The 123,613-nt window shown below is 39.1% G+C and overlaps 1 protein-coding gene across 6 annotated transcripts; it reads left to right on the forward strand.

Moving 5' to 3' along the window:
• Nucleotides 1-45,620: 45,620 nt before the first annotated feature.
• On the forward strand, nt 45,621-121,424 carry EFR3A (EFR3 homolog A). 6 transcript variants are annotated; one of them, XM_033063442.1, is made up of 24 exons: nt 45,621-45,710; nt 50,219-50,272; nt 68,024-68,100; nt 69,725-69,852; nt 71,232-71,382; nt 79,700-79,821; nt 81,544-81,693; nt 86,190-86,327; nt 89,980-90,058; nt 91,050-91,185; nt 92,345-92,509; nt 94,146-94,260; nt 96,054-96,105; nt 100,283-100,455; nt 100,905-100,980; nt 103,599-103,760; nt 104,905-105,036; nt 105,520-105,587; nt 108,057-108,184; nt 112,683-112,771; nt 115,394-115,442; nt 116,481-116,584; nt 117,163-117,212; nt 118,400-121,424. In XM_033063442.1, the coding sequence occupies exons 2-24, from the start codon at nt 50,263-50,265 to the stop codon at nt 118,503-118,505; spliced, it is 2,460 nt and encodes an 819-aa protein (XP_032919333.1). In that variant the 5' UTR covers nt 45,621-45,710; nt 50,219-50,262; the 3' UTR covers nt 118,506-121,424. The 6 variants fall into 6 exon arrangements, with proteins under 6 accessions (XP_032919333.1, XP_032919339.1, XP_032919347.1 ...); XM_033063448.2 differs by lacking the exon at nt 45,621-45,710 and adding an exon at nt 49,861-50,087; XM_033063456.2 differs by lacking the exon at nt 45,621-45,710 and adding an exon at nt 49,861-50,064.
• Nucleotides 121,425-123,613: the final 2,189 nt, after the last annotated feature.

The following is a 123,613-nucleotide window of genomic DNA, read 5'->3' on the forward strand; positions in this document are numbered from 1 at the left end:
TTTCTAAGTTCTTAAGGCACATCAAACTAAAATGAGCTTTGGATGCATATGAAGTTTACAGTAGCTGAAGGTTCTTGAAAGAATCAATGGATTTGGAAGCTAACAATGGATTGATGAGGGAAAAATAAATGCAAGGGAGATGTTTCCCTGTACCTAACTCTTTATTACTGGATACTTTAAGCCAGCAAACCTCTTCAACTAAAATCCATACTAACAGTATCCTGCTCATGATGTGAAATAAATGTGGAGAAAACAATGTGGACTTACATTCACACCTTCAGGTTGGGCAGAGAAGTGATTGAGAGCAGCCCTGTCGAGAAGGGCTTGGGGATGATGTCAATGAAAAACTCACCCCCAGCCAGCAGTGAGCACTTGCAGCCCAGAAAACCAAATGAATCCTGGGCTACAACAAAGGATCTGGGAGCAGCTGAGGCAGGTGATTCTCCCCCTCCACTCTGCACTGGTGAGACCCCATCCAGAGCGCTGCACCCAGCTCTGGGGCCCCAACACAAAAAGGACATGGAGCTGTTGGAGCAAGTCCAGAGGAGCCCACAAAGCTGGCAAGAGCACTGGAGCATCTCCCCTGGGAAAACAGACTGAGAAAGTTTGGGCTGTTGAGCCTGAAGAAAAGATTGTGTACAGATCTCTTAGCAGCCTTTCAGTACCTGAAGGGAAGCCAGAGGAGGACTCTTCCTCAGGAACTGTGGTGATAGGACACACTATGGGTTCAGAATGAAAGAGGAGATTTCAGTTAGATATTAGGAAAAAGTTCTTTACTGTGAGGAAGATGAGACACTGGAACAGTTGCCCAGAGAAACTGTGGATGTCCCATCCCTGGAAGTGTTCAAGGCCAGGTTGGATGGGGCTGTGAGCCCCCCAGTCTAGTGGGATATGTCTCTGCCCATGGCAGCAGCATTGGAACCTTGAAAATCCAGGCTTTAAAATTCTTTGAGGTCCCTTCCAACCCAAATCATCCTGTGATTTTATGACTCAATGCCTCAGTTAATGTCACTGTCTTTGTTTCTGTCAGTGTGTGCAGGTAGGAACGAGTGAGCCAAGGGGATGATTGTGTTCAAAATCCATTCACTGTGAGAAAGTGGGAAGTCATTTACTCTCATGTGAAGCTGAGGGGTGAAGATCAACCCCAAGTGCTGCAAAACAGGCTTGGAGGAAAGGCCAGACTCGCTGTTTACAGCAGTGGCTGCAGGAGTGATGGCTGTTTCAGTACCTGCTGGTGGGATGGGAGGTCCAAGGGGTGTTTGAGCAGCACCATCTCCAGTGTGAGCTATTTCTTCCTGAGTATTGGAGTGACCCAGCAGCTCCCCACTGAGATAAGGCTGCCTTTAAACAAGACTGATGGCAAAGCCTTCACAGAGCCTCAGGATGGGTAATCCACACACTGAAATATTCTACTGAGCAGGCTGTGTAGTTTCCAAGCACAAGAGACACCTGATTACTCAAACATTACTGCCTTCTTTGGAAATCACAGTCTTTGCTCTCAGTTGTGCTTTGATGTGTGAGTATCTGTCTTGGAATCCCACTCTGTCCCACCACACAGGGAACAAGGGGATGTGCTGGCTTTTCTCCTTCAGCAGCTGAGCCAGAGGTCCCACCATAGCCATGGAGATCCTGAATGCTGCACACTGATCGTGAAGGAGCAGCCACACACCAGCTGTGACCAGGGGCAGTGCTCACCAGGAAAAGATGGTAAGAACAGAATTTATTCCAAATTCATGGTGCAAGCCCAGTAAGCCAGGAGAGCTCGGCCCCTGATACATCTGGCCACTGCCATCACATCATCTTTCAGAACAGAAGCTTTTCAAGACCAAAGGCATCCAAAGAGATAGTCCATACCATTCAAATCTCATACAGCCTGGACTGCTGGAGACACTGATGGCAAAAACCATGTGTAAGCTTTCAGTAAAGTGAAGGTGCAAGGAGTTTAGGTCAAGTGGGGGCCGCCACCCCAAGTGAGTGGTCAGAAAATACAGATTAAGGTGGTACAAGACTCCAGAAAACCTTCTGTTCCTTCAGATCTCCCAGCCAAATATTTTAAAGCAATTGATAAATACTTACTGGTGCAGAAATGTTCTTTCCTTCAGAAGACAGCAGAAAGTGCAGATTTTTTTTTAAGAAAGACTCACAGGCTCTTTTTTTTTTCCCAGGAGAATTTCAAATATCTGCTGACACCCTCAGGCAGAAAGGCAGATTTTCCTTCAGTTTAAAAAGCACATGCTTCTCTCTCTTTCTAAAAAAAAATCCCAAACCAAAAAAAGCCCTTCTTCCAAAGCAATTGAGGAGGGGCTGTTTGCTATTTTTTTTTTTCTTAATTCAGCTGCAAAAAACATCCAAAAGTATCTCATCTGCAATATCTACTACTCAGAGCTGTAGATAACAGGCAACAGCTCCAGTACTGAGCAACCTATAACCTATAAGAAATCTGAAATATGCTTTATTTTTTTTATTTTTGCACTTGACTCTGTAGGGTTTTATAACTCTATAAAACTTCTTCTCTCACTAGACAGTAAATATTGTCAAAGTGAGAGCTCAGGAGGCCTGGAGCAGGCTTGGGGAGCTGCTGAAAGTCAAGCAGTAGATACTGTCTTCTCCAGGAGTGAGAGAAGACCAAGCAGCCAAGAGGCAAAAGCTCCATGTTCAAACAGCAGCAATGGGGCTGCTCTGCTCCTGGCATCCAGGGCACCACAAGGCTCTGACCATGTCATGCTGAGGTCACCCACAGTCCCATCCTCAGCCTCCTGCTTTGATATTGTTCTTTCTGAAGTGACAGCTATGTGTGATCAGGTAGGAATTTACGTACACATTTAAAAATAAGTTTCTTCAACTGCAAAATTTAAAAGGAAAGAATGGGAGGAAAAAAATGAAAAAGCTATTTATTCCAGTCTCATTCATTGGTTTACGTCTCCTTGGCGAGAAATTTTGGATTTCTGAGGCTTGTTTGAACCTTCAGCATCCTCATTTCCATGTCCTTCACTGCTGAAAGGAAACAACAGGGACACTGCTCAGTTCTCATAAAGATTTGCCATGACATGCCACTTTCTGGTGGAGGTGATTTTCCAGATAAGGAAATTATCTGTTACTGTACACCCAAAAGTTTTCAGTTTTGCTGTAATCCTGCATTCAGCAGGAATGAATTCAGTAATCCAGATGTACAGGAGCTGGGGTCATCTCTTCTCATGTTACCAAAACAAGACTATTTGAAAAGGTCTTTTTTACAAACTACACAAACCCAAAGTTACCAATTTTTTTTCCTTTTTTTTCTTTTCTTTTCTTTTTTTTTCTTTATTTTTTTTTTTTTCATCTCTGTATAATGTATATCTCTCAACACTTGCTCTGGCCTGGAATTTTTCTCCAAGGACAGTGTCATGCTCCAAGAAGTAATTTCCAAGTTGCCATGTGCAAAACAGTGAGATGTGAGCAGAGGAAAATTAAGAAAGGCTTTTTGCAATGGATTGAAATCACTCCAGGCCAGACAGCACCAGCCAGAGGGAAATTTCAGTGCAGAAATGACAAACATAAAGAGTATAAATGCATTTCTACGGATTGAAAACTTGCTTGATCTTCACATCTCCTCCTTCAGGTTTCCAAAGTTTCTTTGGGAGGATTTTTTCAAACTGAGAATTAAATTTGAACAGTGATCCTCTCAAAACTGTTCTTCTCCTTTCTTGCCCTTCCCCATCTGTAAGGAGCTGTCCCAAGAAGTCATCACAGTCATCAATTCTCAATTTCAGAGTCTTGATCTCAAATATCAGGGAACAGGAAGACAATATAAAACAGAAGAAGAAATCTCAAACACTTGGGGAATATTTTAGAGGGCTGATGTGATTTGCTCCATGGAGGTACCCACCTGGAGTCAGCCCACAGCACTTCCTCATGGGAAGAAGTGCTTTTAAACAAGAGGTGCTGTTAGACAAGAGATGCTTTAGACAAGAGATGCTTTCAGACAAGGGGTGCCCTGAGCTAACTCAGCTGCCAGAAGTGGTGTAGTTGTTGCCTGCCATCAGTTGTGAGATAGATCTATCCTTAATGAGTCAGGCCCCTTCTGCTGAACTGAGATTTGCATCAAATCCTTTGTCAGTACTGTAGGTACAGCAAAGATGACTGAGATTATATCTGAACAAACGTGAGAAATGATACACAAAGAATTTACCTGAATGTGTAAAAGGGAATGGGAAGAGGGGAATGATTGGGAGGACCAGGATCATTAGGTATCTGCATGAAGTCCAAATGCAATTTTAGTTCCCTATTGCCAGTGAAGCATTCAAAGTCAGACAGGATGACAAGGACAATTATGTTCCTGCAGCTCTCACTGAAGTGAGACATTCAGCTGCAAGAAGACAGAGCTGATAGCAACTACTGGATGTGGAAACATGACTGAAACATTAGGACTGAGACACAATCAGAAGTATCACTTTGTATTGGTCTGAAGGAAAATGCAGTGGTATAAAATTCTGCCTATTCTTCTGCAGTCAGTAGACAAATAGAGGATCAGCAGGAAAAGAAAAATATGGGAGCATAGTAAAGGGAAAGCCTTAGGGAAGGTATAGCAGTGCAAAAATTGCTTGACAACATCCACGAAAGAGATGTACTGAAAAACAGTAGTAGGTTTTTCTGAAGGGTTTATTTGCACAGAGAGTTACTTTTTAAAACTTGTGCTCCTTTTAGCCAAATCTGACTCTCCTTAGTTCAAGATGAAAGAGAGGGGGCAGGGAAATTAATCTAGCAGAGAAAGAAAAGACTAAGCCCAAAGCTGTACAGTCAAACCAAAATCCAAAACTCAGGTTGAAAGGTTAATGAATCCAAATAGCTCAACTGGGGTGCTGTATATTGAAAACTAGCAATCATGTTGAACAAGGGAGTAATCAAGAAAGGATGGAAAAGAAACCCACTGGGCCATGGTAAAGGCACAATTAAACTTGATGTAAGTCCAATGCTTTTTCATGGAGATACATCCAGTGCAAATGAGGTCCATATAATATGATTTGCCACCTCTTTCTTTCCCTACTGAAAACATTTGTGCCATTTTCATTTTTGTATAAACAGCTGTTTGCACAAATATTTCTAGTTTTATATAGCCAGATGTAACCCATTAACTTCCCTCCAGGTGTTTCACCTCCAAGGTGAAATCACAAAGTGCATTTTAATTACCGTGGTGTCAGTGGACACAGGACCAAGCAGAGCTCCCAGACAGGTTTGAGAATGGACATCAGCAGAACTGAGGGCCTATAAACCAACCTTCAAAGAGCACAGGAAAACACAGTGAGAAATGTGCAGTATTTGACCAGCTTGTTCAGCAGGTCTGCATAACTGCTCTGCATTGCAGGGAGAGAACTTCAGAGCAGGGAAAGTTTTGAATTTATGCTAAACGTGGAGCCAGCCATGCTGTACCTGAATGCAACTGAATGCAATCTGGCCATCCCTGGCATTCTGTGATTACACAAGCTGCACCTGGCTTCTATGAGAAGTTCCATTTCCAACCCATGAAGCCATAAAGAGAATGGGTTGGCAGAAGTGTGCAGGGAAGTTGCAGCCTTCCCTATTGGCACCACTGGGGCACACACTCTGCAACACATCGTGGAGAGGGTGACACCTTCCTGCTTCCCAGCTCCTGTAAAAAGGCTTTGGATGTTCCCAGCCTGAGAAGCTGCCCTGGACTTCCCTTGGACATTGCAGTATGACATTCAAGGAATATGATACTATATTTTTTTTTAGTAATCACACTAAAAAACCTTAAGTTTATATCAAGGTAAACAGACCGAATGGTCTCAATAAATAATAATCTTTTTCAGTAACAGTTATGCAGTATCTCAAAAATATCTTTTCACTGCTTCTTTCATTCTGTTTTTTAATAGTATTTTAAAAAGCCAAACAAATAATTAGAGGACCAATCCATATATTTGCTATTACTGGAGATTTCTGAACCTAATATGATCAGAGTTTTTGGTGTTTTACCCTAAAGAGCCTGGATGTTCTCAGCTGTGGGTTATGGTCTGTCATAGCAAAAGCAGCTTTTATCAGTTTTAAACTGAAGGAAGTTTCTCAGGTGAGCATTTTTAATCTGAAAAAAATCTGGAAACCAGTAAAAGTGTTTGGCTTGAAGGAGATGAGTTGGGATCTGTTTTGGTGCAAAAACATTTGGAGATCTCATTGAATTCTCTGGGAGACAGAAACTGGCAAGGCTCACATGTTCTGCAAGAGGTCTGGATTTTATTAGACTGTGTGCTGTGGACCTGTCATATTCAATAAAATGAGACTTTGATTTCCATTAGTTTCTTAATTGAAGTGTTTCTTAGGAAAATCTGCTACCTAAAAGAAGACACCAGTAAAATAAAAATAGACTATCTATACATAAATGGTCAGTGCCAAATGACTTGTTTAATGTAATTGTAAATACCAAAACCAAAAATGCATTTCACTCCTTCAGAGCTCAATACTCCTGTTTTGTGGTTAAAAAAAAAAAAAAACAAAAAACAAAAAAACCAAAAAAAAAAAAACCAAACTACCCTGTTGTAGCACATTTTCAACACCCAGTTCCTGCCTTGGGTACTGGTCAGGATTTCAGTGCCATAAAATTTCCACTATAAGAGGGTACCATATAGTCATACAAGAGAAAGAAAAGTGAAGAAACAAGTGTTTTCTTTACTTTTTTAAACTGAAAAAAAAAATAGTCAGGACAAACATCTGATAACTCTGCATGAGTTTAAAGAATTTACAGAAAAATGAAAGGGCACCTTCATAGCTCAGGGTGTGCTTTGTAGTGAGGGCTTTGCCCTGGGATTTTTTTCCCTAAGAGAAAGTCAAAGTAAACAAAGAAAATAATCTTCAGTGTGAAGCTGGCAAACATATCCATAAATGTGAACATTGCTTCCAAATCAAGGTGGATAAGGCAAAATAAAAGAAAAAAAAAGAGACTGTTGAAAACAGATTAGAGGCTGCCCTTGGGGAAGTGATGTTCAAGGTCTGGACAAACCCTGACAGGCAGAGGGACTTTTACTCATTCCCAGAGAGACTACACAGTTTCCTTCTAATAAGACATTAAGTTACACTGCTAAAATTATGTGGTTTCAAGGTCTGAAAGGGGCTATTAGTCTAGTCTCAGTAAACCCAGTACTAAGTAGATAGACTCAAACACATCTGAAATAAAGTGTTATTTAACACAATACACAGAGCATCTTTAAAGAGTTTACTTTTTAAAATGGGGAGAAGATGGTAGAATCATCATTCACATACACAAAAAAAACCCCAAACCAACCCAACATGATGTACAAAGTAACAAAGAGTAAACAGCAAAACACAATTTATTTTTTGTTTGGTTGGATGGGGGTTTTTTGATGTTTTTTTTTTAGTTTATTTCTTCTTGTATAACTCCCACACCAGTAAAACAGCCCTGAAAATGAATCAGCAGTATTAACTCCCTTGGCAATGCTGTGCTGTGGGGGGCAGGTTCTCCTTTCTCATGTATAGTTAAGAAATACCTTTGTTTTTCTTTCTTTTATACTGAACATATTGCTCTTTGTCCTCACCAGGAGGAAAACAAACAAACAAATAAACAAATCCAACCAATAAACCAAAAATAAAACCCCAAAACTGAAAGCCCCAGTGAAGTCAGAATTTAATTCTCTATTAATAAATGAGGGTATTGGAGTCTGTTAAGAGACTGGGGAGTGTGTATGGAGAAAAAGTCCCTTAAGTGCCAACCTAACAATTCCATAGAGCTTTTCTCATGCAAGTTCTGGAAAGGAGCTTTATTAAATGATTTACTCTTACTTTAGACACAGCACTTACCTTAGGAGATTCTGGCTGGAAGCTGTCTGCAGCCTGCTGTTAAAAACACTGCCTTGTGCCAAGACAGGAGTGCAGGAAGAAGAGATGAGGAGATGCAGAGGTTCAGTTTTGTCTGGGCATTTAGAGGTGGTTTACTTTGCCCAGAATGGGCTTTCATCAGCAATGCAGTTACTGCAAACACTGCACTGGGGCTCAGTTGGGCACTGTTGGGTCTGGGGGCACCAGTGTGAAGAATTTGGTGAGTGGGGAGCTGTGTGTGGCTGACAATTTGCTGTGGACCTGCTCCTTTTTATCCAGACCTGATGATATCTCCAGTATTGCCTAAAGCATAACTAATGAGGCAACTACCATCTCCTGGTTTGCTACTCTGGGTCTGCCAATTCTTCTCACATTCTCCTTCCCTAGAGCATATCCCAGTTTATCTTCCTAATTTTCAAAGATCTCCAGTTACTTCCATCCCTACCTGTCCTTCTTACCAGTTAGCAGCTAGGTTGCTCCTTCCTTTGCTCTTTAGTTGGCTGTGTTGTTGATTGAAATCCTTCTCCCTGCCCCAAATTCCTTTCTAACATCTTTTTGTTTATGTGTGAGATAAATATAATTTTTAAAGTTTTAAGCCTATCAGCCTGTCTGCAGCTCAGCCTCACTTCAAAACCCACTTTGGGTTAAAGCAGTAGCTGCCATGAAAAACCAGCTGGTGCATTGCCACAAAACCTGTGGACTAAGAATTAAGAGCACAATAAATTGTCTTAAAACTTGCCATTACTCTCATTACCTCAGACCTCTCCACTACTTCTTGTTATTCATTTTCCTTTCCTGTTATAATTTCCCTGAAAACTGAGGCAAGTTCCTGGTGCCTGGAGCTGAAGCCCACTGTGCAGTAGGATGATTCCTGGCCAGCAGTCTGCGTGGCACGCACAGAAGGGAAGGGATGTCGATGTTTAGGGCTGTTAATGTGGACTCTGGCACTGAAAAAACTGAACAGATCTTAGCTGTCACATCCTTGCAGTACAGCCCTTATCATAGTAGGTACCATGGAATTTGGAATTTGGATATACTAACACACTAGCATGTTTGCAGCCTAGCCATGTGGAGGTGGTGTTTGTAGTTTGCCTCACAGCCTGATCCACTGCAGAGCTGCCTGAAAACAAAAGGCAGCTTAGTCACTTCTCCCGTATAAGCAGCAATTCTTTGAAGACATGCAAAGAGGCTTTCCCAGCTGTAAAATAGCAAAGCCAGGACACTTAATATATATTCCTTCTAAATTATCTCTGTGTTTCAGAAGGGCTACAGTATTTGTACGGGATTATGGTGTGCTGCCTCTGCCTGGGAAACTGTGGTTTTGTGGGTTTCTTGTGAACTGTACTTTAAAACATCAAAGACCCCACATGTTTTTCTAACTGTTCTTAAACCTCAGCTTGCCATTTCTTAATCTTCCCCCCCCAGCTACCACCCACCTCCCTGCTTGCTGTTCTGTATTAACAGGGGCAGAGGCTGAGCAGAGCCTGGGGATGAATTAGACCACTCCTGTCACTCTTTGGTTGGTCTTGGGCTGGGGGAAGGATTACTCCATGGATGGTCTGCACCATTCTCCTGCAGCCCTTTCCCTTCTGTACCTGATGCATGTGGGCTGTGGAGCTGCAGGGCACAGAGCAGAGCCCTCCATGCCAGCCTGAGGCAGAGGAATTGGCCACAGTGATGTTCCTGAAGAGCAGGCAGCAAGAACAATCCATCCTTCCCCAACACCATGGATGGCTGCAGTGAGTTTCTCCTCCCCACTGGCTGTCCACCCTGGCTAAAAGCAGGGTCTATTAAAATGTTCACATTGTGCATAGGTGGAGGTGCCCCTCACAATGCCCTTCCTCCTCTGATAATGAACCAGGAAACCTGAAATGAGGGAGAGCTGTGGAAATGGCAGCTCCTCTGGGCTAAGGAAACCTGAGAGTTTGGGGAAACTGCTTTCATAAGGCTGAGGTCATGAGACCTCACAAAGGCCCCCAAAGAAAGAGCTGCAGTAGGTTATAGGGGATCTTAAAATGGTTTGTACTCTGGTGCTGCATGAAGGAATAATAATTCCCAACTTGGTTTACAAACACATGGATCTTTCTCATTCCCCACACCCTCCAGAGCGCCACCCAAGCTGGAGGGCACGGCTCTGGCTGTTGGGCAGATCTCTCCACTCAGCTGGGCTGTGGAGAAGCTGCCTTTGTGCCAGGCAATAGATCAGTCCCACTGTGAAGATCTCATCACCTCTCTTAAACAGCCTGGACATCTTGTAATCTGCTTCTTATTCCTTGCTTTTGGGGAGATTTTCAATGTCTTCATTATATATCTTAACATATATCTCAGTTTTTTCAATTTTCTCTAAATAAGCAGGAGTAATGATTTTTTTTTTCTTTTCTTCTTTCCCTCCTTCCTTCCTTCTTTATGAAGATCAACTTGTTAAAGTCTATGTTTTTGGGGTCTACACTACTACATTCATATAGATACTAGAAAACAGACACAGGTCCATTATATGTGATTGGGTTAATAGGGGTTTTATTTTGCCTTTCAGATGTCAATGAGACCATTGGCTACAGGTGCATTAAGAACCCTTAGAAAACCTTGCTGGTCTCCACGATTCCATGTTTTGTCCATTCTTTTGCCACCATCTCAAAAGCTAAATGATAGCTAAAGAAAGAAGATAAAGAGCTGTGTTTCATTAGAAATCCAATCTTAGCACCTCAGAGAAGTTATAAAGACAGGATAGCATTTAATATTGCTAGAAAAGTTCACCTTACCTGCCCAGCAATAACCACTAATGAGCCTCTATACAAATGTCAGCAGCTCCCTCAGCAGTAGCTGCTCAATCTACTTTCTCAGGCCCTAGAACAGGCACCAGGCAGCAGCAAATTTGCTGTCTTTCCTGCCAATAATGTTTCAAATATTTGTGCTGTTCATGTAGTTTTAATATCACTCATGGCAATATTGTTGCTAATGAAATAAAAACTGCATGACTCAGAAACCTACTCTGCAAGGATCTGAAATAAGTGTAAAAAATGCAATTTCTGCATTTGAAAGGCAGGCAGTTTTCCTTTCCAACAAAAGTTGCAAACTGCACATCTTTTTAATGCAAGTAACAGGACTTCTGAGAGCCTTCTTGCTAATGTGAACAACTCCAAGGATTATATTTGTTCATATTTTATTTGCTCTGTTTCACAATGTTCAGGGGTTGTTACTTCTATTTTTTTTAAATTACACATTTTAAAATGAAGCAATAGCACATATTTTTATTATATTTTATTTTAGCTGTGCAAGTCCTAGCTTACAGTAATTTCAAGATTATAAGCTGCACCATTTTGACTAAAATTTTGGTCCGAACCCAAAGTGTGGCTTATAATCAGGTGTGGTTTATATATGGACAAAGAACGAAAAGTTGCTGTTTTAGTTTGGAGGACAGGTGTCTGCTGAGAAAGGCAGGAACTTCTCTTTGAAACGGAGAATGTAAACCCCTCCCTCCAGATTATTATAATTTTGAAATCAAGGGGCTCTCAGGCAAAAATATGGGAATTAGGAATAACAGTTCCTTTCTAGGGAAATTAAAATAGAAATACAGCACTACAAAGAAACAAACTCCAAACCCTGACAAAGTCAGAGTACAACCTGACACCCTGTCAGGCAGGGTGTTGGTAGCAGTCCCATTAAATGGTGGCTGCATCCTCCTGCAGTGACAGATGTGATTCAGTTGGAGCAGTGCTCCTGTACAAGGTGCAGTTTCCCTCCGGAGGTCCAGTGGTGATGTGGAGAAATCCGGTTTTCCTCTGGAGTCCAGTGGAGAAAGGGCTCCCTTAGTGTCCCAAAACCTCTGTTTTTATCTTGGTAAGAAATGTTGGGCTCTTCCCCCTGGCTGGAGCAACTTCCAAAGGGATGCAGTAATTTTATCAGTCCCACAGTGGGACTCAGTGGCCATTAGCAGAAAATGACTTGCTGGAGGAAGGATGGGTTGTGAAAAGATAAAGAACAATGCCCTGCCTGGTTTCAATGGATGGCCCATTAGCAGAATATCTGCCATTGAGATAAGGATCACTGCCCCCACCCTCAGCAGGCGGTGATAGAATAGATACCTTTTATCACACTCTGTATTGTAATGTGCGTCTTATAATCAGGTGCGGCTTATAATTGTGAAATTACTGTAATCTGCTTTTGTTATAATTTTGCTGGGTATTTGCTAGAAGTCCAGCTGGTGGGAGATTCAAAAACAACTCATAAATTGCTGCTCACCAAACCCACTGGCAGGGGCATGGTCTGACCCTCTTTGTCCCAACACCAACCTCTTACTGTAGAGATCAATTTGCAGCAGCTCTTAAATTCCACCCTGGCCACTCAGTGATCACCGACAAAATGCAAGCATTATGAAGCAATTTCAGCATCTGAAGAACTGGGCCATTAGATATTTCACTGATAAATAATGCTGCCGGCTGTCAGGGTCCTGATAGCCTTAAAATAAAGGTTATCCACAACATAATGATTGGAGTCTGAAAACTGAGGCATGTGTTCATTTGTTTTGAGATGTATTTGAAAATACAATTCAGTATGTGCTAAATTAATGATCACAGGCAGAGATCAGATGGTTGGTACAGAAAAAAGAATCCACATGCCATGTGCCTGTTTCTGCTGTGATGGGAATTAGTTTAAATATATCTCTTACATCTGTTGATTTTTGGTTCCACTTTTGAGTAATAATCCAATCTGCATCAGTATTTAAAAAATAATTTAGCTCCATACTGCGGCAAAATTTATTATGAATAAATCAAAATTAAGATTGCCCAAGTCCCAGGACTGTAACAACATAAATGAATAGGGATGGATAACTCATTTTAACACACAAATGAAATATTATTTAAGCTAGAAACCTGCTGGGTTTCTTCATTATATCATAAGCAACCTTTAAGATTATGTAACAGCTGTAAATATAGCACTGAAGCAATCCATGGTTAAAAGAGGCTTTACAGAAGCACTGCCTTTCTTAATTATTCAGCTTTCAGACTGAGAGAGGCTTTGTTGATCCAGCAGCAGCAGACTTCTGCCCTCCAGTGTAATTCTCACTTGTGCTGAGCATCCAGAGAAACTGAAGCACCTCTTGGAAAAAAACAGGGAGCTTACCTCCTTTTCCATGATAAACATAATTTGATACTTTTTGTCATACCTGTTTGCCTTTTTATCATAAACACTGAGCTAAGTGCTGTGTCAGAGCCCAGTTGCCCAAAGAGATCTTAGGTGTGCAGCTTTGTCCCTATTTGGGGCCACTCTGAAGCACCTGGTACTGTGTCATCACACACCCAGGTGCTTTCCTGAGCTGGCAATAGCTAATTATACACAAGTGATCTTCTGGCCTTTTTGGCCACATCAGCTTTGAAAATGTTCCCTTTCATTCTATCCTAGTAGAACTGTGTTTCTGCAGTACTAAAACACCTCACAGGCTCAGGCCAATTTCAGAGTGGTTTTGGTTCAATCTTTGTGCCCTAATGCAGCACAGGGGGTTCCACTCTTTTCCTCTGTGCATCTCACATATTATTGGAGCTACACCAAAACCTAAAAGCTTGGCAAAGAGTCTAATGCAGGGCCATACCAAGGCATGGCTGTGTGACCTGACTGTCAGGGATTTGCAGTTTGTGGGATGAAGTTTGGATTAGATGTTTATCCCCTGAAACTGCTGGAACACACTATCCAGGTGGAATGTCTTCCCCTGTAGACCCTCAGAGGGGCTGATGCTGGCCTCCTATGGAAGGAGCCAGAGGACACTGCTCTCCCTGGAGGACTGGCTGGCAGCAGAATCCTCTCTCCAGGTGTGTCTCCAACAATCCAAATATTTTGTCTTTGCACAGCAAATTATTCTCTGTTTTTTTCAGACAGTCAAAATTGGTGTAGTCTTAACAAGGATCATTTAAGAGGAATGAGGTTGGAGCACAAATGTAACACCTTGAAAGGAACTGGACCATAGATTATACCATTAGGTTTCTGAGCTATAGCACATTTTTTAAAACCATAGTAAAATTCTGGCTGCTCTCAGCAGCTTGGGATTTAACTTGTAAAATCAAAATGGATTCAAAATGTTTTATTTTAGAAACTGAAGCGTTGTATCAATTCAGGTCATAATAAAGCTGAGATTTGTACAAGGAATGAAGAAAGGAAGAAACAAGAGAAATATTCAGAACATAGGGTAGTAGTGAGAATCAGCTATGTTTAAGAACAATGCTTAGTTTGTCATCTCCCTGAGGACTGCTGGGGAATAGGTCTCATGTAATTGAGTGGAAATGCCATCTTACCTGAAATAGTCTTATGAAAATATTTGTTCTGAAAGAAACCATTTTCTTGGAAGGAAGTAGAGCAGAAAAAAAGATTTTGAATGTAAATCTTCATAAACAGCTGTCCTTTAATAGCTGAGTCCAAATATAAAATCACATTTGCAGATAATATGAGCATGGGTGAGTATTTATTTTACCTTCCCAATAATAGACTGGACTTTCCAATAAATATGCCCATAAGTTTTACTTGTAAACCTATTGAAAATTTTATATGAGTTTAATATTGGAGGGATTTGTATTTCTATTAACATTTCAGGAGCCCAAATTATTTTCCCAATAGATATTTTATATTCTTGTCTTGGCTGCTTTAAAGGAAATATTTTCTTCAAGTGTTCAAGAATGTACATTAGGGGAAGAACTGCTTTTTTGAGGCTGGAAAGGAGCTCTTATCTGGTTTCTACAAATTTAGGACAACAACCAGCAAGCAATCCAACTTACTGCAATCTCAGCTGCATACTGTTTAAATTGTCAGATTCACAGAAAAATAAATTACATTCTGGCTGATGGATTTATCTTCTCTATAGATGTGAATAATTTGAAAAGAATTATGAGGATGCAGTTACACTTTATAGATTTCACATCATTTTCAAAATTTCATAGTGTGGAAGTGCCTTATTTGATGGGAGATGGATCTCTAGCTCATTAGTTAGGAACAGGTCTAGAATACTTTGACCCTTGGCAAAATTGCATTGTCACTTCTGGGTGTATCAAAGATGGATTTAACCGTTCTGTTCTCTCAGTTATGGCATCACTGCTTCCCACTGCTTTCTGAAAGCAGAAACAATCTACCTAAAATATTCCCCTCTGTCAAAGTTTTAATTTTGTTTCTATGTAAATAATGCATATGCGCAGGCACTAGTGCTGCTGTCATTAACTGGGAATAAACCTGGAGCTTTCAGCCCTGCCAGTCCAGACCCACACAATGTGAGCAGAAGCAGCAGCTCTGTCACATTCTATTAAATAACAGCCTCCTGCAGCCGCTGCTGCTCGCCATCGGGAGGCGAATCTGCATGCATTAAACACTGTTTATAATATTAAATGTGGAGGTGCCAGCAGACACTGTGGAGCCCTCACTTGATCAGTTTTTAAGGGCAGGAATCAGGCAAGAAGAGAGGTTGCTCATGGCTTTGCACATCTGCTGCTCTGCCTGGCTGTGCTGTACTCATTAACTACCACGGCTGCGAAATTCCAAACAAACCACACTGGAAGCAGCAACTGCAAATGAAATAATTAAACTCAGCTCTGCTTTGCTGAATGTTAATAGGGTAATTGTCCTACAGACACTTGGAAAGCCTGTACCTTTTCTGTGTGTGAAGTAGTGAAAGGTTACTTGAATGCTGCAAATTTGCCTCAAATGATCCAGCTAGAGACACGGACGTGCTGCAGAGGGAAAAAGCAAGAAAAGTTCCTTTTTCACAAGTCTCAAAGTGATGAAATCTCGATTGCAGGGGAAGGCTGTCTTGAAATGCCTGAGAAATAACCCATTGCATTGATATTCTGTCAGAGTCTTTCACTGCTGAAGATAGAGAAGTAAAACAAATAAATCCTGTCACTAAGGAGCAAGCTGAACTCAATACAGTGCACAATGTTTGCAAGGTCAACTCCCTGCTCTCTATAGCCAGGTCTGTTCATAACTGCTGTGCTCAAAACCAAAGCCCACTCTTGGTCCCCATGTGCTGACAGCAGTTACTCTCACACTGAAGCCAAAATAATAAATCTCATCAAGCATTCTTCAAAAGGAGACCTGCATCCTTCAGGGTCAACTGCATAGAAGAGGAAAGCAGTGTCAGAGTGGAGTAAAACTTTATAACACACTCTGGAAAAGCTTTAAAGATTGCTTGGGCTCAGGGAGGGGAAGAGTCCAGAAGTCACACTGATTTTTCCATCACTCTTCTCTTTCCAAACAATATTCATTTGTAGTTGTAATTTACATTTCCTGTATGTTTCACCTCTATTATTCTGTGCCTGAACTTGAGGATACTTGAGGAACTTTTCCATACTTTAACATCTCTCTCCCCACTTCAACCTACAAGAAAGGGGGACAATTGAAGTGATGTGCTGTCGAGGATGAGTGGATCTCCTCTCATCTTCTGCACAACTGTCACACCCACAGAGCGTGTTCACTCAGGGAATACAAGGATTAAAACATGAGTGCAGCTCTTTTTAGCTAATCACACACACTCAATTACCTTCCTCATCATCCTAAAAGAGGCTGAATGAAGTTCCTCCCTCCTCAGATGTGTCCATTCCAAGGGAAGGGGGCACAACAAAGGATTTTAGGGTCCCAAATGACTCAAGAAGGCAGCCAATCCTTCTGCAAGGACTCCACGACCAATAAGCAGATTATAGGTATCAACCTCAAGTCCTGAGCCCTCCTATGCACATTTTCAAATCAAGGAAAGAATAAATGATTGAGGCAGAGAGCAGATGTTCAGGCCATGGCTGCTTATAGCTTGAAAGAGAGGAAGACATTTTCCTCTCTTGATACCAAGAAGGCCGAGTTGCTTAATTCTCTTTTTGAGGGAAAATAAAAGCTGTTTTGGATCCTACCCCTGCCTTGAGGTGGTACCACAGGTCTGCTGAGAAGCAGTCATGACCAGCCAACTGCAGCACATTAACTGGAAAGGACAAAATGGGTAAAACTATCAACCTGTGCAGTGAGAAGAACTCAGAGTACACCTCACCATTCTTCCTGTCTCATTAAATTAAACTAAATCAAATCAAATCACCTCTGATGTTTAGATGGTAGAAATGTGCACAACAGGGATCTGTCTGGGCTTTCAATTCTGCATGAAGTGTGGGTAAGAGGAATGTGCCTTTGCAGCTCAGCTTCATTGATGTGTGAGCTGGTATTCATGTCAGGTTTTCTTTAAAGGATACTTGAATGACTCTATTTTTAGATTTTACTGTGATGTTATTTCATCAGCTACTGCATGCATAATGCATCATCAGCAACAAAAATTTCAATCATAGCATAAATCAGCCAAAAGATGCTACAAGAAATCAAAGTCCAAATTGCTTTGCTTGGGGAGTTGAGTAAATGGATTTTTATTTTTAATTTCTAAATTCAGAGAGACTCTGGGGGCCATGCTCCCCAGATGTGTAGCTGATTGGTGAATGTGTGCTGCAAGGCTATTCAGGTGCAATCCCAAAACCTGAAACATCATATTTCAATATGAAAGGAGCTTTTACAGGTTTTCCTTAAGAGAAATTGAGACCATTATTTGGGTCCCTCATCTAAATAATTCAGCCAAAGTACAGTTCCTGATTGATGTCCGAAAGCCACCTGCTGATCATTCACAAATTCCAAACCAGGGAAGGAGAATCTGCAAAGTAATTTCAGTGTAGTCCCCCAAGACCCAGCAAGAAAACCTTTCACAGGCACAGAAGGCTCAAAATGTTCCAGTTTAATTTCCAACAGAAAGGAAAGAGTAATTATCGGGGGCTGTGTCCTGTTATTAATGTGTTAAGGAAATAGAATTCAAATCAGACACCTTACAGAACAGCACAGAGACCTGGTTTTAAGCTTGGAAAGCTTTTTACTCATTGCTGCTGGTTTTGTTATGGACAATCCATTTAATCTAGCTCAACAGCTTTAAAAAGTGAGTCAAATATGTTATTTGTGGGGCCAGATTTGTAGGTCAGGGCATATTCCTTTTTTCTTGCAGATAACATGGATGTGAGAGCACCAGCCATTTCAGCTAGAAGAGATCCAGCTGTTTGTGCAGGCAGCTGTCTGCTGCCTGTTTCACACTCTCAGGGAAGCTGAGGCAGGACCAGCTCAGGGCATGCTCTGCACAGGGACACCCTGGGCTTGAAAGTGCTTAAGGGTTAGGGCACCTCTTGCTTCCTAAAATAGCTGTCCTGAGTGAGATGGCTGAGCCAGATCTAGAGAGCAGGGCAGCAGCTGGATGTCTCCATCCTAATGGGACAACCTCAAAGTATCATTTAATTAGAGGGCCATACCTAAGACAGCAGGAGGAATTTTCCCTGACCTCTGTGACTCTTCTTCACAATGTTTTATCTTCTGCAGGGAAAATCTTTCTCCTCCACACCCCTGCAATCTGGAAGAGCCTTTTGTAATTCTCTGTTTCATGGTTCTATCACATTTATTTTCAAGTTATCTCTTTCCTTTGATTAGGCTTTTTGTTTCTTTTTCCCCTGTGTTATCACCTCTGTTTCCATAGTACATAATTGAGCTACTGAATATTCATTATTAGTCCCTGGAGTCACATAAAGATCTCCAGAGGAGGATAAAACCCTCCTTCGTTGTGTTTTGGTTAGATAGAGCCAAAACACTAAATGTAACTTAGTATGCAATATCTCCCCTCAGTTTAGAAAGAATTGGAGAGGGAATATTTATCCTTTCATAAGGGAAAGGAGGGAAGGAAAGAGAGTTGGGGACTGAGAGAGAAGGAAGCAGCCAGGCAGTCAGCAAGAAGGGGAAAGACTACAGTCCAGCCTCCATGATGTGAAATTCCCCTCTGTCCTGAAATCTTTGTGTTTATTGAAGGTATTTCATCACTGCATGGTAATGGTGTCAGAACAAACAGACTTTCAAAGCAGCAGGAAAAAAAAAATCAAGCTACTAACTTTTTATTCAGTCAAGCAAACCTGCCAGGTACAAGCTCCCTTTGCAAGCAGAGGTCTGACAGTGCCAGCAGTGCTTCAGACGGCCCAGATATAAACGGGAGACAGGAGCATAGGTGACACATTGCTTCACTAGTCATAGGTGTGGCTTCATTCCCTGGGGATCCCAGCCCCAGTAGGGCTCAGCAAGGGAAGGCTGTGTGCAGCCTGCTACCCTGTCTGCTTTGAGCCCTGCTCCAGGGGCTGATTTCTGACTTCCTGGGGAGGGAGGAGCAGGGACAGTGGCATTCCCAGGGGGCAATTCAGGGCATCTGGAGGCTCCATCCTCAGCACAGACTGATTGGTTCACCCTTGATGAATGCCCCATCTGATACTGCAGCTTACAAGCTGAACAAACACATCAGGAAAACACGGTAGTTTGAAAAAACAATATCTTTTTCGTCTTAATAAAATGATCTGCATGACAGAAGTATTTGAACAGTTTTGGATTTGTTAGGCAAAGGCTATGTTTGACTGTAGTAAATACTCCTAATATCCTCATTTGGCATGATTTCAGTTTGACCTTTTTATACTTTGCACTATGTGAAACATTTTGCAGTGATTGTGGTCAGGACACTAATCTAGATCTATATCCAGGGATATAATGAGTATTTAAAAGCATGAGATGATTTAAAAGGAGAGATGAAAGGTTCTAGCCTTTCTAGGAAAGTAAAAGGACATACTCCTGAATGGGATACAGCTGGACCACAGTCTCCTCAAGCACCAGGTGAAAATTAAACTGATGTTCCTCTCCACTCTGCACTGCTGTTGCAGTTACACCATTGCTACCTTCTGATACTTCTGCCCAGGATGTCTGCCTCAGCACAGGCATTTATCCACCCAGGACCTGTGCAGCCAACCAGAACATTACATATGCTACATTCTGGTAAATTCACCATGAGGGCTTGCTAGCAGTTTCTTACATTTGTACACACGAGTTCCCTTGGTGAACCTTTGTGCTGACAAGGGCAGACATGCAGCATTTACATCCTGAGAGACAATGATGGGATGTATCCCCATGATCATCCCTTTCCACATACCCAAAGCAACTCCCAGCACTTCAAAGTTACCTGTAATGCTGCAAGAAAATAGAAGTCCAGGACACATTGTCAGTTTAAAAACAAAAAACAGATTTGTGTTATAGAAGTCATGTAAATTGCAAAGCACTACCTTATGGGGTATGATCTGTCTGAATGACACTTCGTTTGCTGTTTCAGGGAATTTAAAAAAAACAATGTATTTTAATGAGTCACTGTAATGACTTGAAACCAATTCAGAAAGCAAAACTTTCTATAAAAGGCTACTTTTAATTTGGAACATGAGGTATTATTCAGAAAGTACCAAATGTCTGTTACTCGTGTACAAACCTAGCACAAAGCTTTTCCTTGCTATGTTAATAGAAAATCTAAACCCTGGTCCTTGATAATATTGTCATTCATATATTTAGAATTGAAAAGGGAAATAATTTTCACTCAGATTTTTTATTGTGTGTGTCTATAATCCTTCTTTCAAAACCAAATTAACCTACTAAATACCCAGAACAAAGTTCCTAAAGGTTGACAGGTCCCAGGGGTTGGTGCTTTTTGGCTTAAACACTTTTCCTTCATTTCGTTGTTGATTTTACTTTGGTTGGTCTCAATACGATGCTCACATGTTAAGGAAGCAAACAGGAAAAGGACAAAAACTACAAGTCCTGAAACTTAAAAACTGGAATTACTCACAGCCATCAAATCTCTGCATGAGTTATAATTAGCTCTATTTTTCACCCACATGAAAATTAGTAAAGGATATGTTCAACTACTACACATAACCAGTTACATCCAAATGTATTGAGGGAATGTAATGTATAGTAAGTGCTGATGCATTGCTAATTTTTTTTTTTTTAATTAATCAGGAAAGATGCAAATTCCTCCAAATACTTTGGACAGAAAAGGAGGGTTCTGTCACATTGTCTGGTCACACAGATGGACCAGATGAATATTTATTTGCTCATGACAAACACACAAACACTCAATGCTCAGTGCTGGTGTTTCCAAAGGCAGCACTGTGGAACTGGATCAGACCTTCTGGGGGGAAGGAGAGAGGAAAAAGAGCAATCTGCAACTCTGACACAATTTACAGACTTTCTGAACCATAAAATATGTTTCTTCATGTCTGCCATGGAGAAGGTTGGGAGGGTATGGAAAATTTTAGCAAAGGCACAGAAACTCAAACTCCATGAGTTCTCATCATTAAAAGCTGTGCAATAACTAATTTATTAGCTACGTGGAAAAGTTCAAGTCATAATGTTCCAGTCATGTTCCAGTTTGAATAATTCCAGTCTGCACAGGTGAAACCCCTTGCCTTGGTTGAGTGGACATCATCAGTGGCCCAGCCATTCCTCAGCCTTCTTTAGCACATTTGCTGTCCAGGTCTCCTCTTGTTTCCACATTTTTGTTTTGAATTTCTTTTGCCATGCATGGGCTAACTTGAGTCTTTTTCCATGCTGAGTTTCATTTTGTTATTTTCAGCTCAGCTCTGAATGAGTTAGATGATGCTCATGCTGCAAAGCATTGCCAATCTTGTCATACCATCTGTTTCAAAAATTAAAGAAGAAGCTGAATCCCTTAATGGGATGAAATAACTGTACTTTGCTCTGGGAGTTTTCTTCATGGGCTCTGTTTTTTGTTCACTTGTTGATAGTTCTATCCTTTATGGCCCTGTAATTTAAATACCATTATGTTTTCTGCCATTAAGCCTCCCTGAAAGCTTAATTTTGCCTAAGACTGCTGATGTTCTATACAATCCAATTTATTTTGCACTTCGAAGCAGAAAAGTTTTCATAGGTATTTCTAAAATCTCAAGTAGTAATGACTAACAGCATGTTTTACAATACAACAACTAGATGATTCTTCTACTGAGTTTTGAGGCCATATCTGCATATAATTCTGTATCATCACCTAAAACAGCAAAAAGAAATAATTTTATAATTCCTCTTTAAAAATGGTTGTGATTTTTGCTTGAACTGAACCTTACTTGTGTTCTTTTGTGAATCCTATTGCTTCTGCCTTAGATCTGGAGGATTTCAGAAGGGCCAGTGAGAACGTGCTCCTCTACCTCTATGGTAAACAAAGAAAAATCAGCCTGGAAAAGGTCCAAGAGAAAGGTAGAGCTATAGGAGTGAGGAAGCAGTTTCTCCTCTGTGCACATCTGAGCATAAGCTTTTTACTCACCAGCTGCACTCCATCCTCCTGCTCCTCTCAGCAAACTGGCACTAAAAGTGACGTTATAGGTCTGCAACAACTGGACATGATGAGGATTTTTTTTTTCAAAGTCATTGAGCATGTATAATACAATTAAAAGCTATACTTTCTCCCCATACAGTCCTATTTATGTATGAGTGTTGCGGCTTCTTTTCCAAAATTATTTCCTTAATTTCAGTGTTCTCTAGTGACTGATGGGACCTGGTTCCTTCAGAGGATGGCATTTTCCTCATCCTAGGGACAAGGAACAGAGCAGAGCTGGCAGAATCCCATTACATGGGCATTTCAGAAAGAGGGCCACCAGGAAATTTTCAATCAATAAATAAGTAGGTAAATAAGCAAGAGAATGACTGAGGAAGATTACAGCAGTGGCAGGAGATCCAAGAGGAGTGAACACTTCAACACTTGTTTGAAGCTCACATAACAGCTGTTGACAGATTTCTCTGTTTCAAGCCCTGCTGCAAGCTGCTCTTGATGGGGAGAATCACAGGTCTTGTAGTCCGTTTTCTCTGCTAGCCAGGTTTATCTTCAGCACTTTAAGCTTTTGTCCTTCAATTGAACTTTTTCTCCTGCTGGACTTGCTAGAGCTGATCTGGGAAAATAGAAGACAGCTCTGTCTTAAGTGCTGAGGGCATGAAGCACAGCACAAAGCATAGCTAGAAATAAGTGACTAGTAGGGGTCTGTGGTGTCTCTCAAGCACATAAATCATCTGCACTTACCTGCCCTGCAAAGCACCCAAGTGAGCAGTGCCTCAGCCCATCACCTCTGGACAGATGTGGATTTCTCTTGTCCCTGGGGCTGGGCAGTGGAGGCAAAGTCACTAAACAGTTCATATTTCCCTCCTATCTCTTTGCTTCATGAAAACAAAACACAGATTGTGAAGTCATGAGAATGGATCTATTTTACAGGAGACAAACAAATTTAGAGGAGTTAGAATGCCAAGCTTTAATAGCATCATCTTCCTTTGTAAAGCACTGTTATTGTTTCAAAGTATAAGGTGCAAAAAATAGGATTAGAAAATAATAATGTCTATTAGGAAGGATTAGACTACGGCTTCAACCTGAGAAATAGATTTTCAGATTGAATAATTTTTAATAAAATGCTCATCCTTACCCCACCTAATTTCATTTCCTAAGTCCTGAAGTCTTCCCTTTCATAGGCAAACTTCTTGTTTCTGTGGGATTTTTGATTGCATAAGAGCTGCACATGTTCACAAGATTTGAGTTATTTTGAATTTTTTATAATCTCTAAGATTAATTATTTATAAGCACTTTTTAGAAACTTTCAAGTTTGGTGTTACTAATTTAATACATCTTTTCTTCCCAAATCCTTTTGGTAGTGCATTATTATGCAGCTCAGTTCAATCAATAATGAGACTTCATTCTTTCATTCTAATTAGTCATCACATTTTTAATAGCCTACAAAATAAAAATGACAAGTGATTTATTTTTCTGAGCTTGCAACAAAAAGTTTGGTGCATATACCCTAAACCACTCTTTTCCTCTAAAGTGTAAATTAGTCTGTGGCACTTTAGTATGTTATCTGCACAAGACTGGATTGTGAAAGATAACATGCAAAGAATTTTGAGTTCCTGCAGTGTCATATGTTTTGTTAGCAGAATAAAATTGTTATTATATCATTTTACAATACCATTTATCCTACCTAAAATCATCTCTTTACCTCTTCCCACAGCAGGCTCTGTACTAAGAGAAAATATTCTTTTATTCTGTTCTGTAAGTGAAAGTCAGCATGAAGTTCAGTGCTCTAAAAAATCTTTACCACCAGGACTTTCTCAGAAAAATAATGCTATTATGGGGATCTAGTCAGCCAGGAGGTTGAGTAGTTAAGCATCCAGTCATCAAAATTCTGAGCTCATGTTTCTTTGTGAAAGAAATGAGCCATATAGACAATTAATTTTCTTCTGAATCTGCACATTTTGGATTATTTATAGATGCTGCCGCATCCTTGTTTTGTTTTTGTTTTTGTGGGGTTTCTTTAATTTTGTTAAAGACAACTAAATAATTTGAAAGTGAGAGAAGAAATCGCCTAAAAATACCGATTTAAGGCAGGCAGTCTGTGGTGATACCTGTTAACCATTGCTGCTAAAACAGAACTAGTTCTTGACAATATTACACAAAAATAGACAAAAGTTAGAAGATATTCTCACATAATCTCTAGAAATTTCTAAGTTTTTCTAGGCTTCTTTGATTATTTATATTTGTAGGTGCCTGAATTACCATGGATCCATTGAGGTTTATTACTGTTTATATGCTAACAGGCTTTAAGTGTTTTCTAAGAACAAATGCTCTTTATTGAGAGAGTTTTTATTCCTTTAATGTTTGTCAAGGAAAAGTCCAGTCCAAAACAAGGACCTATCTTTCTACAAAAATAGTGACTTTCAAGGAAAAAAAAAATTTAAAATTACATCACCATCAGGATGGCTGAATTATATGAAAAATACAGTTCCATACAAGCCTGCTACCACCCATATTCCTTTTTTGATGTCAGCAGATCAAATTCAAGAGGTTCCTTTCCCTGCTACATCAACCTCCTTGGCAAAGCATCTAAATGTGCATTCTTACCTCTCACTAGAGGAAATGGCTCAGTTTCCCAGTCCTAGTTTCATTTCAGATATGGTACAGCTTTGGAGGGGATAAAAGTTACAGCTGGTATAGAGCTGAGTTTTGATTTGTGCTGGAAACAGCACTGATAACACAGGGATATTTTAATTATTGCCTTAAGTAAGGCCTTTTCTGCTCCTCACAGACACAAGTGCAGAAGGAGTTGGGAGGGGACACAGCCAGGACAGCTGACCCCAACTGACCACAGGTATAGTCCAGGCAATATGTGCTGTACTCAGCAAATAAAGCTGGGGAAGAAGAAGGGAGGGAGGAAGGGGAGACATTCAGAGAGATGGTGTTTGTCTTCTCAAGTCACTATTATGCACAAAGGAGCCCTACTTTCCTAGGGATAGATGACCCCTGCCTACCCATGGGGAGAAGTGAATGAATTCCCTGACTCACTTTGCTGGTGTGCTCAGCTTTTGCTTTATCTACTAAACTGTCTTTATCTCAACTCATGAGTCTTCTCACCTCCACTCCCCCAATTCTGTCCACCATCCTTGTGGGGGAGAGAGCAGGTGGCTGTGTGGGGCTTAGCTGCTGGCCATGGTTAAACCATGGCAGAGGTTATGTGGCACAGACCTTGTCACATCTGGAGTACTCCTGGGATGCCAGTATGGAAAGGTTTCTGACAGGCAGTTTGCCCAAGTGGAGCCTCCTATTTAATTTGAGGGATGTAAGTGGTAACACCCTACAGGAGATGAGCACATTGATGCTGTAGCCTTCAAGGAAGACAGAATAATTGTACTTTTACAGATTCATAAAAGCAAAATACTGTGCTACTTGTCCCAGTTTGTTGTTACATTTATCAAGAGGGGGGGAAGGAGGAAGGAGGGAAACTGCAAGGATTGCATTGCAGAAAGCAATCCCAACGAGAGGTGGTGCTGCACATCCATTCTAGAGGGAAGTTTTATCTTCTGCTAAGTTAGGAGAGAGGGTGGGAGGCAAGTGCTGTCTCCCTACAACACAGTTGTTACAACCAAACCACTTCTTTACAAGAGCAGTACAGTATTAGTTTTCTCTACTGCAGCCAACAGAATTTATACCCATTCTCACTGAGAGATCTGTGCAGCATGAAGTGTGCATCAGCTGATTTTCACTTGTAGTTCACATCAGTTCAAATCCAAAATGACCTCTGAACACTTTCAATGCAGTCTTCTACAGCTTCAGCAGCACGTTTTTGCTGCCAGTGATGTAAATTTGAACTTCTGTTAATGAAATTATTCTCCATAAGCATCTTGGCATAGTTAATCATTATAGGTAGCTCTTCAACTACAGCGCTTGGAGATAGAAGTTTGGATTTTAAGTATTTAACAAGAAAAATGGAGGTTATACCTGAAAGATAGTGGATCCTATAAGGAAGGGTGTGCTAACAATCAGGGAAGCCTTGCTGGAGACGTGAAGGTTTGAGGCAGCCTTGGCTGCAGTGACCATGAGATCGTGGAGTTCAGTATCAGGTGAGAAAAAAGCGGAGCAGTGAGTAACTGTTGGGGGGATTTACTCTTCCTCCTTTGTGGAGAATTTTTTCTATCATCAAGCTAAGGAGGTCGGCCAGGCAACTCCCTCAGCTTTTAATTGCTCAAGACAAATTGATGGGTGCAGGCTGTCCCCCTGGCTCAGTCACTGGCAGGGTTTGGGGGTCGGTGTGGCTGGCTGCTTTTTCCTTCCTTGGGGTGCACTGGCCGGCCCCAATCGCCAAGGAGAGAAGTTTCTCTGTGGTCAAATTCGCCCTGCACTGCTACAGCCTCCTGGCCTGAGACCATTGCTGAGAACCAGGACCCAAACGGTGAGCTCAGAGCCTTCCTCCACCCTTCTCCCACCTGGGACAGCCCTGCCGCCTCCTCCTCTGCCTCCCTGCTCCTGCTGCTGCTGCGAGGGGCCCACCCCGCTTTCCACCGGGACCGTGTGGAGGAGAAGAGTGTCTGCGACTGGAAAAGGGACTGGGACTGAGTTTTGTTCTCTTTCATCGCTGATTTTCATAGCTGATGTTGTTCTTGTTTGTCTTGTAGATATATCAGTAAAGAATTGTTATTCCTAAACCCATACCTTTGCCTTCCAAATTATAATAAACTGGGAGGGAGGGATTTTCACTCTCCATTTTAGGAAAACCTCCTGCATTTTTTTCTGGCAGTACCTGTACCCCAAACCAGGACAATAACATTGCAACCATAGGCTTCAGGAGGACTAACCTGCTGTTCAAGGTGGATCCAAGGTGAAGCTCAAGGTGGGCTCCTTCAGGGATTGGACCATGAGTGAGGCTGAAGACATTGTAGCAAACTAAAAAAGCTGCTAGAACTCAATGAATTGCTTAAGGAACCTACCCTGAATAGCCATGGTCTCGGTCAGATCCATTTGGACATGAACCTCCCAGTGGCATCTCATAGCCATGATGGCCTAGATATGGGCCAAATATAAAAAGGTAAAAACTGGAAAACTGTGAAGAGACCTTTCAGGGTACCAAAGCATTTGTGATGCCCAATGGGATGCTGAAGAGGAAGCAGCAGCTGGTGGACATCACTGAGAAAGTGAAACCAGAAATAAGTCTGGAGGGAATTGGCTGATGTGGTTGCCAAGTCTCTCTTCATGATATTTGAAAAGTCATGGCAGTCAGGTGAAGTCCTGGGTGACTGGAGAAAGGGAAACATCGTCTTCATCTTCAAAAATACAGAGAAGGTCCCTGGGAACTATCAATTCACCAGCCTCACCTCTCTGCCTGGGAAGATCATGAACAGGTCCTCCTGGAAGCCATGCTAATGTATATGGGAAACAAGGAGGTGATTTGGGACAGCCAGCACGTTGTCACCAAGGCTGTCCTGCCTGACCAACCCAGTAGCCTTCTATGATGGAGTGACTGCCTGAGTGCACAAGGTGACACAAGGGAAGGGCTACAGATGTAATTTATCTGGATTTCTGTAAAGGCTTTGTCACAACAGACCCCCACAACTTCCCTCTCTCTGAATTGGATAGAGACAGATTTAATGAGTGGTCAGATTGAGCAGCCCTGCCAAGAAGGACTGGGGGGTGAGAGACTGGACATGACCCAGCCATGTGCACTGGGAGCCCAGGAACCCAAACGTGTCCTGGGCTGCATTCAGAGCACCATGGGCAACAGGTGAGGAAGGGGCTTCAGCCCCTCTGCTCTGCTCTGCTCTGCTCTGCTGAGAATTCACCCTGCAGGGCTGTGTTCAGCAAAGGGAGAATTTCAGCCTATTGGAGTGAGTCCAGAGGAGGCCACCAAGATGATCAGAGGGCTGGAGCACCTCTCCTATGAGGAAAGGCTGAAAGAATTGGGATTTTTCAATCTGGAAGAGAGAAAGCTTAGAGGTGATCTAACTGTGGCCTTCCAGTACCCAAAGGGAGCCTACAAGAAAGATGGAGAGAGACTATTTACAAGAACATGTAGAGAAAGGACAAGGGGGAATGGGTTCAAATTGAAAGAAAGTAGGTTTAGATTAGATATTGGGAAGAAATCCTTTACTGTAAGGATGGTGAGACACCAGAACAGGTGGCCCAGAGAAACTATGGCTGTTTAATCTCTGGAAGAATCCAAGGCCAGGCTGGACAAATGGATTGAACGACCTGGTCTAGTGTAATGTGTCACTTGCCCACAGCAGTGGAGCTGGAAGCAGATGATCTTCAAGGTTCCCTTCCAAACCAAACCATTCTGTGATTCTATAATTTTACTTATGTGGCAAAGCCCTTACTACTAGATTTTAGAAATAAAGTTCCACTTAAGAAGCTTTCTCTGCCATGAATAAAAGCTTGAAATAAGACATAGGTGTAAGTCTCAGATATCTGAAGGAAATAAGAAGAATCTAATTCATGCTATTATTGTTTAAATGTGATGATAGTTCAGCCAGCCTCATGGTTTTGCAGAAGCATGAAAATAAGCACAGCAGATTAATACATTTTCAGTGCTTGCATCACTGACACTACGTGCACCATAACAGCCAAGATAGCAGCCAGGAGGATGGACAGTTTGCAGTATTATCAGAATATCTCTCTCTGGAAGACAATGTTCTTTATACATGATGTTGCAATTACTGGTCCTGCCCCAAATATGAGGAACCTGAGAACTGATGCCCCTAAGAACACAGCAGGAAAGGGGCAGAGTCCTGAGTCTCTGCTCATGGAGAAAATATTTATTTATATAAACTGTATTTTTCAGCCAGCCAACAGGTTTAAGGGAAGGGTAAATTTGTGGCCAAATGTTCTAATATAAAGTTTATTTCCTGCAAATATACTTATTAATCTAAACTACAGGATGCTTCTGCAATCTGTGTAAAATACATCATAGAGTAATGCAGAAACTAGGCATCAGTGTATCAGCATATCCCTAGAGATCCTGAAATTTATAGCTCTATTTATATCTGAATTATATTCTGAATCTTAGCAATGGCAAGGGACATTGTGTATGAATTGAGACATGTTGCTATTCTAATGAAGGAAAAGAACTGGGTCAGCCCCAGCAAAGGCTGAATTTATGCCTGGAAGAGGGCTACTGTTATCCCTTAAATATTTCTGAAATTTCAGTCCTTCCTTGTGGGCAAAACACAGGGGATTTATTCTGTGAAATGCAAATATTCAAATCCTGGTGACTCTTTCCTGCTTTTGATCTCCCAGTTCTAAATGTACCTCACAGCTTGCAGGCAGTGTCCTGTCACCTGTCCATCCCCTTCCCTTACTCCCATCAAACAGCAGTCCCTGAAGGGTGCAAGAAGTGATGTGAAGAATGGTGTTAAACCTTCCTGCTGCCTGAGACCTGCTGATGGGGCCAAAGCCAGGCTCTTGCAGGATGAGTAGCAGTGGGTAATTAAAGAATGGTACTGACGTTCCCTTCATCCTTTATGTTTCTGTCACCCCAACTTCATCTTTCTTGGATTCTCTCCAGAGACAGAAGTTATCAGAATAATCTGAAGTGCTCTAACACTCAGTGTAACACTGAAGGGTGAGTCAGGGTGTTACAAATGAGGAATTGTCTACCTTTTATCATCAATATGCTCCATTCGCTTCTGCAGGTGTAACAATTCATCCATAAAGGTTTATTTTATAAACATAGAAGTCTATATTATAGGATCTGTTACCACATCCCATAGTATGCTGAATTAGCTTAAAATTTAAGGAGACTTCACACATTAGGGGAAAAGCTGTAATGGGTGGCCTTTTTGAGCTGCTTGTCGTTTTGAATTAAAAGTCACAGTAGAACAGCCTGGGTGACCTCAGTTACTGCTCTCAATTCTTTTCTCACCACAGGAAATCTACTGCCCCATCACCTAAACAGCATGAGTGTTCAGCTAAGATTTTCATTTCTTGTAGCAGTTTCCTGATCTGTTGGGTGTTATTCCTCAGCAAGGCATGGGATGGGAATGTAAGTAGGTCACCTTTCCAGACAGCCATCACAGCTGGAGACATAGCTGGGAGGAAATGCTGTGCCTGAGATAACACTCAGGGAGCAGCACAGAGAAATTATTCCTAGTCCTCAAGTTCTGCACTAACCTTTACCTCACCTCTTGTCCCCTACCTTGTCCCTGACACAGCTTCACCCAGCCATCGTTTAGTTAATGATATCATGGTAATCTCATAATTAAAGAAAGGGCCTTTTCAAGCTCTGCTGATCAAAATTGTTGCCTGTCAGGAATTTCAAATACATAGAGAGTTGTGGGAAAATACTCATCAGGTTGGACAGGTGATCACATAAATACATTTCTGATGAATGCTGTAGGAGAATAAAAGCCACCTCAGATTAGGGAACCACAAACCCCAACCATTTCCATCTGCTTTTAACAGACATTAAAGAACTCCCTAACACAAGCCTAAGAGACTGAAGGTGAAAGGTTGCTGGAGTCCTTCAATTTCTTAGTCTTTTTTGAGAAGTAAAACGAAGCTTGAAGAGGATAAATACCAAACAACTGTTGGGGCTGTTTTTCCATTTCAACTTACTTCAAATTCAGGATACTGCCTCTAATGGCAGGGTGCTGGAATAAAAGGATCCTTAAGGTCCAACCTAACCCAAACCATTCTGTGATTCTACAATTCTCTTGTCTTGTAAGTAAAGTGGCTTCTTGTCACTGCAGAGTTCCTGGGAAAAAAAAAAAAAAAAATCAAAACCCTGTTCCACCATTTATTTTTATTCTTTCTTCCACTTTAGGAAGTTTTGCTCCATGAGAGGGAGCAAAATGATAGTTTGCTGTCAGCCAAGTGGAAAGCTGTAATTTTACGGACCACTTCTCTGTGGAATGGGACTGATGAGGTAGGAAATACCAAGTCTCTTACAGCACATGGCTTCTATAGCACTATATCTGGGAGGGAAGAGGGATTTATGCAAAACTGTTCCCTTAAAAAAGGTCAAATAGGGAGACAAAACCTGTCAAAAAGGCTTTGATTATGTGACAGCAATGTTTTCCATCTACCCTTTGAAGTAATACAAGAGTACAGGGAATATTGAAGTACCTTCTGAGCCAATAATAAGTAGAGGCAAGATGAAAGTGACTGAGTAATTACATCAGAAGTTTGCAATTAATGACCAATATCTGTCTAAAAGTAGTAGGAGAAGATGTTAATCTTTTGCATTTTATACAATACCATGGGGGAAAAAAGTACAGCTTGCTTTTAATATTGTCATTAAAAATATTATTGTTCATACAATAAAAGTATGTTTCACTTAGCTTTCACTTATGAATCAAATGTGCAAGCACTAGTTGTAAACTAAGGCCTGTTCTCTGTAGCTTTCCAAAATACAAAAAGGGCAACACTGCAGTTGTAGGATGATGTCTGAGATCATTTGTGTGGGACCAGAACATGTTTAGATTCCCTGACAGAAGTCAGATCAAACATTCAAATGAATTCTTTGGACACTATCCAAAATGAGCTCCTGCATTTGGAGATAATAGAATTGCCAATGTAAATCATACTGAAGATGGATTAGACTACAAATGCTGTTAATGCATCTGGTGGGTGACACACATCAACTATGAGCAGTGACAAGCAAACATTTTATCCTGTGCCTGTAGAGACTAAACCTGGTTAGATTTATTTGCAAGTGTATTTGTAGTTGGAAGACATTTGGAGGTGGTCAGGAAATGACTGAAGTGGCTGAGAATTACACCAGGCACAGTATTTTTTTGTTGTAGCAGTGGGTTACACTCCAATATACATGTTGATAATTGTGGTTTATTTTAAATAACTGATTTCTAATAATTATTTCTGTGTTACAAGCAAATTTTAGTTTAGGTCTAAGTGAGAAACGCTTCATATAGGCAATGTTCTTTTACACTAGAATATACATAACAAGATCATTAAACATAACATGAGAGACCAGATGAGTGTAAGACGAAACTTCCATTTTGTCAAGCTTTATTCCTTGTGAAATCAGCTTTTCTGTTTTCAAAAACCATAAGGATATATCACTGCCATCTAAGATTAGTCATACCAATGCAACACATGAGGGAATTAATTTCCAACTGCAGAGAGAATGTCGTCATAGAAGAGAGAAGGAGGAAAGGAATGAGGGAGGGAAAGAGGTGAATCTGACAGATCTGTCTTCAGCACTACTCTGAAGTCCTGAAGATTTGATTAATGTTAATAAAAGGCTAACAAGTGAAAAATCTGATGCATCTCACTTGGACTATAGCAAGTGATTATGCGGTAAATTAGAATCCCACTCCTGTGTGTCATGGACACAGAAGCATTTGAAAAAGGCCTTTCTTTAACATTACAAAAAGGTTCCTGAAAAGGAACTTTTTAGTTCCAGATGACCTACACTTGTCTTCATAAATTTTTGTAATATTCCTGGTGTTAAAGTCCATTTTGTCTTTGGACCACACATTTAGTGATGCATACAAATCACTGCACACCAGAGTAAAAAAACAACATGCAGTAAAAGTTACATACCAATTTTGTCAGCTGATTCTATGCATTTATCTGAAAAACAAAACAATGTTAGTGGGAGGAAAGATATGACTGCTATTAAAGTAACCATATACTTCCATAAATTAAAAGTAAGAAGTCTACAGGATATTGCTATAGTTACAACAAGGTATACTGCTTCCAGGAGTTCTTTAAGATAAAAGCAGGTATTTAGTTTACTTCATTTCGTTCTTCTGAAGATTCAAAACATTACATAGGGATTAAAGCCTATACTTAAAAAAAAAAAAAAAAATCGTGTGACAAAGATGGAATGGTGCCTCACCACCCTGACATAAAGACCTTTTTCCTCATATCTAAGCTAAATCTACACTCTTTCAACTTGAATCCATTTCCCCTCATCCTGTCACTACATGCTCTTGTAGTAGTAGTCTTGCCTCATCCATTGTTTAAGTTCCCTTCAGGCACAGGTATATTAAATTCCGATATTCAGGTACATTAAATATACTACTGAAAATTTAGGCACAAGTACTACAAGTACTGTGCAGCATTTTTCATGGTTTTTTTGTGGTTCATTAATAAAAAAAGAAAGATTTTCACAAAGTGCACCAAGAAAATGAGCAGTTTCTTCTTGGCAAATTCAGTAATTAGAATTCAGTAAAATTCAGAAACAGAAATAAGCAAACCTAAGGTTTGCACTTAGTCCTGATCATGTTTGGGCTGCAGAGACTTGTGAATGTAATCACTGTTCTGCTAAAGTCAAAGGAGTATCTGTCAGTGGGATCATGGTTTATTCATATTTATAATCTTAGATTAAGGACAGAATATCTCCAACAGTAGAACCTAAAGGATTAAAAAAATCAGGCGTATTATTGCTGGAAGTGCTGAGAATTAGGATTGATGATCAGGAACAGTAATTTCTTTCATCAATGACACTTTTCTTGGAGAAAGAAGTCACATTATTATTTTAACTCAACTAGAGTTTTTTGTTTGCTGCTTTTATTTTCTTCAGTACTATGAGATTTTCAATTTCGAAGATTAAAAATCCATAAAACCTCTCTTGCTTCAGAAACTTTAAAGTAAAAACCAGTTCAAGATTGCAAAATGAAGATTTTATTCCTTAGAAACAACAAATTGTTGCTATTTCTGAAATGAAAGTCATAGTTTCTGCAGGCTATTTCAAAAGCAAAGCAAATATCTCTTTCATGCTTTCTTTAGAAGGCAAATCATAAAGCCAGCAGAAAATAGAAGCAATTGGAATATATAAGCAATTTAGAGACACTTGTTCAATCTCAGTAATTACCTATTCAAAGAAGCAGGATTGGTTAGACAGAGCTATAGATATTTTTCTATTTAAAACTTTAAAGAATTTTCTGAGACATGCTAAAATACAGGATAAATGTCTGTCAAAATCATACCAAGATAAATAGAATATGGTCAGATAATATTTTTTGCTGCAGTCACAGCAGATGAACAACTCAGAGCTAAATTTTGTCTATTCACTGTATAAAAATCTTGATTACTTCACTGAATTTCCTTCTGTCAGGCAAAATGATGTCAGAAAGCAATCCTGACAGTGATTTTCTGAACAGCATTTCTTAAGGTGTTTTTAGAGTTCAGGAACATCAAGAAGCTGTATTTTAAAACTATATCCTCTTTATATTTTTTGTGTGGTTTGGGTTTTTCAGTCAGATTCAATAGTATTTAAATACATGCTCAGTCCTTCACTCTTTCATTGGGCATCTCAATCAGCTTGGGAAAGTTAGATGAATTTGCTCCCAGAGAGCAGGAATAAGCTAGTTAGGACTAAAATATACACAGCATGAATATGGCTCTTGGCTAGGCAAGTTCTAGATCACTCTGGACAAAATTAATAAATTCCAGTGCTTAAAGAAAAAGAATGTGAATGACAGACAGCATCAGGCTACTTTACAGACAGCAGCAACCTAGCTGTGGAAATGCTGGCCTTCCTGGCTGCCAGCTTTTTGACCAGTTTTGGCCCTAAGAAATTTTGTCCTCAGGGTGGCACCTACTGTGAACCCTTAATGAAGGACACATGGCTCACAGAATCAGGTTGTAAGCATGCAGGAGCAGCTGGCACACCTGAGAGCAAAGCTGAAACCAGTCCCAGATTTGGCACTCACAGATGTCATGTCAGGGCACAACCTCCTCCCAGGCTGCTGCATCCAACACGAACTAGATAAAGCAACACTTTTACCACAGACTTCTATTTATGAACTTGGCATATTCATATAGCTAAATACCTGAAAAAGGGAAAGGAAAGGAGGGGATTGGGAAATAATTTTTATGTCTTTGCTGGCAGCAGTTTTTAATCAGTATTTCAACTCCGGAGGCAAAATTCAGCTTGATGGCAGTGGCAATGTGGGCAGGAAGCAGGGAAAAGGAAAGGAGGAGATGCCTGAAGAAAACAGTGAGAAATTCATAAAGGAACTGAGAAGACCAGGGGGATGTGAGGCATGCAGGGGAATTCTCCTGTTTTTGGGAGATTTTTGATTTGGGGGGTTTTTTTGTGGGCTTTGGCAAGGAATACTGAGTGATGCCACTATGACCTGAAGGCTTTGAGACACATTTGGTCACAGGGGCCCTGCCTCCACCCGCTCTCCTCTTCCTTAGCTCCCCTGAACTATGGGTCTCCTCACCTCTCCTGAAACACAAAAACTCTATATTGTCCTTAGTATTTAAATTTTTTGCAAATTTTTCAAGGAAAGAAGCAACAACACTCACTCCTCTCCACTCATAGTGGTGCAGAGGGATTAACAAACAAAATAAACCTTAGATCTAGGAGACAGGACTAGAGGGGAAACCTCTGGAGGCCCTGGAAATCAGTGGATAGGTATTGACAGGGATTGCTTTTCTGCCAGGGGCCGCTTAGTAGAGCAGTCACAATTGCCCTTCCAGACAAAATTCCAGAAAGAAAACCCAAGTTCTCTGCATTGCCAACTCTATGTCCCAAAACTTAATCTGTCTGTGCCTCAATCCAAATGAGGTAAAAGTGTCTTATCTACTCATCTCAAAAAGGTGCTGTAAAAAGCAAATTAGCATCTACATCTAGTGAGAAAATAAGTATTGATGAGCACTAAGGCAAAAGTCCACCAGGAAATTAAGTTACAAAAGCAAAATCTGAAGAGGTAACAAATGCTCCACTGGGGCACACACTGAACAGCAATGAGCCAACAAATTAGGAAAGAGTTTCTCATTTGATAAACACTAATTGTTTTGCACCTAAAACGTGGCAGAAGTCCAAGTGGAAGCAAATGCATATATACGATCAGGTACGTGCAGTGCAGAACTCTGTGCTTGAGTCTGAGGGAGGAAATTAGGTAGGCACACGCCACCTCCTGGCATTTCTTAAATAGAGCTTGTGACTTATTTATCTATTGCCCACATTGTAACTTTGCAGGGAAATGCAAATCTGATGTATGTGCCAAATAATAATTACAAAAACAAAAAAAAAAAGGAAAAAATTATTGCATCTACACTGTTATTTTCAAAACAAAATCTACTGCAGGTTTTGCTCCATGCAGCACAATTTCACAATTTATCTAAAAAGACAGAGTGGCTTAAATATTATAATACAGCTGAAAAAAAATCTTCTGGACTTATTTGCAGGTGGAACAGGGGGGACTTTTTTGTTTAAATTATATGAAATTATGTGAGTTGACCCAAGACATTTGTTATCTACCCTTAACTCCAGTATTTCAAGTTAGCCAGCATTTCCTGCAATTATGAGGTATCAGCAGAGGGGCAGTGGGATTCCTGTGCCTTGGTGTCTGTTCCCAGCACAGGAGGGAGGATGCTGTGGTGAGCAGAGATTGTGCATTTCCACCTGTGCATTTCAGCCAAGAGGGGTTCTCAGGTTCTGCTCTCCCAGTGCCACTCTGTGTTTCTTGTATCACTGACCCCTCTGTACAGTCCCAGTTTTGATACTCTTAAAATAGTCAACATTTTACTTCCCTAACATAATTTTATGTCGATTTTCCCAAGACTTATTCCTGCCTAATTTTTTTTAATGTGTTTCCTAGGAAGCATTTTTGACATCCTAAACCAGTGGGCAAATTGGCATTAGGTCAGCACAACTCAATTAATTTCATATTAATCCTGCCAGTTCACACAGGCTGAGAATCTGGCCCACTGTGATAGGAAATTGAGTCTTTTTTTACTCAGTGGAGGCTGTCACCCACAGGCTGTCTAGAAACGTATTTGGTTATTTTTATGGATGTGACATATCTTCATCCAAAAGGTATTTTTTTTTTTCTGTGAACAGTGAAATCAGTAAATCCTGATTTTGTATGGGTTTGCATATCTGTACCTGCACAGTGATAATTCAAATTTTTCTCTTATTTTCACCATGATCTCATTCCATTATATTTTAGTAGCCCCCCCCCCACATTCCCTCACTGCCATCTGGGAAGAAAGAAGCACAGTCAGGCCTGGCTTAGTGCTGTATCTGCTGTTGGTTGTGTCTGTAGCTCTTAGGCACAGCATGTCCAGGCCAAAGAATCACAAAAAGATACTGAGTTCATGTGAAGCTTTTTTTTCTCAGCGAGGTCGTTAATTCAGTTCACTTCTGCCTGTCATTTTACAGAATTTCACAAAACCTCCAGAACCATTTTACCTGTGAAACTTCTATCATTGTCTAACATGGCTAGAATTGACCTGTTGGTTCCAAATTTACTAGAGACTGATCAGTGTGATTGCAATAGTCTTAAAAACGAAGAAAAATTAAAAATGTTATGGGATATAACATGCAATATTTATTGTCAGTACTTCAAATGACACAGAATAAATAGTTTTTGCAGCAAAAGCAAAGATTCTTGGAGCACATTCATTCTTTTCTAGTGGGTTTTAATTGGTTCCCAAAAATACTATAATCTAGCCAAGACTGAAAATGGAAGAGAATAATTAGATTCTATTTTTCAATGTTATGGTAATCAAAAATTTTGACACTATTTTCCTGTTTTACAGCAAAGGGAAGAGAACACTTCAAGTGAAGATCCACAGAATATGCCAAGGTTCATCAGCAGCTCAGTAGAACAGAATGAGAACTTGACTAATACATAAAACCACTGATTTTGGAGCATAAAATACTGCAGTGTGACCACCTGTGCACGTGGCTAGCTCTCCTTACAGAGAGCATTTCAGGAAATCTGAGTTTCACATAGAATAAGGCATGTCATTTCCATCCACTCCTTTGGTGAAACTTCTGTACTTCATTCTCCTTCTGCCCTCAGTTGGACAAGTTAAATTTAATCACACAGACCTCACTTGAATATGGTGCTATAACCCCACTTACTTTATAATATTCTAAAAATAAAATCTATCCAGATTGCTTCAATCTGCCAGAAAAATCAATTATAGACATTCCTGATGATGGAAAACATGCAATCCAATGGAATCACAATGTTTCCTCTAAATAATTTTGTTGCAAAGCATCTTTAAGGCAGTTAATGATTTAAGAATAAAACCTCTGTGAATCATAAACTATTATTTGTTACCAAATGTATATGTGTGTAATATATGTCATGCCCTTGAGGATTCTGTAATACTGACGTGATGTGGAATTAACTCTCCAAGTATATATGGCCATGGTTTTGAAAGGTATGTGGGGATTTGGGCTGCAAATTTAGGACTTTTGCTCTGAGACATCTGCAAGACTTTTCTGTCAGTGGCTGCTCAGCACTTCCTGGGAATTTCTAAAAAATGTAGCCATTCCAATCTATTTTTGCTGTCCTTCTGACAGCTGTCATCCCAGTGAGCAGAGCTGTCACTGAGAACTCTCACTTGAGAGGAAATTGGGGAAAAATACTGATATCAACCAGGAACTGCTGGATGGTCTGGGGTGCAGAACTGGCATGAACTCTCTTTTGCTTTTCACGGCTGGTTAATATTGTCAGTTTGTATCCACCATGGCTCCTGACAAAATGAACAATGACAGAGGGAAAGTCCTAACACAGGCCCTGGGGATTTTATCTCTGCAGTTCAACAATGCTGTAATGGGTTGACCTTGGCTGGATGCCAGGAGCTGACCAAGTTGCTCTATCACTCCCCAGTAGGGCAAGGGAGAAAAAAATAAAATGGACAACAGCTACTAGGCTGACATAAGGCAGTTTAGGGTCTGAGAGTACATAAGCAAAGGGAAACAGAAATTGGTCTCTACTTCCCATTGGTGATCAATGTTCAGACACGTCCTGGATAGTAGAGCTTCAACACAGTTGCTCTGGAAGACAAATATTGTAAAATAACAAATGTCCACCCCCCCATTTCTCCTCCCTCCCTCAGCTTATCTAGATGAGGTGATGTCAGATGGTATGGAATACCCCTTTGGATAATTTGGGTCAGCTGGCCTGCTTTTGTCCCCTCCCAGGATCTTGCCCACTCCCAGCCCCTTGACAGAGGAGCAGGGGAGAAATGTTAGAGAGACAGACAGCACAGATGCTGTGCCAACACTGCTCAGCAGTAGCCAAAACACTGGTGTGTTATCAACACCCCTCCAGCTACCAATGCAAAGCACAGCACCATCAGGGCTGCTAAGGAAAAATGAACTCTACCTCAGTCAGACCCAATACAGTCTCCATCCCTTATTCCATACCATTTGAGTCATACTCAAATCCCACATAATTTATATATCTTCCAAGTGTTCCATTCTACTTATTTCTCTTTACTGGAACCCATTCTTACCTATACATACAACCTAAAGTACATACCTCCCTAAACCATCTCCATACCCAACAAAGATTTTAATTAACCTCTATCCCCCATCTTTTCACAGATAAATATTATTTTGCCATTTCATGGGCTTCCTTCATCCCTCCATAACCGTGACTTGGGCCCCATTTCATCAGGATGGGTGGTCAGGACAGGGTAAGCAGCACACTTGATCACTGGGCACTGAAAGCAGCCTGGCTCAGGTCATCATTGCATTGTCCTTGTTCCTCACAAAATTAATTCTGATCAGTTCATGTCATTCCTGATTTTAAACAGACTGCTAACTACACAGTAAAAAAAAAAGAGAATTATTTATATTATTAGATTAAATTAGATTATAAGAATTATATATATTATTAGATTAAAAAACACGGTGCACAATAAAAAGATACCTACATTACAGATAGCAATGAAATAGTATCAATTAGGAGTCAATGTAGCTTACCACTGAATTGATGATGGAGTACACACAGAATCCTTTCACTCAGTTCCCAGAGAGATAACCACAACATTTGCACCCAAACCTCAGGGAAAGCCCTACACATTTCCAGTGTGTGTATGGGAGACCTCTGATTTTATGAAAGTTTTGTGTAGCTTTTACAGTTTGTAAAGTGAAGAGTTGGTCAGTCAGAAATTCCAGCTTATCTCCCTACATCTTGTTCTCAAGGCCAGATGTTTGTTGTCAGCTGGGAATTCCACCTCTGGAACCAGAAATAACTCCCTATCAGACAAATGTCCAGGCTGTGCTATCTCAGTAATTCATGAGAGAGAATGCCCAGAGGTGTCACATGAGGTGATAGAACAGATAAGTTCTTCTGTAGGGGGGAGTCCTGCCACCCCTGAGCAGGTTCCTTTAGCTTACTTTGTTTTATGGCAAGACCAGCTTTCAGACAAATTTGGATTATTTTCTTTTCTTTCTCAAAGATTTATTTCTTCTGCTGTATTGCCCCAAACAATGATATCATCAATGTATTGCAGGTGTTTTGGAGCTCCACCCTTTTCCTGTGCAGTCTGGATCAGCCCACGGCAGATGGCTGGGCTGTGTTTCCACCCATGGGGCAGTCAATTCCAGGTATACTGGACACACCTACAAGTGAAAGCAAACTGTGGTCTGCACTGTGCTGCCAGAGGGACTGAGAAAAATGCATTAGTGATATCAACTGTGGCACCATTTGGCTGCTTTTGACTCCAGCTCATGTTGGAATTCCAGCATGGGGGCACTTAAGAGACAGCATGACTTCACTCAGGCCATGATAGTCCTCTGTCAGCCTCTAGTCCCCATTAGATTTTGCACTGGCTACATGGGTCTAGTAGAAACATCTTCTATCATCAATTACATTTGGATAGTAATAACATGTTGTAGTTGTCACTCATCTATAGAATCAACGATGAAAGTGCAAGGTTGGAAAAATACGCCAACAAACACATATTAACAAAATGATGATTTGGTGTCTTATTGTATAGTATGTGTATAAATGATGTATTGTATATATAACATTTCATTTGCATTTCATGAAACACCTGTGGTGGCTGAGTAAGCAATGGAGTCATTGCTACGAAAACTCCTGTTTTTTGAAAGCTGCAATTAATGTCAAAAAGGATTATAACTGTTCAGCAACTGGATTAATAATGTCCACTAATCCAGCCATTACTCATTTCTGTTAATGAGTACTGAACATTTTTCTTATTTCTTTTTATTTATCTGCAACATTTTAAACTTAACAGTATCCTCCTTAGACAGGTATAAAAGCATTATCAACTTTATCATTCCTGCATTATATTTTTGTTGGGGAACATAAATTTCTTTGGGATTTTTTACTTTTCTTTAATTTTTTCTTTAAAACTCCTTAAAGGGTTTATTCTCTTAGACCATCTGGCCTAGTTTGGAGGACAGGTATCTGCTAAGAAAGGCAGGAGCCTCTCTTTGAAATGGAAAATGTAAACCCCTCCCTCCAAATTATTAGAATTTTGAAATCAAGGGGCTTTCAGGCAAAAATATGGGAATTAGGAATAACAGTTCTTTACTAGGGAAATTAAAATAGAAATACAGTACTACAAAGAAACAAACTCCAAACCCTGACAAAGTCAGAATACAACCTGACACCCCATCAGGCAGGGTGTTGGCAGCAGTCCCATTAAATGGTGGCTGCATCCTCCTGCAGTGACAGATGTGGCTCAGTTGAAGCAGTGCTCCTGTACAAGGTGCAGTTTCCCTCTGGAGGTCCAGTGGTTATGTGGAAAAATCCGGTTTTCCTCTGTCATCCAGTGGAGAAAGGTGCTCCCTTAGTGTCCCAAAACCTCTGTTTTTTATTGTGGTAAGAAATGTTGGGCTCTTCCCCCTGGCTGGAGCAACTTCCAATGGGATGCAGTAATTTTATCAGTCACACAGTGGGACTCAATACGCCATTAGCAGAAAATGACTGGCTGGAGGAAGGATGGGGTGTGAAAAGATAAAGAACAATGCCCTGCCTGGTTTCAATGGATGGGCCATTAGCAGAATATCTGCTGTTGAGATAAGGATCACTGCCCCCACCCTCAACAGATGGTGATAGAACAGATACCTTTTATCACATCCTGTATTGTAACCCAAGACACCATCTAAGGCTAACTAACCATTCCTGATAACCTTTGAACCTCCAAGAACATTTCAAACTGAAGTACATTCTGCAGCTTGCTGCAAATATTGAACATTTGATTGCAGTTTTAGGTGACCTAGTATTCCAATCAGAAAATGTAGAACTGCTGCTGCCAAATTACTCATGCAATTCACATTTTATTATTGGCAGTTGAACAAGATGTTTCTGTCTCCCACTTTAGATACTACTCAACAGAAAGCTTTAAAAACTCTGGTAATATAATACTCATAGAATCACAGAATGGATAAGGCTGGAAGGGACCACTGTGGGTCATCTGGTCCAACTTCCCTGCTTAGATGGGGTCATCCCATAGCACATGGCACAGGATTGTATTCGGATGGTTCTTGACTATTTCCAGTAAGGGAGACTCCACAAACTCTCTGGACAATCTGTTCAAATGCTCAGTCACCATACAGTAAATTCCTCATATTCAGGTGGAACTTTCTGGGCATCAACTTCTGCCCATTGCCTCTTATCCTGTTGCTGGGCACCACTGAGCAGTCTGGTCCATCCTCAGACACCTCCCTGCAGACACTGACAGACACTGATGAGGTCTCCTCTCAGTTGTCTCTTCTCAAGGCTGACCAGGCCCAGCTCCCTCCAATTATCTCTGCTGCCATCCACTGGACCTGCTCCAAAATGATGGCCATCACTTTTTAAAGAACTGTAAAAGCAGGTCACTTGGGCTATGGAGTTTTGTGCATATGTGGACCAGTATGTGTACAAATGGTTGCTCCAGATTTAAGAGATGTTCAAGTAAAACTGGCCAGTCCACTTAGATGGGCTTGGGATGCCAGGGTGTAGAACCAGATGGTTTGGCTGCCAATTAGCCATGCAGCAATGTTTTATGTATGCAATTCAACTTTTTCTTAATCTTACTGGGTAGTTTGATTGTCAGCCTAGATGTGGTCAAATGATCAGGTCCATCTTTCATTGACAGTAAATGAAAAATTGGTGTTGGAAAAAAAGGTGTCCAGATATTCTTCTGATGTCCTCACTAAAATGAAAAATTATTGCAATTCACAACTAAATTTTCTACCCATTACATAACACATAAGGAAGCTCAAAGAGATCACCACATACATATTCATAGACTACAGCTGTTTCCTCTGTTTTGAAACTGAATTAGGAAAACAGTTGTTTTAAACTACAGCACTACAATTATGCTAAGGGCTTTATTGACTTTTATTGAGTATTACACACCACATGGTTTATGTAATAATGTAATAAAAGAGAACTGCTTTAAAACATATCCACTGTCTTCAAACAAACCTCAATCCCAGCACTGTATTTATTCTGTTATCTGAACTTTGTAAGGCTAGTCCATATACACAGATGTGTTTAAAACACTGAAAATGGGGAAAAACATTTTGAAAATCCTCAGAGAATAAAGAATATTCATCACAGAAACAGGAACTATAATGTCAGGCAACTGAAACTGCATTTTAACTGTTTTAGAGAACTCAGAATGTTACTCACAGTGTTACATTTAGTATCTGTGAGCAGAGGCTCCAACCTGGCTTGCTGCTTGTTTTGTTAGACAACTAGTAAGATCTAGCAATCCCACTACTTGCCAGCATTTTGGTGAAACCATATGGCATGACGAGAACATTGGAGCCTGCACACCCTTATGCACAGACAAAAGAAAAATAAGACAAATAGCTGGAATGAAACACTTCAGTAAAGAGAGCAGACTGCTTGTAGCTGGTGGTTACAAGAATGACCTTTGAACTGAAGTTGCATCTGACATGAGTTAAGACCATAATAATGCATTTGAATTTTTGGCTGATGAAAAAGAAAAATAAAACTTTCCTCGAGGTTTCAGAAAATGAGGGGGATTATTATCACCAGCTGTACTCAAAGAACAAAGGGCAAATGTAGATCTATGTAGTTCTGACTGTTGTTGGCAGAAACCTTAATAAATTGGCTGATACTGCCAACGTGTTCTGCTTTGCAGGCAGTGACTCAATACACATATCTATGGAAGGCTGACTGTTCACTCTGTCTTATCACTTTAATTATGTTTGGTCCCAAGATTTCAAAGCCATAAGCTGTATTTCAGAAATCATATAAATGAATAAGAAGGACTACAGTTTACTCCTTTAACTTGCTCACTTGCACCCACATGTGAGAGTCTGTCCAATTGTCACGAATTAACATGTTTTGGATACTGCTGAAAACTGTGAGACGTGTAGACATCTCACTTCCTCAGTTTCATGTTTTTAGGGATTATTTCCAAGGAACACAACTGACACTGATCCTGTTTCTACAATTGGTGAAAGTTTCAAGTAGTTTCAAACGTGTAAGAAAATGAAATGCTGGTTTTTAATCTATGCAACATAAGCAGAACTGTAGTCAGTGAAATATGATCAAATGGATTGACGTGTAAACTCAAATGGATTGACAGAAGGAACTATTACAACAGGAAATGGGCTTTTAGGGCTATAGGCTGGCCAAGACCAATTGTATGAAGTTCAAAAAGGCAAAGTGCCAGCTCCTGCACTTAGGTCACAACAGCTCCATACAGCAATGCAGGCTTGGGAAGAGTGGCTGGAAAGATGCTGGTGGAAAAGGCACCTGGGAAAAGGTGCTGATCAACAGTGGCTGAACATGAGCCAGTGTGTGCCCAGGTGGCCAAGATGGTCAATGGCATCCGGCTTTTATCAGCAATAGTGTGAGAACATTGTCTGTCTCCCTGTACTCAGCACTGGTGAAGCCACACCTCAATTCCTGTGCTCAGTTTTGGGCACTTCACGACAAAAATGATACTGAGGGGCTGGAGTGTGTCCAGAAAAGGACAACAGTGCTGGGGAAGAGGCTGGAGCAGCTGAGGGAGTTTTTAGCCTGGAGAAAGAGAGGCTCGGGGGGACCTCCTTGTTCCCAACAACAGTCTGAAGGTAGGTTGTATCCAGGTGGGAGTCAGTCACTTTTTTCAGGCAAAAAGCAACAGGACAAGAGGAAGCGGCCTCAAGTTGCACCAGGAGAGGTTCAGGTTGGACACTGGGAAAATTTTCTTCCCTGCAATGGTTGTTGAGCATTGGAAAAGGGGGGTGGAGGTGTTCAAGCACCGGGCGTGGCGCTCAGCGCCGCGGTCTGCCTGACAAGGTGGGGTTCAATGATCTTGGAGTTCTTTTCCAACCTTTTTCCAAGTCCATGACAGACTTCCGATTTCCCCTTGCCTGTCTGGAAAATCTGGCATCGAAGGCATCAGATTTGGAAGCTGGCAGTACTATTTCACGGATAACAGACTAAGAGATTGTTCTGTCTTGCGTTTCGCTGATTTTTACCGGGGTTTGGCATCACGGTCTGTGGAGGCGCGTTACAACTCCGGTTTCAGGGGAGCGTCCAGCACCGCCCGCCCTCCCCTGCCCCTTCCTTCAGTCCACGGCTGACAGGGGAGCCCAGAGCAGGGCCGAGCCCGGCCCGGACCCACTGGCACCGGCACCGGCACCGGCACCAACGCCCGTCGGCGACACCGACCCGCCCTCACGCCGCGGGGCCCGGCGCGGGACACGGGGAGCGCCGCCCCCAGGAGCCGGCGAGCCCGAGCCGCAAGGGCCTGTGGGAGTTGTAGTCTGCCTCAGCCGCCTCCGCCCGCCCGGCCAGCGCCTGGTGGCTCTCAGCCAGCCCCATGCCCCGGGGCTGTACTCCCGTGCCGTGTCGGGGCGCTTCTTCATCCGCCGAGACCCCGTCCTTTCTGTGTGGGAGGGATGTGTGAAAAAGGGCACGGAACTGTTCCAGATAGAACTACAGCTCCCGGCGTGCACTGCGCTACGGCGCACTCAACGGGATGGGGGGGGGGAGGGTGAAGATGGCGGCTGCTAAACTGAGCCGGAGGGGAAGCTGAGGTGAGTTTGGGGCAGCCGGGCGGTGCTCGCGGTACTCGTGTTCACCCTCGCAATCGCCTCCTCGTCGCGATCTCCCGCTTCTTTCCCCTTCAGGGTTGGGAACGAGAAGGACGCGCCAGAGGGGTGGGCGCTGAGGGAGCGGCGGGAGGCTCGGGCCGCCCGGCTGGGCGGGAGGAGAAGCCTCAGGGCATCGCCTCAGCCCGGACCCGCCGTGGCAGCGGCTCGGGGTGTCCGTGTGGCGCTGGGCCCGGCGCAAGGCTGCCAGGCTGCTCTCCCGCCTCCGGGCGGGTCTGCTCCGCGCCGGAGCTGTGGGGACAGCGGGGCTGGGGACGGCGGGGCCGGGGACTGCGGGGCCGGGGACAGCGGGGATGGGGACAGCGGGGATGGGGACAGCGGGCGGACCCCTCCGCTTTTACCGGGCAGGGCCGGGCGCTGCGAGTTCCCTCAGCAGCTTTTCCTCAAACGCACAGCGAGGTGTTAACCGAGCACAGTGCACATTGACAGGAGGACGACGCTGTAAGCTTTCGTGGCTTCGTCTTTAAAGTTAATTGTGCATCACGGAGCCATGCTTTATGCAGTTGAGGTGTGGGTTCACAAATCCTGTTCCTGAAAACTATGGTACAAGTCTCTTTGGTTACATCTAGAAAGGTATCCCGTGGTCCTTTTAGCTGAGATACAAGGAAGAAAAGATTGGATTGAGGTGTGGATTGTCTGTGCTGTTGTAGGACTTGTGGGAAAGCCTTTGACTTTACACCGGAGTTTTAGTTGCTATATCAAAACTCAGTTTGCTAGCCCAGATTTTACACTTTGCAAAGCTACATCAGTGTTTACTGTGCAAAGTGAGTGCAAACAGTTAAGGCTTTTATAAGGGGAGGGATTTTATAGGTAATTACTTCCTAAAGCATTTGTAATTAATTCCAAATAATTTGAAATATTTTCTCAATAAACTTAATATTTTCACAAGTAACTTCAGGACATCTTGCTTAAAAACTTGGTGTTAGTGCTCTTAAACAAAGGGTAAAATTTCTATGAGAAATTGGTGGTTTGGAGTTGAAATCTTGATTGCAGCATCCTGATAGGCATGAAGGCTTATCTATAGGTTTTATTTAAGCCTTATAATAGCAATTTTAATGTTTGTCTAAAAAAGGCTGCTAGAATGAGATTAAATTCTGATTCAGGAAAAAAACCTCAACAATTTTAATTAAAATACAGTTTGTGATTAAACAACTGTTTTAAATATTGCAGATGTTTGTGGTTCATTATAGACAGCAACCTCTCTCTATTTCTAATCCAAACTTGTGCAATAGAAAAGAATGAACAAATTTTATATTGCATGCAAATTGAAGGAGGTGTGAGAATACTCACCAGAGTTGGCCGTTCAAATATAATGAAAAGGGACCACACTTCTAATTATAAAATCTAAATTATAAAGAGTATGGGTTAGAAACAGCTTTTGTTGGTGCCAGTGACTTTTAACTGCCCAGCCTAATTCTGGAAGGAAGTAATCCTTGTGAAGTTACCACACAATTTTTAAACCATTTTGAAGGTACGTAATTTTTGAAGTGAAAGCAAATCCTGTTTTCTGTAGTTGTATTCTCAGTTGTAATTATATTCTCAGGGTAGTCTCATTAATTCAGCCAGCTTCACACATGGCATTGTCAATTCAGACTAAAGTCAGGTACTTTCCCAGAATTACACTGTGGTATGAAAATCCATTTCATGTTGCATTTTTCGAGTTCTGGGAATTGTAGTTGGAGCTTAACTGTCTATATTTAGGAATGAGCATGTGATTTATTAATCTTGTATTGCACTGGCCATTTGCCTACTTTGAAAGCTAAAGGCATCAATTAATTTTTCAAAGAAGAAATATTAGTGGGGAACTAAGTGATCTAAAAAGTAAATGTGCAGTGGGTTTTTAATTTTTCAGTTCATACGTGTGTGGCTGTGAGGGGTACTTAAGCTTCTGCCCTTATTTGGCATAAGTTGGAGGAATGAACAGGAGCCCAGCTGGCAGTTTCATTTTGAAGACACAAAATCAAGTTAAAAATTTATGGTGTTACATAATAACATAACAGAAGGCTTACTGGAAAAATATACGAAATCTCAGGTATGCTGACTTCTATTTCTTCACCTGTAACACAAGGTTATCTAAATTTTTCTATTTTAGGTCTTTTAAAGAGATCCATTGTACTAGGGCGTACAGGAAAATGATCTCCTCTTTTCTGTTTTACTTTCAGTTCCATTTCTGGAATCTTATGATAATAAGAAATATTTATGCTTATAAGCTATCCTTTAAGTTCAGATCCCAGTTAGGTAATGAAAAAAAAAAAAAGTCAAACTATATTTTTATTCTTGCTCTGGTGAACAATGAATTAACGTTGGGTTTCCTGGCCAAATGGTGTAAAATCTCAAAACAAAACCGAAAGGTTTTCTTGAGAAGAATGATTTTATGAGTCATTCAAGTGTTCCTCTGTCTTTAAAGATGCATTCACTATCTTTGCACTTTGATTCTAATTACATTTAGAACTATTGTTGTAGTCTTAGGAAAAACACAATAACTTTTAGTCCTCTACAGAAAAGTAGATATGATTTCATTTTCCTTCTTAATATCCAGGAGTCAGTTACTTTGATGAAGAAAACATTGTGTGATACTTACTATCCATAAGTTGCATCTGGTGATCTGTCATCTGTCACAAACTGTCAGGGAATATGTTAAACAGTAAGTGTTAGACTAGGAAACTAAATGGTATCACAAGATTTTCCATAGCTCTCTTTTATTTAGCTAAATTCTACTTCATCAGATTTGGGGAGGGAGTGGGGGGTCCCTCTTTTGTTATGTAAAATTTTACTCAGTTACAAATAGCTGAGCAGACTCACAGTGAGAAGCTTCTTGGTTTAGTTTAGTTCTGTTCTGCTGTAACAAGTGACAGCATCTGTGGATTAAACTTTGTCCTAGGCCAAGTGAGATGGTGATTGAAGACTTTATGGAGAGGAAATTGTGTGGTCAGTTCTGCATGTAGAGGCCAGGTCACTTCCATGTGAAACTTTTGGTCCTCTTACAGATCATAAAATGACTAGAAACCCAGTGAATTATTTTAAAACAGGTGTTTTCTATATGTCTTAGTTGATTATGCAACTTTTCTAGTAGTTTCTGTAGAGAGCTCTTCTAAAAATCTTCTGAAAGTGAGTTGACTTTGCTGACAACAGCTGTAGTTATGTTTTAGGAAAATGTATTGAATTCCTCATTGCCAGAGATGGTGAGTAAAACACTCTTGAGTCTCTGGCACTTGACTCCCTGAAACTCTCACCAGGTTCTCTGCATTTTTATTGTCTTACCTGCCAGTAAATCTGTTTTCTGTAATGTTTCAGCTGGGTCCATAACTACATTCTGAACCAGAGGTTTTGCCTTTCCATGTGTCTCTTGAACATGATGCTCCACAGCACATTTCCTTTTGTAAAATTACACTGCTTCTCATGCTGCCCTTGGAGAGGGACATGCAGCTTTCTAATAGATGGGATATTTTAAATAACTTACTTTGAAGTACTATTTTTAATCCCAGTTGCTCTCAGCAAATTGGAACCTTTGATTGAAATGCATATATGGGAATAAAGCTTATTTTTAGCAGCTATGAGCATTGCTTTAATATGTGGTCATTAAAACATATGTTGACCGAATGAAATGTTTATTCTTACATTATCCATTTTTTTGGTGTATGTATGCATACAATTATTAGCTGAATATATTTTATTTCAAATTTTATTTTATTTTTGAAGACAGCAACACTTAGTGTCTAACTGAGGTTTTGTTCTTATTTGTGGAAAGATACATGTGGTGAGTTTGCATTTGGCCATTAGTAAAATCCAAATGCACTGCCTTAATACAGAAAAATCTTCAAATGATTTGCATTTTAGTGCTAATTAATTGAACAGTAGATATAGCTACTTTTATGTCCAAAGTAGATTGTTGTAACTTCAGATGAGCTAATTTTATGAATATACTTAATTGCATCAAAAATCCTTTGAACAGCTCTTGTGTATAGGAGGTTGCACTCTCATCTACAATCTGCCTTTTTTGATCCTGGGAGAAAAATGCCCTAGAAAGTGCCACCCAGGTTTTTCAGTTGTTTTTCATAGTGTTGAACAGAAACCTCTCAGGCGTTTTAGCAGGGGAGTGCTGTGGTTTAGATCTGAAGTGGAAGCATCCTGTGAGACTGTGCAGGATTTAGCATCCCAGACAATGGCATTTGGGGAGGTCACAATACACAACAGAAAAATATTTACTCCAGCATCAAAGGCAAGAACAGAATGACTGCATTTCAGGAACTGACAACATCTACATCTGGTCTGGTCAGCTGTAAGGATATCTGGATTTCTGTGGTAACTGCCCCTTTGGTATTAGAGCTGAAAAATGAGTTTGACTCATTCTGCATGAGCTACTGAGCATATTTGGATGTAAATTGTCTAAAGCTATAGTTGTGACTTTGTTTTTTTGTTTGTTTTGTTCATAGTTTCTTATGTCTCTGCAAAATTGAGGACAGATCCCTGATTAACAATGCCTGGCAGTAAGTATTCTTAACTATATTAAGACAATACTTGGGACTGTTTACTTTTAAAATATTTTCTTTGGGGTTAAAATTTTTAAAAAATTAAATGGAAAAAGAAACATTATACTTGCTGTCATTTATAAGAATTTTAAGATGTTAATATTATCTGGTCTCTGCCTTTAGAAATCTCCATTTATTTTTCAAATAATAATATGGGCTCTGTATTTGTCTTTTTGTTTACAGCTTCACAGTATAACAATGAACTTTATGATTTAGAATATGTTCTGAAATAGTTGGATTCGAAAACTAAGGAAGATATTTTTGATTAAAAAAAGATGTATTTTGGTATAGCTATGATCCTGTCTTTGCAAAATGACAACTGGTGTTTATAAAAGGTAGCATCACTATTTAAGATAAAAAGTGATAGGAGTTAAAATTTTTGACATTCAAAGTTAAGTGAGATTTTTTGAAGCTAGTATTTCTGTTGTTCTTTGCTGTGATTTGCAATAAGCTGTGGGTACTAGAAATGCCTTACAGTAGTTCTGTGTCGTGTTGTTTGAACCCTGGTCATGTAAAATGCATTACTATAAGTAAGATATGTCACACCTGTCATGTGAAGGAGTGTGTGGAATTGTTTTACCTATTAAACTGGAAAAGTAAGATTTTTGAATTACTGCAGTCAGATGGAAATTAAAGGAGATCGAAAGAACTGATTGCTGTGTTTATCTGCAGTGAGACACTCAGAACTACACAGCCATTTGTTTATCTTTGCCTGTATTAATAAGTGTAAGTGTAAGATGAAGGGAAGGGAGCCTAACAGACATTAGTGTGCATTGCAATTCTTGTGAAATAACAGTGTTTTATAATATTTTACTTCCAAAAGTTACAGCAGTGAAGAAGTATGATTGGATTTTAAGGCAGGCAAGCATCCTTTTCTGGCTGGTTGTACTTCTAATCAATAGAGGGATAGAGCCCTCAGGAGTTCAGCTCTGTTGCATGTGGAAAAGAAATCTGCCTGCTAATTTAGGCTTCTCTAAGGGTTCCATAGGATTCTTTTCAAAGCATATTGATGAAATAGGCTGCTGCTACAGTGTTACTTTGAAATCTAAAAGTATTTGTCCTTGAAATCTGAAAAACTCAGATGTTTCTAAAAGCTGGGGCGGTTGTGTATTTTTTTATTTTATTTTATTTTCATGTGGAGTTCTCTCATCCCACATCTCAAGAAGTGCATTGACTATCTTCAGGAATAAAACTTTAAAAAGGCTGTTACAGTGAGATATTTTCCCAAAATGTTTTCTGTTGTGTTGCAATGAATTCTTTACAAATGAAGTAGGAAAAATAATATCTAGTTAACAGGAAATTTAGACAGTGTTCTTGCATTCTACTGACCAATTCCTTTATCTGCCATTGTCCTGCTTTATTTCCTGTGTCTGTGTAGCAGTTCCTGGTGGTAATTTTATGGTAATTTTAACCCCCCACCTTTTTTTTTTTTTTTTGATACAGTAGTTGAATGAATGTGTAGGTCTGAAGGCAGTATTCTGGAATATCATGAGAGATTCAGATAACTTGCATTACATAAAGACTGAGTAAAAGCTTAATTAGTCTTTCTGAGGAATTCACCTGTGTGTGGTGACACTTTAGAAGTCAGTATTGAAGTTACTGTGCATGAAACATTGACAGGACAGTATGCTTTTTAACTCCCTCAGTATTAACTGTGGAAAAATAGGCATGAATCAGAACTGGGCTGTGGTACTGAGAGAGAGATGAGCAAAGGTCATTAGCCAGAGGTGATGGATGCTCTTCTCATTGAACCTCAGCTCAGCCATGGCTGCTGGGCTCTGAGTTGTTCATTGCATATTCAGATTATCACATTTTCTATTGATGTTTCTGCTTAGCAATTCCACTTAGGAATGTGGGGATTTAGTGCTGCATAGAGTCCTCAAAAAGGTCAATATTTTAGTCTCAATGCAGTTGTAATAGCCCAAAGAGAAAATTTTCGGTCTGCTCTCTTAAACTTGAGATGTAAAAGTGCTTGACTTTGACTGGCTCTGACATGGCATTTGTGTTGACATCTGTAGTGGAGGTTTGATGGTCTGTCTGTCATTGCTGCAGCACTTGGATCAACCTTGGCAAGGTGTAGCTTTTCCCTGTAATTTTTATGTTTATGTTATAGATTTGTCTTGTGCACAAAACAAGAATGTTGATGTGAATGGTTGCAGACACGGGCAGTGTCTTCAGCTGAAGTTGAAATGCAAATTCTGAAATGTTGAGAAACAAATGTATTTTCTCATTTCTGTTAGAATACAGTAGGAGTAGGTTTGAACTACACATTTTAGTAATTGTCTAAGCTGTGCTTTGTCACAAAGAAACTGTGAGTTAAAAGATATATATAAGATACATATGTAGTGCTTTTATATAAAAGCAAACCCAAAGAATTTACAACCAGATAACCTCTGCAGTACAGGCAGTATATGTTTCTCACTTGCCTTGTGTGTTCTCAATTTCTCTGTTAAATAATTTGTGCAGATAATATAATTTAGCATGCTTTTATTATGGAACATGTGTGATTTTGGTAGGTTTTTTTGTTGGCTGCATTCAGATTGAAATGTTATAAATGCGTCTGCTAAGGAGAAAAAGTAATAGCTAAGTCATACCAAAATATTTGTTGAAGATTCTTCTTTTTGAATGTTATGTTCTGGATATTCACACTTAATCAGATGTTTGAAACACAGCTTGGTAGATAATGAGATTTTTTGTTTTCCAGAAACAGCTCACCTACTTACTGGATGTATTCCCTGACTTCAGTTAAACATTTAACTTAAAGGCAGCTTTTATGCTAAAATGAAATTGCTTGAACTAAAAGAATTGTGTGGCACAGGTGAGAGCACCTGTTGACTATAAAAATATATTTTACTTGTAGTAGCTCTGTGTGTGACTTTTTAAACCTTTTCTTAGCTTATTCTTTTCTCTTTTGGCTTATGCCATTAACATAATTAGATCTTTGGTTTTCAAGGTTTTGTTAAATATAATTGTTAGTTAAATTATTTTTAGCTGCTGGTTAGCAGGTCCTTATGACTGACTGTAACATATAAATTAAGGAACAAATAAATAAAAATAATGATTTTGCCAAATGTATTTTTCCCACATTCTTCCTTTGAATTATGGCTGTGAAATTTAGTAATAGGAACACTTCCCACACTCTTCTGTCAAATATTTGCTGGTGGGAAAGGGACCATTTTGATTTAAGAGGTGCATATATTAGTTATATATGCAAAATATATTCCATGAAAATATTCCATGATTTGGCGTGTTCTTGGTTGAAGTGAAGAAGCAGTTTTGGTGACTTCCTAATGGCCCCAAGCATGCTCACTAAACTACAAAACATTTTGTTTCTTTGGCCTCCCAGACACTGTGTGGCTTTTTTGCCACTTGTGTGTGCAGAGGCAACTCCTGTGACAGCAGGAGGAGCGCACTGGTGGTTTCCCTGTTTTGTGCAAGGTGAAAACAAACAGAAAATGGAACAATTGAGTAGTGCTTGTTAAATTCTGTATTCATGCATGCTACTGCTTTCCTTGTGTTTCTTCATAGTCTTTAAACAAATAAATGACCCACCCCTTCCTCAAACCCAAAAATAACCATCAAACTTTTCAAATTATAATTTGCTGTGTGCATAGTTTTCTTGCCAAGTGTAGGAGGGAAAACAGCACTTGAAATGGAATTTGAAATGAGTGAATTCTTACATGGCATTTAACGTTTTTAACACATTTTAAAAGGCAGATAATGTCCTCATTTTGATTTCTCCTCTCCCAACAATTTTGGGAAATTCATTTATTTGTGTTTTGTGATTTTGGTTTTTATTGTGTATAAGTAAGTATTAACAAGATTGGTAATGGGAACGGAAGATTTATCACCCTGTGAAATAAAATTCTGAAATACCAGTGGCTGGAGACGTGTTCCAAAATGTGTTGTTATAAATATTTCAAGGACAAAGCTTTCTAATGTTTTTAGTGAAAATCAAGCCATAGTTCTTACTAATTACTGTTTCTACTCTTTCGATCCAGCATACTTTTTCCCTCATCTGGAATATGTTTGTCATGTAACCTTTACACTTTACAATGGGACCTGCTACTTAATAAAGCACTTTCTGTAATTGCTTAGTTTATTTTATAGGTAGGAGAAACTCTTTTAATTTTATTACAGCATTGCTGACTACATAAAACAGTGTTAAATAGGTTATAATTCTGTAACATTTTCATATTTCAGCTGTTACAGAAGAGTTACATCAGGGGTGTCTGAAATTGTTTGCTGCTTGATTCTGGTATCTTAGGATGAGAAACATCAGAAGGCCTGTAGCATGTCCTTTTCAACTACTCACCTAAGGGACCACAGGAACTTGGAAAACAGCTGGCAGGTCATGGTCATGCTTTTGGGCTTCCTTTGGCAACTTGCCACTTGCTAGGACTAGACCAGAAAAGGGAAATAATTGTATGTCAGAATATCTGTAACTATTATAATACTATGGTTGCAGAATATATAATGGATTCTTTGCATAATAATATGTAGGAAATGCTTTCAAAACATTGAAAAGAAAACGTAGTAACTTCTCCAGATGTATCCTTGATTAAGCTAAGAAAAGAAACAAAGCAGGATCTTGCAGCTGGAAAAGTGTAACTCTATGTGCATCTGTTTATTTAATTCATGGTACCTTAAGCAGCTTTCTGTGCCACCAAATTGGTGCTTCCTTATTTAATGAATGGATTTCTTTAAGAATTTTTAACTTGGAGCAAGTGTTCCTTTTGTTGTTTTCTGTTAGCTGTCATTTCTATGTACACATCATCCTAGCCCCATTTGGGAAAGTTAATGTTTAGGAACAGTTCCATAGAGGGTCAGAAACACTCATACAAGGACATGATGAGTGATAGCATTATCATCATTCTTCCATTTATTTTGGAACATACCTCAGTATAGCCAAGAAATGAACGATTATGTTTCATCCATTCATTGTTAAAACCTGAAGAGTTTATTTTTTCAGTTGTTACTTATGTATGCACGATCTCAGCATCTAACGTAAAAAATGAAATGCTTAAGAGATGAACTTCATTTGGTGCCCATCAAAACCTTTGTGTGGTTTTAAACTGTACGTGGACATTTCCCCAAATATTAAAATGCAGCTTAGTAATTTTTGGGGCTTTATTAAAATATGGCTGTCGTTATTTACAGAAATCACTTTGCAACGATCAGTTGATTGTGCCGCCTTGTTTGCTATTGATTCTGAATCATGGGACGAAAGGGTAAGAAGGCTCATGCTGATTGTGCATGCTAGTGTCCTATTTTTTTGTGTGTGACAGCAAAGCAAAATTGATTTTGGGGAGCAGGGTAAGATTTCCATTATGTCATTAAATGCCTGTCTCTGGAAAAGCCATGGTGAATTCCTTTTAAAAGTGTTCTGGCTTTCCCTTTCCTTGATATATGGACTTTCCTTCCCACCGTAGGCCCCAGTGAACCTCAGTGGTGCCCTAGGGAATTGGATTCCTTGTGGAGATTGCTGAAGATGAAAGTTAGCTGTGTACACCACTCTTGACTTTCAAAAAATGCTATTTAATTTTCAAAAAGTTACATTATTCAAGATTGATTCATGCAGGAATTAGACAGAAATTAATAAAAGGTGGGGTGGGTAGATGAACAAAGCTCTTTCAAGTCTGCTGAGAGTTCACCTCAGGCACACAGGGTATTTCTTTGGGCTGTCCTGTGCAGGGCCAGGAGTTGGATTTTATGATCTTTGTTACAACCCTTTGTAGTCAGAATATGCTACAATTCTATGGTTCCTCATGTAGCAACTTGTAGACTCCAAGACTTCAAAAATAGTTGGTGCCTGTGTAAGTCGTGTCCAGCTTGAAGTCTGTTAAAGGTCTCAGTCCTTTCATTTTTCAAGAAGAACACAGCTGTGATTCTAAATTGTACTTGGAGCTGTTACGGTGTTTTGTTGATAACAGTCTGTACTTTGGCTGGAAATGGGCACTGTGAGTCTTTAATTGTGGCTTAAGAATGCTTACTCATTCCTGAGTTAGAGAATGAGAAAGGAATTCTAATCTAACACTAAGCTGTATAATTATGCTAAATCGGGGCTCCTTTCTGGTGCTTTTGTAAAGCTGTTAATATGTAAGGAAATCAGTGAAGATAAAGCTTCGTGGATATTTTGTTAGAAGTGCACCAACAAATACCCAATAATTTATGCTATTAAAACAAATTTTCCTGTGTTCATTAAGCTAAAATGTAACTGTGCAATGATTAGGAAAGGACTTAAGGATGATGATACCCCATTTATGAACTTTATATGCAATAAAATATTAATAGTTATAATTGATCTATGTCTGGCATGATTGAGCTAGCAGAGTTCTCTTGTCTCATAATAAATGCAGTGCAAGCTGTTTTCAAGGCTTTCTGTGTACTTGTGGTTTTTCTATGAAATGAGTTTGTGATTTATTACTGACATTGATTTAGACGTGAACTTGAAGTTCCTCAGAACTGACAAAACAATGTTTTCAAATTGAGTCTGATGTTGGAATTGTGGTGTGGTTAGGAGTGCTGGTTGTGGGCAAGAACTGCTGGATTGCTGCAGAAACCAGTGAGCCTGTGTGCCCACAGATCTCCTGTCTGGTTTCTGCAGAAAGCTGAGACACTCAGGATTTACTGCTTAACAAGATGTATTTGTAAAACCACTTATTTGTGTACAGATATGGAACTGTCTCTTACACTGACCTTCTAGACTGAACAGTTCAGTTTGATAGGAAACAGAAGTGGTAGAAAAGGGACATACACAGTCTTTAAGTACTGAGGGTGCCCAGAAGGGCAAATCTACTGTGTCTGTGTTCCTCTCTAACTCATTAGACATTACAGGAGGGGAGAAATTGCTTTTTAATCAGCTGGGATATGTGGTTCTAGATAGGGATATGTTCTAACCTTATATTCCTCTGTTTGGGAGAAGAGCTGCTTTTCAGTTCTGTGGAGAAGCCTGAATTGAAGATGAAGTGCTCTTTAAAACTAATGGGAAAGAAACAACCATGAGGATATTTTAAAATTGGTATTGACCTAGAAGGAGGGTTTTTTTTTTCTCTTTTGTGTCTGTGTTTCATACACTTCTATCTGCTGGTTTTTTCAAAAGCTGCTCTTCTGTAAGTGCAGGATGACTTAGGTAAAACTGTTTGCAGAGCAAGGAAAACACGTAAAATGGAGTGTATTGGCAGCTCTAGGGACCTGTTCTTGATAATATGTAAAGAGATTTTTTTCAAATTTTTGATTGCATATTCTTTTAATGTTCTTTTAATAGAAACATATATGTTTCCATGTCCAAATGGCAAGATCTCATTTTGTAAATGCTTTCTGGAAAAATCAAACAGCTAGGAATAGACATAAACAGAACATTTAATTGGAGATTGGTGATATTTAAACAAGAATTTGAATTCTGAAGCCTAAGTATCCTCTGTGACTGTTTTTTGAAGTAAGAAAACATTTTTGTTTAGCATTTTATTTTTCATTAATCTCAATACAGTTTAAACACCTTTGTTACCAAACAGGAACTGTTGCTTTGCCATGTTTTGAGCTCTGTTTATGTGCCTCAGCAGAATTGCTGCACTTTGTTTGCTCAGTGTAAATATCACAGTATGGTTCTAGTTTCACAGAAACATTTTCATCCACCGTTACATTACTTTCTGTGTACATTATGTATGTGTGCGGGAAATAAAATGTATGTAAAGTGCTCTTGAGCTGCTTGTGAACAGAAATTTTTCTTTAAATTAGGAAATGTTTTTAAAAATCTGTGCAAATGTATTGATGCCTGTAGCAGGATTTGCTCAAATGAAGGTAAAACTTGTTTTTGAAGCTCTGGCCATGCTAATGTTGGTATTTGGGATGTTTTAATAGAAGAAAGAATCTATAGAACAATACTCTCTTACATGTCCTATAAACAGGTCAGTAGTTTATGTTGGACTAGTTAAAATCTAATTTCCTGAGCTAAACTTACCTTCTCCATTGACTTTGAGGGTTCCAGAGAGAAGGCTTGTGAACCTTTGCTTTCTCATCATCAGGACTTTTATGCATGTTTCACTCATGAAAAGCACCTTCTCATGCCTTGTTTTTCAAGTGGCAGTGTGGTACCTACTCCTCTGGTCTGCTACAGCCCCATGTGTTTGGGCAGGTGAGCTGCAAGGCACCGTTGGGCAGGAGTGGAGAGTTAAATCCTCCCAGCCAAAGTACTGCAGTCATATATACCTGCAATGGTTCTGAGCATCCTTTTTTCCAAGGAAAAAGATGGACAGCAACATAAGATTCTGGGATTTCTTACCACTACAGCTGTATTCCTTCCCTGTGGATTGGTTTAAGAAAGCAAACTGCATCATCTTAAGGAAATGGAAAAAGTAAGAGTTGTCAGAAAAATTATTCATGTGGCTTTTAATTTAGGTTTTTCAATGCACAAAGCTTCGGGTGCTTTCCTTCTAAAAAGATTTGAAAACCTGGGCACTTGCTGACCAGTTACTCATTGGTTTGAAGTGGGCTAATTGTCGATAGGGCAGGTGATAGTTTATCAGTGCCATCCTTGTAGCTCTTTTCAAATAATAAAGATGTGTAGAATTGACAAAATCTTCATGAAGTTCTAAAAGTAGAGAGTGTTTGACAGTCTTCCATCAGTTTCTTGGTGTAGGGAAGCAAGAGCTTCCAAAGCAGAAGATGCTATTATGTAATGTAGATTCAGCTGACCAAGAAGATAAAACTTAAGACAACTTCACTCTGTGTCAGGGGTCATTCCTGTTTGTTTTCTGATGCTGATCCTGGAATTAAAACATCTGAATAGCAGAACTGTTCATGGTGTTTGAGTGGCTGTTTGTGTTCTGAGATGCCGAGTAATCCCTATGTGCTGCTGCCCTAAGCTTGAGAACTTAAAGGTTAATTGTAACTCCTAGGTTTGTATCCAGAGCTGTGCTCTTGTCCAGCTTCCCAATGGTTCCCCTCTTATCCTCAGGTATACCAGGGGATGTTCCTCTAAGGGCGGTTGCTTAATCCACATGAGTTCCTGTAGCAAAACAGACGTGAGGAGCAAGTGTTAAAGTAACTCTTTTCCTTGCTGAGAAAGAGACCTGTGTTCAGTAGTATGAGGAAATTAAATGGAAGGGGAACTGTGGAACATCTAGGTGAAGAATTTTAAAACTAACTGGGCAGAGTGGCACAAAGAAAGTCCCTGTCAGCAATCTGCTGTGCTGCCTGAGGTTGGCACTGGGAAGAAAATGTATGACCAGCTCAAGCATTCTGTAGCCTGGACTTAATCACCAAAGTACTGAACCTTTTAGACAATTATATATATATTACCAGCAGTTGGCCAACCTGCTGATCAAAAGCATGGTTTGAAGGCTTCAGAGGCAGACAGTGACCCTTTTGAAATAATTTTGCCTCTGGCAACTCTCTAGAATTGCTTCTTACTCATCTCTGTCCACCTTGGAGATAGGCTAACTGTTGCTGCTTTGCCTGTTACCTTTCAACTGTGCCTTGTGTAGTGTTTTTCCTTCAATGTCTCTCTCAGTCCAGAGGTGCACCAGCCTTTTCTGTTCTTCCATGTTAGATGTTGCTCCTTAACCTGCCACAAAGTGAGAATGAGGTAGTAGGAGAGGTGCAGGTGTTGCAGCCCCTCTTCTCAGTGGAGTGTTAGGCAAGTTAGGTAGCTTGGCCTTTGAGCACACATGACATTTACAGTACTCTTTTCTGTCACCTGCAACTGCCTTCTGCAACTGGAAAGTGTTCAAGGATGCAGCATTCTGAAAATGGCTCATCTGGGTAAGAGAATAGCCTAGGGCCAAGGTGAAGGCAGGCTTCGAACAGGATTGTCTGGAACTCTGAGGCTACTGCTGTGCCGTGATTGTCACTGTGCTGGGGACATTCCATTCTCTGGTACCCATGGATGTTGGGAGGAGCCAGGCATTTGGACAAGGTGTGTTAAGTAGCAGGAGTAATGCCTATCCTTCATTAGTTCTTTTATTCAGAATTAAACAGTAGGTAAAGAATGTCCTCCTGGCTCAGTGTGGTACTGGATGTGCACAGTGGGTGTTTTGTCAGTGTTGGGAGTCTGCTCCATGCTCTGCTCTTTGTCTGGATGGAGGAATAATAACAGTTCATGTGCTTCAGAGAACACACAAGGCACTATGAGCCTCTTTCTCTCCTTTAGTCCACTTGTTCATTTGCATCACATTTTTCACTGATTTATGGAACACCTTGTTATGAAATCAGTATTTGCTTAGAAATAGGAATACGATGAAACAAACCTCTGTAATTTTTTTCTGTCCACTGGATTTAATCACCTAGAACTCATTTCCTAACTGCAAACCAAATACTGAGAGCAGAAAGGAAAGTTGGACTTTGCCTGTTCATATTTTTTCCCTGAACAGATTATCGGTGCCAGCTGTGATGAAGAGGGGTCAAGGAGATTTATGTAAATGTGTCTTTCTAGTCTTGTAAAGTCTCTTTTTTGTATTGCTTCAGTGATATTAGTCAGAGAAGTAAATGACATTGGCTAGCTTAATAGGACTATAAGTAAGGACAGGAATTCATAGAGGTTTTTCCACTGGAACCAGATTAATTTTAGGTGATTTTGATGCTATATTAAAAATAGAGAGTGACAGTACTATCTCAAAGCAGGAAAGGAAGAGGCAGTGTTGAGAACAGAAATGAGCAAGTAAAACAAAGTTACTGTGTGAAACCACCAGCAAAGGTGGGAGAAAGGAGAGAGTATGGAAACACTGCCCTGGTGAAACTTAAGGAACACGAGTGGAGAACCTGACGTAATGGAAAACTTTCTTTTAGTGGATTAGAAGTCTTTGAAGCATACTGCTCCAAGATAATATCTTTCTGGGGGATTTGTTCTAATGGATACTTGCTCTGAAATGAAAACTTTGTTCAAGAAGCTTGCTGGTGGGCATTGTTTGACGAGCTTGGGGGTTTTTCTTATTTCTTATTAGAAACTTCACATGCATTGTCATTTCTTGCTTTCACAAAAAGTTTGTATTCAAATTATTTTTACATGCTTCTCACCATAGCAAAATGTGCATCTCTCCATGCTGACTCCAACATGCAATGCTATGAGTTTGGAGAAGAGTGGCTGGAAATCTGGCCTAAAAGGACCTGGGGATGTTGGTCAGCAGTGGCTGAACATGAGCCAGTGTGTGTGCCCAGGTGGCACCTGGTCTGTATCAGCAGCAGTGTCACCGGCATCACCAGGGCACTGACTCTCCCCCTGTACTCAGCACTGGTGAGGACACACCTCAAATCCTGTGCTCTGTTCTGGGCCCCTCACTGCAAGAAAGACATTGAGGGGCTGGAGCATGTTCAGAGGCCAACAGAGCTGGTAAAGGGTCTGGAGCACAAGTCTGAGGAGGAGCTGAGGGAGCTGGGGCTGTTCAACCCAGAGAAAAGGAGGCTGGGGGGAACCTTATCACTCTCTACAAGTGCCTGAAGGAGGCTGTACTCAGGTGGGGGTCAGTCTCTTCTCCCAGGCAGCAAGAGACAGCACAAGAGGAAATGGCCTCAAGTTGCACCAGGGGAGGTTTAGATTGGATATTAAGAAAGTAATCTTCACAGAAGAGGTGGTCAGGCACAGGGATAGGCTGCCCAGGGCAGTGGTGGAGTCGATATCCCTGTAAGTGTTCAAAAAAATGTGGATATGGCACTTCAGGACATGGTTTAATGGTGGTGGTGCTGGGTTGATAGTTGAATTTTGTAATCTTAGAGGTCTTTTCCAACCTTAATGATTAAATTATTCCAGTTCGGAAGAACTCTTCTTGCACTTGTATCACACCATAATTAACTTTAACTTTTTAGCTTACTATGAGAAATTCTAAGGAGAAAGCTGGTTTTTTGAGTGTTGCTTTCATTTGTTTTAAATAAACTGAGCACCAAAATATTTTTTAAATAAATGTAAAATTGTCAAACCTAGGTATGGATGGGATTTTCCCAGTTAGGTATTACTGAGGGTTTGCTGTCATGGGGTCAAAAGTTCACATCACAAGCTGAACATCCTGTTCTGAAGACAAAAATTTCATCTGCATGTTGGACATGTTCTTCAGTGCATTTTGGTGGAGAGAAGCTGGAAACCAGCCCCTTAGAGGTCAGCTAGCATTTGGGAGAGGGGAGGAGAGACTCATCTGGGGGATGAGACTTCATCCTGACTGAATGATGAGTGCATTGTGCCCTCTGGGAGTGCAGTCCAGGGACATTGCAATGGCTGAGCAGTGCGTCCTACAGCAGCTGCTCTTTTTATAGCAGGTTGAAGAATATTTTTAATTAACTCCCTTATAAGGCTGGAATAATTTCCTTATTATAAAATCTCTGATCTCTTTTTCATACTGGAATGTGAATGCCCTTGAAAGTAATTTTAGTTCTGAATTAAATGCATTGACTGATATTAACAGTTCAAAAATAACCAGGTATACCAAGTGGTTATGGTTAAAGTGTTATTTTATGCACTTTCATGGGACATTTGAAAGAAAGTTATTTATATTTCTCATATCAGAAACAGAAAAATAAATAAAATTAAATTTTAATGTGTTGCAGTCACAAATTTTTACATAGTTATATTTAAGTACCTTGAGCAACCAAATGTAATTTTAATATTGCTCTGTTTCTTGATATTAGCAAAAGATGCATTTTTCTGTATATTGAAACTTTTATGTTAATTATACCATTTTGTGATAGAATAAGATTTTTTTTTTTAAAAGCTGGGACAATTAAAGTTAGGGATGATCAGATCCAAGCTTGAGGCATAATAAAAATATTCAGTGAGTGGACACAAAATCTTGCTTCAAGTTATTAATGCTCTGTAAACAGCTGACAACAATATTAGACCACATGACAAAACTTTGGAAGAAGTTCCAGCATTAGATAAAGCAGATTATTTATTTTCCTAGGTTTTCATAGAGAAGAAAATGTGGCAGTTTTAAATTCAATTGGCAGAACTTAATAGTTTATGTTTAAACCCACCTTGAAACTTTTGTTTTTCCTGTAATTTTGTGTAAGATATAGCACAAATATTCAGACATGCTATTTTGAAATACAGCTTTATTGTCATGTGATTTTTCTAATTTACTACACAGGGTTTCCTTTAATAAACTATGTGAGGACATTTTCTGCGCAGCTCAGTGTTTTCTCTGAGTTTATTAGCACTGATCTCTTAAGTCTTGAATTGGTAGGGAATTTTTATGTAGTGGAAATTATTAGCTGTGGTTTTATTAAAAGCAGTACTTGTAATTTCCAGGGTTTATAAAAGTGTCTGTATGAAAATCCTGCATTTTTGAATCCCAAGGGGATGTAATGTAGGAAGTGAAACAGTAAAATGCTGAGAATGAATGGGAAGCTGGGAAGTAATTTCAGAATTGCTTAACTCAAAATTGATTTTCTACCTGATGCATCAATATCATGTTAATGATTTAAATTCTGTAATCCTTCCTAAATTCTGTAATACTTCCTAAACTAGGAAGTATTATTAGAGATAATGTTAATTTCATTATTTTTAGATTGTTTTTTTAATCTTAGACATAAACCTTTGTGTTTAAAAAGGGTTTTTTGGTCAGTAGTCTGCCTTAAATACATTTCTCTCTGTTTTCCAGGAAGATCAAATGAGTAAGTTTTGCTAAAATATTTATCACAGTGATATGTGGCAGCTGTTTGAGGATAATTTTCCCTGGAACTATATGGATTTTTTTATTTCTAATCAGAGAAATAATATGTTCCAAGCAAGTTGAAGTAATGAAACTGTGCAGTTTCATTGGAGGAGCTGTGAATCTCACACTGACAATATATCTTTTATTATTTTATCTTTTCTTGTGCTGGCCTTGTTAACAGAATTTGATACTGAAGTTTTTCACGTGTGTGGTGGCTTTATGCAGATGTCACTGAGCTGAGCAGATAAGCTTACAGTGTTACAGAACCCTCGCGGGAAGTAACCGCAGCTATGCCAGTGTGAGGGAGCAAATTTCTGGGGAAGGAGACAGAATTCATATCCAGGATGAGGCAGTATGTGCAAGTTCCAACTGTTGAGCAGGAAAGAGCCTATGATTATAATTCTGCTTTTGAACCGAGACCGTGTATGTGCTTGGGTAGGTGAAATCGCATTTTCCGATGGCGGGGGCTGTGTCTTGCTGCTGTTGTGTAGAATCAATGTGTGTAAAAAGCAGTGCCCATGCAGCTGGTAAATGTGTGCAGTTATAACATGTGCAGTGCAGATTATGGGACTGCTTTAGCAAAAGAGAATGTGCATGCTTGAACTTGATAAAAATCACACTATTGGAGAAGCAAACTATTTTTAAGCCTTTTACATTAACCATCATGTTACAGTGCAGAATTCTCTGTAGATATTGCTTTAATTCTAATATTGACTAGCATAAAATGATGTAAAGAGGTGTGCAAAGGGGAGGCCATTAAAATGCAAATTTTGTCATAGGATTTTTCCTCAATAAACACACATAAATTGGAACATTTTTTTTTTTAACTTGTGTTTTATACACCTACAAAACAGTTTATTTATGTGAAACAAAAATGTGTTTATTCACATAAATTTTTATCTGTGCTAAATTGGTATCCAAGAAGTAGGGAATCTGTTTTCAGTTACCTGGCTTCTATCCATCTTTGATAAAATTCACCTTTTTGGTCCGTGTATTAAAATGTTCCTAAATTTTATGGGTTACTTTTAATGTAGTTTGTTGATTGGATGTTTTGGGGATTTTGTTGTCTTTTTTTTTTTTTTTTTTAAAGTATTGATACATTCTTTAAACCTATTTCTACATTTTTTTAATCTTTCGTGGTTATATCAAAATGATATAACTGAGCAATGGTTAGTAGTTTTTTTCCAAAAAATCTGTGTCATGACAGTTAACTCTTCTGGTTTTGCTTTTGGTTTTAATTTCTGTGTTGTTTGGAGTACCTGTCAGTTTTATTTCTGATAGCGTTCTGCTTGGAGGCTGAAAGCTTTGACAGATTAAATCTCCCTTTCTGATACTTGAATGTTCTGTTTAATGTAGGAAGTTTTTTGATGGTATTAACATCATATTAAATTTAGGTTTATACTTTGACAATAGAGAATTTTTGACAAGTGTATGGTTTTTTTTATCCATGTAAGCAGTTCCATAATTAAATGTATAGCAATGTAAAGATACTACCAAAATCCAAGGTGAGGAGAAAATTTCAAATCTTATGCATGCTTACTATTAGACCTTTTTTTGGTGTCAAAATTCACTATGTTCCATAAATTTGAAGAGCAGTATTTCAATAGAGCAATATTATGTTTCCATTAAGTGAAACCATCTGGTAAGGCTGCCAGAATGAGTTGGTACTGTTATCTGATCTTTTTTATCCATCTCCAAGAAGTAACTGTATCCAGATTTTGTGTTAAGTTTATGTAATTAACACAGGTTTGAAACACCATTTTAAGATTTAAATTGCAGTTCTTTGCAAAGATTTTGTTCTTCTGTCACTTAGAGGGAGAAAGTAATTCTAAAAACCATTTTAATTGCCTTCTTGCAATATTTTAGGATGTTTTCCTGCTCTTGTTACATTTTAGATAGTCATATCAAAATATTTTGCTACAGTTTTTGTTAGAATATTTTGTTATATTTAGTAGTAATCAAACATTTTGTTTACAGTGGACCAAAGTTAATGGTCAACCACAAGGTAGAAAACAAAGTAGGAGCACCAAGTCCAAAGAGTGCTGAGCCAAACAAACAGTGCTGCAGAGTTGCATACCTAACTAAAGACATATTTAGCAATACTACGTGGTTTTTGGTGCATTTTGATGGTATTACTTAAATATCCCAATATGGAATGATATGCAAGACACTAATGCAGTACTCCTTTCTTATTATGATTTTACTTCTAAGATGTTGCACAGCATTGCTCTCAATAGAATATTTTTGTAGAATTGTCTAAACTTTTTCTGGTTTTAGACAAGTATGATTTCAACTTCTTTTCATACCTACATTTTCCAGTGGCATATCAAAGAACTTTGATTTTATCTACTTCATACCTGCAGCTTTTACGTAAATGTAAATTTTTACATTTGTTAGACCTCCATGAGTATGACACTGGCAGAAGTGATATGAAGAACAAAGTACTATTTAACAAAAAAAATTCTCATTATTCCAGTTGTTTATTCCTTGAATGCTTTTTGTTTTCATAATTATGTATTAAGTCAGTGTTGATGCTGCTGGTGATACAGGACTCTCATTCATGAGCTGGGCAGAATTCAAGTCCATTGGGGAGAACATGGAGTTAATGCACAGTTTTAAAATCCTAGATCTGTCTTCCATAATTGTTTCTGATTAAATAAATTGCAAGAACTAAGTTGTCCAAGTATGATCAAGATGTATTTTTTGTCCAAGAGACAATAGTATCAGAAAACAGATGGAATGGAGAATGTCTCCTCCTGTGGTCTTGTAATTAATACTGAGTACAGCAGGTGAAACCTTTGTCATGAATCTCCCAGATGTTCTGATCAGTATGGTTAAAAACCACTAAGGCTGCTTAGATATCTTAAGTAAACAAATACAAGTCTTGGTGCTTTTGCAGAGAAATTGTAACCATCAAAAGTTTCTGCCAAGATACCCGTCGTTGTTTTGCATTTTTTCTGTTTTTAGCAAATTTTACAAGATTTTTTTGAGTATGTAAATGGATATCTTTTATGAAACATTTGGAAGGTATTTAGCTATTCTGAATCCTTCAGATGTTGAGACTTGAAGACGTGACCTAAGTGTATGCTTGATACATTATTGTTGAGTGTTTTATTGTTTACTCGCTGGCTCTTGAGCATGAGAGCTGCTTTGGTGTTGGTTGATCTGAGGCTTGAACAATAAGGTAATTTGATAATATGCTCACTAAAACATTTAAAACCTAATTTGTCAAAAAATTTTAAAAACAAGGGACTAGGTCTACCCTGATAAACGGTTGGACAGTTGCTTAGAAACTTTTTTGTTCTTTTCATTCCTTTTTTTGTTGTTTTTGTTTTGTTTTGTTTTGTTTTTTGTGCTGAGTTTTAATCTAACTCCAAACTTCTAGTAGTTCTTAGTGCCAAACAATGTGGTTCTTAGTAGTTCTTAGACCAAACAATGCTTTGCAGGTTTGTTACCTTTTTAGAGAAGGCAGTCTGACTTTTAAAATTAATAAAATTGAAGTTACATGCATTGTTCTGATTATATGGATTAGTAGTAGAGTAGAAATGAGATTTAAAAAAATTCATTTCTCTGTTTCAAGTGGCTGTCATTTCACTGATGCCCAGTAAAAGAAAGGATAAGAAGTCAGAACTTGTTTTGTATATTATGATTTATATTGATTTGTGTGGTAGCCTTTAAAACAGATTTCATTTTTGTTTTCTTTTTTTCGAATAATACACATAATGCGCATTTAGGTCTTTTGAAGCTGTCATTAAGAATGAAGATAAACCTGCAAATAAAGTAACTTTGATTTTAATATGACTCAATTTTAAAATGCCTTGATTTTTCTGCCTGTTTTTAAGTATGGATGACAGGTGCATTTCTAGTACCTGAGACCCTTGTATATTTTCTCAAGTATTGTAGTGTGATAGTCATTTTGCTTAGTTGACTTACTTACACTTTCAATTCCCTTGGTTTTGCTTTATTGCTGATAGCAAGCTGAATTCAGTGTTATCTTCTTCCTCCATGCTTGTCCCTTCAAATGAGTCCCTAGAACTGCATCCTAAATGCTGTTGGGTAAATCTCTCTGCAGGAGTTTGCTGCTGCTGTGCTGCGCTGCGACCTCGCTACAAGCGGCTGGTAGACAACATATTTCCTGAAGATCCAAAAGTGAGTCATGACTGTAGCATTTTAAGGGATTGGTGTTTGAAAATCTGTGGTTATAGCTTGGGCTTTAACAATTTTTTTGAAATTTTCTTTTTTCTTCTCTCTTTTAACATTTTACCATAAAATCTGCTTTAGCACTTAATAGCTTTGAGAGAGGTTAGTAGAATAATTTGTCTGGAGAGGGATCCATAGAGATCATCTGGTCTAATTCCATTTCCAAAGCAGCGCCGCAGACTGAAGAATAAAATTAGTATGTTTTACTCAGAGAAACAGAGATTTCATTAAGCAAGATGTTCTGCTGCAGAGGCAGCACTTCATCACTTTTTAGAACTACAAACGCTTTCTTGTGGTTTCAGGCTTGAACATCTTCTGGTTTTCTACGGGATTTTAATTTTTTAACTCTCAACTTATTGACTGTGAACATTTTTATAGTTCTGGTAGACTGTTGTGACTCTAAAAGGTCTTTTCTGGTGTTTTTTATAATTTTTTCCAGGTACTCATCCACAATTTTATTTCTTCATTTCACTGTGAGATCTTGGAGCTATATTAAAGCCTAACTCTTACTCTCTATGAAAATAAATGACTTCTGTGTGCCACTGAGAAATGCATCTACACATAATCATTTGACAGATCAGACTGATAAAGAGCTTCTATTTCTGCTGCTCTTATTTTTTTAAGTGTGTTACCAAATTTTTATATATTTTGTTACATTAGAAGTAAGCAGCACATTCAGTATTTGTATAATATTTGTCTTATATGTTACGAAGTATGCCAGCTTTTTTTTTTAATGGTTTTGTTACTGAGTGCCAGGGATTATGTAAGTGCATGTAACTGGCTTTAAAGGAAATGTTTTCTGTCTATGCAGTATATTGAATGCATGGGACAGTATGGTTTTATAGTTTATAGGGTTTAGTTTAAATCTGACTTGGTAGTTCTGAGTTGGCACTTCTTAGTGTCTGCTGTGGTTGGTATTCATTGGGTCAGTGAAGGACATAGGCCAGTTCATGATGTTTCCTTGCAGACCTTCTCTAAAGTATTAGAAAATTTGCTTGATAAAATTCATTAATCAATAATGAGTGTATTAAGGCTTCTGAGTAATTTATTTGAAAAACAAATGTTTTTATGTTTTACAGGGGGAAAAAAGATAAAAAGACAAAAAGCCTTATCCTGCCTTCCTGATAATAATTACCTCATCTGAGCAGATCCATGTTACAGTTCATGTTGGAACTAATATGTTAATGTTTGATGATATTCTGACAATTAGCCCTCAAATGCCTGGTGGTCAGCCTTGTTCAAGGTCTGACACTGAAGAAATAAAATATTTAAACTACAATATTAAATATTTAAACTACAATCTTGTTTTCTATTTTATCAAAATTATGCATTGAATATACTTGATGGGGGTATGGGAAGAGAAAAAAATTACCTTGTGCTGTTAGGAAAGAAATGTGTCTTAGAACTGGTCATGTATCTCACTACATACCTTCTCTTAGACTACTCATTCCCTTACCAAAAAAATGGTGGAGCAAGATAGTTTCTTAATTTCCTTTAAAAATATAAAACCACTTGAAAAGCTTTATATTCCCTACGAACTCTTTAATTTTCTGTTTTGTGTTTCTGTTTCTAGGATGGTCTCGTTAAAGCTGACATGGAGAAACTGACTTTCTATGCAGTTTCTGCGCCAGAGAAGCTGGATCGAATTGGGGCTTACCTGGCAGAGAGACTGACCAGGGACGTGGTCAGACATCGCTATGGGTAAGGAGAGAAGTCATTAAAGATAAATGCGGACAGGTCATGGAATTTCATCGTGTGTGTTCTGATCGAGTCTGCAAAGCAAGACAGACCCAGTCCCTTTGTGGACAGTTAACCTTGTCTGGCTGCCAGGTGCCCATCCAGCTGCTCTCACTCCTCCTGCTCTGCCAGATGGAGAAGGAAATAAAATGGAAAGCTCGTGGGTTGAGATAAGGACAGGGAGATTATTCAGTTCCATCATGGGGAAAATGAGACTTGGGGAGGATTGATTTAATTATTGCCAACTAATGACAGAGTAGGATAGTGAGAAATTAAAGCAAAGTTTAAAAACATTTTTCCTCCAGCCATCTTTCTTTCCAGGCTCCACTCCAGTGGAGGTAATGGACGTCACTCCCAAATCCATTACCTCCACCCCCACCAAGCAGTTCAGATTAGGACTGGGGGCTGTGATCAGCTCGTATCATCTTGTGTCTGCTGCTCCTTCTTCCTCACACTCTCACCCTGCTCTGGCCTTGTGTCTGTCCTTGTAGACAGTCCTTCAAGAACTGCTCTAGCATGGCTTCTTTCCTCAAGGTGCAGTCCTTCAGGAACAGGCTGCTCCAGTATGAGTCCCCCATGGGATCACATGTCCTGCCAAAAAAGCTCCTGCATGGGCTCCTCTCCATGGGGCCTGCCAGAAAACTGTTCCAGCAGGACCTTTCTGTGGGCAGCACTTTCCTTCAAGGCACATCCACCTGCTGCAGCAGGGGGTCCTCTGTGCTCTGCACTGTGGATATCTGCTTACCTCTGGGCACTTCCAGTGTCCTTGAGGGGCTCAGGTTTGGGAAATGGTGCCTTGGCCTTGGAGCTGGCTGAAGCTGATTGTGTCTGCATGGCGAAAACTCCTGGTTTCTGACAGAAACCACCCCTGCAACCCCTTGCAGACAAAACCTGGTGGATGTAAGCCCAATACACCCCTGGATGCCAGTCAGGATATAGGGAAACAGGATTACCTTTCTTTTAGCCCTTTTGGCTAAATCAAATATTTAAGTGAGAAATGTGAAGCTTGAAAAATGGCAGGAAAGCAACATCCATCACAGACATCCATTTTTTGACCTTCATGACATCCAAAGCTGTTTTTTAACTTTATCGAAAGGGTAGATGGCCAACACTCAATTCTGTACTTCCCTCCCTCCTATACCACCCTGTCTCCCCACAAAAAAATAAAAAGTGAGAGAAATTATGGATGTAGAAAATAGCCCCAAGTGTCATTTTTACACAGTGGGAAATATACACCTTCCATTTTTCTTTTCTATTTTTTTGTGGTAAGTCCTAAATTGAACTAATTGAGTTAATGACAAATGCAATAGATCTTTATGTGAGTCTCTCTGATTAATTTTCAGTTATGTTTTAATTGCCATGGAGGCACTGGACCAACTTCTAATGGCTTGCCATTCTCAAAGCATAAAACCATTTGTGGAAAGTTTCCTCCATATGGTGGCCAAGCTTCTGGAATCAGGCGAACCAAAGCTGCAAGTACTTGGGACTAATTCTGTGAGTAAGCTCAGATGCTAAATCAAATCAGAGTAAATCATTGCTTGGGAAAGTAGTTTTAGAAGTCTTTAAGGATCTGCCAGTTTACATGAATTGAAAGATGCTCTCTGTAGCAGGGTATAACCTTTGGACCTAAACACAGAGCAGATACCAGCTGGAGGCAGGTAAACTGTTTCCCTTTGGTGTCACAAATTCTTTTGATGTCTGGGCTCATTCCTTCCAAAAATAACTTCTGGAAGGAACAGGAAAGCTGTGCTGTGAGTTCACATTTTGAGTCTTTAAGCAGCCCTCCTGGAGCCAATATATAGGTAAGACAGTGTTTTGTTTTCTGACAGCTTAAGCTACACAGAAAGATTCTTATTAGCTGAAAAGTAGCTTTGAGTATTGCAACCTCACCATCTTGTCAACTTGAATATTTCAGGATTCAGAACCAGGCTTGAAGGGCATAACTGAAAGTGTCAAAATAAAGATTTAGAGATCTAGTTTTCCAATTAGGGTGATGGGTACAATCAAGGGTATAGCTCTGTTATACTTGCCTTCCAACCACTGTATTTTCCAGCTGGTAAAATTAAAATCTCATAAATTCTGATGTGGACTGTTTTCACTTAGAGTGATTGCTTTTACCTGGTATAGAGTACTTGCTTTTCATGTAAATTATTGCCAGTGTTAACAGTGGGGGATTTCTTTGTGGAATCAGTAAAGCTGTTGGGCTTTTGGGTTTGGTTTCTGGCTGATGAAATTTGATGGAGTTGCAGTGCATGAAGATAGGAGTGTGTGGTAAAGTGATCTTACCCCAGAGCAGGATTTCTTGGAATAGAGTTTTGCTGTAATGTAGGGTAGAAGTGTCCCCTTGTTCCCCCACTAGCAGGGCAGCTTTACTGAGGATAATGAGAACTATATCTCATTCTGCATATAAAACTTCATTTATTTATTTAAATATCATTGAGCCAGGCTACCCTGCTTCTTTTGATTTGTTTGTATAATAATGTCTGGGCAAGTCCTCTTAGAGAAATGACTTCCTGGGTTGCCAAATGGCAAGGTTTACATCACTTTCCAGTTGTTTAAAATCATTGGTTATTGCCAACCTCCACTCTGATGTACAAGACTTGTGTCGTTTTAAAGTGCATGTTACTGTACAGGACTCCACCTTAGGGTTATCTGTTTGATGTTCCTGTTGTTCGCTAAGTCTTTTGTGAGTAAAGGAAATTGATGGACTTCCTGAATTAGGAGATAATTTGTGTTTGTCTTGTATAAAACTCAGGAAAAAAAAAAGTTTCCCAATATAAGAGGAGAAACTCTGTGAGGAGAAAGAATTTTAACGGCTCTTGAAGAGCATTCTTATATTTTACCCTAACTCTGCTAATTTCCCTAGGTGCTGGCCAGAGTTAATGAAGACAAAGGATACAAGTCTGTTTGTATTGACTTAGACGGAACAAAGGGTAACAGCTTATCTGTTACCAAGGGCACTGCCTTACTGTGTTCTTAAATAAATTTTGTTAGAGTAACAAAGAAAATTTACTACAATATTCACCCTTTTTTTCTCTCCTCCAGATGGAAATAAACAAAAACCAAAAAACAAGAGGAGATGGTGTGGTGATTGAATAATGCTTTATGTGCACTCTGGAGTGCAAACTGATATTGTCTAGAAGAGAGGAATGGGTTGTGTATGAAGTAAATGTCTTTAAACTGGTGAAAAGTCAAACCACCTTTGGAAAATTTTACATAGCATTTTTAGGAAACTCAGTTTAAGGCCCCTAAAATATGGAGTATGATTGTGGCTCTTAGGTAGATTTTGATTATTTTCTACTCAGAGCTTCATTGAGATAGAAAAGCAGTGATGTCTTTGAAGTAAAACTCAAACCTCTTTACGTGAGCTGTAGGGTTTTTTCAGCCTCACAGATTTTGCTTCAGCTGTGGGGATTCTTGTGATTGGTTAAAAGGGTTTCAAATGAAGCAAATCTCTGTACAGAACATGACTGAGTAGTTTAAAGGCTTGGAAAGATTTGGAAGCTCCCACTGTATTCTGAGTGTGTTTTGCTGAATTTCAGATGTTTGGTTTTGGATGCAGAATTTATTCTGCTTGGTGCCCTATATTTTAAGAAAAAAAAATTGAAACTTTTACTTAACTGTTTGTCAAATTAATTTTGGAATTTCAATTTAGTTTAATTTATAATAAAAAGTCAATTTATTTTTGAAAAGAAAACCTGAAGATTACTATGTTAGATAAATAATTGTTTGGGTTTTATTTATGTACTTTTAAAACTGATTTTCAGGTTACGTATAATTCATTTCTGAGATTTCTTTATATGTTGCATTTATAAATTATGTTAACTTACTTCCTACAGCAGCACTGTTTTTTGATTTTTTTAATAACATAATTATAAATCTACTTATATAAGGCACATACTTAAAACCAGCAAAATTCAATAGTGGATATAATGAATAGGTGTTGGGATTATTTTTATGTAGATCAAATTTCAAATTGAATAATATCTGTGTGGTTCAAAATGGCCTTTTCTAGCATGGAAGATATTTTTATAGACCATGTGCTAGGAGAGCATATGCTAGTGAGAAAACTGAAAAAATGTGGTGGGAAAAAGTGATATCTCCTTGGCTTATGTGCTAGAGGATCTGAAGGCTGATTGCAATAAGCTTTTCCTTAGAAATTTATGACAATACTTTTTTTTCCCCTCTCTAATTTTCTTGCAGAATTTCAGTAACTGAGTGTCATGTAAAGCATCTCCATTGCTTATGTACAAACAATTAAATGTATTGCTTAAGTCCATAGTGTTTATTACTAGAATAGAAGTGACAAGATTTCAAATTTTGACCTTGTGATCCAAATTTTTTGGAATCAGAGAACCAATTTATATCTATTAATCTATATCAAATTTATGTCAATTTCTAAAGTTTATAAAGAAGGTTCAGAAAATTTATTTAGTGTGCAGCTGGTCAAGAACAATTGGATACATACTTTAGTAAAACTTTTATCTTAATCCATGTTTACAATACTCAGTTAAATACAAAGCATTTTAAGCTAATTTGGAATGCTGATGAGATAAATTCTTTGTCTTTTGTCAGCAAGATATTAGGGTTTCATGTGAAAAATAGCAGATAATATGTGGAACCCAGTACCATCACATTTTAATTATGTACCACAAATGCTTCTTTAGTTGATAGGGTGCTTCCTTTTATAAAGGCAGTTTCTTTGTAGGAGCAGTGAAATAATGATGCCATCAGTGACAGTGTTGAGCTTCCTGTGCATGAGGAGGTGGCTGTTATTGCTGGTTGTCATCATTTGTTATTTAAAGGAAGATAAGCAGACTCCCAAGTGATCAACCAGTCCCTGAGACAAGACTTCCATATTTGTTAGTGTTGGCTTATAAAAGCAGTTGGTTTGGGCAGAAGTAAGTGCATATGTGTGTAATAATAGTACAAAATGTCAACATTGAGAAATTAAACTATGTCAGAATTAATATTCACAGCAAGGTACTTATTCACCTGTTTACCTTGTCTGCAGTTTGCCAATCTGGAAGTAGGCAATGGAAACTTAACCCTTTATTGCAAGATGCTTCTTTCATTCCTTGTACCAATACAGAATTATGTGCTGGTAGTCATTTAATACACAATGGAACAATTCTATCTCTAGGATGCCTCCTCTGTCTTTTTAATAGGACTTAAATCTCAGGGAGACAGATTAACACACAGCACTCTTTCTCATCCTGTGGATTATTAAATTATCTTAGATATTGTGTCTGCATCTGCTAGAATTTGAGTAAGTTCCTTTAGGGTCACTCAAAATTAAGTATTGCTTCCCCCACTTGTACTTTTGTTCTCTGGTTTGCAGTTCCATGGACACACTACTGTGGTCCTGTAAGCCAACATTCCATTGTGATTTTGTTACACAATTGTACATGTGGTGGTTAGGAGAGTTTTTATCCATGGGGCCCAAAGTAAAATAGAATGTGAAATTATTCATCCTATTCCAATAAAACTGAAAGTGTCGGTGACTCTAGGTATTAATAAATAAACTAAATCACCGGTTTTCATTGCTGAGAACCTTGTGATCGTTTTCATACTGTCTTTGTAAAGTTAATGTATCCAGTGTGAAGTTAATGTATCCAGAGTTTGAAGCTTTTCTCTTTAGGAAAGTTGAAGTGCTTGTCCTTCTGGCATTTGTTTGTTAAGTGCATGCATAACATTCACACTTCATCAAGGCTGTACTGTGTGGTTTGTAAGAGTCTTATGTTTATAGGGGATCATGACTTCCCATGTGACAGTTTCATAATAATGAAATACAGTACCTTGGCCTGTAAAAGGTGGTAACTGCCAGTATCAGCACCCTCTTTCCCTTTTTGAAATAAGAAAAAATTACAGGCTGCAGAAGGCAGATTGGGGAGCTCAGACATGAAAAAAATAATGCTCAGGTTGAGCCTAGTGTTCTTACAGGGAGATAATTTAAGTAAAAAAACTCAAATACGATGCATGGTGATTATTCTTGACTAAAACTGACCTTCTTTAAAGACCATTATAAGTGACAATTTTTCTCCTAATGTGCTTGCTACATAACAATGATAAAATAACATAAATGTGTTGAAGAAATTCTGTCCTTAAGAACTTGATTTACTTGCAGGCCTTGCACAATTTCTCTCTCCCTGGTAATATGATCCAAATTTCTTGACTCAGTCTGGAACAAACATCTTCTTAATAAATAATACATTTCTTTTTTACTTGGTGATAGATTTATGTTATTGTACTGATTGAATAATATTGATTTCACAATAAAAGGATATAAGGCACTACCAATGTAAATTCCTTTCTGTACCTTCTGTATTATAAAATACAGAAGAAGCTTGTACAAGTAAAACTTCCATAAGTTACCACTGTATGCTTGCAAGCATTTGCTGTGACTGAATGACATGTGTGCATCTATAAAAGCTTTGTAAATAATTACTAGGCAAGTGCTTGGACCTTCAAAAGTTTTATTCATTTTTTGATTGAATAATTGTTATATTTGAAGTTTGTTTGAAGTTATGTGCTTAGGAGAAGAATATTCTTTAACAACAACAGCAAGACCTCCACTGCAAAGTATAGACTGATGTCTACTGTAAAAACTTAAAATTTCTATGATGGGATGGAATTTTACATGTAACTGAATGACAGTGCCCAACTCAAAATTGTTGCCACAGACAACTTTCCTGTGGCCTAAATGCTCAATGATCTGAAAGCTAATCCTGGATTGTGCTTCAGAAATACTGTGTGTTCGGTGGGGAAATTGTTTTGTTATACACATGAGGACATAGAAACCCTTTGCCCTTTCTGTATCTCTTACTGCCCATGCTGTTTTGACTTTGATGTGTCTATGTCCCTGCTGCAAAGCTGCACCCTGATACAGGAGAGCTACTCAGAATGAGGGAGTCACTTGCTTGGCCTAAATTCATCATTTGTTCTTACAAAGCAGTTTCTTGGTACAATAAATCTTCCTGCTAACAAAGCAGTTATTAGAGTGTATTAAACTTTCCTGTTGGGAGATCCTATCAATCAAATAATTAGTACTTCAGATAATAATAATATCAAAGGCTGATACTAAATGCAACATGAATTAATATTCTCATTTTCACAACCATTCCCACAGTGCTCTCTGTTCTTCAGACTTTTTGTTTCCATTCTTTTCTATGCTTTTATGGAAGTTTTCTGGGTGAATGATTTGTAGACTTGAACACTTGAATGTCTGGAAAATACTAAGATAATATTGTTTGGAGCTTTATTAAATCCTTGGTCTTAGTGCCTTATTGAGATGTAAGGACTAATGAAATTCTTGTCTGCAAGATTAAAAAAAAAATCTATTTCTATTAATGTCACAATTCCATGAAGCAACCTAGGGAGCCATAGAAGCATTTTCCAGGGGTCTCTTGAGAAGGAAATGATCATTTTTATAACTCACACTTTTGGAGAAAGTATATGGGTACTGTTTTTAGATTGTCTTTCTGTGGCAGTGTTAGTACAGAATTAGATTTTGACTTCTGTCACTTTTTTACCACCTGAAATACAGGCTATTTCTAACAGAAGGACTTGTAAAATGGACTTGTATACAGTTTTGCTCCATTTTCAGTAACAGCTGAGAATGTAGGTTTATGAACTGTGTCATTTTCTGCTGTTCCTGTAGCTTTTAGAGGGTGAACTGGTAGTACAGCTGAAAAGAATAAGTATTCTAGATAAAACAGAAAAAAGGATTAAACAAAAGAGTAGAAAAAAATAGTAGCATTTTTTTTTCTGAAATACACAGCTTTCACTTCCAGCTTGAAATCCTCAAACCCTCCACAAATCAGTGTGCTGTAGATTATGCTAAAGTGCTTTGGGCTTGTCTGGATGTCTATGGGATATGTGCTGATAAAAGCAGGTTTTGCATCATGAAAAATACAAAGAAAATGCCTCAACCTGTGCTTAGGAATTGGTAAAAATGGTGTGAGTAAAAGCAGAGGGGTCTTAATAGGCCATGACTCCGCTTCAGGGCAGAACCAGCTCAGTGCTCAACCTTTCCTGACAGTGCTTTGTTTTGCTTTTTATTTCCCTCTGTACTCTGTTCTTAGAACTGTCAGTGATGGAGAATCCAAAAGGTCTTTAGGCAGTCTGCTCGCTTTAGAAAGGAGGGGTTTTAATGTCTAACTTAGGCTTTGCTTCAATATAAACCTATTATTGCTTTGCCTTTTACTTTTGGACGAAGAAAACTATTTATTTATTCTTTTTATATGGCTCTCTTCTGTACCTTTTAAGACTGATGCCTTTTAGGCAGCTGTAGTCTGGATAATTTAGTGTATTTCATTCTTCTTTTACAGATGTTTATGTAAAGCTTTGTCCATCTCTTGAATAATTAGAGAACTGTATCAGTTATTCACCATCTGGATGCACCACTTCATTTAAGGGGTTATTTGGCCCAATTAGATGGCAGAAGTTTCTTCATAGGCGTCATGAGTAAAGCAGATATATCTCAACATATTGTTCTGTTCTCCATTCCATCATATTGGTATTGACTAAATTCCTTTTCTTCATTCAGTGGTTTCTGGCTTAAAATGCTGTTTTGCAATAACATTTCCCGAATTGCTTCCTTGGTTTTCCAGGTCCTATTTCCAATTGCATAAAAACCAGACATCAGGTGTGCCTACAGCTCTGGCCAGCTTAGTGTTCTTTGCAAATTTGATAAGCCCAGTCTGCTCATCTAAGTCTCTAGTGAAGCTCAAATCATATTTTTGTACTGTGATGATTTACAAGTGTTTGCTTATTTTCTCCAAACTCTTGTACATCTCTCTTATGGGGAGTATTCTTTTGACAGTGTTTTTCTAGCTTCCCTTTGAGAATTGTGTGTATTTTTTTGTCAACAGCATCAGTGAAGTTTTGACAGATGCTGCTTCATCTGGATTCACAAAAGTTATTTACTTGTCATAGGAATAAGATGGATTGATGTGATTTGTTCTTAACAAATCCTTGTTGACTGTTACTTACCCCTTTGAGACTTTGTAGGTGTTGGCAAATTGGCATTTTCTTCCGAGTGTTTTCCTGTGAGTGGCCTAGAGTTGCCTAGATTACAATTCCCTGACTCCTTCTTTTTCCCTTCTGTCAAGATAGAATTGACAGAATTCCTCCAAGTTTATTTCCCTTGAATTTTGGTACGTCAGAACGTTGCTAGGTAGCCTGGTAGTGACAGGGTTGTGTTTGATTGATTGGGCTGCTCTCTGCAGCTGCCTGAGAGAGGGTGTAGCAGAGTGGGCGTCAGGCTCTCCTCCCAAGCTGAAAGAGAGGACGAGAGGAAACCATCTCAAGCTGTGTCAAGGGTGGTTTACACTGGATATCAGGGAAAATTTCTTCTCTAAAGGAGTTATCAGCATTGGAACAGGCTACTTGGAGAAGTGGCTGAGTCACCATCCCTGGAGTTGCGTAAAATGAGGTTTAGTGGAGGACTTGGCAGTGTCCGGGAAATAGTTGGACCTGGCAATCGTAAGGGTCTGTCCCAACCTAAATGATTCTGCCAGTTGATGATGCTCACTGTTCAAGTGTTAGATGTTTCCATATTGCATGGTATGTTACATTTTATAGTTTCACCCTTCCATAGCTATCTAAAGGAAGTTCTTGTGGAAAGACTTTAAAAAGAAAACTGTCCTAATTCAGATTTTTCTTCTCTGAAGTTCTAAAGTGTTGTCAAAATTGGGTTCTTCCCTTAATGCAGTTACTTTATGTTACTTGTTAAATGAAGCTTATTACTTATCATTCTATTTTAGGAAATTGGTATTAAAAGCCTTTTTTAATGTATTTCATTTTCCAGTTTGTCAAATTTGCCAACATTGAAGAAGACACACCTTCATATCACAGACGCTACGACTTCTTTGTGTCCCGGTTCAGTGCCATGTGTCATTCCTGTGACCCAGATCCAGAAATACAAAATGAGTAAGTGTCATTCTGCAGGAATTTCTGAAAACTGTTGACACATTAATATTGCCTGTAAGACAGCTTTTATTAAGGTGTTTAGTGGAGTAGTTAATTCCGTATGAAGAAAATGAGAGTCTGACTTTGAGTAGCACCAAATATTGCGAATCTTAGGTATCTAGAACTCCTAGGATATTTAGGTGCTATTTTACCTTAATATTGCATGTTAGATTGTGTGGATTCTTCCAGAGAGGCACCACATTACTGTAAATGCACGAGTTTGTAACTTACTTGAGATATTAATGAGGCTACTTATATGAAAAGCAAAAGCATGTATTAAGTCTGCTCTTTGAGAATTGCTCATTAAAACTTCATTTTCTTAGATGTCTGAAGCATGCTCATGTGTGTGAAACTCGAGCCTGCATGAATGGGAATTCTGTTTTCTCCCATTCTTATGTAAGTGCTGCGGTTTGTTTTCCTGAGGTTCCCCCCTGGAGGCTGTGTCCTTCCCAGGAGCAGCTTTTCTAGATGTTTGTACCTCCCTCTTCTTCCTGCTTTGTGTGTAGTCCTATTGAAACTATCTCAAAAGATCTAGAATTAAATTGGATTCATCTTGAAAGTCACAAGACTTTGTTCAGAAATAGCTAAAAACTAGCAGTTACAGATATAGGTGTTTACAAATGGAGATCTAAACAAAAATAATTCTAGAACTTGGTTACCTCTGTAGTACATTTTAGAAATGTTTTAATTCAGCAAATTTGGTGGATCAAGGACTAGTTAAATGTTGTCCATACTTGAATCCAGATTTTAAAAATTAGGCATGGATAGAAATAATTAAAATAGTAAAAAAAGTTAAAAATTAGAATAGAAATAATAGAATTAATTAAAAAATTTAGTGAGTCTTCTACTTACTTAGTTTGATAGCTGTACCAGCTTTTACTTGTTTTCAGGAAGTGAATTCTCTTCCTCCCATTTATTATAATGGATAATTTGCTATTATCACTTTAAAAAAATAATGTTTTGCTATTCATGTCATTGCGCAGATTCTCCTGCAAGCTATTTTTGTTTTATAAAATAATGACAGTAACTAGACCAAGTCTTTTTTGAACTTAAGTTTTTTCTTGTTATTGTTTCATTGCTGTTAATTAGTTCTCCGGTGATTCAATTCAAATGGTTTTTAGAATGAATGTAGTGATTCCTTTTGTCCATTAAGCATAAGTTAAGTTGACAGAATTATCCTTTGTTTTCCATCTTGTGAGTCATTCAGAAGTCTTTGAAGATCTTTTCTGACTAATCCATAACCTTAATTACAACTTCTAATGATACAATCACATGGCTGTGGTAGATAACTTCAGCTATGTTGTGGTAACTTCCCATTTTTCTTCGGTTCTGGAGTAGGATGATTATGCAAAGTTTCAGCTGATGGGTGGTAAATTGGGTAGAGTGGGTGGGTTTCAGCCGTGGGACTTTGATGTACAACATTTGAGACTCCATTGCGTAGTGTCAGCTTTACCCTTACAGGCCATCTTCTGTTCACTTGTTTGTTTTCTCAGCTTCCATACTGGCCTTAAAGGTGTTCAGAGAAAACATGGACAACCTTAATGATTGGCCAGTTTTCCCAATTGCTACTTGTGAGAACCTACTGGAATTCCACTCCTTAATTACTGCTGCCCTGTAGGAATTGAGCCCTACTGGGTGGTGCTGTGTTTCTCAGCTTCAGTAATTCCTCTTTTCTTTCCTCAGGATCCGGATTGCTGGAATCAGAGGCATTCAGGGAGTGGTTCGAAAAACAGTTAATGACGAGCTTCGAGCAACAATATGGGAACCTCAGCACATGGACAAGATAGTGCCATCATTGCTGTTCAACATGCAGAAAATAGAAGATATTGACAGGTAATTGTATCCCTTGGCACTGGCATGCTTTTTTAAGCAGTCTCTAGGCTGAGTTTTTATGATGGATATCCTTTCTTTTTAGTGGAAGCAACAACTCACCTTTACTAGCTGAGGCTCCTTGAAATTGATAGTATAGGTCTGCATTAATGTTTCTTGTCTTAAAATCTTTCCAAACACTTTTTTTTTCACTTGTTTAAGGTTCTGTTGGCCTAAAAGTTATTCTAGAAATTATATATCCATACTTTTACTTGATAAGAATTGTAAACTCTGTGTTTTATTGGATCAGATGCAGAGATGAGTAAGCAAAGACTTTTGGTGACTCAAATGATTTTGCTACTTAGATTTGTTAAAAGTGGAGGGTTTAATTCCTTTAGCCATTAGTAAGAACTGGTTGTCCTGGCTGAAACGCTACTTGGAGTAAGGAATTAAAGTTTTATTTATATGTAGACCCCCTTCTCTTTTTTGCTTTGAGTGACTCCTAGGCATATTACTTACCATGTTTGCAAAAAGATATTCAAAAAGATCTCTGTGACAATTAAGGTGGAGGAGATGCCAGTCACCTTACAGTTGAAAAGTTACCTTTTTTTTTGGTCCCTGAATAAACACTATGTGGGTGTAAAAACTGTTTATTGGTAGCACTGGGAAATTTCCATAAAACCAACTTCAGCAGTGCAAGCAAATTAAATATTCATTCCACATCCAATTCTGGCTGCTTCAAAACTTGCCTGCTAAGAGGCTCTGCAGCCTTCCTATAACAACAAGCTTTTCATGCTTTCACTCAGCTCTCTAGATCTGTCATTTTCTCTTTTTTGGTTTGAGTTTTAGCATTTATTTTTCAATTCTTCATCTTTATTTTTGTTCTGTTATTTCTGACTGCAAGTACCTGTCTCATCTCTAAAACAAATTTTCAGACTAAATAACTAAAATCAATAGTTGTCTGTTTGTCCATGCCTTATGTATTTACTGCATTTAACTGAGGGCCCACACAGTATCTACAGAAATATCCCCTTGAGTTTTACATCTGAAGAGTATCTGAGTAAGAGAGAAAGGTTTCTGGAGCTGCTGTTTGAGCAAGGAGAGCCTGGTTTGCCTTTGCTTACTCTTCCAGGGCTTCTAGCTGCAGGTGGGCCCTTTCCTTTGGTACTCTCACAGTGCCCTCGGGCACACACTTTCCTTTTATAGCACAAGTAAATTAACTACTGATGGAAAAACTGGCTGAAGTGGGATTTGGGTTAACCACTTAAAGTGGATCAGTTTATTTGTACTGCAGGAGTGATTTTTGTCATCTGTGGAGCAAGGCAATAGTAGTGGTAGAAAAACAAACCTGTCAAAAAGCAACTTACATTTCTGAACTGTTGTGCTTGAAACTTGTCCTCTAATGCACATTGAACATGAAAAAAAAAGACTAATGTTTTTCAAAGTGGTGAGTAGGAGCCTTTTATGATGTGCATATGATAGAAAAACTGAAAACAGTGTTCATAAATTGTTACCTGCTGGTTTTAAATGATGTTACAGACAATTTCTCATTTTGTTTTATGTGTGACTTCATATTTGTGGAGCACAGAGACATCTTGAAGAGTAGGAGTAAGAAGCATATTGTTCTGGCAGATGGAATTAAAGCATTATTTGAGAAAGAGCAGAAATTCCAGAAAATACCCCCAACTTAAATCCATAGAAGAAAAACCATTTTTGGTTACAGCTGAAGTACATGTAGGTACTTACCTTGAAAGTCAATGTAATTTTAGCTCGTGGAACTTTACAGCTTAATTCATTAATTCAAGATTCTTTTGAGTACATACCAGATGAGACACTTCTTGGGAGTTAAGAATTTACTGTTTAAGTAACATTTAAAAAATATAATTGTATTTGTGAATGTAATTATTTGTTTGTATATCTGAGTGCATATTCTAGTTAGGTGCCTAGCAGACATTATGTTATGTGTATATCTATTTATGTGCATCTCCAAAATAGAGAAGGGATGTAGGAAATTGGTAATTCCCTTACTTTGTGAAATATTCTTCATAACTGTGGAGCTAAACCTGCCAGCCTTATTTCAGGCAGAGGGACACTCTAGCACTTGATGTAAACTTGACTTCAAATCCTTCTGATACATCTGTAAGGTTCATACAAATTCTGTTTTAGAGGAAAGTTAGAATTTCTTTCTTTTTCAGGGTGAGTGAATCATAGACATTCCTGTACATACTCTGCTCAAAAGTGGTGGTTAAGTCTTACTTCACATGTCCTGTCATATTTTTGGCCAGTCCTGGTTTTGTGGCATTTAAGAAGTCATATGCTTAAGTGGCTGAGTTGCTGTGAGCTAGTTTAAGTCTGTGATTAGTGTTTGCTATGGAAACTGCTGTACTTCAACACATCCTCCTCCTGGTTCCTTGTTGCCACTTCTGATAGAGATTGCCCACAAAAAAGCCAGTAGAGCAGCTAAAGGGATTTGTCCTTGCCCATTTCATTGTAAAGCACATTTTCAGCCCTCTTGTGGTAGTACAAAAGCTCTAAATGCAGAAGAATACTACTTTTTTTTAATTTTTCTTAACTGTTACAGTTGGATTTCTCAGATATCTGATTTTTATCTTAGATCTCAGATTTCTGATATTTCTGTAAAAACCAAGTGAGTGAAACAAATGAACATGAGTTTTGCATTTGACTCTAGAAACTTAAGAGGCTGTACAGAGCTTTCCTATAAAAGTAAAGAGAGTAGTAAAGAGAGTATTCAGTATTCATTGTCTATTATCTGACTATGCCAAGGAACACTTACTGAGAAATACTTTGAAGTAGGTGCTGTTAAAGTTCAAATAAAATGTATTCCTACAGACAACACAAGATAATTTTAGATATTCTGATTCTGTCAAAGAGTAACATTTTATACTAGGGAAATTCACCTAAAAAAAGACTCCCAAGCAGTGCTGAGAAGTCACCACCTGTAGTTTGCATATAAAAGCACTTAAAACATAGCTTATTTTACTTCATTTTGACTGGAAATTTTTCAGACAGACTTAGCTCTGAGTGCTATGCAGCCCACTTTCTTCTTTCCTCCCCACACACCTACCTTTGCAATGCTGTTGTATTTTAGTGAATCTGTGTCAAAGCAATGGAATGGCAGTCCTGCACTATCTCTTGTACCTTCTCTGCTGAGAAGGGTGTCCATCTCCCTAGATGAGAGGGATTCAGGCAGGACAGGGGCAGGAAAAAAAGGGAGGTTGGGTGGCAGAGCAGTTGGATAAATCTGGAGTTTCATGTACTTATGAGGGATTGTATACAAATTGTCATACCTTTTAAAATTCTTATCATGCTGCATTTGTGAAACTGTTTCTCCTTATCTAACAGGGTTCCTGAAGCTTTTCTGTTATTAAAATCTTACAATCTAGCACTGTTGTGGTAACTCCTGAAATACCAATGTTTCCAGAGGCAACAGGATTTTCATATGGCCAATTTCAGATTTCAGTAGTATTGAAACATTAGAAAATCCTTTTCCATCAAAAGATGTATTACTGCTGTAATGTTAACATGGTCATTTGACTAGTGATATTTCAACTTTCAACTTTCTGTAGTAGTCTAAAGCTTTTATGAACTGAAAAACTGAAACTGAATGCTCTTGGTTGAGACTTTCAAACATGTTTAACCCATGAGCTTGCACTGCAGAAATGAAATTATGTTTAAGGGTTTAGAGTACTGGTTTCTGCAGTCTAAAATTAAAGATACATAATGTTAATGTAAATGAATGAATCCTCCCTTGAGTTCCTGTAATGTGTTTTGTGAGAGGAAAAATAAGATTGCCTCTTGTAGATTCAGTGACCCTTGGTAAGTACTGGAGGTACCCTGGGGGAAGCTGTTTGCTTTCTCTCTGAAACCTGCGCTCACCACAGTGCCCACAGCGAGGGGCTCAGCAGTGTCCTGTCCAAGTAATGATGGAAGACACTCAGGTAGAAGGTGACCAACTTCTACACTGTCTATTTAGAGGTAGCTGTGTGGGTGATAATGTTCTAATTAGTTCACTCAGACATTTTTTTTTTCAACTCACAAGCCATCTGTTTGTGCAGAAGTATTGGAGTTTTATTTAATACTCACCTACACAGTATGGACTCAGTAGTGGGCAGGTGAATGAGATCATTAATCTGAACAATATTCCTAAGATTCTGTCTCTAAATTTTTCTAGTGGTTTCACAGGCTTCATTAATTTTTAGCAACACATAGTGTTTTGTCAAAATGTGATAATTAACAAGTTAACTGAATATTAGCAGCGTTTGTGTTTGCCATATAAATATTTACTAATACAGTGGTCAGTACTGAGTGAACAGATGAACTATGGTCCTGCTAACAGAATAAAATATTTTATTCAGAATTCTGGTTTGATGCATATTTGAAATACAGTTATTGCCTAGTTCAAGAGTCACTCATGAATGTTTTAATACCAAGGGTGGATACAGTAAAGAAAAGGTGAATATTAACCAGTAATATAATCAATGTATTTTGTCTTATTTCAGCAGAATAGGCCCCCCATCCTCTCCTTCAGCAGGAGTGAAAGAAGAAAATCCATCTGTGCTGGCTGAGAATTGTTTCAGGGAACTGCTGGGACGAGCAACCTATGGAAATATGAATAATGCTGTCAGACCAGTTTTTGCGTAAGTTAAAAATTCGTGGAAGGTCTTAAGAGGTTTTCTTTATTTTGTCCTCAGTTCTGTTGCATTAAATTTCTTCCTACTTTTCATCTCAAAAGTTTCCATTCATATTTCTTAAAAAAATTGCCCCTCTTTTAATCTCTCCTCTTTGCTGTCTGTCTTTAATATTGAAGGCAGTTATGGAGGAATGCATGTCCTGCTATACTGATTTTTAGAAGTGAAATACAATAATTTACATGAGTTGTCACTTCAGCTGGCTTTTTTTTTTTAATGTGAAACTTTATCCAAACTAATAATGTCCCATAGATGAGTGTCACAATCAGTGGAGAGACAAACAAAGTAAAATACAAGTAGAACAAAGGAATACTGTGTCCTGTAAAGTTACAATTTATATTTTCCTGCCATTTTCTTTCAGGATCTGTTTTGATAGTCTTTCAGGAATATCTTTAACAGCTCATTTAGGAGTGAGTGGCAGATATGCACACAGTGTGCACATTATGCACGAAAACACGCAGTACAAATTATACCTGATGTATTAACACTCAGTGATACCACTTCCAAACCCTGGCTTTTCCTGGTCATGGGAAGACCTGCTTGCTTCTTCTTGTAGATTTTTTAAGGTGCATGCCAGGGACTGGAATATGTTCTCTTAGATGGCCTAGTTCTTCCCACCAAGATTAAATATATTGTTCATACACTGAAAGACCTTCAAGCTACCAAAAGCCATTTTAAAGTTAGTTGTGTTAAGAACAGAAATTGCAAACAAAGATAAGGTTGGTGTTGAAGGCAGAAAACTTTTTAACCCCTTGTTTATCCTGAAAAAGCCTTGAGTGCAAAGAGCTGTACCATCCCCTTGCTTTCTGTATGTATCTGTTATACCAACCTGAATGGAGTTTCTGTTGCAAAGTTGAGTGTTTTATTTAAAAACACTCATTCTTTCCTAGATTTAAAATCCGCATTCCTCCAACATACCTGTGATCAGTGAACACGTAGATACTGAACACCTAGTCTGCTTGTACTGTACTGCAGCTTCTTTCTTACCACTTCTCAGGTTTTTTTGTGGGTTCATCTCAAAACCTCATCATCATTTGCACTGATTTCCGTCTTTTGAATCATTTTAGTGTCAGGGAAGTTTAATTCCTGATAAATAATTCCTGATTCCACAGACCAGAGGTAGTGCTTGGTTTGGGATTTGAGAAGGCATCATAGCTGCTTTTCCTGTGGCTAATCTAAAGCCTATGTCCCTACAGTACTATTTCCAGCCTATTTTCATTTCTTACGTGCTATGACTCTAAGGAGCAGTTGACTCTGTATGCACCTCAGTGTGCCACATGCTGCATTTATGCACCAAAATGAGTAGATAATGACCAGTTACTCAGAATATGTTATCTCCTCTATGAATAGAGAGTCTTTGTAGTCACCATTTTTGTGTTCCACTTTGAGGACAAATTGCCAAATGTGTCTTTTTAGAAATGACTGCTGTAAAGGTTTCGTATTTTTGAAGAGCAAGAGATGTGGAAAATGCAATTTCAAGCTGTTTTTCCTAAACAAAAAGGGAGTGCTCCATCTAATCAGCTTCCTTTGTGAATGACAGAGCAGTTAGAATGAAAACTTGAGATAGTCTATTTCACTTTTTCAGATTGAAAAACCTGGCTTAGCTTCTGATTAGAACACAGTTTCTTCTAACAATGTTCAGCTATTTCACAGCTTTTAAGGAAACTCTGGAAATACAGATAAGGCCTCGTATTACAGCGCTAACATGAAGGTGCAGGTTCAGTTCCCTACCTGAGGGCTTACTTTTTATGGCACTGCAATTTCAGGCAACATACTGCCTCTTCTTTGCAAAACTGAGAAAGCAGTGCTGTGTGCATCATGAGGCAGGGTTTTTTCAGTGATTGATGGGCTTAAATATAATGAAGATAGTAGAAATCTGAAGTCAGTCTTCTGCTACAGGTTTGGATTGACATTAATTCTCCTTGTCTTAGGCAGAGAATCTCCATGGTTTTAAGTGTCTACATGCAGTAGCTAGAAACTCTCAAATAATAATTTGTAATAAATTCTTACAAATTAATCTCTGATTGCTTTATGAAAGTCAGAAAATGTTGCATTAACATTACCTGAAAAAAATGTTTATGATATGTCAACAGTCAGAAGCTATTGAGATGTACTTAGCATGGATTTGCAGTGGTGAATAGATTAGACAGATTCAGAGAGATCCAGAAATCTGGTGAAACTTCCCAAGTGTAACAACTACATTTCCAGTCTTTTCAGTTATCCCATCACGTGTGCAGGGGTTTGGAATATTAACACACTGGTGTTCAGTATTCTTTCAGCAAACATGATGCATGAGCAAAATATTTTATATATTCCCATTCATGCATGCTCCTTGATATCAATTTATCATCTGTTACTTTAAGGATTACTTGCATGTGTGGATCTGAGAAAGAATTCAGGGATTATTAGTGACTCTCTCCCCAGAAACTTGCATTATTGGTTCTCCTGTTCCTTTGAAACTGAGACCTAATTGTGCAACAGATCTCAATGTCTCAATGGAAGGCAGTTTGGCATTTGTTAATCCAGCAGTAGAATGTTTTGCAATATTTATTAGGTGTTCTTTATTTAAAGAAATTTAATTTGGAAAAAAAAAAAAAAAAGAAGAGGAGTTAAAGTGTGGCTTGATTTTAACTGAAATAAATACACCATACTAAAAATACTCTTTATTGTCTTTTGCAAAAACAAAACTACATTGAATACACTTGTTATGATCAGTAAAATACATCACCTACAGGAATCTAATCCTGCTGTCCTCAGGAGTACAAAGTATGCTGCCCATTGAGCTGTTACACAAAGCTTTAACCAAGTCTGTCATCTTCCTCCTGCCGTCTTCCCAGCAGTTCATTTACCTGAAGCAGCTAATACTTGGCCTTTCTGGCAAAAATCTGTGTGCCCTATTCATAGCTTCCAAAGTTCTGCTTAAGCAGAACTTTTTGTATTTGCTTGAAACTCTGATAATTTTTTTTTCATGTGTGGTTCCTATTTCATTTAAGGATAAATTGATGCATTTATTATTTGTATTTTGTTTTGATATTTCTTGCAGTAAGTGTTGAAATGCTTCAGAGCATAAAGGCCATGTATACATGAAGAGCAGCTGTTTTTTATTTTCTATATATTTTATTTATGAAACCACCATGAAAACAAAAATATTTCTTAGAGTTTCTATTCTGGATGGAGCATTCAGCCCTAATTATTTTGCAGCTTGTAATTCAAAACAACTTATTTATCTTCTGTAGAGTATGAATTTTCAAGGAGTTACAACCTTCAGTAGATCCCTTTCATGTAAATAAGCATCTAATGTCACAGCACTCTCTGTGGAAACAGTACATTCTTAACTACATATGTTTGGTGTAACTACTTTACCTAAATTTATGGAAAAAGAATTTCTCTTCAGCCAAATGTTTTGTGATCACATCCTAAAACTAGAAAACAAATGTTTTTCCAAAGTTCTAAATTTCTTACCTATTTCATATGTCATTGTATAGAAGTTTTATGTAAGTAAATAATCTCTTTGAGGTGAACTATGAGAAAATTCTTAAGATACCATTTATTATGTCTGCAGAATGTAATTATTTCATTATGTTTTAATTTTTGCTTACAGGCATTTAGATCATCATAGACTATGGGATCCTAATGAATTTGCTGTTTCCTGCTTTAAAATTATCATGTATTCTATACAGGTAGGATTTTCTCCTGGATTTTTTCCTTTGCATACATGTTTCAAGCACATGAGAGAGGTTTCAATGCTCATCTCGCCATACTAGTGGTGAACAGTAGATGAAGTCAAAGAATCCAAAACACCCAAGGGAAGGTAGTGGGATGGTCTTTCTCCAGAACAAGGAGCGGGGTCACCATGCTGGTGTGACATTGTGCTTGACAAAGAAATCTCTCAGGCTGGTTATTTCTCTGTGCTGATACAGCTGTGCTGCTTTTCCAACCTATGAAGCCAGCTTCACATGTAACTGTTGTGCTGAGGATTTTTCATAGTGGACAGCCTGTGTCGTGGCCTTAAGCTGAAGGAGGGAAGGTAGAGATTAGGATATTAGGAAGAAATTCTTTACCAGAAGAGTAGTGAGGCACAGGTTGTACAGGAAAGCTGTGGATGCCCCATCCCTGCAAGTGTTCAAGGCCAAGTTCAGGGCTTTGAGCAGCCTGGTCTAGTGGAAGGTGTCTCTGCCCATGGCAGGGGGCTTGGAATGAGATGGTCTTAAAGGTCTCTCATAACTCAAGCCATTCTATGACTCTATGACTGTCTGTTGTATTATTCTTTGATTGCATCAAACACAGATGCCCAGAAGATGAGCATAAAATTCCAGATTTATGGGAGAAAGGTGGTTTTCTCAGCATTTATATCAATGGTGCTGAATTATTTGAACTGCAGTTAGCTGAGTGAAGGACCACTTCATGCTTCCTCTGTGCTTGTAAATGTTCCTGGATATTTTAAGACTCTAAGCTTTTGTACACTGGGCTGACTGAATGAACCTGTATGGCTTCATGTCTCATGGTAGTTTTTTTAAATCCATTTTTAGTCATGAATTGATTGTAATTTTGATAAATTTCTGAATTAAAATGTTACATAATGGGAACCTGGTCATGACCATAGCTGAGTGCTATATGAGCTTATTCTTGTTAAAGTCACAGATGAAGATTTTCTGTCTTTTTTTTTAATAGGCACAATATTCCCATCATGTAATACAAGAAATCCTTGGACATCTTGATGTCCGCAAAAAGGATTCACCACGAGTTCGTGCTGGCATTATTCAGGTTCTTCTGGAGGCAGTTGCAATAGCAGCTAAAGGATCAATAGGTAAGTTGTATTAAATTGTAGGCATCAGGTGAAAGGATAAATTTGCAGGGCAGTGCTCATTTTCACTTTGGTTTCAGACTGATTGGAAACATTTTGAGAAGGTTTTGTGTATTTTTTTTCCTTTGTACTGATAAAATGCTTGAAATCTTACTTGGTTTACTATTACTTCAAGCATATGTACTTGGTTGTTTGACTCTTATATAATCCTTTGCATTGAAATAATTTGTGTGAAAAATTGTGAAAGGCAGATATTTCTCTTTGGAAAGAAATCATAAAGTTGGAGAGAACTGTGTGTTATTACAAAATGTCAAGAGCATTGTCGCTTTGTGATACAGCTGTGACCTGACTATTGCAGGAGTAGAATGATCTTTGGGAAATTTTACCTTATTGACTGTGAAGCACCTGAAATAAGGTGAAATATGGAGTTTAAAATTCGGATTCTTCCTTGAAATAAGAGTAGTTATGAAGAGATATACAATCTAGTGCTCTATTCCTGATGTTCTTTGGTGTCCTGCTGAAATATTAATGTTTTGCTTCATTAGCTTGAGCCTGAACCTGTCCTTCCTCTTTATATGAGATCCACTTGCATGCATAGACTTGGTAAATCTTTTACCATGGGTGAAAATAGCTCATTATTTGATCCAATGTATAGAACTGGATTTTAGTAGCAGGTTTTGAAATAACTGAAGTTCAGGGTCAAGTACCTTCAGTTTAGTTCATTACCAATGCTTAATTTCAGCAACCATTCCTATTTTGTATCTGAAACTTGCATGGTGAGTTGACTCTGGGCTGTTTGCCTTTCCCCCAGGACAGAGACAAAGAAGGTGAGAAGTTTCATGGATCAAGATAAAGACAGTTTGATGCATGCACAAGGAAAATCAGATTACCTCCATCCTGGCCAGACCCCTAGTGGATCGTAATGGATTATGCAAACATACCTGATTCTGTTTTCTGATTCCAAGTTGATTTCTAAAATATCAAGGTGTAGGGACACCTCAAAAGTTTATTTCTAGTCATGATGCCTCAAACACTGTTTCACTTGGTTCTCTTCATCATCCTATTCTCATTACTTGTGAAAATGCATTGAAAAGCCCAGTTTTAATTTTCTTGAGACATTTCCCCCTTGACAGGTGCAATGACTGTTATTTGTCATTTCCAGGCCCAACAGTTCTGGAGGTTTTTAATACCTTGTTGAAGCACCTGCGCATCAGCGTTGACTTTGAGCTGAGTGACAAGCACAGTTCAGCAGAAAGTGTCACTTTAAGCACAAGCTCCAAGGAGAATGATGAGAGGATTGTCCAGAATGCAATTATTCAAACAATTGGTGAGTAATGCAATTGACACAGGCTCACTTAAAATTCCTCCCCTTTTCCCTCTCCTCCAGTGAGATGATATTGGACCAGCTTGAATCATGAAGGAATAGTACCAAGTGTGGTTTCTCTGATTGTGTTTGCCTCTTGTTCTCAGGCTTGCTTTATGTGTTTGATTTCTGAAAGGTTTTTCTTTTAAATATTAACTGAGCACATAGCCAAGAAGCTTATGAAAATGAAAAATGCTGGTGTACTTAATTTTAATCATATTATTATGTGGCCCTTGAAATGTAGAAATCTCTACCTTTGGTACAGAACTACTGTTAGTCCTTTTATGAAAATCACTGCAAACAGTCAGATATAGTAATATATATTTTAGTAGGTACTACTTTAAAATTTATAGAAATGAATGTTAAACATAGTAGCAACAATGACACCTAATGGCCAGTTGTGCTACCATGACTAAACTGAAGTACTTTGATGTGCAGCACTGGAAATTATTTTCTTAACAGTGTCTCTCCCTTTCTCAGATTTTCCCTGTATGATAGTGATGTTATATATTGGGGTGCATTTATGATAAGTATTCTTTTTCTTAAAGAACAAGCGGGATGTAACTTAAATGTTGCTCACTGATCTGTACCTTCGCTTGCCTTGAATCTTTCTAGAGCTGTAACAAGTATGTGGTAGATTATTTCTCACCATTTCAGTAAAGATCCCAAGTTAAAATGTTAAACCTCCACTCCAAAAAAAAATAAAATCCCAGAATCCCCACAAACCAAGGTTTTAAAGTGAAGCTTCTTTCTATTGAAGTCAATTTTATACTATTGCACAGTAATAAAATAGAATATCTGGAGTTGGAAAGGACACATAAGGATCATGGCATGGCAGCTATTCTCATTGGAGCTGTGTCTGGGCAGCTGCTTCAGTTGTGGTGGGTGCAGTGATGGGAGAGGACAGGATCTTTTGAAAGTGGAAACCATTTCTCCCTGGTTGAGCTGGCAGAGCTGCAGTGCCTTTCCTGCCAACTGGTGCTAGCAGTCCCTAAGGGATACTTCTAAGGCAGGGGAGGTGTGTGTGCACCTGACATTTCTCCTGGCCCTGCCCAGGTTCCCTCAGCCATTGTGGCTCTTTCTGCTGCTGTGAGGTTCCCCTGGTCCAGGAACCCTCCATGTACCCCATGCTGGAGTGCTCCTCTTCTCATGGAGCTGGCATGGAAGCTGCTCACCTCATCACTGCCCAGGAACAGCAACAGTCATAAAATGCTTGTATGTCTCTGGGATTTCTGTCCCCTCACTTGCAATATTTACTGGAGGCTTAAAAGTGACAATACTGTGTGCTATGAGAAATGCTTCCAATTCCTCACTAGGTACTAGTTAATAGACTCCAGATTTTTAATTTTTAAATTATATGTTTTGGAGGAGGATAAAATTAGAAGGTTTTAGTATTCAAAGATGAAAGTGAGTATCATGAAAAATACTCACTAAAATCATTCAGCAAAAATAACTATGAGATTATGCCCTAAAACTTCATGTGTTTATTCTTCATCTATTTTGACCTGTTAATATATTCCTTGTATTTTAAAAGCTTTTCTTATGAAGAGAAGGCCCTACATCTCTTTCTCTCCTGTGATTCTGTTCTGTTTTTGTTTAGGATTTTTTGGAAGCAATCTCCCAGATTACCAGAGATCAGAGATTATGATGTTCATTATGAGCAAAGTACCTGTTTTGGGGACAACTTCACAATCAGTGGATCACAGTAACCTTGGGTTTGTATATCCTACATTTTTAAATTTCAAACTAAAAATCTAGAATTTAGGATCCTGATAAATTAAGAAGGAAAAACATTAAGAAAAGTGAAATGCAAATTCTCACTCCTTAGGGGCTATATGAAATATTGTGCAGAACCAAGACAAGCTTAATGTCAGCACTATGAAATCAACCTACAGACATGTTACTGATAAAAATTACCTGATTGGAAGGCAGTTTATTTTTAACTAAAACACTCTTTGTCTTTGCATCTGTACTTTTTTTCTGAAATTATGTACTTTATGGTTGTTAATTCTGTAACTTTTTATATGTAAGTTTTGAGAATGAGAGAAATTAAATTATAAATACATTTTTTTGAAATAGCTGCATGATTTACAAACTATTTTTAAACTTTTTTTTTTTTTTAATTCTGTGCAAGTTGATTTCAGATTAAGAAATAACTGCAGAAATTCCAGAGAATTTTGGATTTTCCCCGTGTATTTAGAAATAGGAAAAAGTTATAAGCGAGCAGGCCTAATAAACCCACAATTTAAAAACTGCCCTACACTGAATATTTTTCCTTGTAACAGGAATAATTTTGTTTGAAATACTTCATTTCCTCAGTATGAGGAAGTCACTGAAAAGGCTGCAGCTGTTCTTTCCAGATGTGCACAGACACTTTGCACCACATAAGTGATCCCCTACTAGATTAAGTCATTGTCATTCTCCAGCTTCTTGATAGCTTTTCCTACAGTGTCCCTGCAGCATGGGATGCTATTCCATGGAAGATAAAAATCTGTGCCAGGCAGTTGTCACTCATTATGAAGGTATTTCAAGAAAAAATGCATATGGAATTCTCTGCTTGGATTAACTCTTGGGAGTGGTGGGTGCTTGTTTCTTAACTGTATAGTTTTCCATTTATGAGATTCTGTGTAAACATGTGCCTGGGCAGTGTGTTAGTATGATGTGCATATGTCACTCTGAGCAAAGAAGGCTTTCTGATTGCTAATAAAGTCTTGCATTACTTAGAGTTTTGGTTTCAGCTACCCAAGACATTTGAGTGATACAAACAGCCAGGATTGCAGCCCATTAAGGTAGACGTTTCCATTGTAATGGACAGGCCAACTTTAGTGGAAAAAATGGCTTGTACCTTTTTTACTTTCCTGAAAGAATCTCTTTGAATGGAGCAATTTATTCCAAGTGCACTTTTATCTCCTAAGATCTTGCCAGAATAGTGATTGTATACCTTTAGCTATTTGGCTACTTTTAGTACCTGCAGGAGGGAAATGAAAACAGGTGAAGAACGGGCCATGTAGTTTTTCATGTATCTTCCTGTGATATAAAAGCGGAGGAGTCTTTCAATTTTTCTTAATGATTGTGCCAATAACTTTTTTTTCCAGTCTCTAAGTTTTGGGGTCTGACTTAAAGAAGTGTCTGCATTTCTTAAAGGCTCAATTGCATTTTATTCCAGAAGAAATTTTCAGTGCTGATGCTTGTGAGAATAACATCAAGCCCATAATGGTCGATTTTAGACATTTCTGAGTCAAACAAAGATTTGTATCTGCTCCACATATATAATTTAATATTTTTCTTCAACTGCATGTGCTCCAATTTTTAACCCTTCCTGTAAATTTGTCTTTCAAATTTGTCTTTCAAAAACTTTTAGTTATTGCAACTCAGTTGGAGATGTTTTCCTTTATCTGTTATCATCCAGCATCCCTTCTAACACTGTTGTATTCACTTGTCAAAAATGAGAATAATGTCTAGAGTATGCAAGAAAACCTAATTTGCAATTTTTATTTTCTAATTGTAGAGAATTGGGAACCAGGAGGATTCAAATCATGTTACTGAGATCTTTACTTATGGTAAGCCTTCTGTGATCAGTATACTATGTTACAAACACAGTGTTTTACTTAATGTATATATTTGCATATAAAAGTGCAGTATAAAAACACTGGGTTATGAAAATAACCCTACATTCATATTACATGGACCTGTAATTCTATTGTGTAATATTGTGAAAGCATTTTTCCAATTTACATTACAAACAGCACAAGGAAGATGCCTCCACCTCTTAGAGGACTTCAGTGAATGTCAGTTAAAATTGGATCTGCAGATCCAAAAGAACATCCTAGAGTAGGTTGAGTTCTGCCAGCAATACTGGCAACATCAAAGTGAAATTACTTTTATCTCTCAGCCTGGAAAAGTGGTAATTAATAAAATGGCAAATATTTTTCTAACCATAGGAATGGATACGTCAGACACTCTTGTTCTTTCTTTCCTAATGTTTCCCAAGTTTCTTGTGAGGTGTGATTGAACTTTTTATCACAAATACATTTTTCAACTGTAAATCTTCAAAGAGTATTTCTGGATATAGACCCAGATGGTAAAAATAAGAAACTGGGTAGTAAAGGAGGCTCTTGTCAGTAGAATCCTGGCCTGTTTTGTTGCAGAAGCTGAAAACTGTTTAGTGACTCAAATGGAGAAATGATTTCACAAACTAAAGCTGAAGAATGTCCTCCTGGAAAATGAGTTTCTGTCCGTGCTTTGACATGAAACTCATGTATGGTGTTAGGCAAATAGGTTAAACCATTCTTAGCTTATCCAAATCTGAAATCTTAGACTCTGGTTTGTAAAAGAGCTGGGCATTCAGAATTGCAGTTTAAGGATAGAAAACTTGTTAAGAAGAACCTCAAGTGGTCATTTTGCACATTGTCTTTATTAAACATAGACTCAGGTATGTCTAAACTGTTGCTGACAATATTCATCTCACCAATATCAGAATTCCATTAAAACAGGTGAGCATTGTACTAATGATTTTGGGTGCTACATAGCCTGTGAGTATGCTTGAAGGGAGTCAGAGTGTACACACACAAGGGATTTAACATTTTGGACACTGAATTTTGGTTTGCAAGTCTTTTAGAATATGGAAGTAAAATCCCATAATGGCACAAAGGCGTGAAAGTTATTGTTCTGATGCTTAATAAATTAGTCATTGATAAATATTGTGGAAAAATCCAGCATTGTACATCATAAAAGAATAATATTTCATAACATAATTAGTCTGTTGTCATGCATACACAGGCAGACAAGTTAATGCTGTATAGGCAGTTGAAATCTGGCACTTCATTAAAAGTGTGCACTTAGATTTACTGCCTTGCTGCTTGTAATATCAGTCATTTTCCATTTTCAGAATGATTGATCAGATACCTTCCTGTCCCCTGCTCCTGTGAGCCACGTCCCTGTGAACCCCTCAGTTAAGCTGTGGGCATTGTGCTCGCTCACTGTCGTGGTTTAACCCAGAGGCACCAGGGACCACTCAGTCACTCACTCACTGTGCCCCAGGGGGATGGGGAGAGACCCAGGACAGTGCCAGTGAGAAAAGTGGGTTGACATGAAGACAGTTTAGTAAGTAAACAAAGGAAACCAAGAAACACAAAACCAAGAAATGAGAAAAAGAAGTCTAAAACCCCCACCTAAAAAAACCCAGTTGCTTACCACAAGCCAAGTAATAGCCAGTCAGTCCCTGAGCAGTGGCAGCCCTCACAAGCTGCCTCCAGTTCTGCTGCTGAACATGACACATTTCAGTGTGGGATATCCTTCTGGAGGTGTGTCAGCCCTGCTCAGCAGTAGCCAAATCATCTCCTTGTTACCAGCTCTGCTTTGGTCAGCACACAGCAGCACATGCGCTACTATCAAGGAAATTACAGTAATTTCACGACTATAAGGCGCACCCTTTTGACTAAAATTTTCCCTGGAACCCGGAAGTGCGCCTTATAGTCAGGTGCGCCTTATCTGATCTACAAAGTTCAAAAAAATTGCCTACCCGGAAGTGCGAGCTGCGAGCCACGGGGGGAGCCGGCAGGGCCATGGCTGCCAGGTGGAGGTGGGGCGGAGCAGGGGCGGGCACGCCCCGGCCCTGTGGAGGCGGAGCCGCCCCTACACAGGCACGCCCCAGCCCCGTGCAGGCGGAGCCGTCCCTCCAGAGGCACACCCCGGCCCCGTGGAGGCGGGATGGCCCCTCTAGAAGCACCCACCGGCCTCGTGGAGGCAGAGCCGCCCCTCCACAGGCACCCCCCGGCCCCGTGGAGGTGGAGCCGCCCCTCCAGAGGCACCCACCGGCCCCGTGGAGGCGGAGCCGCCCCTCCACAGGCACCCTCCAGCCCCGTGGAGGCGGAGCCGCCCCTCCACAGGCACGCCCCAGCCCCGTGCAGGTGGAGCCGTCCCTCCACAGGCACCCACCGGCCCCGTGGAGGCGGAGCCGCCCCTCCACAGGCACCCTCCAGCCCTGTGGAGGCGGAGCCGCCCCTCCAGAGGCACCCACCGGCCCCGTGCAAGCGGGACGGCCCCTCCACAAGCAGCCCCCGGCCCCGTGGAGGTGGAGCCGCCCCTCCACAGGCACCCCCTGGCCCCGTGGAGGCGGCACGGCCCCTACAGAGGCACGCCCGGGCCTCGTGGAGGCAGAGCCGCCCCTCCACAGGCACCCTCCAGCCCCGTGCAGGCGGAGCCGCCCCTCCAGAGGCACGCCCCGGCCCCGTGCAGGCGGAGCCGCCCCTACACAGGCACACCCCGGCCCCGTGCAGGCGGAGCCGCCCCTCCAGAGGCACCCTCCAGCCCCGTGCAAGCGGGACGGCCCCTCCAGAGGCACGCCCGGGCCCCGTGCAGGCGAAGCCGCGCGTCCAGAGGCACCCCCTGGCCCCGTGGAGGCGGAGCCGCCCCTCCACAGGCACCCCCCGACCCCGTGCAGGCAGCACGGAGGGGCGGCGGCCATAGCCCGGCCCCGGAGAGGCAGCACGGAGGGGCAGCGGCCATAGCCCGGCCCTGGAGAGGCAGCACGGAGGGGTGGCGGCCATGCCCCGGCCCCGCCGGATGCAGGCGGGCCTGGGGCCCCGCGGCATCGCCCCTGCCAGGTACAGGCGGGCCCGGGGGCCAATGACTGCCGGGTTGAGGCGGGGCCTCGGCCAGCAACCGCGCGGAGGGAGCTGGGGGCGGAGCCTCGCTGCAAAAAAAAAGTGCGCCCTATAGTCCGGTGCGCCTTATCTGATCTACAAAGTTGCGAATTTTGCCAACTCCCGGCGGGTGCGCCTTATAGTCCGGTGCGCCTTATGGTTGTGAAATTACTGTATATCCCACCCAAAACCAGTATGACACAGTTCACATGCAAAACTGTAAGGGTATGGAATATATATAAAGAAGATACAGTTATTATGTAAGTCTTAGATGAAAATACTATTGCGTTTGTTACAATTAAATTTGGAATAATTTTGTTCTCCTCATCCTCAACAGGTTATATAAACTTTTAATATATTTTGAGATTGTAATGTTACAGTAACCTTTTTAAGGGATGGTAAATTTTAAGTATTTCTGACTTCTGTAGATGTTCAGCTAATTAAAATTTGAATTAGTAGTTAAGTAGAACTTTATTTTTCTTTGTGTACCTGCAGAGTTTGCTGTAATTAAAAGTAATTGAATGAGACAAGTCAGTAGTAGTATTAATTTTTAAAATAACAGTATGGTACCAGATTTCTAAGAAATTGATACTTGCTTACTTCATGTTTTGCAATAAAGTAGTATCTGTAAATCTTTAAGGTGTAAATGTAGGCCCTGATTTCTCATATTTTATTTCACATGAGTTTACCCTACCATGTCTGAACAACTCATAACCTGAAATGGAAGTCTCTATTGTAATTATCAACTGGAATTACTATCATCTTCAACTTGTGCCCTGCAACTTTTCATAGGCCATATTAAAAAAAAAAATCATAAATCATACAAATGGTACCTCTCATTTTTTTATTCAGGGTATGTTTGTAAAGAAAGGATCCTAAAACTCCTTTTAACATGAAGGACTTAGTATGAAAATGTGTGCTAAAGTCCTTCCAAATTCATACCAAGGTCAGGAATTTTCAAAATTTATACAATACTTCAATTTGAATCTACTTTGCAGATGCCAAAGCAAACCCACTAAAAAGTGAATGACAGCTGCAATTAATTCTTATGATGTAGTAATGGCACATTAATTTTATTTCCAACAATGAACAGGTGACTTCAGGATACAAAGCCACAACAATTAGTAATGCACTTCCTCCCCCCTTTCTGGACCCATTGCTGTCTCCTTCACTCATGGAGGACTCTGAGCTGAGGCAGCTGGTCCTGGAAATCCTGCACAACCTCATTGATCGGCACGACAACAGAGCCAAGCTGAGAGGGATAAGGTAGTGCTTGTTATTTATTGCCTACTTGAAATTCCAGTTCATTACCTGAATGAAAAGTACTGTTGATTTTTAAATGTTTTTGCTAATATGAATTATTGATGTACTGTTTTGGTAAATGCACAGTGCTCAGTGTCATTTATTCATGGCAAGTGTTGTACAGGTAAGCCTCAGAGCACAGTACCTTAAATAACCATTACAACTATCATAGTTTCACTGTGTAGAGGACAGAATTTCATTTTTTTTTTAATGTAGATTAAAAAATACATGATTGTCATAATTCCCTTTCTGGTTCTCCCTCTTCAACTGAAACTTGAATGTCCTTGTTAAGCGTGGATATAATTAAAATGGGAATTGGGTCAGGATCTGTTTGAATAATTCCTGTATTCCACATTCTGTTCAGTTCCAACTTTTTTTTTTTTGCTAAAACAACACATTTCTTTCATTTGTAGAATAATACCAGATGTTTCTGATCTAAAGATAAAACGAGACAAGATTTCAAGGCAAGACGTGAGCTTCATGAAAAAGGTAATAGAATGAAATATCACTATTCTATCTAGAAATAAGTAACTGAACCAGTGGTTTTGCTTTTCTTCCACAAAACCACAACTGTGGTTTTGCAGCAAGTCACAAAGATCAGTTTCAAATTATTGTAATCAAGTTACAGTGATTTCAATGTTGGGCTGCTCTAGATATTTGAAAAATAATTCCATGCAGTAAAATTTTAATTTATGTTCTTCAGTTAAAACCTTTATATGCATGAAATTGGAACAGCATATGTCAAAACCATGATTCTGAAAAGATTCAGATCCTTGCACAGCAGTTACTTTTTGCTCAGCAGGAGATTTTCACTTGTATGGCTTTTATTTTTGCCATATTTTTATATTTTTAGAAAATTTTCTATTTAGAAATCTTACTATAGCTATGGTACAGGAACTTATGTTTTAGGTAAAGATGTCACAGAAAGTTAAATTTACACAAAACATCTTTTAAAAGATTGTTTTCACAGGACTTTGTACCAGGTGACCTCAGTATATTTGGTTCTAAAGAAAAACTGGGATTTTGTAGATGATACTTACATGGCGTGAAATTGCTTATAGAAGACACCTTGGATGAGGGAAAAATTCATAAAGCTGTTACTGTGCTCTGTCATTCCTGACTTGGTTTATCTGTGTAGGTATGTAAACAAAAACCAGAAAAGACTGAAGTAGGCCAGAATATTGCATATGTAATAATATGCAATCTAGAATTGTACATCATTTGAGTAACATTGCAAGATAAATGTTCTTGCAAGATTAGCCCAGTGAATATTCTTTCCAGTGCATGTACAACTGGAATAATACAAATATAAAAAATACTCCAACATTAGCAATTATTAGTAATGTGTCTTTAAAAAGTGAATTAAATTTTAGTTCATTAATTTAATATCTATGCTTTAAAGCAGTTTGGATAAGATGCATTTAGCTAGATAAAAGTTGTAGCTGTCAAATTAAATATTTGAATTGTTAATATTGAGCTGAAAAAAAAGGGGCAGAAAAGGAAGAGAGATTCTTCAAAGGTCAAGAAAAGATCATAGAGGCTTCTAAAAATATATTTGAAATATATTTCCCTGGAAAATGGAGTCAGTCAATGACAATCTGTGTGATACTGTTTCAGGTGCATATCATAAGTGTGATGTTACTCACCTGGTATGATGTGCATGTTAGCAGCCTGCTCTTCCCATATGCTCTGCATAATCAAAGGAGAGGGATGAGGCATCTCCAGAAGTTCATTTATATCTGGATGACCATTTAGGCTTGTTTGATGTTCCATGGGGATCCTGAGGCAATTGTCTATCATACCCAGGTGGAATGGAGCCAATGTTTGTGCCAAATATAGGCACAAAAGTCTTCATCTCAGACCACTTGCTCAGTTTGTATCTATCCTTTATTTGAAGGGAAATATTTAACTTCTTACATTTTCCAGTCTTCTAGAAAGATACATATTGAGAAAATCCAAATAATCAATTATTTTCCAATTTATCAGTTTATCAATCACAATTCCTTATCAGTGGGATAAAAAAATTCATTACTTTTGTTTTCCAAATATACTGGGTCTTTAAACAGCTAAACTTTATTTTGTAGTAGCTTCTGTGCTTTGCTAATAGATCTGTTTCCCTCTTTTCTAAGTACAAAGTCATTGATTTTAGAAGTAATGAAATGACCAACAATGTCATTATTATTTCTTAAATAAATATCTCCTGTTTGAAAAAGAGAGGTTGAAAATCACTTTTCTTCCTCCTTCTAGAGCTGAATTAATAAGTGTAGAGTTAGTCTTTAGATCATGAAAATTAATTCTGTCAGCTGATACAGATTTGTACTCCCTACACAGATTAAGAGTACTGGGGTAGCACTGAGCTCTGTGTTCCATACAACACCTGCTGCTTATCCTGTGTTTCTTGTGTTTGCATTTTTCTTTTGTGTTGAGGTAATAGCTTCTTTACAGAGATTTGATTAGGCACAGTGTGATGAGGAGAAAGTCACTTTTAAAGTGGAGAGTCTTTCAGTAAGTGACCTGTGTTCTTCACTAGAGCTGCAGCCTCCCTACACACATCAGTAAATGAGCCCTACTCACCTTCTGAAACACCTTAAAATAATTTTTTCTTGGTTTGCTGTTTGAGGAGAGTTGCCTAATGAACAAATTTGGTATCTTCAAAGGATAACACTTGGCGCTCATCAGTTACTGAAATGTTCTTGAGAATATTTCAAGATTACTTTCTGTTTTCTCCTTTTCATGAATGGGCAAATATTTTTTTTTAATACTTCAACAGGAAATGAATTCCAACATCTGATACTGTGCAGTAATCATGCAATTCTCTGTATCATCTTCTCTATCTGTACATTTGTGCATAAAATAGAACAGTACAGTGTTTATAATCTGTTACTAGAAACTTGATGTGTACTTGATTTAATCATGTACTTGTTTATGTATGTATGTGTATACACATGTATTTTATCCTTTTTATTTTTTTAATTCTCTGTCTCAGTCTAACCTCAAAATTGGCCCTGTTTGGAGTAGAGAGTTGGACTAGAAGACCTTAAAATACTCTTTCTAACCTAAATTATTCTATTATTTAATACCTATTTTCCCTTTTATGTCTTTTATAGCATGGTCAGCAGTTGTACAGACACATCTATTTAGGCTGCAAAGAAGAAGACAATGTCCAAAAGAACTTTGAGCTCCTGTTTACATCTCTAGCTCTTACCACAATTGAACTGGCCAATGAAGAAGTGGTTATTGACCTCATTCGAGTAGCTATTGCCTTGCAGGTATGAGTCTGTGTTGTGTTCATTGACTGACAATTTCTGTGTGTGATTGAAGATGAAATCTTGTCATTTGGTCTGAACTTGATTGATCACTAAGGAAGTGCACTTTTTATGTACCCCTTTCATCTAATCAGTTTTGTAACAAACTTTCACAGCATGTGCTGTTCAGGAGAAACAGCAGATGTGGAAATTTGTTGAAGTATTTCTTAGAATCACTGATACTCATTAGCAGAATGACAGGGTGTTCTCTCAACCTGTGGTCTTGTGTTCTGTATAAAATGTATGGACTGTCTGCACCCAGGAGGAAAACTTCTGTATAATTGATTGGTTGGGAAAAGTTATAAACCAGGCTATTTAATCTTATCTTAGGGCAAAATTCTGTCAGTGTCTTAGGCTTTATTCCTTAACATTTCCTTAATAAGTTCAAATATTAACTCATATTTGCATACAGTCCTCAGGGAAACTAGATAACTTAGTTTATCTGTGTTGAAATCAAATATAAAGTACTGCTAACATGTACCCTGGAAATTTGATGAAATCAGGCCCTGTATTCCCAGTTCACTCTGTCATTTGCCTTATTCCCAAATGTGCAGCTGCATTATAAAACATCTGAAATGCAGTGTGCATCCTTAATTTTAAAATATTAACCAAATCCTTACTTGATGGTAATGATATTAGAAGTTTTACTAGAGCAAAAATAATGCAATCTGAATAAACATAGAAGTACTAATATTCATTAAATAATTCCCTCTATTGTGCTGTATCTGTAATTCACACTGGTGATCTTTATTATCAAACTTCTGTTTCTAATATTGCTGAGAAAATGTTATGATCAACAGGTGGTTAGGACAAGAGACTACCAGTCATTGATCTGTACTTCCTGTCTCAGAAACAGAATTTTGAGTTGAGTAAATTTATTTGTCTTCATAATGGTTGAATCGTTTAAGCTCTCTAACTTCAGATCAATGTATTCCTACTTCAGGAGTGAACTAAAAGACTAGAATTTTAAGATAAGAGATATCAAAGTTTAAGTAATAGCAGATTAGCATCATATGTCAGGTAGAGTTACCAATGATAATTTTTACTTCCATATATTCAGTACAGCCTGCTAACTTTGGAAAACATAATGCTACCCCTTTTTTCCCAGGACATGGCCATCATCAATGAGGATCATCTGCCAATGTTTAATCGCTGTGGTATCATGGCACTGGTTGCAGCATATCTGAACTTCCTGAGTCAGATGATTGCAGTTCCTGCCTTTTGTCAGCATGTCACCAAGGTAACACATGGTTAAATAATTCAAGTCATTTGGAGCAATACACATTTTACTGTAAAATCAGTAAATAACTTGTGTCATGCACTTGCTTGTGGTGTTAATCTCCCGTATTTATCTCCACTGACATTGTTCTTGATCTTCAGTCTCTCATGGCATTACTTGCTGACTCTTAAAAGTATAAACAAAATAATCTGTCAAGGTATAGCATTTTTATTTTGCTTATAGTACCATATATAAAGGGCCAAATCTCCATCTGGTATAAGACTTTACAGCCCCACTGTCTTTGGTAAACAGTATTGACATGCACAAGACCATGAGAACCAGATTTTTAGACTAAAGGGTGAAAGCCACAGTATTTTTCCCTGGTTAAAAGAAATCTCAAATGTCTCATTTGTGTTCAGGTGGATGTTAGTGAAGGGTAGGTATTGAAGAAAACAACTATGGAACTACTCCATTTGTACTATTTGACTTGGGTTTTTTTTTCAGGTCATTGAAATCAGAAGTGTGGAAGCAGCTTATTTTCTACCAGAAACAATTTTCAAAGACAAATGCGAGTAAGTAGATACAAAATGGAAATTAGTGGACAGTGAAGTCTCTATTTTGCTATTAAAAATTATACATCATTGAAAAATGTTCCATGTGTGAAAACAACCCAGAGGTTTTATGGTGTTCTGGACCGGCAAAAGAAACCCAAGTATTAAAAGCATCTACACTTGCAGGGAAAAAAAATGTGGGTTTCAGACTTTTTTATTGTAGTCAGAGGCATTTATGCACAATAGGATGCTCAGTGTGCTAATACAGCAAAATGAATTTTCACTAAATCACAGAGTGGGTGAGGCTGGAAGGGATCTCAGGTGATCTGGTTCAAGGCCCCTGCTTAAGCAGAGTCACCTAGAGCAGACTGTACCACAGGACCACATCCAGATGCTTTGGAGTATCTCCAGAGATGGAGACTCCACAACCTCTGAGTAACCTGCACCAGTGCTTGGTCATTTATCCCTTCACATGAAAAGGTGTTTCCTGATGTTCAGACAGAATCTTCAGTGTGTCAATTTGTGCCCATTGGCTCTGGTTCTGTCCCAGAGCATCACTGAGAGCTGCCTGGTTCTGAGGCCATTCCACCCTCCCTCCCTTAAGGGAGCTGTACACACTGATGAGATCCACCTTCACCTCTCCATGCTGAGCTGGCCCAGCCCTCTCAGTCTTCATTGGAGAGATGCTCCAGCCCCATAATCCACCTTAGTGACCCTTGGTGGGCTCCCTGCGTGTCCTGGCTAGCCCAGCTTCTGACTCAGCACTCCAGGCATGGCCTTACCAGAGCTGAATCAAGGGCAAGGATCTCCTCCCTCAACCTCCTGATGTGCTCCTCCTGATGCAGCCCAGGATACCCTCAATCTTTTCTGCCAAAAAGGGCACACTGCCCTTGCAAATTGATTGCAATGGCAAATATTGCAATTAATTAATTAGTATTAGTATTACTGTTGCTGTACAAGTTGGTTTTTTTTTATTTAGCAGTGATCATATTCTCTTAAGATGCAGCAGAATAGGTGAAGAACATATTTCAGATATACAAGAAGTGTTAAAGTACAGTAGTTTCACGAATACAAGCCGCACGGATTATAAGCCGCACCCCCGGTGCCTCGACAATGTTGCTGTCTTTGTCAATAGATAAGCCGCACCCCGAATATTAGCCGCACTTTCGTTCGTCGCGAGAATCCGTGCGCAGCTTTCACAAATTGGCCAATTAGTAACAGGATCGCAGCATAGCGGGCTTTACTGGCTCGGGGCGGGGCCAGGAAGGCTCGGCCCGCTCATGGTTGCCGACGGGGCCGGGTGGCCCAGCTCAGCGCCACGGCTCGGTGGGGCTGGCCGGGTGGTGCTGCCGCCGCCGCCGGGCTCGCTGGCCCCCCTCTCCCGTCAGCACCGCCCCGCTGCCGTGTTCGCTCGCCCTGCCGGCGGGCTGCCGCCGCCGCCGCCGGGCTCGCTGGCCGCCCCGCGCCGCGTTCGCCCCGCGCCGCGCCTCGCTCGCCCCGCGCCGCGTTCGCTCGCGCCGTGTTCGCTCGCGCCGCGTTCGCTCGCGCCGCGCCTCGCTCGCGCCGCGCCTCGCTCGCCCTGCGCCGCGTTCGCCCCGCGCCGCGTTCGCCCCGCGCCGCTTTCGCTCGCGCCGCTATCGCTCGCGCCGCGCCTCGCTCGCCCCGCGCCGCGCCTCGCTCGCCCCGCGCCGCGTTCGCTCGCGCCGCTTTCGCCCGCGCCTTGCTCACCCCGCTGCTGCATTCCCTAGCCCTGCCGGCGGGCCAGCCGCTGCCCCCGCTGCCAGGCTCGCTGGCCGCCCCCTCCCGTCTGCACCGCCGCCGCGTTTCCTCGCCCTGGCCAGCACTGCAGGCCCCCGCACCGCCGGGCTCCCCCACGCTGCTGGCCCCGATTCTGCTGGGCTTCCCCCGCTGCCAGGCAGCCCCACCCGCCGGCCTTCCTGCTTCTGCCATGCTCCCCTGCACTGCTAGCCCCAGTTCTCCCGGGCTCCCCCGCCCTGCTGGCCCAGGCTCTGCCGCCCCCCCTGCCCCGCCCTGCTGGCTCAGGCTCTGCCGCCCGCCCCCCACACTGCTGGCCCCGCCTCTGCCAGGCTTTCCCACCTCTGCCGGGGCCGGCCGGGCTCCAGCTTGGCTTGGGGCTGCCGCGGGCTCTCACTTCCGTGTTGGCAGCTTTTAGAATTTTGTTAATATATTAGCCGCCCCGGAATATTGGCCGCACTTCCGGGTTTCCACCAAAATTTTGGTCAAATTGGTGCGGCTTGTATTCGTGAAATTACTGTAATCTAAAATACTGCAGAAGTTTTCAGTTGAATTATTTTAGGTGTGTATTCATTCCTAAAAAATTGACCAAGCTTTATTTCCATCAAATCATTACTATTGACCCTTCTTGGTTGCTCAAAGACATTAGAAAAATATTTTATTTAACCAATATCTATTGGTAACCTAACCAAATATCTGTTGGTAGACAATAACTTCAAATATATGTTTTGACAGTCTTCCAACATCCTTAGAGAAGGATGAAAAAGATTTATTTTTCCTGACAAACAAGATTGCAGAATCATTGGGAGGCAGTGGATACAATGTGGAAAGATTGTCAGTGCCATATGTGCCCCAGGTAACAGGTAAGTGGTGATTAGTGGCAGCACCACTTAATACCAGTTATTAAGAATGTTTTCCTGATGTGTTATGTGCCAATGAAATGTAATGTGACTGCTTGACAACAAAACCTAATCAGATAATTCTGTCCTCTCAAAGTGTTGTTTTTTTTTCTCATTAGCTACTGTATTATTGCTAAGAAATTTCAATTATTTGTCCTTATAAGATTTTTTTCCTTAAAGAATGGAGGTGAGGCACAAAGTCCTAGAACCCACTTTGACTCTTTTTAATGAAGTCTTTCCTTCAAAAGAATACCTGTGCTAACTTGATCTAGAAAATGAGGAAGGAATATACAAGTCAGCTTACTTTATCCTTTTCCTGTAAACATTGGGTGAAAAATACTCTGTATTTTTGCCGTATGGTCTTGTGCTGATTTATTTGTCTTAGCTAAATTCTCAATGAGCAGGTGTTAATTTGAGCAAGAATGAGATGTTTTCCTCCATCAGATACCTATGCAAGCTTAGTGTCAAGTAACAGTGGAAATAAAGTGATGGCTGAGGAAGGGTCGTGGGAGTTTGTGCTGCACAGGCTGAGTGAATAATGTGAGAAGGACTAGCTAGTATGTGACATTTGTATACTTTTGGCTTTTAACATATTTTCAACAGCCAATTGAACAACTCACTGAAATAATTGGTTGAACAATTTGTTCTTAACCATGTGTGTTTTGTGGCTGTATATAACTGGTTGCTATGTAATAGGCTAGGGGGAACCCAGCCCAAAGCATGGCCTTTTTAAAGAACCTAGCAGTAAAATGTGATTTCTGTATTCTGTAGCTCACACATAGAAAGAGCCAAAGTACATGCAAGCAGTGAATGCCAGATGTGTTCTCTTGCAGTCTGATTCACAGAATTGCTGCCTGCTCTTGAATATCTGTTTTAGAGAGTTGTGGTGGGAGGAATCGAGTTCTCCAGACAGCAGCTGTGGTTTTGTTCCAAATGCAAGCAGGCACATTAGTGATATGTTCCAGCACAGCCAGTGTCTGTTTTCTGTTCCTGGTTGTCTTCTTCTACAAAGGATAATGTTCCTGTACTTATTTCCTCTGGCATCTTAAAAAATAGTTGACATTATATTTTAGTATTGGCAGAAGAGGTGAGCAGCAAGTGAGGAAATGTTACAGGCTTTGAGTGAATGAGAATGGAGTGAGGAAGATAGCCTGGTTTGAAGTTTATGTTAAGCTTCTTCTAGAAACTGAGATATATTTGTACCCAAATGACCTCACTAAGGTTTTCTTGTATACTTTGCTAAAAATGCATTCCCACACAGGAACAGACGTAAGTTCTGACATCAACATTAATTGAGTTTAGCTGAAAGTGTGTGATTAACTGCCTCTGCAGGTGATGAGAAATTGCCAAATTTAATCCTAGGTCTTGGCATATGTGAATCAGATGGGTTTTTTTTTTTAAAGAGCAGCAACCAAAACTTGTTCCTTGACTGTTGCCATAGCTAGTTAAGTTCACTAATCTCTAATCCTGTAACATATTGAGCTTCCCAAGCTTTTCATTTAACTACATCAGGACCAAGTGAATATTTTGGAATTCCTAAGCTTTTCTTTTTTTACTGCAATGAGATGTTACATTTCTGCTATTAATATTATAATGCTAGAATGTAATTTTTAAAAAGAGATCATTAATCTTAATAAAAAAGATACATTTTTTGTATGTTCCTGTGAAACCTAGGGTTGAACCCAAAACACCCAGTAAATATTTCATCCTAATTATTTCTGCTATTTCCAGATATCAGTGATACAATGCTTAACCATGACTTACAAGCATAATTTTGTCATGTTGTCTTTGTTTCATGTCTTGATACTTCTTAACAACTCAAAAGAGATTCATATTTGCAAATTTTTATACCTGTTTCTCTTTCTTACTGAGGGAGGGAGAAAACTTAATTTACAAGACTTTCAATTTTTTTTTTGTCTAATAATTTTATATATATATATGTATATGTATGTATATATATATATATAATTCAACTCTATTTCCATCAGGAAAAAAACCTCATAAATGCAAACACAAATCAAAAGGTAAAAATGAGCTGTAGGTCAGCCTGGTCTCCTGTCTGTGCTGTGTCCCTATAGGATGTGCAGTCAAAAAATGCTTTTAGAAGGCCTAAAGACCTTTAGGCCAGAAATTGTGTTGTACTTAGTGCACTTAGTGTTTCCTTATGCTTTTTTTTATTATTTCTCTCCTTGACATGCCTGTAGCAATGTTAGCTGCTGTGGGCTTTGCTGTTGTGTTTCCTCATGATTTGGTACTCTGCCAAATGGTAGCTTCCTGTTTTGTTTTCCTGGCAGGTAGTAGAGCCATAGGTATCATTTTTGTGATGGTACTAATTACCTCTTTGAGTGACATTACAAAAACCTGTAGAAAACTGGAAGAAGGTCTCAGTTGTTCAAAGAATGATGATTCATCTTAGTCACTGGCCATTCAGGATAATGACTGCACAAGGAATAGAGTCCCTCACCCAGGAAAAGAGGTACCTTAAAGGTCATTTTGTTCCAAGCCCCCTGACAATGGGCAGGGACTCCTACTATCCCAGATTGTTCCAAGCCCCATCCAGCCTGTGCCAGTGCCTCACCACCCTCATGGGAAAGAATTTCTTCTAGTATCTAATCTCAATCTACCCTCTTCTAGTTTAAAGCCATTGTCCCTTGTCAAAAGTGATGGATCCCACCTGGGTCAGTGAGGTGACACACAGAGCTGCTCCCATTGCTTCTGGGACAGCCTTGGCAGGGCCTGGAGCAGTAAAGTGGCTGTTGGGGCTCCATCACTGTCCTCAATCCTTTGGGCTCCTTCATGTCTGTGGATGAGCACTATCTTATAAGAGAAAAAATGGTAATTCTCACAATTTTTTTACCCACTTAATATGTTGTAATTAGAGATAAATGGACATATATCATATGCAAATTTAGTGAGGCATCCATTACAAAAATGAATTCTATCCAAAGTAGTCCCTAAAATGTATCTTTTTGTTTGTGTGTCAATTATAGAGAGAGCAGCAAGATGGCAGCAGAGATGTGGTTTTGTCAAGTGTTTTCTCTTGGGAGCTGAGGTGCTTTCCTCAGATCTGGAATGTATTGGGTCATGTACCAGTGAGCTATCAGAGATTAAAAATTCAGTAAATCCTTCAGAATGCCATTTCAAATGCTCAGGACCTCTGAGAACCTGGCAAATATTTGTAGAATTCAGGTGTTTTTCCCTAATCTTATTCTTTCACTGCCTCTCGATCTTAAAATGACATTTCATTTATGCAACTTCTGAAAGTTATTTCTTGGTTTTTAAAAGCTGAGTATGTTCAGCTCTGCTGGAATGAATTTTGTTTGTTCATGCTCAATATTTGTACTGCAAAAGCAGTTTGCTTGGCTAGAAATGGTTCAAACAAAGGTTGCAGAAGAACCAGCATAAATTACCTTGTCATGGGGGAGTTTTACAGTCCTTCTCCTTTTTTAAGTATCAAGGGCCTGTAGCTGCTTGTAACTGTCTAGTGCAATAGACAAATGTCAAATAATAATAGCAATAATTTGATCAATCAAATGGCTTGATCTTGGCTAAAATCTAAAATGTGACATTGCAATTCATGAGTTTTTTAATGAGATACACAAGAGTCAGGCCACTCAAGTGTCTGTTTGTCAGAGGATCCGTGTGACAAGTCTTAAAATGTATATTTACTGTTCATTAAAATCTTTTTTTAATATATTAAATGTCAAAAATGAGAAAACACTAGTGGTGCATTGTCCCAGGACTGCAGTCACACAAGGAGATTCCATCAACTGATGGATCATTTGATCATAATCCCCTTATGCATTAATTAAATTGTGCTGCTTCTTTTAGTATCAGCACAGTTGCTCTTATTCTGACAACTTTTTAGGCCACCTGGACCTGCTGAAATATTTGTAGGAAGTGAGAAAGGGAGAGAATTTTTTTCACCCAGTAGATTTTTAGACTTGCTGAATATGGTACTTGTAGCAACAAGAATAAGGAAGGACTGTTGTTCATTTCCATTCAGAAATCTTTGTTTCTTCTGTCAATGAATGATCTTCCAAGAAGCCCTTTTCTGTTTGAGAATACCTTAAAATTAAGACCTTAGTATTTCAATTTCACAACAACAACAACAAAAAAGTTCAGGCTTTTGTAAAGGATTTTACAGCTATGTATGATCATGTGCTATGTTATTTATTATGCATTTGAATAAGACCTCAATTTTTAAAATTCTGGACTTTCAAGGGAATGTTGAAAAGATCTGTAGTGAGAGGAGGGAGGAACTATAAAAAGGTTATTTTTCTTCATATTTAGTAATTTAGAGCAGTAACTCTAAATGTATCATTTTTCACAATTCAAATGATAAAATAGATGATCTTGGTTTAAACAGGCATATGGAAATAAATCTGCATCTGATGAGTAGAAATTTGCTTATGTTTCAAGAGTGTTATGCAAAAAGTGAGATAATTTCTTCTTGTGCTAGATGAGGACAGACTCTCCAGGAGGAAGAGTATTGTGGAAGCAGTGTCTCTTCAGGTGGATATTCTGTCTGGCAACGCCACAGAGGATAAGGTATGAAAATCCCAGATTATTTTAAAGCAGCATCCTGAGTGGAGGGAGAAGAGGGAATGCAAGTGAAGTCTTCCCAGGAAATCGAATATCTGATTATTCTAGCAGTGTTAAATATTTTGGGGGTTTGGTTTTTTTATGTTGTGTGTTTGCAGTTGTCAAAGACACTCTGCTGATCTTACTGTATAAAAGAGTAAAGTATTTTGTCACTACAGTTTTTACAGATAGTACTGCAGATTATGGTGTAGCAATACATTTATTTATGTGCTGAACAACTGGCATTTTATGAGTAAATATTCTAAAATGTTTTCTTTGAGTTTTGAGGGATACAATAAATTTCAGCATCTGTATCCCTGTATCAATTTTAAGTATTTGTGAGACTTGTTCAACAACCTGGAGCTGTGAGATGCAAGCCTAGAGAAATAGAAGCCTGGTGGGAGACCTGCAGTCTCTGAGTGGGACAGGCTGTGTGCACCAGTGTCACTGTTCCCCTCCAGAAGAATTTGGCATGCAGCACATAAAAGTCACAGGAAGGATAAAGTAGCAACAAAAAGTTCCTATGTAGGGTACAGGAGCTGATGCTAATTATTCCTTAGGAAGACCGCGTTATAATTAAAATTATCCCACATCACTTGACACTTCATTTGAAGTATTTCTTAAAATAAATTTCTACTTCTACTGAATATTTTTCAAGGTTCTGCTGATTTTTATTAACTAGATTTCTGCTGGGTATATGGAGATCAGCTGTTAAAATGAGGTGTTTGTACCTCAGATGAGGTACAGATGATTCCTACTTTTAACATCCTCAAGCACAGACTGCCTGGAGACACGAAGCAAAATGTGTGGACTGAGTCAAGCTGAGTGTTAGTTATAAATTCAGTATTAAGATATAGCAAAGGAGCAAGCTTTCCTTTAGACAGAAGTGATGTTTCACATTATCATCATCATTATTATTATTACTATTATTACTACTGTTATTATTTCTTTTTGCTTTGTGCTCATGATACCTCAGTTGATCTTTTGTGTTCACTTCTTGCTTTTGTGCTTTAGCAAGGATACAGATAAAAATTCATGAGAAAGAATAAAAAGGTGTTTGAAAAATAAGTGATACAATCAGATCTCTAGCTTTCTGAAGCAAGCAAATGCTCCTCACGGGACTGAGGCTGTTTGGCATTAATATTCTTTTTTAAAATCAAGCATTTTATGTGGTTACATGTAATTGAACAACTCCCTTGAATGTAGAATTAAATGAGAGAAGTTTCCATTTCAGATTTCAAGTTAAGTGATGTTATGTCACGCATTGATGCACAGACCTTTTTGAAGTGGATGTAGTGGTTGTAGGTAAAATCTTTTTATGGGTTCTCAGCTTAATGTGGTTTTAATGTAGTCCAGTGTCTCAGATAATTAATTACTTTTTACCTCTTAAAACCAAGAATTTAAAAATCAGAAACAGGAAGCAGAATATTCCTCCTTTGCTTGCTTTATGAGGTTTGTTTACAAGGCAGAGGAGAAGACAGTATTTTCCAATTAGCTGACTGCACCTTCATACCTATATATGAAATCTGGTTTTCTTGCTGCATAGATTAGTCAGTATAACAATCCATAACCATCAGCAGAACAAAACTGTAAGAAAACAAGCCCAAATCTTTATGATTGAGAGGATTACCTACTTAATTAATGGATGTTTTAGGACATAATGATATATGGTATAATTTCTGCACTGAGATAGAAGATTGTTTATCCATAAAATAGCTGTTATTGTATCCAATACAAATGCAGTTCTTCTGCCAGTGAATGTGAAGTTATCAGGAAAAATAAAAATGCTGCCTGTTTACATGTTGGAAGGTTTACATGTTGAAAGGTTTGAAGTGGGGAACTTTAAGCCAAGAAACCGTTATGTTCAGGTGAAGACTGTTCTGCCATCTAAACATTCTCCCCTAATGCCATGAGGGTGGCTTCACTATAAGTATATTTACTGGTATGGAAACTCCATCTATAACGAATTGAAACACTTTGGTAATTTTGCATCCTCAAGCAGTTCCTGCTGAAGAACATCTGCAGCAGCAATTGGATGTTTGTATCAGTAGATTAACCAATTTTCTCATCAGACATAACTTGTTATATGAAGACACTTGTTACATCCAGTGTTTATGATGTAAGCACCAAATTATTTGTACCATCCATACTTTGGAAGGTACAAAGTTAGCCTAAAGCAGTCACCAGTTTCCTCTCTGCACTCCACTGTCCATTGACATTACTAGCAACAACTAAAAACCAGTACTGAGATTTTACAGTGTAGAAACACTGCAGCTTATTCATGACCTAAAGGACTCTTCTGCCAAAATCAAAATCCATTTATAAAGTTTTATTGCCTTAGAGCATCTTGACTACAATTTGGAAAGTTTTCCTTGATCTCATTTGATAAAAATTTCCTCACTAACTTCAGTGGCTTAAAAATGTGAATTGTGATCTGTTGGCTGTCGCAGAAAGTCCAAATAAAGTTATTAGAGACTTGTAAGGCAGAAGAGTTCTGGCTGTTTTGGCCTTCTGTGTTTATCATATTCCTTATTTTTTAGAAGCTTATATGTTATATGTGATGATTAAATTTTGTTTCTATGTGTTTAGGTTGATAATACTGAAGAAATCACCTTTGAAGCTTTGAAGAAAGCCATTGGTAAGATTTATTACAGTTGTGTTTGTGCAGCATAGTTCTCAATTACTATGGAATTGCTGGAGGAAAGGGAGAGGTCAGAGTAACAAAATATTACTTTATTTCTTTTCAGCTGGTAAATTTATTTAGAACTCCTGTTGTTTACTTCTAAATCTCTGGAATTATATCTTGATAATGTTCGTGAATTCATTTTCTGAAGCTAATAGGACTGAATGAAAAGTATCTGAAAATGCTTGTCAGCTGTTACATTTGTGGCACAGACAAAGCTATAAATGTGAGATATTCAAGTTACATTGAGTGATTACTTTTTTTTTTGGTTCTTCAGTGCATTCAAGAATAGGTTGTAAATTACACATCATGGATTTTAAAGTACTAAGATATTTTAAAAGAATATTTTTCTGACAAGTCACCTGGCTATGAGAACACAGAATTATCCAGATTCCTTATTTCATATTATTAACAGTAATTGCTAATTAATGCTTTGCAGTCTACCAAAACCCTGTTTGAAATATGGATTAAACATTGATGTTTAGAACAGGAGACACATTCCAAATAGTCATTTAATCTGACAGTATTCCAAGTGTGCCCAATCCCTGAGCTACTTAAATTCATTAGATGCTGCAAAGTTCCAGCTGCTTGTATGTTCAGTTAGGTTGTGGAGGTTGGACTGGCTTTTCCCAGATTCTGATAGAAAACTCTGGCCACCTGTCAGCATGATACTGGGAGGGTCTTGTTTCCTCTTCAGTCTGAACCTGTGTGCAGTAAGTGAGAAGTGCAGGCAGTAAAGCAAATGTGAGCCTGGATGTTACTTGTAATTAAAGACTTGGTAAGAAAGGGGGAAAATTGGGTCCTCAAATCATCTCCCTGAAACTTTATCTGCATTTTGCTTTAGGAGAGATGCTGCATGACATCTCACTTGAGAATGGTTGCATCACTTCAAGCACAAGCCTTGCTCACTTCTGCAGTGTGCTTTTGATATATCTTGTACTTCATAGGCAAAGATTGCATTTGTCTTTATTTTGTTTTCATTGTTCTTTTAAGAAAGCAATGGACTTGAAGAACAGGAAAAGGAAAAGAGGCGTCTTGTGATTGAAAAGTTCCAAAAAGCACCATTTGAAGAAATTGCAGCTCAGTGTGAAACCAAAGTGAGTTTCTGCAAAATGTTAGCACTGAGGGTATCAGTGCATTAGTGGGCACCTGCTGACTGAAGGTGATTTAAGTTGGCATGTCACTGCTGCTGTTGCTTCTTTAGAAGTTCAGTTCTTTGTTTTGGCTCCACTGCTTTCAATGCTGGGAGATTGCAGTAATTTGAAGTGTGTTTTTGTTTACCTTCCAAATGGTATAGGAAGAATGAGTAGCTAGTACATTCTTCACCTTGTTATTTTCCTTGAAATCCAGGTTCACAGTCCATTCCTGTTTCATTCTGGGATAACTGGAGCAGCATTTAACCCACTGTGTATTTTAAATAACTAAATGTATTTCAGGTTTGTTAAACTCCTGTCTGCAAGAGCAGAATTTGCTCTATAATTCTTGGCACTCCAGGACAGGCTCACTCAATCTCAAATGCATCTTCAGGCTCAGAATCCTTGCAGCAGCGGCAAAGCAAATTAAAAAATGTGGCAGTGTAGAACACACTCACCTGAGTATGGCCTGGCACACCCACTGTAGCTCAGTTCAATAGCTATGAGTTAATAATTCGATTTTAATTTTTTTTTTCCCCTAGGCAAACTTGCTTCACGATAGACTGGCACAGATACTGGAACTCACCATCCGGTAAGGCTTTATGCAAGAAGAATATCATAACTAAAAAAACACTTTTAAAGCAATTGTGGCTATTTTCAGATGGTTGTGTCATCATGCTCTCAAACACATGTGATAGGGAGAAAATATTTGCCTTAACTGAATGCTGTGGTTTAACCCTGATTAGCCTCATGTAGCCACTGGCTTAACCATTCTCAGCAGGATGGAGAACTGGAAGGGTAAAAGAGAAAAACCATGGGTTGAGATAAGAACAATTTAGTAGGTAAAGCAAAAGTCACACATGCTAACAAAGCAAAGTGAGAAATTCATTCTCTTCCCCTGGGCAGGCAGGTGTTCAGCCACCTCCAGCCAAGCAGGGCTCTTTGAGAAGGCAAATGCCATCACTCTGAATGTCCCTTTTTTCCTACTTCTTTAAAGCTGTTACTGCTGAGCATGACACGCTATGATAGGGGGTGTCCCGTGGGTCAGCTGGGGTCAGCTGTGTCCCCTCCCACCTTCCTGCCACTTGCAGCCTACAACCTGGCACAGCAGTGTGAGGAGAAAAGACCTTGACTCTGTGTAAGCTCTGCTGGGTAGTAACAAAAATATCCCTGTGTTATCGACACTGTTTCTAGCACAAATCCAAAATACAGCCCTGTACCAGCTACTGTAAAGAAAAAATTATGCAAGCCAAAACCAGCACACTGAAAAAGAGTACTTTTCATCACTTTAATTTTCTTAGTACTTTGAATCTTCCTGGTAGTGGAGAATATCCAGAAACCATCTTGCTGTGTCTTTCAGTATCTCTGTGTCTATCAGTAGTATTGCAAGATGCTGGTGCTTTCCCATTGCTGCATCAGGTTGAGAAAGTAATTAAACACTGAGCACCCCAAGTAGTACATGGTGTTATAGAGAGTTGTGCACATCATTATGCAGGATAAATAGTATTTATTACAATAAGATGCATTTTGATAGTTTTGTAACATCAGTGAAATTGATGATATAGATGAGAATATAAAAATCTTTAGGGCATGATAATTCCATTAGCATTTCAGGACTAGAATAAAATATTGTTAGTATTTTATTATTTTATGATATACTGTTGGTATATATATGGGGGGGGTAGTTTGCTCTTGTTTCTTGCCTGTAAGTGTGTAAAGTTATAAAAAAGCAATCCATATAACCATAAATTCTGTGTGTTGGTTGTGCTTCTCACACAGTCCTCCGCCTAGCCCCTCAGGAACGATGACCATTACTGCTGGACATGCTCATTACCATTCTGTTCCAGTCTATGAGATGAAGTTTCCAGATCTTTGTGTGTATTAAGTGTCTTCTGAAGTCTGCTGGACATTATTTAGAGTAGAGTACAATAGAAAGAACAAGATGAGTTTTCAAATTTTATTGTTTATTGTATCTAACTTTAATATAATGATGGACATGAGCCAAATACAGATTATTTTAGCCAAATTCATGAAACTGTCTTGAATTGTTTTATTCTGTAATATATTTTGAGTTAGGTTTTTCACATACCATGTTTCATATTTGAGTACATGTAAAAGTCAGATTTAAAACTTGTCTTGCCATATAGGTAAATATTTCAGTTACTCTAGGAATTTGTATTGCTTCAAATTCCTTTAATTTGAGATATTGTAACTGAAAAACCTATTAAAGCCTTTTTTTTGTTTCGGGTTTTTTTTGTTTGTTTGTTTTGCTTTTTGGTTGGTTGATTTGTTGTTTGTTTTTTTTTTTTTTTTTTACTCCTCTCCTCCTCAATTCTATGTCAACCTAGAATGCTTTTGACTTGCTTCATCTCATTCGGTGTGACCAGTGGAGCACTAGCTGAGCTCCCTCTTGTTCATACTGTCATAGCTACTCAACTTGTTTGTTTTGGAATAGGTGGAATAAACCAAAACCTTACACATGTTCAAATACAGTGAATGAATTAATGGACACTTGTTAAGTATATTTTGATGCATCACATAATGTGCTTTTTAGATAGATACATCCAGTATATGTCCTGTGTTTCTTGCTAAAAGTTAAGTCTTAAGCTTTGCATAAGAGAGGAAAAATCTCCTCTTGAAGCACGGAATTGTGCAATATATTTCATGTCTTAAGATGTATGGTTTACAGACTGTACTTTTGAAAACACTGTAGTATTTTACTGTCTGCTTTAGTATAAATACAGGAAAGATATATTTAGTATAGCAGAAAATATTCTGAGGGCATTTTAAATCATAAATACTGAAACTATATTCTATAAGACATTTCTCTGTAGTTTATAACAGCTTTTTAGTGATATTTTAGAAATTGAAAGAAAATTAAACCATTTAAAAATCAAGAATTTATTACATATATTTTCAAGCAAAAGCATTTTTAGAGATGCATCTCTGTGTTTGTTTTTGTTTCATTTCCCAAACCTTTAAGGTAACTTTCATAGGTTTACGTATCTGAGCATGTACTATTCAAATGTAAATAAAGTTAAACTGATAGAGTAAATCATGGACATTTGATGATAATTGTCAAGGCAGTCTTTATGACTCACTAAATCCTGCAGGCAAAAAAAAAAAAAAAAAGCAGCATTCATTGATGCCATTAATACTAAGTTTGAAGTCCCTTAATCTATCTGAATCTGAGTGGGGCAGGGCAAGCATGAATGAATGCTCTCAAATAATTATAATAAGTGTAGACATTTAATTGAGTGTTTTGGATGAACAGTGAGCATGAACAAAGTAATCTAACTTCAGCTAGCCCTGCTTTGAGCAGGTGCTTGGTTTAGATGACTTTGAGAAATCCCTACCTAAATTAATCTTTGATTGCATAACTCAAGATCTGAAGGATTATGAAGCCCTGCCAATTTGCTGACTGTTTGGAGCATTTGCAAACCTACTGTAAAAAGGATTTTAAGTTTTTTGAAAAACCAGATGTGTCATGACATCAGAGAAATATCAGCTACTTAAACCTATGAGATGACATGCTGAGACTTTCAGAAGGCATTCACAAAGCTCAAAAGGTAATTGAGACCTTCTTTTCAGTTTAACAGTGCAATCACAGCTGTTAGTGGATGACGAAACAGCCCCTTATCTACAGCATTCCGTTGTGATTTTTACTGCTGCAGCGTATCAGCCTGATCAGACCACAGTCTACACATAAATAGGACTCTTAGCTTTTAGTTTTCACTTTTTTTTTCTTTTTTTTTTTTAAGGTAAGATAATAGTTTTTTGGCCTGTATAAAGAGTGTAATTTTTTAAAAAGTAAATCCAACATAGGGATACAATGTAAAACACCTACCCACTCTGTCATTTTTTTAAGAATATCACTGGGCACTTTTGTACAAAAAGAAGGAGTCTAAGTAATAAAGAATGTACTTCTGTTTGCACTTGTGCAGTATGGAAACTGTGCTGTAAATACAGGATTGTTTCTGTGATTGAATTCTGTTGCATGAATGCTGCATGTGAAAAAAGTAGATTCAGCATTTCATTTTCTGTTCTGTTGATGGAAGTATTTTTCCTTCATGGTGATGGTAGGTTTCTGTGTTTCCAATGTTCAGTTTGGGAAATGCAGGTGTTGTGCAGGTGTAGTGCAGGGAGTGAAGGGCTTGTAACACTCTGTATATTTGATTGAGACGTGATTGATATATTTGATATTGATATGTGATATTTGATTTCTTCCTTTATGGAAATTCAGGGAATCTGTAAGTTGATAATTGGTTCACTCTGGCCTTTCTAGACGTGGGAGATGGGAGTGACTGTAAAATGTATTGTTTTGGTAATTATTGTAATATGAACCAATGAATGAAACCAAAAGAATTAAGAATGCTGTTTGTTGTACAGTACAAAGCTGCTTTGTTTTACTGATCTGTTTATGTTCTTCAGACAAGCTGCAGAACTTAAAAGCTCCTTATGCAGACTGGCCCTGTGTTATCTGAGCACTGAGCACTGTCTTAATGGCTATAATTGGTACCCAGTTTAAATGTATTCCAGCTGTTGCTTGGGGTTCTCTTTCCTATTATGTCATCTTGAAAAAAATATAGCTTTTGGTAGTGAGTCACTTTAAGATAAATTAATTTCATGGTGATTTTAAAAGGTAGAAATAGCCTGTTGTCCAAAATCAGAGTAGGGCTAATTTGTCTATTGTTCCAATGGTCATATATTCTGTACTGTACGTAATGAAACAGTTTCATAAATGTAAGAACACACTGTGCAATCTGTATTTAAGCAATAAAGTAAACCAAAATTTAAAAATTAATCTTTTCTAAGGTGTCAGTCAATTTTTATTGCTCACAATTATGTTCATTACTAATTTTTTTAGCATTTAAAATAGCCCTCAGTTTACACACTTTTTTTTTTTTTGCAGATATTACAGCATTGCATCATTATTAAACTATTACATTTATTTATTATTAAACCTGGACAGGCTTGAGAGGTGAGGCTGTGGGAATCTCATGAGGTTCAATGAGGGCAAGTGCAAGGTCCTGCCCCTGAGATCAGGGCAACCCCAAGCTCAAACACAGACTGGGAGAAAAATGGATTGAGAGCAGCCCTGGGGAGGGCTTTGGGGTGTTGGTGGGTGAGAAGCTCAGCGTGTCCCAGCAGTGTGCTCTGGCAGCCCAGGAACCAAATGTGTTCTGGGCTGCACCCAGTGCCCCATGGGCAGCAGGGCAAGGGAAAGGATTGTCCCTTCTGCTGTGCCCTTGTGAGACCCCACCTGAGGTCCTGCAGCCTGAGGTCCTGCAGCCAGCTCTGGAGCCCCCAAAACAAGAAAGATGTTGACTTGTCAGAGGAGGCCACAAAGCTGATCAAGGGGCTGGAGCATCTCTGCTATGGAGACAGATGGAGTTGGGGCTGTTCATCCTGGAGAAACATAATTTCCCTTGTCTCTGGGGAAACCTTATAGCACTTTGTAGTACCTAAAAGGGATGCAGGAGAGCTGAAGAGGGACTTTGGGCAAGAGCATGCAGTGATAAGACAAGGAGGAATGACTTCAAACTGAAAGAATAGGATTAGATATTAGGAAGAAGTTCTTTCCTGTGAGGGTGGTGAGGCACTGGAACAGGCTGCCCACAGAAGCTGTGGAAGTGTTCATGGCCAGGTTGGATGGGGCTTTGAGCAACCTGGCCTAATGAAAGGTGTTCCTGCCCATGGGCCAGGCAAACAATTCAGTGCTTAAAAAGTTAAAATACTGAAGTAGGAAATATTTGTAGATTAGTAGTTAATAAATTAGTTGTTTGCTTTTGGGAAACAGCTAGATTTTGGTCAGCTGTGCCCCAAATCTATGAAAAATATGGTGTAAAGTGACTGAGAATGAGAGAAGAAAGAAAAAAGCTATGCTAACATGTTTCTTTTTTATCTGCTTGTCATTTTTAAAATTATTTTAGCACTGATCTCTGATTACGAATAGATGTAGCTAATCATGACTAGATTATTTAGGACTTCACTTTATCAACACAATTCATGTGGTAGTAATTAGGGCACAATTTGGGTGTTAAACTCTTCCTGAAATAAAAAATACTGGGGAAAAAAGCTCAAAGGAATTAATGATAACACTGCCTGAACAACGGCATATTTATTTTGTAATTTTACTTTTGCGTGATTGATTAAGTGATCCATCCCTATCTCTGCAGTCAGAAAATTCAGCATTGTAGAGTGACTGCATAACCATGAAGGTAGTAATAATTAGCAGAAAGGAATGGGAGTTTATTTTAAGGTGCAGTGTAAAGAGCAACAGCACCACTCTTGTCAGAGATGAACTGATGTTATTGTTACTCTTACAGTGCAATTAATTCACTTGTTTACAGGCCAGTTTTCTACATTTCAGCTCATTATTCATTTCACTTTCTCATTGCAATATTTATTTATAAATTCTGTGAAATGTAAAATAATTTTTCATCTCTATAATAAAATTTTATAAAAGTTGCAATGTAATGCAGATCTCATCCTCATCATAGGACAAAAATGAGCATTTTGCAGTTTTAGTGTTTTGCTTCGGTACTGAGATATCCTTTTTCTGTACAGCATCAAGGGGGAGTTAATTAAAATCTTGTCTGCAAATAAAATTTCTCACGTTGCTTATCTGACCTCTCTGACTTCCCTTAAAGAAAGTATTTTTGTTGTGTTGGTTTTTTCACTGGTACTGATGGTGTAGCCGCTGGGATCTGGAGGGATTCACTACTGAATACCTTTGGGGTTTATTTTGGGAGTTTGTGTGGTAGGATTTTTGTTTGTTTGTTTGTTTGTTTGCACTTTGCAGGGGGTTGGTAGTGTTTGCTTTTTTATTTGTTTGTTTAGGGTTTTGTTTGGGGCATTTTTGTGCTGTAGTAACCCTTTGCACTTTTAATGTAGGAAGGTAACATACCACCATCCAGAAGTTTATAGAATATAAACTGCTCAAGTTTATAGAATATAAACTGCTCATTCAAGAACATTCACAGGCATTTT

This window comes from Catharus ustulatus, chromosome 1, assembly GCF_009819885.2.
Source record: "Catharus ustulatus isolate bCatUst1 chromosome 1, bCatUst1.pri.v2, whole genome shotgun sequence".
NCBI lineage: Eukaryota > Metazoa > Chordata > Aves > Passeriformes > Turdidae > Catharus > Catharus ustulatus.

Coding starts and splice junctions, on each gene's coding strand:
- EFR3A (XM_033063416.2), top strand. CDS start 64,296: ATGAGGCAGTATGTGCAAGTTCCAACTGTTGAGCAGGAAAGAGCCTAT. Junction 71,383..79,699: donor AAGTACTTGGGACTAATTCT/GTGAGTAAGCTC, acceptor TTCATTTTCCAG/TTTGTCAAATTTGCCAACAT. Junction 112,772..115,393: donor GCAACGCCACAGAGGATAAG/GTATGAAAATCC, acceptor CTATGTGTTTAG/GTTGATAATACTGAAGAAAT.